Source organism: Pongo pygmaeus, chromosome 6, assembly GCF_028885625.2.
Source record: "Pongo pygmaeus isolate AG05252 chromosome 6, NHGRI_mPonPyg2-v2.0_pri, whole genome shotgun sequence".
Classification (NCBI taxonomy): Eukaryota; Metazoa; Chordata; class Mammalia; order Primates; family Hominidae; genus Pongo; species Pongo pygmaeus.
Window position 1 is genome coordinate 2,353,399 of NC_072379.2, and position 140,285 is coordinate 2,493,683.

At 51.3% G+C, this 140,285-nt stretch overlaps 3 protein-coding genes across 8 annotated transcripts in view; all 3 read left to right on the top strand.

Moving 5' to 3' along the window:
* Nucleotides 1–21,315: 21,315 nt before the first annotated feature.
* EIF3B (eukaryotic translation initiation factor 3 subunit B) lies at nucleotides 21,316–46,252 on the top strand. Of its 5 annotated transcripts, XM_054494538.2 has the most exons (20): nucleotides 21,316–21,816; nucleotides 21,934–22,120; nucleotides 27,400–27,592; nucleotides 29,347–29,466; nucleotides 29,772–29,829; nucleotides 30,329–30,457; nucleotides 31,072–31,229; nucleotides 32,888–33,019; nucleotides 33,097–33,163; nucleotides 33,565–33,611; nucleotides 36,035–36,245; nucleotides 38,285–38,357; nucleotides 39,180–39,302; nucleotides 41,026–41,104; nucleotides 41,886–42,024; nucleotides 43,775–43,900; nucleotides 44,498–44,575; nucleotides 44,969–45,077; nucleotides 45,229–45,346; nucleotides 45,551–45,909. In XM_054494538.2, exons 1-19 carry the CDS (start codon nucleotides 21,622–21,624, stop codon nucleotides 45,330–45,332), a joined length of 2,328 nt encoding a protein of 775 aa, XP_054350513.1. In that variant the 5' UTR covers nucleotides 21,316–21,621; the 3' UTR covers nucleotides 45,333–45,346; nucleotides 45,551–45,909. The 5 variants fall into 5 exon arrangements, with proteins under 5 accessions (XP_054350513.1, XP_054350509.1, XP_054350512.1 ...); XM_054494534.2 differs by lacking the exon at nucleotides 45,551–45,909 and adding an exon at nucleotides 46,035–46,175 and having other exon boundaries at nucleotides 21,317–22,120; XM_054494537.2 differs by lacking the exon at nucleotides 45,551–45,909 and adding an exon at nucleotides 46,107–46,125 and having other exon boundaries at nucleotides 21,317–22,120.
* A 4,203-nt stretch (nucleotides 46,253–50,455) lies between these two features.
* On the top strand, nucleotides 50,456–95,546 carry LOC129040815 (kinesin-like protein KIF19). Its single transcript, XM_054495639.1, has 18 exons — nucleotides 50,456–50,593; nucleotides 53,821–53,931; nucleotides 58,475–58,574; nucleotides 60,126–60,262; nucleotides 61,123–61,248; nucleotides 64,248–64,442; nucleotides 69,010–69,162; nucleotides 70,061–70,217; nucleotides 73,171–73,348; nucleotides 77,375–77,561; nucleotides 81,823–82,093; nucleotides 82,640–82,761; nucleotides 86,940–87,064; nucleotides 90,148–90,244; nucleotides 90,767–90,832; nucleotides 92,152–92,541; nucleotides 93,982–94,135; nucleotides 95,458–95,546. The coding sequence occupies exons 1-18, from the start codon at nucleotides 50,456–50,458 to the stop codon at nucleotides 95,544–95,546; spliced, it is 2,796 nt and encodes a 931-aa protein (XP_054351614.1).
* A 14,372-nt stretch (nucleotides 95,547–109,918) lies between these two features.
* CHST12 (carbohydrate sulfotransferase 12) overlaps nucleotides 109,919–140,285 on the top strand; it is a 32,474-nt gene continuing 2,107 nt past the window's right edge. The window contains exon 1 of one of the 2 annotated variants that reach the window (XM_054494539.2): nucleotides 109,919–110,016. The gene's annotated coding sequence lies outside the window, so the exon portion shown is untranslated. Of the gene's footprint in view, nucleotides 110,031–140,285 lie in introns of both variants that reach the window. The other variant, XM_054494540.2, reaches the window with a different exon arrangement.

Here is a 140,285-nt window from a genome sequence, read left to right on the forward strand (position 1 = left end):
TAATAATAAATTTTTAAAAAACGCTGGGCGTGGTGGCTCACACCTGTAATCTTAGCACTTTGGGAGGCCAAGGCAGGCAGATCATGAGGTCAGGAGTTTGAAACCAGCCTGGACAACACAGTGAAACCCCTTCTCTACTAAAAATACAAAAAATTAGCTGGGCGTGGTGGTGCGCACCTGTAATCCCAGCTACTTGGGAGGCTGAGGTAGGAGAATCGCTTGAACCTGGGAGGTGGAGGTTGCAGTGAGCCGAGATTGCATCACTGCACTCCAGCCTGGCTACGGAGTGAGACTCCTTTTCAAAAAAATAAAAATAAAATTAATAAGGCCGGGCACAGTGGCTCACCCTTGTTATCCCAGCACTTTGGGAGGCCAAAGAGGGCAGAACATTTGAGGTCAGGAGTTCGAGAGTAGCATGGCCAACGTGGTGAAACCTCATGTCTACTAAAAATACAAAAAAAATGAGCTGGGCATGGTGGTGCATGCCTGTAATCCCAGCTACTCCGGAGGCTGAGGCACAAGAATCGCTTGAACGCAGGAGGCGGAGGTTGCAGTGAGCTGAGATTGCGTCACTGCACTCCAGCCTAGGTGACAGAGTAAGACCTTGTCTCAAAAAAAAAAAAAAAAAAAAAAAAAAGAAAGTATAGCGGTTGCCTATTGTGGAGGAGGGCGTGGGGGGATTTTGCCAGTGACAGAAATGTTCTGTCTCTTGGTAAGGGTCACACTGCTGTGTACAGCTGTCAAGATTCTTTAATTTGTAGCATATAAGATCTGTGCATTCCAGCCCCGTATGATGGGTCATGCCTGTAATCCCCACACTTTCAGAGGCCAAGGCAGGCAGATCACTTGAGGTCAGGAGTTCGAGACCAGCCCGGGCAACACAGGGAGACCCTAAAAAGTAAAACAATTAGCGAGGCATGGTGGCGCGCACCTGTGGTCCCAGCTAGTTGGGAGGCTGAGGAGGGAGGATCACTTGAGCTCAGGAGGCAGAGGCTGCAGTGAGCTGTGTAATTGCACCCCTGCATTCCAGCCTGGGTGACAGAGCAAGACACTGTCTCAAAACAAAACAAAACAAAACAAAAATCTGTGCATTTCCCTTATGTAAATTGCACTTTAATAAAAATCAGTAATACATTTCTAGCCAAAAATCTCCGATGTATTTGGAAATGTAAAATAATCCATAATAAAATTACAGACTATTTGAAACTGACAACGAAAGTTCTACTTATCAGAACTCAAGGGAAGCAGACAGAGAGCAATGCCTGGAGGGAAACGTATAATCTGAAATGCACATACGAGAAAACATGAAAGATTGAAAATTAATTAGCTCAAGGTCAATTTTAGATGTTAGTTAAAGAATCAGAGTCAACCCCTTTATTACATTTAAAAAAAAAAACAAGTATGCAAAAGACCTCTTTTAGCTAATTAGGAATATAAAGGAACTTCCTCAAGCAAATAAAAGGATATCTTGTAAAAAAAAAAAAAAAAAAAGCGGGGGAAAGAAAAACCCTAGAGCAACCATTATATCAAAAGCTTAAACTTCAAAATTATTCCCTTTAAAATCAGGGGAGAAAAAGTATGCCTGTTATAATGAAAACTATTAAACTCTGTATTTAAGGATCTAGCTAAAGCAAGAAGACAAATACAAACAGTGTAATAAAGACTGTGAAAGGGCCAGGCGCAGTGGCTCACGCCTGTAATCCTAACACTTCGGGAAGCTGAGGCAGGCAGATTGCCTGAGCTCAGGAGTTTCAGACCAGTCTGGGCAATATGGCGAAACCCCATTTCTACTAAAAAATACAAAAAATTGGCAGGCATTGTGGCACATACCTGTAGTCCCAGCTACATGGAGACTGAGGCATGAGAATTGCTTGAACCCGGGAGGCTGAGGTCGCAGTGACCCGAGACTGCACCTCTGCACTCCAGCCTGGGTGACAGAGCAAGACTCTGTCTCAAAAAAATACAAAATACTGGGAAGGAAGAATTACAATGATTGCTAATCTCAAATAACGGATTGACCCCAACTCCATCAAATATATAAATTAACTGTTAGAACTAACAAGAAAATTCAGCAGGATTTTTGGATTCAAGAGCAAAATACTGGCAGGGTGTGGTGGCTCATACCTATAATTTCAGCACTTTGGGAGGCCGAGGCAGAAGGATCACTCGAGGCTGGGAGTTTAAGATCAGGAGTTTGAGACCACCCTGGGCAACATAGCAAGACCTTGTCTCTATTTTTTTTTTTTTTTCCACGACAAGATCTGTCCTGTCACCCAGGCTGGAGTGCACTGGCACAATCCCAGCTCACTGCAGCCTCAACTTTTCAGAGCTCAGGTGATCCTCCAACCTCAGCCTCCCCAATAGCTGGAACCATAGGCACAGGTCACCACACCTGTTTTTTAAAAATTATTTGTAGATACAAGGTCTCGCTATGTTGTCCTGACTGGTCTCTTGGGCTCAAGCAATCCTCTCCTCTCAGCCTCCCAAAGTGCTGGGATTACAGCCATGAGCCACTGTGCCCAGCCTTATTTATCTTTTATTTTTTGAGATGCAGTCTCGCCCTGTCGCCCAGGCTGGAGTACAGTGGTGCGATCTCAGCTCACTGCAACCTCCACTTCCTGGGTTCAAGCGATTCTCCTGCCTCAGCCTCCCAAGTAGCTGGGACTACAGGCACGTGCCACCATGCCCAGCTAATTTTTTTTTAAATTTTAGTAGAGATGGGGTTTCACCATGTTGGCCAGGATGGTCTCGATCTCCTGACCTCATGATCCACCCACCCCAGCCTCCCAAAGTGCTGGGAGAAAATTATAAAACTTTATTAAAAGACTTAAAAGAAGATCTAAAGAGATGAAGACCTAGAACTATTCACATATAGCAAAGATTCAATATATCTAAAATGACAATTGACCCAAATTGATGTATAAAATTAATGTAATTTCAATTTTTTTGAAATCTCATCAGGAAATTACCAAGCGAATTCTAAATCCAAATGAAAGAGTATAGAATCAAGATTAGACAAAGCAATTTTGAAGAAGAAAGATAAGGAGAATTTTCACTACCAGATATCAGAAATTATTATGCTATAATATTTAAAACAGGCAGAATTAGATACATAAGAACAGATAAATAAGAACACGTAGATTTACTTTTAAAAAGAACAGAATAGACAGCCCAGAAACGGAAGCATGTATTTTCTGCACGTGGTAGAGAACAGAGATTGCAACTTCCATATCACTGGGAAACACCATTTATGGAACAAATAGTGCTCTACAATTGTCTATTTTAAGAGAAAATAAAAATTGGACCCATCTTGCACACCAAAAATACAAACAAAAAATTTGAATTGAAACATATATCTACATATGAAAAGCTAGACTACAAAACTTTTTTTTTTTTTTTTTTTTGAGACAGAGTTTTGCTCTTATTGTCCAGGCTGGAGTGCAATGGCACGATCTCGGCTCACTGCAACCTCCACCTCCCCGGTTCAAGTGATTCTCCTGCCTCAGCTTCCCAAGTAGCTGGGATTACAGGCATGCGCCACCACGCCTGGCTAATTTTCGTAATTTTTTTTTTTTATTATTATAGATGGGGTTTCTCCATGTTGGTCAGGCTGGTCTCAAACTCCTGACCTCCGTGATCCACCCACCTCGGCCTCCCAAAGTGCTGGGATTACAGGCGTGAGCCACTGCGCCCGGCCTACACTACAAAACTTTTAGAGGAAAATAGCTTTATGAGTGGGAAAGGGGTTTTTTTTTTCTCTTTCTTGCTTTTTTTTGGAATTTTTAAAATTCTATTTTTCCCTGTTTCTGTTCTTTTAATGGTTATTCTAGGACACTCTACATTTTTACAGGTTCCTTTAGGGACTACTGCATGCATACTTTATTTGTCGAACTCTAAAACTAGGCCAGGTGCAGTGGCTCACGCCTGTAATCCCAGTACTTTGGGAGGCTGAGGAGGGCAGGTCACTTGAGGTCAGGAGTCCAAGACCAGCCTGGCCAATATAGTGAAACCCATCTCTACTAATAATACAGAAGTCAGCCAGACACAGTGGTGTATGTCTGTACTCCCAGCTACTCAGGAGGCTGTGGCAGGAGAATCGCTTGAACCCAGAGGGCGGAGGTTGCAGCGACCCGAGATTGCACCATTGCATTCCAGCTTGGGTAACAGAGGGAGGCTCCTTCTCAAAAAATAAAAAAAGAAAACTCTAAAATAATCAGTACTCTTGGCCAGGTACAGTGGCTCATGCTTGTAATCCCAGCACTTTGAGATGCCAAGGCAGGAGGATCACTTGAGCCCAGGAATTCAAGACCAGCCTGGGCTACACAGCAAGATGCTGTCTCTGAAGAAAATTAGCCAGGCATGGTGGCATGCATCTCCAGCTACTCAAGAAACGGAGGTGGGAGGATCACTGGAGCCCAAGTGGTTGGGGCTGCAGCAGGCTGTGATCACGCCATTGACTGGGTGACATCTAGATCTTCTCTTAAAAAAAAAAAAAAAAGAAAGAAAGAAAAAGAAAAGAAAAGAAAAGAAATGAAATTGATCGGCCAGGTGCAGTGGCTCACATGAGGCTGAGGCAGGAGGATCACTTGAGGCCAGGGGTTTGAGACCAGCCTGTCCAACATGGCAAAATCCCTTCTCTACTAAAAATACAAAAATTAGCCGGGTGTGGTGGCAGGTGCCTGTAATCCCAGCTACTCGGGAGGCTGAGGCAGGAGAATCGCTAGAACCCAGGAGGCAGAGGTTACAGTGAGCTGAGATCGCACTACTGCACTCCAGCCTGGGCAACAAGAGCGAGACTCCGTCTCAAAAAAAGGCAAAAATGAGGTTGAAGGCTAGGTGCCATGGCTTACACCCGCAGTCCTAGCACTTTGGGAGGCCGAGATGGGAGGATTGCTGGAGCCCAGGAGATAGAGGCTGCAGTGAGCCATGTTCTCACCACTTCATTCCAACCTGGGTGATAGAGGCAAGAGCCTGTCTCAAAAGCAAAAACCAAAAACTAAAAAACAAGGATGGGCCAGGCGCAGTGGCTCATTCCTGTAATCCTAGCACTTTGGAAGCTGAGGCAGGCAGATCACCTGAGGTCACGAGTTCAAGACCAGCCTGGCCAACATGGTGAAGCCCTGTCTCTACTAAAAATACAAAAATTAGCCAGGTGTGTAATCTGAGCTACTCGGGAGGCTGAGGCAGGAGAATCACTTGAACCCAGAAGGTGAAGGTTGCAGTGAGCGGAGATCGCATCACTGCACTCCAGCCTGGATGACAGAGTGAGAAAAAATAAAAAATAGGCCGGGCCCGGTGGCTCACGCCTGTAATCCCAGCACTTTGGGAGGCTGAGACGGGCGGATCATGAGATCAGGAAATTGATCCTTGCATCTGGATCTCCCAGATGCAAGGAGAATCGCTTGCATCTGGGAGGTGGAGGATGCAGTGAGCGGAGATCTCACCACTGCACTCCAGCCTGGGCAATAAGAGGGAAACGCTGTCTCAAAAAATAAATAAATAATGAATAAATAAATAAATGTACTTCAGGTAGAAAGAAAGCAATTCCAGGTAGAAGGCCTGGAATGAGAAAAGAAATGTTCAACACACAAGATAGATAAATCTGAAAAGCACTGATTGCATGTATTAGTAATAATAATCTCAAGGGTTTTATTAAGGATAGAATTACAGGGCCGGGTGCAGTGGCTCACACCTGTAATCTCAGCACTTTGGGAGGCTGAGGAGGGCGGATCACTTGATGTCGGGAGTTCAAGACCAGCCTGGCCAATGTGGCGAAACCCCGTCTTTACTAAAAAATACAAAAATCAGCCGGATGCGGTGGTGCATGGCTGTAGCCCCAGCTACTTGAGAGCCTGAAGCAGCAGAATCGCTTGAACTCAGGAGGCAGAGGTTGCAGTGAGCCCAAATCAGGCCACTGCACTGCAGCCTGGGCGACAGAGCAAGACTCCATCTCCCAAAAAAAAAAAAGGATAGAATTACAGTGGGTGACAAAAGTATCATGTAAGTGGAGATGAGAGAAGATAGAGTAATTTTTATAGCCCAGGACACAGGGTGACAAACTATAGCCCATCAGCCAAATAGGGCTCCATCCTTGCTTTTATTTATTTATTTACATTATTTATTTATTATTATTACATTATTTATTTATTTATTTTATTTTTTATTTTTTTGAGACGGAGTCTCGCTCCTAGGTGACAGAGTCACCTAGGCTGGAGTGCAGTGGCACGATCTCGGCTCGCTGCAAGCTCCGCCTCCCGGGTTCACACGATTCTCCTGCCTCAGCCGCCCAAGTAGCTGGGACTGCAGGCGCCCACCACCGGCTAATTTTTTTGTATTTTTAGTAGAGACGGGGTTTTACCGTATTGGTCAGGCTGGTCTTGAACTCCTCACCTTAGGTGATCCACCTGCCTTGGCCTCCCAGAGTGCTGGGATTACAGGTGTGAGCCACCACACCTGGCCTAATTTTTGTATTTTTAGTAGAGGTGGGGGTTCACCATGTTGGCCAGGCTGGTCTCAAACTCCTGACCTCAAATAATCCACCCACCTTGGCCTCCCAAAGTGCTGGGATTACAGGCATGAGCCACCGCACCTGGCCTTGATAATTTTAAATCTTAATAATTTGGCCATTTAGTATGACCAAACCGTATGATGAAAGACACCATGAACAAAGACGCAAAGATGAGCCACACCCTGGGAAAAAATATTTTTAACATATATAAAGTTTAAAGACTAGAAGCCTGAACTTATAAAGAGCTCATACAGGCCGGGTGCGGTGGTTCATGCCTGTAATCTCAGCACCTTGGGAGGCCGAGGTGGGTGGATCACGAGGTCAGGAGAACGAGACCATCCTGGCTAACACGGTGAAACCCCGTCTCTACTAAAAACACAAAAAATTAGCTGGGCATGGCGGCGTGCACCTGTAGTCCCAGCTGCTGGGGAGGCTGAGGCAGGAGAATGGCGTAAACCCGGGGGGCGGAGCTTGCAGTGAGCCGATATGGTGCCACTGCACACCAGCCTGGGCGACAGAGTGAGATCCGATCTCAATAAATAAATAAATAAAAGATTATCTTCCCACTGTAGAAGGTAAAAATGCCAGATATGAGCCAAATGCAGTGGCTCACACCTGTAATCCTAGCACTTTGGGAGGCCAAAGGGGGCCAATCACCTGAGGTCGGGAGTTCAAGACCAGCCTGACCAACATGGAGAAATCCTGTCTCTACTAAAAAAAATACAAAATTAGCCAGGCATGGTGGTGCGGGCCTGTAATCCCAGCTACTCAGGAGGCTGAGGGAGGAGAATCGCTTGAACTGGGGAGGTGGAGGTTTCAGTGAGCCGAGATCCTGCCATTTCACTGCAGCCTGGGCAACAAGAGCGAAACTCCATCTCAAAAAAAAAAAAAAAAAAAAATTAGCCAGGCGTGGTGGCGTGCGCCTGCAGCCCTAGCTGTTTGGGTGGCTGAGGCGGGAGGATCCCTTGAACCCAGGAGTTCGAGGCTACAGTGAGCCATGATGACACAATTGAGCCTGGGCGACAGAGCAAGACTCAGTCTCAAAAACAAGAAAAGGAAAATAAAAAGAAAATCCTAGTACTTTGGGAGGCCAAGGTGGGAAGATCGCTTGAGCTCAGGAGTTCAAGATCAGCCTGGGCAACATAGTAAGACCTCCTATTTTATTAAAAAAATTATAGGCCAGGCGCAGTGGCTCACACCTGTAATCCCAGCACTTTGGGAGGCCCAGACGGGCGGATCATGAAGTCAGGAGATCGAGACCATCCTGGCTGACACGGTGAAACCCCGTCTCTACTAAAAATACAAAAAAATTAGCCAGGCGTGGTGATGGGTGCCTGTAGTCCCAGCTACTTGGGAGGCTGAGGCAGGAGAATCGTGTGAACCTGGGAGGCGGAGGTAGCAGTGGGCCGAGATCACGCCACTGCACTCCAGCCTGGGTGACAGAGCAAGACTCCATCTCAAAAAAAAAAAAAAAAATTATAAAGTGGCTGAGCGTGGTGGCTCACACCTGTGATCCCAGCACTTTGGGACACTGAGGCGAGCAGATCATTTCAGTTCAGGATCATTTGAGGACAGCCTGGCCAACATGATGAAACCACATCTATACCAACAACACGAAAATCAGCCAGCTGGGCACAGCGGCTCACGCCTGTAATCCCAGCACTTTGGGAGGCCGAGGCAGGCGGATCACATGGTCAGGAGTTCGAGACCAGCTTGGCCAATATGGTCAAAACCCATCTCTGCTAAAACTACAAAAATTAGCTGGGTGCAGGGCAGGCACCTGTACTCCCAGCTACTCGGGAAGCTGAGGCAGGAGAATCGCTTGAATCCGGGAGGTGGAGGTTGCAGTGAGCCAAGATTGCACCACTGCACTCCAGCCTGGGCGATGGAGCGAGACTCGGTCTCAAAAAAAAAAAAAATTAGCCAGGCATGGTGGCTGTAATCCCAGTGACTTGGGAGACTGAGATGGGAGGATCACTTGACCCCAGGAGGCAGAGGTTGCAATAAGCCGAGATTGTGCCACTCCACTCCAGCCTGGGTGACAGAGCGAGACCCTGTTTCAAAAAAATAAAATAAAATAAGATAAGATAAGATAAAACAAAATAAAATAAAATGCCAGCTATTCAATCCCCAGTGTGCCACCCAGGCTTAAATGGGGAGCCAGGGCCCTGAAGCACAGTGGGCTCCAAGTGGCTCATGCCTGTAATCCCATCACTTTGGGAGGCCGAGGCAGGCAGATTACCTGAGGTCAGGCGTTTGAGAACAGCCTGGCCAACATGGCAAAACCTCATCTCTACTAAAAATCCAAAATCCAAAAATTAGCCAGGTGTGGTGGTGGCCTGTAATCCCAGTTACTTGGGAGGCTGAGGTACAAGAATCACTTGAACCTGGGAGGCAGAGGTTGCAGTGAGCCAAGACTGCGCCGCTGCACTCCAGCCTGGGTGACAGAGCAAGACATCGTCTCAAAAAAAAAAAAAAAAGAAAAAAAAAAGGGGAGTGGAGGCTGGGGCTCACCTAGCATGGAGTCTGCCCCCCATGTTGTCTGCGTCTGAGCCGTCACATCCGGCAGTCAGCAGTGGGACGGTGTCATCTCCGCCCAGCAGCTGTGGCCTGATTAGTACATTTCTGTCTGCATAGCTTTGAGCCTGGTTTTCTAGCCCTCCTGGAGATTTTAGATCCTTTTAATAATTTCATTTTCTGCTTGAATCAGACATCTACTTACATCAGAGAAATGCAAATTCAAACAACACGATATCCTTTCACGCACAGCAGATAGGAAGAAACAGCAATATTCCCACACTGCTGGAGGGAGTGTAAATTGGTATAGATACTTTGGAGAACAACTTGTTAATGTCTAATAAATTGGAATGCAGATATCCTGTGACCCGGAAATCCCACTTTTAGCCATATTCTCTAAACTATAGCTCATAGACACAAGCATAAGAGTCTTCACTGTAATACTATTTATAACACTAAAAAAACCAAAACAACCTACTTTTATACCAATGTGAAGTGAATAAGAAATTGTGATATATTCATGCAATGTAGGAACTAGAACAGCATGTACCAGAATGGATAGATCTTGAAAACATCATTGTGGGTGAAGAAAACTGCAGAAGGGTCTGTGGAGTGCAGCATGTCCATTTAAAGACGTAAATGAACCAAAGGGGACAAATAAAACTGAGGAAATCTGGCCAGGAACAGTGACTCACACACCTGTAATCCCAGCACTTTGGGAGGCCGAGGCAGGCAGATCACCTGAGGTCAGGAGTTCAAGACCAGCCTGGACCATGTGGCAAAACCCCATCTCTACTAAAAATACAGAATTAGCCAGGTGTGCTGGCATGCACCTGTAATCCCAGCTACTTGGGAGGCTGAGGCAGGAGAATCACTTGAACCCAGGAGGTGGAGGATGCAGTGAGGCAAGATTGTGCCACTGCACACTCTAGCCTGGGCGAGACAGAGTGAGAATCCATCCAAAAAAAAAGAAGAAGAAATATGAATAAGGTTGGTGGATTTTATTTGCATCAACACTCTGGTTGCGATATTATTGTGTACTTTTGCATCATTAGGGGATACTGGTCAAAGGGTATTATTTCTTATTTTTGTTTTGTTTTTTGAGACGGAGTTTCACTCTTGTTGCACAGGCTGATGTGCAGTGGCAAGATCTCAGCTTACTGCAACTTCCACCTCCTGGGTTCAAGCGATTCTCCTGCCTCAGCCTCCCGAGTAGCTGGGATTATAGGCACCCACCACCACTCCCAGCTAATTTTTGTATTTTTAGTAGAGACAGGGTTTCACCATGTTGGCCAGGCTGGTCTCGAACTTCTGACCTCAAGTGATCTGCCTGCTCAGCCTCCCAAAGTGCGAGGATTACAGGTGTGAGCCACCGCACCCAGCCTATTTCTTATAATAGCCTATGGGTCTACTATAAATCAATAAAAATACCAAACAATGAATACATTACTTACAGGTACATGATGACTTCCTCTTGAGGAACAGAGGAGAAAATATATTTTAGGAGAGGACTTGGGCCCAGGAGTTTGAGGGCAGCCTGGGCAACATAGTGAGACCCTGGTCTCTACAAAAAAAAAAAAGAAAATTAGCTGGGCATGGTGGTGCCTGCCTGTAGCCCCAGCTACTGGGGAGGCCGAAACAGGAGGGTTGCTTGAACCCAGGAGGTCGAGGCTGCTGTGAGCTGTGATTTCACCACTGCACTCCCGCCTGGCTGAAAGAGCAAGACTCTCTCTCAAAACAAAACAAAAAAAAGGTGAGGCAGCCGAGCGTGGTGGCTCACGCCTGTAATCCCAGCACTTTGGGAGGCCGAGGTGGGCGGATCACAAGGTCAGGAGATTGAGACGATCCTAGCTAACCCAGTGAAACCCCGTCTCTACTAAAATACAAAAAATTAGCCGGGCGCGGTGGCAGGCACCTATAGTCCCAGCTACTCGGGAGGCTGAGACAGGAGAACCAGAGAGTGAACCTGGGAGGCGGAGCTTGCAGTGAGCCGAGATCGCGCCACTGCACTCCAGCCTGGGCGACAGAGAGACTCCGTCTCAAAATAATAAAAAAAAAAAAAACAGAAAAAAATTAGCCAAGTATGGTGGCTCACACCTGTAGCCACAAGTACTCAGGAGGCTGAGTTCAGAGGATCTCTTGAGCCTGGGAGGTGGAGGTTGCAGTGAGCCGAGATCACACCACTGTACTCCAGCCTGGGCGACAGAGATTGAGACTCTGTCTCAAAAAAAAAAAGAATAGGGAAATAGGGAGCATCTGATTCCTGTCCATGCCTCACTCCTCTACATTTGAAGAAGCCAAACATCATAGGGTAGAAAGTCAAATAAGTCTTTGAACAGGGCATGGTGCTCACCTGTAATCCCAGCCATGGGAGCCTGAGGTAGGAGAATTACTTGAGGCCAGAAGTTCAAGACCAGCTGGGCAACATAGCAAGACAGCTCCCCGCCCCCACCATCTCCACAAAACAATAATAATAATAAGAGCCTTTGGGCCGGGCGCAGTGGCCCACGCCTGTAATCCCAGCACTTTGGGAGGCCGAGGCTGGCGGATCACCTGAGGTCAGGAGTTTGAGACCAGCCTGGCTAACATGGTGAAACCCATTTCTAATAAAAATACAAAAATTAGTCAGGCTTGGTGGTGGGCGCCTGTAGTCCTCACTCCTCAGGAGGCTGAGACGGGAGAATCGCTTGAACCCGGAGGTGGAGATTGCAGGGAGCCAAGATCGCACCACTACACTCCAGCTTGGGTGACAGAGCAAGATTCTGTCTCAAAAAAAGAAAAGAAAAGAGCCTTTGGCTGAAGGCAGTGGGCGGCAGGGAAAACCAGGAGGAAGCCAGCACGGTCAAATCAGACAGGGAAGTTCAGATGATTTGGGGCCACACTGGATTATTATTATTATTATTATTTTGCTCATTTTCTTTTGTTTTGTTTTGTTTTGTTGAGATGGAGTCTTGCTCTGTCGCCCAGGCTGGAGTGCAGTGGTGTGATCTTGTCTCACTGCAACCTCCACCTCCCAGGTTGAAGCAATTCTCCTGCGTCAGCCTCCCAAGTAGCTGGAATTATAGGCGTGTGCCACCACGGCCAGCTAAGTTTTGTATTTTTAGTACATGGGGTTTCGCCATATTAGCCAGGCTGGTCTGGAACTCCTGACCTCAGGTGATCTGCCTGCTTCAGCCTCCCACAGTGTTGAGATTACAGGTGTGAGCTACCACGCCTGGCCCACACCGGACCCTTTGAATCCATGGATGCCTCTTTGCTTCTCCAAGTGCCCTGCGAGCTTGGACACAGACCGGTTTATGTAGAACATCCTGGAGAAATTACTGAGATACTGAGAAACTTGCTGGAGAGAAAGCTGCTTTTTGGGCTTCCTACTATGTAAAGAATTTAAAAAATAAAGTAAGTAAAAAAGCAAGCCTAGTTCACACGCTGAAAAGGACGGGCTAAGATCGCCATCTGTAGGTGAATCGTTTCTTCTGCCAACTCGAATTCTGTCCACAGTTCCTGACACCTAAACGGGTCCAAGCTACCTAGCTCCCCCTCTAGCCTGCATGCTCCACCCAGGACAAGGCAGAGGCTCTGGCGAGTCCAGTATCTTTTTCTTTTCTTTTTTTTTTTGAGACGGAGTCTCACTCTGTCGCCCAGGCTGGAGTGCAGTGGCGCGATCTCAGCTCACTGCAAGCTCCGCTTCCCAGGTTCACGCCATTCTCCTGCCTCAGCCTCCTGAGTAGCTGGGACTACAGGTGCCCGCCACCACACCCGGCTAATTTTTTATATTTTTAGTAGAGATGGAATTTCACCATGTTAGCCAGGATGGTCTCGATCTCCTGACCTCGTGATCCGCCTGCCTCGGCCTCCCAAAGTGCTGGGATTACAGGTGTGAGCCGCCGTGCCTGGCCCAGTATCTTTTTCAAGGTTACCCAGCCAGTGGCCAGGCGCGTTGGCTCACACCTGTAATTCCAGCACTTTGGGAGGTCGAGGCGGGCAGATCACCTGAGGTCAGGAGTTCGAGGCCAGCTGGCCAACATGGTGAAACCCCATCTCCACTAAAAAAAAAAAAAAAAAAAAAAAAATTAGACGGGCATAGTGGTGCGCGCCTGTAATCTCAGCTACTGGGGAGGCTGAGGCAGAACACTCATTTGAACCCGGGAGGCGGAGGTTGCAGTGAGCAGAGATTGTGCCACTGCGCTCCAGCCTGGGCAACACAGTGAGACTCTGTCTCAAAAAAAAAAAAAAAGACTACCCACAAGTTAGCAAGAGAACTACAACCAAAAAATCATGACTTTCAGGTTTTTTTTCTTTAAAAAAATTGTAAAAAAGCCTGGTACGGTGGCTCACACCTGCAATTCCAGCTACTCAGGAAGCTGAGGCAGGAGAACTGCTTGAACCTGGGAGGCGGAGGTTGCAGTGAGCCGAGATCACACCACTGCACTCCAGCCTGGGTGACAGAGTGAGGCTCCGTCTCCAAAAAAAAAAGGTAAAAAAAATGCGTAATATTATGGTAAAGTATACATAACATAAAATGTGCCATCTTAACCACGTTAAAGCATATGGTATATTGGCATAAAGCATGTTCACACTGATGCAGCCATCACCACCACTATCTCCCAAATTATTTTCCTTTTTTAAATGTTAAACTTTTTGTTATATTTTTAGTTTTTTTTCACCCTACCCCCTATATTTTTAATTTAACTTTTTTTTTTTTTTTTTTTGAGACAGTGTATCACTCTGTCACTCAGGCTAGAGTGCAGTGGTGTGATCTTGGCTCACTGCAATCTCTACCCCCACCCCAGGTTCAAGCGATTCTCCTGCCTCAGCCTCCCAAGAAGCTGGGATACAGGAGCACGCCCCCACACACAACTAATTTTTTGGTATTTTTTGTAAAGATGGGGTTTCACCATGTTGTCTAGGCTGGTGTTGAACTCCTGCCTTCAAGAGATCTGCCCACCTCAGCCTCCCAAAGTGTTGGGATTACAGGCGTGAGCCACCGCGCCTGGCCAACTTAACTTTTGTTGAGACAAGGTCTCACTCTGTTGCCCAGGCTGGAGTGCAGTGGCTCGATCCTGGCTCACTGCAGCCTCAACCTTACAGGCTCAAGCGATCCTCCTGCCTCAGCCTCCTGTGACAGGTCCTGAATGTCCACAAACCCATCCAGGCTGGCCCATGGTGGACAGGCGGTGAGGTCAGAGTCTCAGTCCTCTCCAGCCCAGCATGAGGCTCCCAGGCTACACCGGGAGCCACTCCACTAGAGATCTCACCTGCCTGGGCCCTGGAAGGGTCACCCTGGATCTCCACCACCCGGTTCATGGCTCCCAGGCTCAGGGACTGGACACTTCCCGGCTCTGAGCCTCTTCCTCAAAGGCATGAAATCCCCACGCTCAGAACTTGGTTGGCCTACTTGGAAATACTTCTCATTCTGTTAAGATAAACCCACAGGAAAATAAAGGCACAGCTTTCCTACATTATCTCATCCACCCCCCCCCAAGCCTGTGAGGTAAGAAAACTGAGGCCTAGAGACGTTGAGGCTCTCTCGATAGCAAGGGAGGGGTTAGTCTCCGGGCTCAGGCAGCCTCTCTCCCTAACCATGTCAGGCTTCCCCAAGGGGCCGTGCAGCGGAACATTTTTCATTTTCATAGTTATGAACCAATGTTAATATCAATAGAAATGCAACGAATCCATAAAACTTATAATTTCACGGAAACTATAAATTTGGCCTTAAAATGAAGTCACGTTTCTTCAGAAAGGGTTTTGATGGAAATTAAAGCTTACCCCTGGGCCGAGTGCGGTGGCTCATGCCTATAATCCCAGAACTTTGGGAGGCCAACGCAGAAGGATTGCTCCAGGCCAGGAGTTCAAGACCAGCTTGGGCTAACACAGTGAGACCCTCTCCCCCCATCTCTAAAAACCATTTTTTTTTTGAGACAGAGTCTCACTCTGTCATCTAGGTTGGAGTGCAGTGGCACAACCTCGGCTCACTGCAGCCTCTGCCTCCTGGGCTCAAGTGATTCTCCTGCCTCAGCCTCCTGAGTAGCTGGGATTACAGGCGTCTGCCACCACGCCCGGCTAAATTTTGTATTTTTAGTAGAGATAGGGTTTCGCCATGTTGGCCATGGCTGGTCTTGAACTCCTGACCTCAGGTGATCCTCCCACCTCAGTCTCCCAAAGTGCTGGGATTACCGGTGTGAGCCACTGTGCCTCGACCTCTAAATAAACAATTTAAAAAATTAGAAGGGCACAGTGGTGCACGCCTATAGTCTCAGCTACTCAGGAGGAGGCGGGAGGATCACGAGCCTGGGAGTTTGAGGCTGCAGTGCGCCATGATTGCACCACTGCGCTCCCGGCCTGGGTGACAGTGTGAGACCTTGTCTCAAAAAGAAAAAGAAAAAAATCTACCCCTGGAAGCACAACACAGGCCACGCTGCAGCTCAGCCCGGGAGCCTCATCCAGCCGTCTCTGCTGCCAGGGTTGGTGCGGTGCCTCTGGTTTCCCTCTCCTTCACTCAGAGGCTCAGAAATAGAGCAGCGGAGGCCAGCCCTGCGGGCTCATACCTGTAGCACTTTGGGAGGCAGAATTGGGAGAACTACTTGAGCCTAGGAGTTCAAGACCAGACTGAGCAACACAGTGAGAACCCATCTCTACAGAAAAACAAAAAATGTAGCCCGATGTGGTAGAGTGGATCTGTACTACCAAATACTCAGGAAGCTAAGGTGAGCCTGGGAGACCGAAGCTACAGTGAGGTGCGACAGCACCACTGTACTCCAGCCTGGGTGACAGAGTGAGACCCTGTTAAAAAATAATAATAGGCCTGGTGCAAGGGCTCACGCCTGTAATCCCAGCACTTCGGGAGGCCAAGGCAGGAGGATCACAAGGTCAGGAGATCGAGACCATCCTGACTAACAGGATGAAACCCGTCTCTACTAAAAATACAAAAAATTAGCCAGGCGCGGTGGCGGGCACCTGTAGTCCCAGCTACTTGGGAGGCTGAGGCAGGAGGATTGCTTGAACCCGGGAGGCAGAGCTTGCAGTGATCTGAGATCGTACCACTGCACTCCAGCCTGGGCGACAGAGTGAGACTCTGTCTCAAAAAATAAATAAATAAATAAAAAATAATAATAAAAAAAACAAAAAGTCAAGGAAGTTTTTTGTTTTCGTTTTTGTGTTTTTTTGGGATGGAGTTTTGCTCGTTGCCCAGGCTGGAGTGAAATGGCACAATCTCTGCTCACCACAACCTCCGCCTCCCGGGTACAAGTAATTCTCCCGCCTCAGCCTCCTGAGTAGCTGAGATTACAGGCACATGCCACCATGCCCGGCTAATTTTTGTATTTTTAGTAGAGATGGGGTTTCACCATGTTGTTCAGGCTGGTCTCGAACTCCTAACCTCAGGTAATGCATCCACCCACCTCGGCCTCCCAAAGTGCTGGGATGACAGGTGTGAGCCACCATGCCCGGCCATAATTTCCTTCTTCTAATAAGGACATCAGTCATTGATTTAGGGTCCACTCTCGTCCACTTTGACTTCATCTTGATTACATCTGGGAAGACTGCTTCCAAACTCAGTAGCCCCCCCGACCCCCAGTTTCACTTTCCACTGTTTCGGTTACCCATGGTCAATTATGGTTGGAAAATATTACATAATGAAGAAAATTTGAGAGAGAGACACAGACACACCACCAGACACCACATCCACATAACTTTTATTACAATATATTGTTATAATTGTTCTATTAGTTATTGCTGTTAATCTCTTACTGTGCCTAATTTATAAACTTTATTGTAAGCATGCATATGTAGAAAAAACATACTGCCAGGCGTAGTGGCTCACACCTGTAATCCCAGCACCTTGGGAGGCCGAGGCGGGTGGATCACGAGGTCAGGAGATCGAGACCATCCTGGCTAACACGGTGAAATTTCATCTCCATTAAAAAAATACAAAAAAAATCAGCCGGGTGAGGTCGTGGGCGCCTGTAGTCCCAGCTACTCAGGAGGCTGAAGCAGGAGAATGGCGTGAACCCCGGAGGCGGAGCTTGCAGTGAGCCGAGATCGCGCCATTGCACTCCAGCCTGGGCAACGGAGCGAGACTCTGTCTCAAAAAAAAAAAAGGAAAAACATACCCCCGGGCTTGGTGGTTCATGCCTGTAATCCAAACACTTTGGGAGGCTGAGGCAGGCAGATCATCTAAGGTCAGGAGTTCGAGATTAGCCTGGGCAACATGGCAAAACCTCACCTCTACTAAAAATACAAAAATTAGCTGGGCATAGTGGTAGGTGCCTGTAATCCCAGCTACACAGGAAGCTGTGGCAGGAGAATCACTTGAACCCGGGAGGTGGAGGTTGCAGTGAGCCGAGCTCACCTCATTGCACTCCTGGGTTCCAGCAATTCTCCCACCTCAGCCTCCAGAGTAGATGGGACTACAAGAGCATAACACCAGGCACACCACCAGGCCCAGCTAACATCTTATTTTTGAAATTTTTTTGTTTTGAGACAGAGTCTTGCTGCATTACCCTGGATGGAGTGCGGTGGGGCCATCTCGGCTCTCTGCAACCTCTGTCTCCCTGGTTCAAGTGATTCTCTTGCCTCAGCCTCCCAAGTAGCTGAATCTACAGGTGTGCGCCACCATGCCTGACGGTTTTTTTTTTTTTTTTTTTTTTTGAGACGGCGTCTCACTCTGTCGCCCAGGCTGGAGTGCAATGGCGTGATCTCGGCTCACTACAACCTCCGCCTCCTGGGTTCAGGCGATTCTCCTGCCTCAGCCTCCAGAGTGGCTGGGACTACAGGCGCCTGCCACCACACTCAGCTAATTTTTCTATTTTTAATAGAGATGGGGTTTCACCATGTTGGCCAGGATTGTCTCAACCTCTTGACCTTGTGATCTGCCCGCCTTGGCCCAAAGTGCTGGGATTACAGGTGTGAGCCACCGTGCCCGGCCAGATTTTTGTATTTTTAGTAGAGATGAGGCTTCACCTTGTTGGCCAGGCTGGTCTCAAACTCCTGACCTCAAGTGATCTGCCTGCCTTGGCCTCCCAAAGTACTGGGATTACAGGTGTGAGCCACCGCGCCCAGACTAACTTTTTTTTGTAGCAACCAGGTCCCACTATGTTGCCCAGGGTGGTCTTGATCTCCTGGGCTCAAGCGGTCCTCCCAGAGTGGCCTCCCAAAGTGTGGGGATTACAGGTATGATCCACTGCCCCATGCCTCCAGTTCACCCACACTTATGGGGGCATCTGCCTCCACCTTTTAAAAGCAGGAGTGTCAAAGAATTTATGAACCCATCACAGACAGGCTCATGTAAACTATGTAAACACACAGGGTTTACTCACCACTGTACCCTCACCAGAGTGCCTACCACAAAGTAGGCACTCACATACTTTTGAGTATCAACAGCAGTACTTCTTAGATATATTTTCTGTACCATAAGTATGTGTGTAATTTTACCTGTAGAAAAGGCTAAGGAAGGCTGGGCACGGTGGCTCACACCTGTAATCTCAGCACTTTGGGAAGCTGTGGCAGGTGGATCACCTGAGGTCAGGAGTTCGAGACCAGCCTGACCAACATGGTGAAATCCCACCTCTACTAAAAATACAAAAATTAGCCAGGCGTGGTGGCGGGCACCTGTAATCCCAGCTACTCCGGAGGCTGAGGCAGGAGAATCGCTTGAACCCAGGTGGCGGAGGTTGCAGTGGGCCAAGACTGCGCCACTTTACTCCAGCCTGGGCACCAAGAGTGAAACTCCGTCTCAAAAAAAAAAAATAAATAAATAAAATAGGCTAAGGAAGTCGATTCCCCAGCAAAGTGAAGAGTGTCTCCTGTGTGCAATGCATGCCTGCTGAAGAGTTTTCCTTGTCTAAACACGGCAACATGCAGTTGCCAAGCCAAAATCATCTGTTTTCAAGCCCTTTGGTTAGTATTTGCTTCTTGTTCATTGACTTGCTACCTTTCAGCATTTTCTAGAAGAAAAGGGTTGGCAGAGCCCGACGATCTAAGGAAAGCTGCAGAGGAAACTAGAAATTGGAAGGATAATTTGGTCTGGAGATGAAATCTAGTTTTCCTTTGTGGAACTGTTTCACCAGCCACACACTAAAATGTGTCATCCGGCCACCTGGCTGGGTATGGTGGCTCACGCCTGAAATCCCAGCACTTTGGGAGGTTGAAGTGGGAGGGTCGCTTGAGCCCAGGAGTTCAAGTCCAATCTAGGAACCAGAGCGAGACCCCATCTCTGTTTAAAAAATTTGTCATCCCTGGTCAGGCGCAGTGGTTCATGCTTGTAATCCCAGCACTTTGGGAGGCAAAGGTGGGCGGATCACGAGGTCACGAGATTGAGACCATCCTGGCTAACATGGTGAAACCCCATCTCTACTAAAAATACAAAAAATTAGCTGGGTGTGGTGGTGGGCGCCTGTAGTCCCAGCTACTCAGGAGGCTGAGGCAAGAGAATGGCATGAACCCGGGAGGTGGAGCTTGCAGTGAGCCGAGATCGTGCCACTGCACTCCAGCCCGGGCAACAGAGCAAGACTCCGTTTAAATTAAAAAAAAAAAATTGTCATCCCTTATTGTACAGACGCGGAAACTGAGGTGGAGGCATTAAGTGACCTACCCAAAGATACACCGCTGACAGCATGATGAGGAGTAGTCAAACCTGGTACTAGGCATGGGAAGACTCTGCTTCTTTTTCGCTCTTTTAAACACCGTTAGGACGGGATGGGTGTGGTGACTCATGCCTATAGTCCGGGCACTTTGGGAAGCTGAGGCAGGAGGACTGCTTGAGGCCAGGAGTTTGAGACCAGCCTGGGCAACACAGTGAGATGCTATCTACAAATAAAGAAATTAGCTGGGCATGGTGGTACATACCTTCAGTCCCAAGTACTTGGCAACGTACTTAATGCCACTGAACTGTACACTAAATTGCATATTAAAATGGCTAGGCCCTGCGTGGTGGTTCACGCTTGTAATCCTGGCACTGTGGGAGGCTGAGGTGGGAGGATTCTCTTGAGGCTGGGAGGTCCGGACTGCAGTGGTGCTGTGATTACGCCACTGCACTCTAGCCTGGGCAACAGAGCGAGACCCTGTCTCTGAAAACAAACAAACAAAAAACTATAAGATGAAATATACATAAAATTTACCTTTTTGGTATTTTATTTTATTTTTTCGAAGACAAGGTCTCACTATGTTGCCCTGACTGGTCTTGAACTCTTGGGCTCAAGCGATCCTCCTGCCTTGGCCTCCCAAAGTACTGGGAAGAGAGGTGTGAGCCACCGCACAGGGCCTAGCCACTTTAATATGAAGTTTAGTATACAGTTCAGTGGCACCAAGTACATTCACCATGTTGTACCATCACCACCGTCATCTCCAAAACGTTCTCATCCTCCCAAATTGAAGGTCCGTCCCCGATAAACACTCCCCACTCTCCCCCCCCAGCCTCTGGGTACCACCTGTTTTATTTATTTATTTAATTTTGGTAAAGATGAGGGCTGGCGGGGGAGGGGGTGGTGCTATGTTGGCAAGGCTGGTCTCGAACTCCTAAGCTCAAGCGATCTTCCCACCTCAGCCTCCCAAAGTGCTGGGATAACAGGCGTGATCCACTGGGTTATGTTCTAGGATGATTAAGATATCCCCCAACCAGTGGTTGTCCTCCACTCCGGCAAAAAACAAGATAGAAGACACAAGCACCCAGTACCCGTCCCGTGAGCACCCGCGCAAAGCGAATCGCCCCGACCCCTCCGGAGTCAGCCTCCAGCCCCACGCGGAGAGGACCCTCCCCCGCCCCCACGTGACCCGCGCTCTCCCGCGCGGAAGGCGGTGGCCTCAGGTGGACTGAACCACTGTGAAAGCCCGAATGGGGGGAAACAGGCGGTGACGGCCGCTAGGGAAGGACTGGGGGTAAGCGATTAAAGCAACTTGCATACATTTTTGTATCGCGCCAGGCAGTCATCCTTCTAGTCGTGTGGGGTCTCTCTGGCTCGCCCCGAATTCCTTTTCTATTTTGGAGTAGTCTGTCCTTTTGCCCAGTCAGTAGGCGAGTCCAAGTGACAGACACGGACAGGGGGGACTTTAGTAACATAAACTAAACGGTTTGCCTAGCGAAAGGCTCAGACGCCCTGAGCAATCGCCTGTTGAGTCTCCACTCTTCCAGGGTATTAACTGTTGAGTTAGAGGACATTTTCATAGCATTCCGGGTACTAAAATCATTTCTTGTCCCCGCCTTCAGCGCCACGAATAGTTCAGTCCCGCCCCGCAGCGTCCGACGGGAAAGGAAACGGGGAGGCCGCCATGTTGGACGGAACCATGCGCTGCCACACATGGGGTGGTCAATGCTCCCATGAGTTTACTGATGCACAGAAACAACCTTGCTGAATGAAATTAAGCACTTTCTTGTCACAAATATATCAGTTTGGTGATTTTCGGACGCGGTCTTGTGGATGTGAGTCCTCTCAGGGTTGTCGTGAGGCCCCAGAGCGTGGGTGCGCCCCCCGCCCCACGGCCTTGGTGCGGCCTCCCCGTCGCACGCACATGGCTGGGCTGTAGTCGGCGCGGCGCGCGGTGCGGACTGGGAGAGTCGGAAGCGCGGCGGCCGCGGAGCCCTGCGAGTAGGCAGCGTTGGGCCCATGCAGGACGCGGAGAACGTGGCGGTGCCCGAGGCGGCCGAGGAGCGCGCCGAGCCCGGTCAGCAGCAGCCGGCCGCCGAGCCGCCGCCAGCCGAGGGGCTGCTGCGACCCGCGGGGCCTGGCGCTCCGGAGGCGGCGGGGACCAAGGCCTCCAGTGAGGAGGTGGGGGTCGCGGAGGCCGGGCCGGAGCTTGAGGTGAGGACCGAGCCGGCGGCCGAGGCAGAGGCGGCCTCCGGCCCGTCTGAGTCGCCCTCGCCGCCGGCCTCCGAGGAGCCGCCCGGGTCGCATGCTGAGCCCCCTGCCCCGACACAGGGCGAGGCCCCAGGAGAGCAGGCTCGGGACGAGCGCTCCGACAGCCGGGCCCAGGCGGCGTCCGAGGACGCGGGAGGAAACGAGGGCAGAGCGGCCGAGGCCGAACCCCGGGCCCTGGAGAACGGCGACGCGGACGAGCCCTCCTTCAGCGACCCCGAGGACTTCGTGGACGACGTGAGCGAGGAAGGTGAGGGCGCCCGGGGCGGGGCTGGGGTTCCCGAGGTGGGAGATGTCGGCGGGCTGTGCCACCGGTTCGTGCAGAAGTTCCAGCGAGGGTGTCCGTGTGTTCCTGGGAAGCCACCGATGGAGGGGTTCCCGAGTGCCCTGGAAGTGTTCCGAGAGTCCAGCGCCTCCCCTTTTCTTTCCTAAAAAAGGGGACAGGATGGAGCTCACTTCGGGAGCCAGGCATTTGCATGACAACCAAAAATTTGAGAGGGTGGGAGAGGGCACACGGGGTACTCCGTTATGGCTGGGTGTGCTGTGAGTGTGGCAGCTGGGGGTACGGCAAAAACCGAAGACCCGGTGTCAGGTTTGCGGGTCTGCGTGTCCCCAGAGCTGACCAGTCAGACCTCCGAAGGTCTGGATCGGAGGAACAGCTTGTGGCAGAGCCAGTGATTTTGTTCTCCTGCCCTGCAGAATTGTCTATCTCCAGAGACTTCCCTAGTGGGACAGGCACCCTGTCAAATTCTAGTTTGGTTCTTTTTTATCTCTTAAGCTAGACCTATAAAGAGAGTTATTTTCCCAGGTTTTAATATTGTCGGTAACAGCCAGCTTTGCCTTCATCTCAACCTTGATTGGATTTACAGACGTATTTTTGCTTCCTGTCTCAGAGAGATCTTTTCTTAAAGTTACTTCTGATGAGAGCTGGTCTCATTTGTTTTTCTTTTGTTTTTAGCCCTCTTAAGCCTTTAAGTTGGGAACACATCAGCCTCTGCGGATTGGCTAAGTTAATACTAGAGTAAGAAAAATAAAAATATCCTTGCTGATGTAGCCAGCGATACACCAAGACAATTTCGGGAATAACACGGAGTTGACAATTTATAATTTAAACGTATTTTTAAAAGGCTATCAGAGGGCGGGGCGCGGTGGCTCACGCCTGTAATCCCAGCGCTTTGGGAGGCCGAGACGGGCGGATCACGAGGTCAGGAGATCGAGACCATCCTGGCTAACACGGTGAAACCCCGTCTCTACTAAAAATACAAAAAAATTAGCCGGGCATGGTGGCGGGCACCTGTAGTCCCAGCTACTTGGGAGGCTGAGGCAGGAGAATGGTGTGAACCCGGGAGGCGGAGCTTGCAGTGAGCCGAGATCCTGCCACTGTACTCCAGCCTGGGCAACAGAGCGAGACTCCGTCTCAAAAAAAAAGAAAAAAGAAAAAAAGGCTGTCAGAAATACAAGTCAGCCAGGTGTGCTGGTGCACACCTGTAGTCTCAGGTACTTGGGAGGCTAAGGCACGAGAATCACTTCAATGCAGGAGGTGGAGGTTGCAGTGAGCCGAGATCCCACCACTGCACTCCAGCCTGGGCGACAGAGTGAGACCCTGTCTCAAAAAGTGAAAAATTAAAAAATAAAAACGCTGTCAGTTACTGTGACCGTTATTATATTACACTTTTTTTTTTCCATAAAAGACATTTTAGCATGAAAAGCAGGAAGGACGCCACAAACTAGTGAAGACTTTGGGAACATCTAGTCTATGCACCTCAGTCCTGAGGAAACTTGTCCCTGAAGGTGGAGTAGGCTGCTGAGAATTCCCAGTGGGTCCGCACTGCTTGGCGCACCAGACTCTCCTGCTCAGAACAGTGTTCTTTCTAACGCTTCAATTGTTATTATAGTTTAAAAATCAAAACTTTTGGTTTAATGATTATTTTGAGCCCTTGGATATTCTGCTATTTTTTTTAAAAGCATTATTTGAGCCCATCGAATTCATAGATTTCTAATATATAAATTACTTCTGGAATTGGGAAGAGTCAGAGGATGCTAATATGACGACAAGATTGGCCAGGCTGGGTGACGGCTGTGGGTCCTCAGCGGGCCCACGTGGCCCTGAAGGTGCAGTGTTGGCCAGAGTGACAGGTGAGGCATCTGGTCCTGAGGACTAAGGCTCAGCAAGCCGACTTTGTCATGGCCCTCCTGGTTGTGGTAACGCAGGTTTTGTGCTTTATGAGAAGAGCTGCCCTTCAGGGTCAGTGTGCAAGACAGTATGTGACTGTATCAGTTCTTTCCAAAAGGGCCGAGTCTTCCAGGGAGCAGGCCAGAGGTGGCCTGGAGTCCTTGTCTTGCCTTCTTATTTTTTTGGTACAGATTAGCATCTCAAACTGTAATTATCCTTTCAGTTTAATGTTTCAGCTGATCCGGGATTTTAACTCTAAATGTCTTTTTTGGCTCATTAACTATTCTTTCTCTTTCTATTTGCTATTTAGTGTTGAGAATTGTTCTCTTCTGTTTTTCCTGGAGACCGGTTGGGAATCCGTGAGCCACATGTAACTGATGCTTGGGCTGAGAGTGATCAAGGCGATGTGTCTTCATGGTGTAGTTACTTCATTTATTTCCTTCCTAGGTGTGGGCATTTTCTCCTAGACTAGACGCTTTGAGCTTGTGGGAAGGAGTACGCAGTTTGTGTAAAAGCTGAGCTTTTTATTGCAGCCTTATAAATTCAGATCAGGCTTGTCAGGCCGTTTAATTGCATGGTAAGTGCTTTAGAAGTTACCCCAGGATTTGACTAGTTTCCATAGCAGGATGTCCGGCACTGCAGTGACTGGCAACTGCCTTTTTTCCTTTTTTTTCTCTTGTTCATCTCAATTTTAGCATCTTTGAAAATAAAACGGCGATTATTTTTTAAGGCAGCATTTTCAATATTTCCTCTTTTTTTTTTGAGACGGAGTCTCACTCTGTTGCCCAGACTGGAGTGCAATGGCTCACCGCAGGCTCTGCCTCCCCGCTTCAAGCGGTTTTCTTGCCTCAGCCTCCCAAGTAGCTGGGATTATAAGCATGCACCACCATGCCTGGCTACTTTTTGTATTTTTAGTAGAGACGAGGTTTTGCCTTGTTGGCCAGGCTGGTCTCGAACTCCTGGCCTCAAGTGATTTGCCTTCCTTGGCTTTCCAAAGTGCTGGGATTATAGGCGTGAGCCACCATGCTGGGTCAGTTTTCAATATTTCTGAAAGTGTTTTTTTGAGACGGAGTCTTGCTCTGTCGCTGGAGTGAGCCACCATGCCCAGCCAACTTTTGAGAATAAATACAGTAAAGAATATTTTCGGACATCTGCATATTTAGTATGTTGGAATTATCATTATTATTTGAGACGGAGTCTCACTCTGTCGCCCAGGCTGGAGTGCAGTGGCGTGATCTTGGCTCACTGCAACCTCCATCTCCTGGGCTCAAGTGATTCTCCTGCCTTAGCCTCTCCAGTAGCTGGAATTACAGGCACCGACCACCATGCTTGGATCATTTTTTTCATATTTTTATCAGGGACAGGGTTTCACCATGTTGGCCAGGCTGATCTTGAACTCGTGGCCTCAGGTAATCTGCCTGCCTCAGCCTCCCAAAATGCTGGGGTTACAGGCGTGAGCCACTGAGCCTGCCCCTGTTCTAAATTCTGAGACGTGATGCTTTCCAACAGCCCTGCGAGGCATTTCATCACATCGAGGACAGCTTCACGTACCACTAAGAAAAAAATACTGTTATTTAATTTCAGTGGGGGTGGCAGCTCCCACTTGTAGTCCCTGCTACTTGGGAGGCTGAGGCAGGAGGATTGCTAGAGCCCAGGAGTTTGAGGCTAGCCTGGAGAGCATAACAAGACCCTGTCTCAAAACAAAACAAAAAAAAAGCTGTTTCAGCAGCTTGTATATTCTCCAGTCTCCTAGTTTAAGTGCCGGTCTCTGCCCTGATAGTGTTTTTCAAAAAGGCTCTTTGTGATATAATAAGAAATGTGTATTTGGGCTCTACCCTGGTTCTTGGCACTCAGCATCTAAACCCTTGTAATTTCCAAAGTGGTAAGTGTCTTTTTGTAGACAAGGAGTTGATTGATGGCTGGGGCTCCTTGCCAGGGAACCAACCATGTGATTAGAGGGTGGGACCTTTTAGGTCTCCCCCTGCCACCCAGAAGGAAGAGGGCTGAAAGTTGAGTTGATCACCGGTGCTCAGTGATGTCATTAATCACACCTCTATAATGAGATCTTCATAGAAACCCAAAAGGACTGGGTTCAGAGGGCTCCATGCAGTGGAACAGGTGGAGGCTCCTGCAGGGTGGTGGCCTGGAGAGCACAGGGAGGCTCTGCGCTTCTCCTCCATCTGCCTTTTCGTCTGTACTCTCTGTAACGTCTGTTATAATAAGCTGGCAAACCTAGCTCTCTGAATTCTGTAAGCTGCTGTAGCAAATTAATGGAACCAAAGAAGCAGGGGATAGTGGGAGCCCTGCTTTGTAGCCTGTCGGTCAGAACTGGAAGTGACAGCCCACTACTTGTGACTGCCATCTGAAATGGGGGCCAGTCTTTGGGGCTGAGCCTTCAGCCTGTGGGATCTGATGCTAATTCCCAGTATATAGTGTCTGAATTGGATTAAGTTAGAGGACACCCAGCTGGTGGCCCCTGGAGAACTGCTTAATGCGACACCCATGTCCGGTGTCAGGCGTTGTGTTGAGTGTTATGTGAGTAGGAAAGACACTGCCACATCCCTGTCTCCTGCAGTTCAGTTGTTTATCCTTAGAGCATTTTAACATAAGGAATATTGGGTAAAGAGTTGTTCTGGACGAAGGTGCCTGGTGGTGGGCTCTTTGCAGCGGAGAGAGGTGGGGAAGCTCACCCCAGATGCGCTTCCTCTTTGGTTTTTTTCCCGATCCCCTGTGAATGGCCATCCAGTTCACGGCCTGAAAACATGAAAATCACTGGGAACAGGAGGTGGGAGAAGAGTTACTACTTTCATCCCAGTTCACTCGAGAGAGGGTTCCTCCTTGAATAATTTCTAGTAATTTGTATTCACAGCACAAATGTGCTGTGAATATATTGAGCATTTAAATATTTACTTGTTTGCTAAAATCTTCTGTAAAAAGTCAGTTTTTATTGACATTGGGATGGGATTCCGCCTGCCTAGATGTTGCAAGAAACCTTTCAAAATCTAGGGATCTCTGGAAGATCTAATAGTGGATATTCTTTAGATTGTCTTCTTCATTTGCATTTTGCATTGTTAAAAGCTTTTTGCTGTTATTCTCCTGTAGTCTTTGGTTATTGCCAGAACTTAATTGACCTGTCTTGACTGTTTACATTTCCATCAAAGAGAGAGAGGAGAGTTCCAGTCCCCCCAGCTGTCATGTTTAAAATCTGAAACAAGCTAGGGTTGGGATTTCTTTTGCTCACAGTGAAAGCATTTAGACGATTCATTGTCTCTTCTTGAAGACTTGTTTAGTGTGCTCAGTTAATGTATTAATATTTTTCTTGGTAAAAATGATCATTTGAAAAATCTCTTGTTCAGAATTACTGGGAGATGTACTCAAAGACCGGCCCCAGGAAGCAGATGGAATCGATTCGGTGATTGTAGTGGACAATGTCCCTCAGGTGGGACCAGACCGACTTGAGAAACTCAAAAATGTCATCCACAAGATCTTTTCCAAGTTTGGGAAAATCACAAATGATTTTTATCCTGAAGAGGATGGGAAGACAAAAGGGTGAGTGTTCTCTTGTTGGAGAAGTATCATCTGTGTTTGGCACGTCGTGATGAGGGAGTGTTGCAGGAGCTCCTTGCAAACACAGCTCCTGCCTCGCCCAGGCACGTGGGCCGTTCACTTCTTCAGGCCGCCCTCAGCTGGCAGCTATCCAGAGCAGTGAATGAGAAAATGATAAAGTTGTTTTTTTAAGTTAAGGTTTTAAAGTTTTAAAAATTACCTAGAATAGGCCAGCGTGGTGGCTTACGCATAAACTCCCAACACTCTTGAAGCCTGAGGCCAGGAGTTGCAGGCTGCAGTGAGCTATGATAATGTAGCTGTACTCCAGTCTGGGTGACAGAGCAAGACTCTGTCTCTAAAATAAATAAATAAAGTAAAAACTAACTAGAATAGTTTTAGTTTCTAGAAAAATTATCAAATGCAGGTAATGCTGCTGCGTTTTCTATGTTGGGCAGTCAGTTGAAGGATGGCCTCTTGACCCTCGGTTACTCGTGTTATAATGAAACATTCTCTGAGGTTCTTTTCTTTCTTTCTTTTCTTTTTTTTTTTTTTGAGACGGAGTCTTGCTCTGTTGCCCAGGCTGGAGTGCAGTGGCGCAGTCTCGGCTCATTGCAAGCTCCGCCTCCTGGGTTCACACTATTCTCCCGCCTCAGCCTCCCGAGTAGCTGGGACTACTGGCATCCACCACCATGCCCGGCTAATTTTTTGTATTTTTCGTAGAGACGGGGTTTCACCATGTTAGCCAGGATGGTCTCGATCTCCTGACCTCATGATCCACCGGCCTTGGCCTCCCAAAGTGCTGGGATTACAGGCCTGAGCCACCACGCCCGGCCTCTCTGAGGTTCTTTCTAATCTTGCCTGTAATACACAATATTAGACTACTTTTAAGTTAGTTTGTTTGTTTGTTTGTTTGTTTGAGACAGTCTGACTCTTGCCCAGGCTGGAGTGCAGTGGTGTGATCTCGGCTCACTGCAACCTCCGCCTCCCAGGTTCAACCAGTTCTGCCCCACCCTCCCAAGTAGCTGGGATTACAGGCGCACACTACCAAGCCTGGCTTGCTTGCTTATTTATTTATTTATTTATTTATTTATTGAGACAGTCTTGCTCTGTCACCCAGGCTGGAGTGCAGTGGCACGATCTTGGCTCACTGCAACCTCCGCCTCCCAGGCTCAAGCGATTCTCCTGCCTTAGCCTCCTGAGTAGCTGGGATTACAAGCATGTGCCACCACGCCCGGCTAATTTTTGTATATTTAGCAGAGACAGGGTTTCACCATGTTGGCCAGGCTGGTCTCGAACTCCTGACCTCAAGTGATCTGCCCACCTTGGCCTCCCAAAGTGCTGGGATTACAGGTGTGAACCATTGTGTCCAGCCAAGATTTTTTTTAAACAGCTTTATTGAGATAATTGATATACAATAAAGCTGCATAGTTTTAAAGCATACAATTTAATAGATTTTGATGTGTACATATCACGAAACCATCGTTAATGTCAAAATAATGGACGTTTTGATTAACTTTTCTATGATTTATGATAATAAAACTAGAGACTTCGGATCTTCTGGTTAGGGTTTCCCTCTCACTTAGGAGCTCCCTGGCTGTGGATCTGTCCCCTGTGTGACTGCCTTAGGCTCGAGGCAGGAAGAGCAGCACAGATACTCCTGGCACCGAGGGCTTGTCCATGGAGAGGGGTGGGGCGGACAGCGCATACCTGCCTAGCCTTACGGTGTGGGTGTGTGCCAACGGCCCTCTCTCACTCAGGTATATTTTCCTGGAGTACGCGTCTCCTGCCCACGCTGTGGATGCCGTGAAGAACGCCGACGGCTATAAGCTTGACAAGCAGCACACGTTCCGGGTCAACCTCTTCACGGATTTTGACAAGTGAGTTCAGACTTGGCCACAAGGAAGTGGATGTCGACATGCGAGTGACTGGCTGTGTGCGGATGGCTTGGTGCTTCTCGGTGCTGCTGTCTGTCAGGTTGTTCACATCCTTTCTGGTCAGGCTGCCGCAGAGCCATTTCACAGCCCTGCCCCACACTCCTGGCCTGCAGCACCCCTCCCTGTTATGCCAGTCACAGCCCTGGGGGCGGGCAGGCAGGAGCACAGCAGGGCCATGCTGGAGCCCCCACGGGGTGCTCTTTCTAGTCGTCAGGGCGTGGGGCTCAGTAGTCTCCTTTATTCTCCAGGTATATGACCATCAGTGACGAGTGGGATATTCCAGAGAAACAGCCTTTCAAAGACCTGGTGAGTGGCCTGAAACCTGCATCTCAGTGGTTTAAAGAAATGCTGCTGGGTGTGGTGGCTCACACCTGCCATCCCAGCATTTAGGGAGGCTGAGGTGGAAGGATCGCTTAAGCCCAGGAATTCAAGACCAGCCTGGGCAACAAAGTGAGACCCCCGCCTCTAGAAAAAGTAAATAAATACATACATTAGCTGGGCCTGGCATGCACCTGTATTCCCAGCTACTTGGGAGGCTGAGGTGGGAGGATCACTTGATCCTGGGAGGTTGAGACTGCCGTGAGCTATGATTTGCCACTGGACTCCAGCCTGGGCAATAGCGTGACTCTGTCTCAAAAAAAAAAGAAAAGAAATGCTAGATGGTGTCTTGACTTGAGGTTAGGGTGTGACTTGGGAGTTAAGGTGTGGACTGAACTTGTCATATCTTTAAGAGCAATAGTTGTGATGAGTTTTTTATTAAAATTAATGAAATGTTATATTCCTTGCCTTTTTTTTTTTTTTTAAGGGGAACTTACGTTACTGGCTTGAAGAGGCAGAATGCAGAGATCAGTACAGTGTGATTTTTGAGAGTGGAGACCGCACTTCCATATTCTGGAATGACGTAAAAGACCCTGTCTCAATTGAAGAAAGAGCGGTGTGTATTTGCTGCCGCTGGGGGCGGGGACTCACCTCTCCCGTATTTCCTTAACAAAGTGGAACTTTGTTTCTATCAGAAAACTGGAAGAGCCGGTGACGTTATATTTTCTTTGAGATTACTTTATGAAAACAACTTCATTTATTCCTCTTCCAGCTTTGAAGTAAATCCTGAGAAGTGAACAGGCTTTGTGTATTTCACTTAAGAGTTTGCAGAATAGGCCGGGCGCGGTGGTTCACGCCTGTAATCCCAGCACTTTGGGAGGCCGAGGTGGGTGGATCATGAGGTCAGGAGATTGAGACCATCCTGACTAACATGGTGAAACCCCGTCTCTACTAAAAATACAAAAAAATTAACCGGGCATGGTGGCGGGCACCTGTAGTCCCCGCTACTCAGGAGGCTGAGGCAGGAGAATGGCATGAACCTGGGAGGCGGAGTTTGCAGTGAGCTGAGATTGCGCCACTGCACTCCAGCCTGGGAGACAGCGAGACTCCGTCTCAAAAAAAAAAAAAAAAAGTTTGTAGAACAGATTCATTGTAGGATAGATTCACTGTAGGAGGGGTCTTTGTGTTGCCGTTTTGTTGTATTAACGTTGGCACTGTCTTTTTCTGCAGAGATGGACAGAGACGTATGTGCGTTGGTCTCCTAAGGGCACCTACCTGGCTACCTTTCATCAAAGAGGCATTGCTCTATGGGGGGGAGAGAAATTCAAGCAAATTCAGAGATTCAGCCACCAAGGGGTTCAGCTCATTGACTTCTCACCTTGTGAAAGGTAAGCTGCTAGAAAAACACAGTGGAGTCTATGCTTTTCACCCCATGCCAGCCTTCTACAGGTGATCTTTCATTTTGTAGCATTTCAAACTTAGTAGAAAAATACGGGAGTACGGAGAACGCTAGTATGCTTTTTACTAAGATCTTCTCACATTTGGTTGCATTTACGTCATCATCTCCTGTACAGATACTTTTTCCTGAGCCATTTGGGAGTAAGTTGAAGTAACATGTCCCTGTAGCCCTGAACGTGTATTCCTAGAAATAGGATTTTGTTAGTGTGACCATAGTGTGGGTACTGACTTCAGGGATTTACCATTCATTTAATACTTTAATGTATTGCCATATTCTGATTTTGTTACTTGCCCTAATAATGTTCTGTATAATATTTACTTTGCCTCAGTTCAGGATCTAGTCTAAGGTCACATATTTTACAGATAATAAATTTTCCTGCCTCTATCACCCAGGCTTGGCGCCACCCAGTGGCACCATTTCAGGCTCATTGCAACCCCAGCCTCCCAGGATCAAGCGGTTCTCCCACCTCAGCCTCCTGAGTAGCGGGGACCACAGGCATACGCCATGACATATGGCTGATTTTATTTTTTGTAGAGATGGGGGTCTCACTTTGTTGCACAAGGTAGTCTTGAACCCCTGGGCTCAAGTGATCTCATGCCTTGACCTCCCAGAGTGCTGGGATTGCAGGCGTGAGCCACCGCACCTGGCTGAGCTGTCATTTTTGATCTAGCTAATCCGGCTGTCAGAGCCCTGCTAGGGAAAGGGGCAGTTGTGGAAGGCAGTGTGAGGCGAGCTGGGGCCACTCTGTTTTTGCCCTCACGGGTTGTGTCTGCCTTCCCCTCTGGTGTTGTAAGGGACCGTCTGTTACACACTTTGTGTGAACTGAGTAAGCAGGTGCAGTAGCTCCAGACAAGCCAGCAGTCAGGTAAGTCATGGCTGGGAGGAGCCCCCAGGCTCTGAAGTTTCCCATTAGACCTGTGCTGGCTTTCGAACTGGATGGGATTTTTTTTTTTTTTTAAACTGAGTTTCACTCGTTGCCCAGACTGGAATGTAGTGGCATGATATCAGTTCACTGCAACCTCCACCTCCCGGGTTCAAGCTATTCTCCTGTCTCAGCCTCCCGAGTAGCTGGGATTACAAACAAGTGCCTGCCACCATGCCCGGCTAATTTTTGTATTTTTAGTAGAGACAAGGTTTCACCGTATCGGCCATGGTTGGCCAAGCTTGTCTTAAACTCCGGACCTTGGGTGATCCACCCGTCTCGGCCTCCCAAAGTGTTGGGATTACAGGTGTGAGCCACTGCGCCCAGCCGTATTTTTTTTTTTTACCTTGTTAGTCTTTATTAAACATGGGTAAAGATAGAATTCCACACTGCGCCTCCCTCTGGATCACTTAGCAGCCTTGTGTGGGATCGGTGAGATCTTCTGTGCTGATCTTGGAGAAACTGGAGCACCTGCAGTGTATTGACACCAGAATGAACAAGCGCCGCTGCTTCCCGCTTCCGCTTGGGTCTCCTGGGGCCGGGCAGTGTGGGGTTTGGGGAGAGAGCTGGTCCCGTGAGTTCTGACGGCATGTTCTGGCTGCACAGACAGACTGTGATCCTCTCGTGAGAGGAGGATAGTGTACAGTGTTGCCCTTCTCTTCTAGGTACCTGGTGACCTTTAGCCCCCTGATGGACACGCAGGATGACCCTCAGGCCATAATCATCTGGGACATCCTTACGGGGCACAAGAAGAGGGGTTTTCACTGTGAGAGCTCAGCCCATTGGCCTATTTTTAAGTAAGTGGACCATTGTAACGAGCTCTGTAGCCTTTGTCTTTTCTTGGGAATACCCTGGCACTTCTGTTTCTTCTTAGGTGGAGCCATGACGGCAAATTCTTTGCCAGAATGACCCTGGATACGCTTAGCATCTATGAAACTCCTGTAAGTGGCCTCAGTGATGGAAAACGCCCCATCCGGTCCTTGCTTGTAACCGGGGTGTGGTGCCTTTCCTTATTTGTGCTAGAAGAGGAGGAGGAGGTTTCACAGATGCGTAGGAAAGGCCTGTCTCCTGCGCCTTTTTAACTGCCCCTGCTCTGGGCAGAGCTCTTCAGTCACTCCTGCCCACCTGGCGCAGCCGTGGGAAGTCCTGGATGGGAGTTAATGCAATGGGCTTCGGAACCGCAGTTCTGGGTGCTGGGTGGGTGGGTTCACTGTCACCCTCTGTGTGCACTGCCCTCTAGGCAAACTCACATCAGACTCGTTTCCTTTTGTAAAAAGTTAAGTGTGTTTCTGAGACACTGACATGATTTGACTCAACTGCAACCTTCCTTTTTTTTGGGCAGTCTATGGGGCTTTTGGACAAGAAGAGTTTGAAGATCTCCGGGATAAAGTGAGTATTCTTATCAATTTGGTGTCTTAGTGTGTTCAGGCTGCTTAACACAATACCATAGGCTGGGTGGCTTATGACAGCAGAGATTTCTTTCTCCCAGTTCTGGAGCTTGGGAGCTTGAGGTCAGGGTGCCTGCAGACTGTCTGGTGAGGGCGCACCTCCCTCCTCGTGGACAGCCCCTTGGTCCAGCCTTCCCTGGAGGAGGGCCTCTGTGACCTCTTCTGTAAAGTCTCTCATCTCATTCCCAAGGGCTTCCCCCTCAGGACCTCTCACCCCCAAAAGGCCCCACCCCATGCCGTCACCCTGGGGGGTTAGAATTTCACCCTGTGAATCTGGGGGACACAGACGTGGTCCATTGCAGTTGGTTTCCTTTATTTGCTGTCTCTCCTTTAGCACTCAGCTTTTTGTTGTTGTTAGAGACAGAGTCTTGCTCCGTCACCCAGGCTGGAGTGCAGTGATACTATCTTGGCTTGCTGCAACCTCCACCTCCTGGGTTCAAGTGATTCTTCTGCCTCAACCTCCTGAGTAGCTGGGACTACAGGTGTGTGCCACCAAGCCCGGCTAATTTTTTTGTATTTTTAGTAGGGATGGGGTTTCACTATGTTGGCTGGGCTGGTCTCAAACTCCTGACCTTGTGATCTGCCCGCCTCAGCCTCCCAAAGTGCTGGGATTACAGGCGTGAGCCACCATGCCCAGCCTGCCACTCAGTTCTTAACCAATTGGAGAGAAAACGGTGAGTTTGTTCTTTTTTTAAAATCTTTTTTTTTTTTTTTTTTGAGGCAGAGTCTTACTCTGTCTTGCAGACTGGTGTAGAGTGGTGCGATCATGGCTCACTGCAACTTCCGCCTCCTGGGTTCAAGCGATTCTCCTTGCCTTAGCCTCCCAAGTAGCTGGGACTGCAGGTGCCTGCCACCATGCCTAGCTAATTTTTGTATTTTTAGTAGAGACGGGGTTTCACTGTGTTGGCCAAGCTGGTCTCAGAACTCCTGACCTCAAGTGATCTGCCCACCTCAGCCTCCCAAAGTGCTGGGATTACCAGCGTGAGCCACCACACCCAGCCATTTTTAAATCTTTTTTGAGGTGGAGTCTTGCTCTGTTGCCCAGGCTGGAGTACAGTGGCGCGATCTCGGCTGACTGCAACCTTCACCTCCCAGGTTCAAACGATTCTGGTGCTTCAGTCTCCTGAGTAGCTGGAATTACAGGCGCGCAACCACTACGCCCGGCTAATTTTTTGTATATTTTAGAAGAGACGGGGTTTCACCATGTTGGCCAGGCTGGTCTCGAACTCCTGACCTCAAGTGATCCGCCTGCCCGCCTCAGCCTCTCAAAGTGCAGGGATTACAGGTGTGAGCCACCGCGCCCGGCCTAAGGTGAGTTTGTTCTGGACGCCAGGATGGAGGCTTGAGTCAATGGGCATCAAGGCTGCTCAGCACTGGGCCCGCCACCCTCGAGGCAGCACTTCGGTGACCCCTTTCCCGTGCCCAGAAATGAATCTTCAAGGCCAGAGCCTTGAGTCAGCTTCCTTCCATCTACCTCGTCTTTGACCTAGAAACTGAGGGGGGGGGTGGTTTCCAGCCTTTTGAGGAAGAGAGGGGACTCTGCTTAGGTGAAAGGTTTTCCTGGTACTCTTCCGTCCGAGGCAAAGGGTTTTCCTGGTACTCTTCCATCCGAGGCAGGGTTTGGGGAGCCTTCAGCTCATTTTCACCAGCAAAGAATGGGCACGCTTTTATTTATCGGAAAACTTGGGACTGGTCGGTATCACGGCAGTGAACTTCCAGCAATCTAAGGACATTGATGTTTCTTCTTTCGTTTTTACATTCTTGGGGCAAAATTATGGCTTATAAAATGAAAAGACCAGGACGTTGGTTCTCAAAAAATGCAAAACAGCACATAGCGTGTATAAAGATGTTTTTCATGTAGGTGAGCTCACGAACCGTTCATTACAGCAGCTCTTCTGTAGAGTGGTTGATACGGTGGAGGGAGTTGCCCTTGTTCTTGCTCACTCCTTACACTTGATTTGCCGTTTTCCCCATTTGCACCTTAATTAATCTTTAGATGACATGTAGCCAGATCCGCCAGCCTAAAACTTAGTTGCCTCAAAGCAGCAGTGTGCGTTGTCTAAGAGTGGGCTGACGGAGCCCAGGCTGGAGTCCATATGAGTCTGTGCGTGATGGTGGGGTTGCTAATATTCTGTCCGCATTCACTCCTTGTCCCAGTGAGCACAGTAGTGCCCCGGGGTCCTGGTGAGGACCTGTGAAGCTGCGCGGCATGCCCAGAGCCGTGGCTGTGCGGAGGGAGCGCTCAGCATCAGCTGTGACAGCATTGAGCTTCTGTATAGCAAATGAGTTGTTTTATTCTCTTCTGCTTTTCAGTTTCGTCATCACTTGGTCTTTGCTTTAACATTTTATTTTCCTGTTCTGCAGAGACTTTTCTTGGTCTCCTGGTGGTAACATAATCGCCTTCTGGGTGCCTGAAGACAAAGATATTCCAGCCAGGGTAACTCTGATGCAGCTCCCTACCAGGCAAGAGATCCGAGTGAGAAACCTGTTCAATGTGGTGGACTGCAAGCTCCATTGGCAGAAGAACGGAGACTACTTGTGTGTGAAAGTAGATAGGACTCCGAAAGGCACCCAGGTATGTAGATTCCCACGGGAGCTGGCGATTCCTCATCCTGAGCTCTGAAGTGGCCACCGTATTGTTTGGAGGGTGTTAATGGATTTTTTTTTTTTTTTGAGACGGAGTCTCACTCTGTCACCAGGCTGGAGTGCAGTAGTGCGATTTCGGCTCGCTGCAATCTCTGCCTCCTGGGTTCAAGCGATTCTTCTGCCTCGGCTTCCCAAGTAGCTGGGACTACAGGCGTCCGCCACCACGCCCGGCTAATTTTTGTATTTTTAGCAGAGACAGGGTTTCACCATGTTGGCCAGGCTGGTCTTGAACTCCTGACCTTAGGTGAGCCACCGTGCCCGGCTGAGAATATTATTTTCTTTCTAAGCACAAAGAGTAGTATACTCAGAATTTTTTTTTTTTTTGGGTGGTTGGTCATTTAATATTTATTTTATCAAAAAATGGCCTGAGTTGGCTGGGTGTAGTGGCCCACGCCTGTAATCCCAGCACTTTGGGAGGCCGAGGTGGGCGGATCACGAGGTCAGGAGATTGAGACCGTTCTGGCCAATGTGGGGTGAAACCCCGTCTCTACTAAAAGTACAATAATCAGCAGGGCGTGGTGGCGGACGCCTGTAGTCTCAGCTACTGGGGAGGCTGAGGCAGGAGAATTGCTTGAACCCAGGAGGCGGAGCTTGCAGTGAACAGAGCGAGATTTCGCCACTGCACCCCAGCCTGGCGACAGAGCCAGACTGCGTCTCACAAAAAAAAGAAATTCCTGAGTTTTCCCTCTAATGGAAGTATTCCTCTTTCTTTTCTGTTAAGAAAGCTTTAATTGACATGTAGTTCACATGCCTGAAAACACCCCTTTAGAGTGGTGAACCGGTTCAGTGGCTTTTCGTGTGTTCAGAGTTAGGTAGCCACCACCACTCATTTCAGAACGTTTTCATCGGCTGGGTGCAGTGGCTCCCCCGGGGTGGGAGGGAGGATAGCTTGAGGCTAGGAGTTTCAGACCAGCCTGGGAAACACAGTGAGACCCCATCTCCACAGATAATTTTTAAAAGATAAAAAAAAGGCCGGGCACGGTGGCTCACGCCTGTAATCCCAGCACTTCAGGAGGCCGAGGCGGGGGCATCACGAGGTCAGGAGATCGAGGGTTTAGTAGAAACCCTGTCTCTACTAAAAATACAAAAAATTAGCCAGGCGTGGTGGTGGGCGCCTGTAGTCCCAGCTACTCAGGAGGCTGAGGCAGAAGAATGGCGTGAACCCGGGAGGCGGAGCTTGCAGTAAGCCGAGATAGTGCCACTGCACTCCAGCCTGGGCAACAGAGTGAGACTCCCGTCTCAAAAAAAAATAAAAATAAGTAATAAATAAATGTTTTTGTCACCCTACAAAGAAACAACATGCCTATTAGCAGCCTCTCCGCCCAGCTCCTGGCATCACGAATGTCTGTGATTTCCCCATTCTGAACACACAGCTGGAATCGGATAGTATGCCACCTTCTGTGTCTGACCTCCTTCACGGAGCACAACGTTCCCACAGCTGGTCGGCGGTGCTGAGTCTGAGCAGTAATCTCTTGTTGGGTGGACCCCGTTTCTTGGCCTCCTTCCTCTGTTGATGGACATCAGGGCAGTTTCCCCTTAAGACTTCTCAAGTAGGGCAGGACTTCTTGAAGATTATGGCTACAGGACACCCCACTGTCTGAAATGGTCTACCCAGCCCCATTGGTGGGCCTTTAGGGCCCTCAGGACCCTGGCCTGCAGCCTGCAGTGAGGACCCTGGGACTGCTTGTGTCCAAGTGTGGTGGGCAGGGCGGCTCCTGGAGGTGGGATCTGGGTCAGAGTTACTTCATGCATGTCCAGTGGCTTCCAGTAGATGTGGTGCCGGCAGTTCTCTTCCAGCCTTAGAGCCATCTTCCATCCTGAAGGCTGTGGCTTTCATCACTGCACATGCTCGTGTGTGAGCCAGGCATGCACACCGAATCTTTCATTGTGAAGTTGACCTTTGATTTAAACCTTTTCTCATGTTTTCACTGTCCAGAATGTCACCCCTTCCCCCTTTTTTTTAAACAGGGTGTTGTCACAAATTTTGAAATTTTCCGAATGAGGGAGAAACAGGTACCTGTGGATGTGGTCGAAATGAAAGGCAAGTTGTATCTTAGTCACTTTGAGGTGAATGGGGCCTATGTGCTGTTTTACTCTTGGTTTTTAACACTTCCATGCGAGGGATTGTCTGAGCAACTGAGTCAGGACTGTGAGCCCTCACCATGAATAACCATCTCCAGGTCACAGAACATGTTTAGAGCCTGGGCAACATAGTGAGACCCTCTCTGTACAAAAAAAAATTTAAAAATTAGCCAGGTGTGGTGGTGCGCACCGATAGTCCCAGCTGTTTGAGACGCTGACGTGGGAGGATCACTTGAGCCCAGGAGCAGAGGTTGCAGTGAACTGAGATTGCGCCCCTGCACTCCAGCCTGGGTGACGGAGCAAGACCCTGTCTAAAAAAAGAGAAAAGAGATTGAGCCTGTGTTCTTGTTTGGCTTTTTGTTTTGCCATGGAAAAAAGGAGGAAGGAAGGATAAAACTAGGTGTGAGAAAATGTGAAACATGGCCGCCCTGCCAGGTAGGGAGACTGGAAGTCAGGATCCCTCTATGGGTGCACACTGGGTGCGAGAGAAGCGGTATCCACAGCTACTGACAACGTCGGCCTCCTGCGGTCCCGCTGTGGGTGTCCTGCTCTCAGGAAGGGAGCAGTTTCACACAGGTCACTCCACACAAGTGGAAGCAGCTGTCTCTGAAACTCCAGGAATGTGCACCTTTCCTGCTGTTGCTTGCTCTCTCGTCCTTTTAATGAACTTTTAAACGTTGGGGGATATTTCTCTGTGGTTGAATAGTGAATATTTCAACTGATTAAGAGCATTATGTTCTGAATTGACCAAAAAGGGAGTGGTCTGTTTTGTCCATTTTAGAAACCATCATAGCCTTTGCCTGGGAACCAAATGGAAGTAAGTTTGCTGTGCTGCACGGAGAGGCTCCGCGGATATCTGTGTCTTTCTACCACGTCAAAAACAATGGGAAGATTGAACTCATCAGTAAGTAACCTGGTCCGTTTCCTCTTCTGAGCAGGTCAGCACAGATGATGACCCAGTCGCTGCCCAGCAGTGAGCATTTGACTGGCCTAGGACCACTGTTGGGCAGGCCGGGACTCGCCCGTGAATGGGGCGTGGGTTCGGCTGATGGAAGTGAGCGATGGCCTGGAGGTGCCGCCTCCTTGCAGGGTGTCTCTCTGAGCCCCGTTGGGCCCTCACGTTTAAGCGAGTATTTCGAAGGCTTCCATTCTCTGCCATCGTCTCAAGTGAAGCTTTTTCTCTTCTGGCTGTAGCTGCTGTCCCTGGGCTTGGGGTCACTTCCTGTGGACATACTCCTGCCAGTCCCCAGTCTGGGTCGGGTGCCTCTGACCAGGGTGCGCAGAGCTGTTGCAGATGGCTGTGCCCTGCCCCCGTGCACCCAGTTCCGGGGGCGCCACACTGCACCCACCTGGGGCTCTCTCCTCACAGTGGTGCAGGGGCCCTTGCCCGTCTCACGGCACCTGCCGCCTTGTGCCCTCAGCTCCTCACTTCATCCTGGGGTCTCTGCTCAGCACAGAGCCCGGTGCCCGCGGGGATTGAATGAGCCATTGCTTGTTGCTTCATAGGCGTGCATTTGTGTGTGGTAGCCAGGAGGTGGCGATGGGCTGTGTTCCTCACACACAGGACTCTGGCTGCCAGCTGCCCTCCTGCAGAGCCATGGGTTTGGCCCTGTACCTGGAAGGGGTTGGAATCTCCTGGCCACACCTTTTGCAGCATGATTCTGTGACGAGTTTAGTTTTCACTTTGCTAGAGCTTGGCAGGGTGCGTGGTGCCCTCAGTTGGCAGTGGATCACAAGATTGGCTGTTTTATTAATTCTGGTTGATACAAACATATGGGCAGTTGCAGACTGTCCAGAGACTTGTGTAAGTCTTCTAGGTCATAAAACATAGGCAAGCAGAGTCACCTTGTACCTTCCAAACATGCTGCATGACACGCCTCTCCTGAGGTTTGGCATGGACGCTGGGGCCACCGCGTGGGCTCCATGCCATGCCCGTGGCTGTTGGGGTTTTCGCTTGTGCAAGTCTGAGACCCCTGTTCCTGCCAGGGTGCACTGCCCTCCCACGTCTCCTCCCCTCCTCCTCCCCACGTCAGCCTGCCCCATGCCTCTTTTTTGGATGTACCACAGGCTGAGGGGAGAGAGGCCACAGGTTGTCAGCTCTGAGAGATATGCTCTGAGGGGGACTTGAGCCAGCCCCAGCTGGCCTTCACTTCTCACTGCTCCAGCGGCTCTGCCCGAGATCCCTTGCGGAAGTAGGAGTTAGTACCTGCAAAGATGATGACTGTAGTCAGTTTCAACAAGCATACAGCTTATCCAAAGACGCCTTGTCGCTAGTAGAGTGGCTTTGGTCTTTCAGGGTCACACGTCTCTGACATCTCTCTGTTGGGGTCCCTGCAGCAGTGAACATTTGCTGTAAAAGGAATTCTTTGTCCAGTTACCTCGGGAAATAAGATAGTATTGTTTTGAAATACCCCTGTCGCATCTTCTTTTTTTTTCCCATTTAAAGTATGGATCATGACTTAGGGGGTACTTAGCGATGGACTTTGTAAAATTGTTTTCCAAGGTGGTCCAGCATTACCAGCTCTGCCTGCGTGGGCAGCATGAGCACGGCCAAGTCCTCCAGCCTTGGCTGCCCCAGTGCTGTGGAAGCCCTCGCAGCTCGTGACGGGCGTGCTCTTTCCTTTCAGAGATGTTCGACAAGCAGCAGGCAAACACCATCTTCTGGAGCCCCCAAGGACAGTTCGTGGTGTTGGCGGGCCTGAGGAGGTAGGTGTCTGCGCTCTGAGCCTGTCCACCTTGTGAGTAGCACTCTGCTGCGGCAGAGACCCCTCAGGCGCCTGCACCCAGCTTCTTGGTAGAGGGAGTCTTGTGCACTGAAAGGGTTACCGTGGTGTCAGTGGATGGGACTTTATTCAACCTTTGCGGACCCACGGCACTCCAAGACTCAGGCCAACCAGCACAGAGTGAAATAAGCGCTCCCAGATGCTTTCGTGAAGTGATCAGGCAGACCCGTCTGTGGGTTGTGGTTCTTCGTGGTTAAACAAGTGTCTTCCAGCAATTCAGTAAACTCCCCCCCGGGGGTCAGTCCCGTGTCTTCTAGTGGGAAGGGTATTCGTTACACAGCTGTGAGCCTGCCTTACCTTTGTGGTTGGTGTCACGATGTCGGTCTCAGCTGTGTTCCAGCAGTGTGTCGAAATCGTGGAGAAGCTTCCAGCTTTCTGCTCTGAGTTAAAAAAATACCCTTTTGTTGCTGCTCTCCCTTGCTTCATTGTTCACACTTGCTACTGTATTTTTGGAGGCTTACTTAGCCTCAGATAACATTTCCAGTAAAAATAATATGATGGCAGACGTGTGTAATACTCACTGCCCACTCTGCATCTGTGATTTGGTAAGTCTCACAGCGGCCACCAGAGGCTGTTGCTGTGCTTGTTTCCATGTTAACGCCGAGGCTGGCTCCCTGGGGACCCCATGCCGCAGCACCTCTCAGGAGTGGGATGCCAGGAGGTATGCGTCTCCTGAAGCCTGACGGTCCTGTCTGTCTTTGCAGTATGAACGGTGCCTTAGCGTTTGTGGACACTTCGGACTGCACGGTCATGAACATCGCAGAGCACTACATGGCTTCCGACGTCGAATGGGATCCTACTGGGCGCTACGTCGTCACCTCTGTGTCCTGGTGGAGCCATAAGGTGCAGGCCTGTGGGGCATAGCTTTGACTGTGGATAGAAGCAGGGAGTGCTGGCTAGCTGCTGACTCTGGTGCTGTCCTGGGACCTCAGGGAAGGGGCGCCAAGCCTCTGTGTTTAACAGAAGCCTTGGCTGGTGTTAGTGGCAGGAGGAGGAGGATTCTGGATTGTAGAAGAGGTGGCGCTGAGTGCAGGAGCAGCCCCTGCTCATGGTTGCACGGAGGTGGGGGGTCTTGACCCTGGGCCCAGGGACCCCTGAAAGGGAGTGAGAATGTCTGCAGAGAGGAGTCATTTCCTTTGAAGTCTGAACAAAGTTCCATAACCACAGACATTAAGATCTGTCTTGGGGTCAGTGGTTGAGTCCAGCTGCTGCGTTACCCACGACTCTTATTCCAAAACTGCTGGTTAAGTTTTGTCGAGGACTTTCAGTATTTAATGACTTGTAAAACATTGATGGAGGTACTGACCCTTGAACCAGTCCATGCAAATAGAGCCTGTGAAACCAAACTCGGGTAATTTTGTTTAATGAGATACAGAACTTGTAGGAATATCAACTTCCCAAATATTACTACAAGTGTCTAGAGTTAGAAATCTTCACATTCGAATCAGGATATGTTGATCACAGCCTGTGTCCAGGTGTGTTCAGATGTCACTTCGGTGGGGCCTGCCTTGACACTTCAAATCACTTTAGGCCAGGCACAGTGGCTCACACCTGTAATCCCAGCACTTCAGGAGGCAGAGGCAGAAGAATCACTTGAACCCAGGAGTTTGAGACTAGCCTGAGCAACATAGCGAAACCCTAGCCCCATTTAAAAAAAAAAAAAAAGACCTTTTAAGCTGTTGACCACTCTCCTTGAGTTATGAACACTTAGCTCCCAAAATGCCGGCCTGCAACAAGGAGTTTATGCTGAGTGCCAGTGAAGGCGCCCTCCTTCATGAGAGAGGCCTGCTAAGAGCGGAACCAGGCAGCGCGTAGTGATGCAGTTAGCTTACACCCAGCACAGGGTTCAGCAGAGCTCACACCTGGCCCGGGGCTCCACACAGCTCACACCCGGCGCGGGGGTCCGCACAGCTGACATCCTGCACGGGGCTCCGCACAGCTTACACCTGGCGCGGGGTTCAGCAGCGAGTAGGGCTATGCAGTTAGCTTACATTTGGCACAGGGTTTAGTCCAGCTTAAATCCAGCACGGGGTTCAGTGGCGCAGTAGTGACGCAGTTAGCTTACATCCGGCATGGGGCTCCGCACAGCTTACACCCGGCGCAGGGTCCAGCAGCAGGTAGTGCTATGTAGTTAGCTTATACTCGGCACGGGGTTCCGCACAGCTTGCATCTGGCACGGGACTCCGCACAGCTTACACCCGGCACGGGGCTCAGCAGCGAGTAGGGCTGTGCAGTTAGCTTACATTTGGCACAGGGTTCAGTCCAGCTTAAATCCAGCATGGGGTTCAGCGGCGCAGTCATGATGCAGTTAGCTTACATCCAGCATGGGGTTCTTATTGCCAGCTGGAATGTGCAGTCCTGGGCTGTGATGAGCGCTGCTCCAGCTGCTCTGTGCCCCGCACTCTGGGTCGGTTGCATAATGGAGGTGTCTTTCATGGACTGCCCACCTCCCCTGCTGTCAGCTCAGCACAGGCAGAGCTTTGTTTGCTTCACACATGTCCCCGATACCCAGGACCTTGTTGAGCAAGTGACATCGTCCCTGTTGTGGCTCTCTGACCCCTCTGTGTGCTGGTATGTCCCTGCGCCGGCCTAGGTGGACAACGCGTACTGGCTGTGGACTTTCCAGGGGCGCCTCCTGCAGAAGAACAACAAAGACCGCTTCTGCCAGCTGCTGTGGCGGCCCCGGCCTCCCACACTCCTGAGCCAGGAGCAGATCAAGGTCAGCATGCCCCCACCCCCGGGTGCGGGGCACATGGAGGCGATTGTGGCGGTGAAAAGGAGTCAGTTTTTTCTGTTGTTGTTAGGGTGGTGACGGGGGGATAGAAACGTGACAGTTGCAAGGATGCCTTGAAGAGACGCAAGAACAGTGAGAACTGAATGGAATAGAACAGCTTTAGGATAGTAACCTGAGGCCTTCAGCTTGTTTAGGGAAGTTTTGCCTGAACCCGAGGGGTGGATAAAAAGATGCCAGGGCCATTAAAAAGTCCTGGTGGGATTAGAAGTGGCTTGTCTGGGATTTACATTATTGTGGTAAAATAGGCCGATGGTCTTAGGTCAGAGCGAAGAGGAAGGTTAAATCCCAGGGAGAAAGTCCGTCTCAACGTGAAAGATGGAGGAAGGAGCAGGCGAGCGCTCCTGGGAAGCTGTGTTATGTGAATGACCGTGGGTGTCATGGAGGAAGGAGCAGGCGAGCACTCCTGGGAAGCTGTGTTCTGTGAATGACCTTGGGTGTCATGTCATGTTGGCAACTCTGAAGATTGCATTTGTGCTTGTTGCTTTGAATATTAAATCCTGAGTGATGAGTCTTTTGTTTCAGCAAATTAAAAAGGATCTGAAGAAATACTCTAAGATCTTTGAACAGAAGGATCGTTTGAGTCAGTCCAAAGCCTCAAAGGTGAGCCTCATTCCCCAGAGTGAGGGCTGTGCTGCGACATCCGCCATCACGGCAAAGGTGGTGGGGCTGCGGGGCCAAGGCGGGGCAAAGGCAGGGCTGCTGTGTGTGTGCTCAGAGTTGCCTCTGCCCCGGAGACACTGGTTCTGTTTCCCCCCCTAGGAGGGATGCAGTGGGGAACTGGGGTTGGCACGGGGACCTGGAGTTGGTGACCTCACTGCTGCCTGGTGGGCGGGGGGCAGCGTTGGGGGGAAAGTGAGAACAAATGGACTGGCCATTCCTGCTTGAGCGCCTCCGTATGCTGTCCTTCTGGCACCGTCCGCCTGGGTGTGGGCTCTTCGCGATGGGGAGGCACGTGTCTTACCAGTTCTGTGCTTTGCCCAACCTCGTGCATAGGAATTGGTGGAGAGAAGGCGCACCATGATGGAAGATTTCCGGAAGTACCGGAAAATGGCCCAGGAGCTCTATATGGAGCAGAAAAACGAGCGCCTGGAGTTGCGAGGAGGTAACTTAGAGATCCCTCAGTCACCAGGAGCTGGCCCTTCCGCTGCCCATGGGCCCCGGTGCCCGTGGACTCCCGCATTCCTTCCCACTGGCCTCGGCGGTGCCACTAGGCATGTGCCCCCATTTGTGATCTGCGCCCTTTGTCCCCTCAGGGGTGGACACTGACGAGCTGGACAGCAACGTGGACGACTGGGAAGAGGAGACCATTGAGTTCTTCGTCACTGAAGAAATCATCCCCCTCGGGAATCAGGAGTGACCTGGAGCGCTGTGGTGAGTGTCTGCAGGGGGCGCAATGGGGGTCCTGTTGGCTGCTCTCACGCTGCTTCGGTTATCCCCATCACTGAGGAAGCATCTCGTTTAAGGCAGGGGTGAAGGATGAAGCCCTAGTGTCGTGTGCCCAGGGTTAGCTGAACCTCGTGAAATGTGGAGTGGGTGCTGACGTGGCCTTGACTGCTCCCTCTGACCACATTGCAGATGGTGCCTTTCAGGCGATGCTGGGTGAGGGAGGAGCTGTGGCCAGGTGTTGGGAAGTGCCAGGAAGAGGAGGGTGGCCATGCCTGGCCATTTCCTGACGCCTGTGCTAGTGACGGCCGCGGTGTGTCCACCGGAAAGAAACACTGGCGTGCGCGGCTATGACTCTGGTTTCAGGAGTTCTGAGACAAGAGCCTTCCAAGTCGGGGGCTGGGGAGCAGAGTGCAGGAGCTCCTGAGTCCTGGGGGCCTCCGCGCCTCACAGCATGGGCACATGTGGGACAGAAGGCCTAATGGGGTGCCTGAGGGTGGCCTGGTTGCTGTCCCCAGGGTGGGACCATGAGCGAGTAGGGGTGGCACATGGGCTCAGCTCTCTGGCCGGGGTGGCTCCTCTTGCAGGACTCAACATGAGCCCCAAGGCGATGTTCAGGGAATCCCTCAGCCTTTTGAGGTGGTGCCGTTTAGGGCTGCCATGCCTGTCTGTCCAGGGGACGGACCCCACCTGCTGCTCCTGCGCTGAGCTGCAGGACGGAGCGTGAGCCGCAGTTCGTCTGTTGCAGTGCAGCCACGTATGGCGTGGAGCCGAGGCCGTCCTGCAGGAAGCCACGTGACTCCCGCCTCCTCCCCGTGCTCTCTGGCTCTGGACTGTGACTGCGCCTGGATTCTGCCATTGCGACACATTTTTGTGCCTTTCAGCCCCTGGTGTCTGCAGTGGGGGGTTTAAGGCACCCGCTTCCATTTCTTTCTTGTTTGGAGTTTTCTGTCGGAACCGCCGGCGTTGGCTCCGTAGACTTAGCAACGCCACCGGCAGCACCTTCTCCTGCGCCCAGTGATGTTTCCACGGTGCCTGTACACAGCCGAGCGGCATTTCCGTTGAAGGACTTGCATCCCCATCGTGGGCAGTGCTGGATGTGTCCTGGAGACCCACCGGGAGGGCACCGCCATGCCTCGCACCGCCACCGTGCAGGTTGTGGCTGGTTTTCTCCGCAGGTTGAACGTGGAAATAAAAGCAAACTTGTATGAAAAACCCGTCTTTCTCCTCTCTTTGAATGTAGATAGAGACCTTGAACTTGGTGCCTGCCTCCCTCCCCAGTGGCAAGGGCCTGCTTGCCAAGCCAGACCTCTGCAGGGCGCTATCCCGTCCGGTCGTCATGCACACTCGGCCACCCTGTGTCCAGTGATGTGCTAGTCATGCTACAGTCTCTTCTGTTGCGTTGTTTTCTGTGAAAGATGCTGGTCATTTTCGCTGGTGAGAACCCTGTGACTTCCTTGGAGTTAGACACATTGGGAAACTTGTATTGAGAATGGTCAGTTCTGCCCGTTTTTTTATTTTGAGACGGAGTCTGGCACTGTCACTTGGGTTGGAGTACAGTGGCATGATCTCGGCTCACTGCAGCCTCTGCCTCCCAGGTTCAAGCGATGCTCCTGCCTCAGCCTCCTGAGTAGCTGGGATTACAGGCGTGTGCCACCACACCCAGCTAATTTTTTGTGTTTTTAGTAGAGACAGGGTTTCACCATGTTGGCCAGGCTGGTCTCAGACTCCTGACGTGATTTACCCGCCTTGGCCTTCCACAGTGCTGGAATTACAGGAGTGAGCCACCGTGCCTGGCCAGTTCTGCCCGTTTTTATGCGGTCTTCTTAGAATACTGAGCTTGTTTCCTGTTGGGAAGGGAGCACACAAATTGGGGTAATTTCAGCTCCTCGTGTTGACAGGGTCTCACTTCCCAGCAGCACCTGTGACCCTGCAGTTTCATCCACCTTTTTTCAACTCGTCAAACCTGAGGCAGCCCTCAGAACTCACAGCCAAGGGCCATTTACAAACCTAAGGCAACGTTTGGAGACTGGGAGGGGCTGTAATTCACAGGGCAGAGGACCCAGGCTCCTGCCACCCTGGAGGAGTGGCCTAGAGCCTCAGGTTACACTGGGTCTCCCGGGTGTGACGAGGGTGCCTTAGTGCATTTTCTTTTTTATGAGCCCTACATTTCTCTCATCTGCGATTCTAAAATTCTAGAATTGTCGCAATCCTGTCGTTGATCCTGTGTCCCTCCAGTGCACATTTTTTAGTAATTCTTGTTTACACTCATGCTGCTTAAACTCTAGTGTGCCAAGAAACAGTTTTTCTGATTTCATGGAAAGAAGAAAGACACACAGTTCTACCATATGACAGATTTTTAACAGATATTCTAAAAAAATTAACTTTCCAATGTTTTAAATGTATTAGTTGTCATTGTTTCATGTAATTCGTAAATAAAGGATTTCTGAAGCCCTTGTGTTGGTTTTAACTTTGCTATGGTAGACATGGATCTCCCAGAGCTGGCCTGCTGTGGAGGGACTTCCTGGGTATCAGGGTCCCCACGGCTGGCGGGCTCGGGACATCGGGGAGGGGGGTACTTGGGACCCCTGCTGCGGGCATGGCCTTGGTTGTGTTTCAGGAGGCCGAGGCAGACAAGAACGTGGGGACTCATAAACATGTTCCCGGCAAGTGCCGTGGTCAGATGCTGGAGACTCATCCTCCTAGAGGAATGGGATGTGGATGTTGGAGGGGTAGCCGAATCCACCTGGCAGGGGTTTCCTGCTGCACAGTGTTGACCCGGATGCCAGGGAAGAGATGGACGTGGTCAAAAACATGCCCTGGCCTCGCACAGCTGAGCTGCCAGGCAGTCGGCTTATAGGAAAGGCACAGTGGCTCTTGGGAGGGCTTGAGTCGCCCACTCTGGCGGGAATGGAGCCCCGGGCCCTTTCAGCTCCGTAGTTGGCATCGTGAAGTTGGACTTGGCCAGGCTTGAACGGCTTGGATCCGATTTTAATGTGATTTCTTTACTTTTTTTTTTTTTTTTGTCGAGACAAGGTCTTGCTCTGTTGCCCAGGCTGGAGTGCAATGGCGTGATCTCGGCTCACTGCAACCTCTACCTCCCGGGTTCAAGCAATTCTGCCTCAGCCTCCCGAGTAGCTGGGATTACAGGCGTGTGCCACGCCCAGCCTGGCTTTGGCGTGATCTCTGTCAGTGCAGGAGCGGGTTTCTGTGCTTGGCACTGACCCTGGCTCTGGGCAGTGTCATCTGGCACTCTGGTTAGCGCAGCCTGGCGGGGTCAGGCAACCTTGGGGAGCAGGTTCACGGTGTAGTGCCTTTCCCCGGGCTTGCAGTGGAAAAGGAGCACAGCCTTTAGGTGTTGAATACACCTGAGAGCCAATCAAGCGCTGACTGGGAAACAGGAGGAGACGTGGTCGCGGGCCAGGCGCGGTGGCTCACGCCTGTAATCCCAGCACTTTGGGAGGCCAAGGCGGGCAGATCACCTGAGGTCAGGAGTTCAAGACCAGCCTGGCCAACATGGTGAAACCCCATCTCTACTAAAAATACAAAAATGAGCCACAAAAATGTGGCAGGTGCCTATAAATCCCAGCTACTCAGGAGGCTGAGGCAGGAGAATTGCTTGAACCCAGGAAGTGGAGGTTGCAGTGAGCCAAGATTGTACCACTGCACTCTGGCCTGGGTGACGGGAAAAAAAAAAAAAAAAACATAGTCGCCGTTGGAAACGGCAGTTGCGGTCGAAGTTGCTCAAGTTGCTGCGTGAAGCTTCAGCTGCTGCCATTTGTCTGCTTCAAGGGAAAAGCTCCAGGGCCATCCTGGTCTTTGCTAGAGGGGCCCTGGGGTGGGCAGCGCCTCTCCTGGGCTCAAGGTGGGAGAGGGACCCACCCTGCAAAGAAGAGGGGCAGCCCCTCCACCTGTGTCCTGGTGGGTGTCAGGCCGGCTCATGTGCACCGGGTGAGGCACATGGAAACCGGGGGTTGCCATAGTGAGGGTGGAGATAGAGGCTGCTGCGGTGTCTGGCACTGTCCCTGTGTGCAGAGGTGATGGGGAGGACCACCCTGCTCCTTGAGGCCCCAACCACGTGAGCGGTGCCAGCCCAGCTCCCCCGAGGCCCAGCTGATGTCACCTAGGTGGAGCGGGGCTGAGCGCAGGCAGGTCTCACCTCTGCTGTGATAGCAGGGAGCGAGTCCCCCTGCCCATACCCTCCTGCCAGGTCGCAGGTCCCTCCCCGGCCCGGGGCAGCCCGGCGTTGAGAGATGGAGCCCAAAGACCAGCCACTAATGGTGAGCACCCTCCCTCGTGTCCCCGCCCTCCCAACGCTGCGAGTGCCCGACGCTGCCTCCCAAGCCTGCAACCCCAGCGACCCCTCTGCTCTGTTATCAGCCCGGTCTACTCCTCCACTTTCCCTCCCTGGGAGTTAGCTGCCCCGCTTTTCCCCACCGCCTCCACACCCCCGCCTTGAGCCTCCAGACACCCTCTCCACCCCTACTCCCCATGCTGCTGGCACCTGGGTGTGCGGGCTCTGGGCTCCCCAGCCCCCTCCCTGGGCCCAATCCAGGCCATCTGCTGGGGGACTCAGAGCCTCTGCCAACTGGACAGCGGTGAGCTGAGCTGGGGACTTGCCCCAGGGCTGTAGCTGGGTAAGAAGAGATGCCAGTCATGACTGTCCCTCAGCCACAGCTGCTGTTTCTACCAAAAAATGTGTCCCTTTTATAGAGGGGGAAACGGGCATCCTGGGGCCACAGCTCCTGTGCAGCTGGGGTGGGTTTGAGGCCGGGATCTGGCCCTCAGAATAGGGAGTGGGGATGGTGAGGCCCACGGTTTCCCCTCGGGGAAGTTTCCCATGAAGGAGCTCAGCGTCTCTTCTGGAGGTGGCAGGACCGGGAGGTGAGGACTTGGACAGGCATTCCCCGCTCTGTGCCCCAACGTCCCCATCTGCTGAGCGAGGGAGGCCTTGTCTTGTTGGGGGCGTGGGCAGCCCCGTGGGAGTGAAGTCAGAGCCCACCCTGAGGGGCATGGGGCTGAGCTGCTGCCTTCACCTCTTCATGGAGACTGAGCAGATCCCAGAGCCGGAGGGCAAGGGAGGGCTGGGCCACGGGGATGGGTCCTGAGGGTGAAGAGGCCCTGTGCAGCTGCCCTGGTGGTGACCGCCTGCAGGTGGCACTTCGAATCCGCCCGCTCAATGACGCAGAACTGGAGGAGGGAGCCGCAGTCATCGCCCACAAAGTGGGGGACCAGGTGAGGCTGGGGCTCAGGGGGCTCCCTGCTGTCACAAGCTCACAGACAGGGCTCTGTCCCGGAGGTGTGGCTGAGACTGACACCAGGCCCACCCCACTAGGCCCAGTTTCTAGTCAGGGTTGGGGGCACACAAAGTCAGGGAGAGATGAGTGCCACCAGGAGAACACAGCAGAGCCCGGGGGGATGGGCAAAGTCAGGGCAGGGGAGCAGGCTGGAGCCACCCAGCGATAGCATGTGGGGGGGCCACAGAGCGGGGAGGGGGCTGGGAGGAGGGCAGAGCCTTCAGCAGGCCCGGCTCTGGAATTATGTGGCTGGAAAGGGTGGCTGCAACTCAGCAGGGAAGGGCGCCAGCATGCTGTCCGGCACGGGGATTTCTGCCGCTTCGAAGCAGGCTAAGAAGCCAAGCTGTTGCCACAGATTAGGGATGTCTATGCCCTCGGTGGTCACTCATAAGAAGAAATGCCCAGTATGGGGTGGAACTCAGTGTCACCAAGTGGATCAGGTTTTCCCGTTCGTCATTAGAGAGGCAGCTCCATAAGGGATGAGACATGGCCCCTGGGAGTCATGTGCACTCAGGGGCAGGGGACCCTGGGTGTGTCACAGGGACTCCCTGCTGAGCAGGGGGGTGCCAGTCCTGGTCCCAGGTCAGGAGGCTCAGGGCATCGTCTGCAAGAAGATGAAATGGACAGAAGGTCAGGTGCACAGACATCCCCAGCGGGAGTGGACTGCAGAGGCGGCAAGTGAATCAGTGCTGAGTTCACGGAAAAGCAAACGAAAGAAACCAGACAAGCGTTTAAATCGAGGGGAGATAGGCTCTGCAGGAAAGGACACAGGAGAGGGGGTCGAGACCCAAGGAATCAGCTGAGAGAGTGGGGACAAGTAGGGTGGGAGAGGACGGTGGCTTCACAGGAGCTTTGCAGAGGTCATGATGCTTTACATGATGCACCTGCAGCATGGATAAAAAGAATGGAAGTTGGCTAGGCGCAGTGACTCACACCTGTAATCCGAGCACTTTGGGAGGCTGAGGCTGGTGAGTCATATGGGGTTGGGAGTTCGAGACTAGCCTGACCAACATGGAGAAACCTCGTATCTACTAAAAATACAAAATTAGCCAGGTGTGGTGGTGCACGCCTGTAGTCCCAGCTACTCGGGAGGCTGAGGCAGGAGAATCACTTGAACCCGGGAGGCAGAGGTTGCGGTGAGCTGAGATTGTGCCATTGCACTCCAGCCTGGACAACAAGAGTGAAACTCCATCTCAGAAAAAGAAAATGGAACTCACAAGAAGGAACAGAGTTTTGCTCTTGTTGCCCAGGCTGGAGTGCAGTGGCGTGATCTCAGCTCACTGCAACCTCTGCCTCACGGTTCAAGCGATTCTCCTGCCTCAGCCTCTTGAGTAGCTGGAATTAACAGGCATCTGCCACCACGCCCTGCTAATTTTTGTATTTTTAGTAGAGACGGGGTTTCACTGTGTTGGCCGGGCTGGTCTTGAATTCGTGACCTCAAATGATCCTCCTGCCTTGGCCTCCCCAAGTGCTAGGATTACAGGCATGAGCCTCCATGCCCGACAAAGCCTGCTTTCTTAACCACCAGTGCCCTCCTGCTTCCTGTTGGATTCCTCCTGCAGCCCGGGCCTGGCCGATGGCCGGCACACGCAGTGGGGCTGTGTGGACAGGAGCTGCCCCTAGTCATCCTGTCTTTTGATTGTCTCCATCTTTGGAAGGAGAAAAACAGAAAGAAAAGGGAGTTAGTTCACTTAGGTCGTGGAAAAGTGCTGGCTAGAAGCCAGGAAGCCCCAGGGACCCGGCCCCAGCCCTGCCACTGACTCTCAAGAACCAGTGGCTGGCCCTGGTTTCCTGGGATCTCAGTTTACAAAGCTGTGAGCCAACGTGGGGTGGGGTGGGGTGGGCTGTCCGATGGTGGGGTGAGCTGTCCGATGGTGGGGTGCTTGGTCCCACCCAGTGGTGTCTCCCTAGACCCTGTGGCTCCTCTTGGCCACTGGGGTCCCCAAGGTCCTCCCAGCCAGGGAACTCCTTGCTGGATTAACCAGCTGAGGGCGAATTTGGTTTCTAATTGTCCTGTGTCCCCCTCCCAATTCCCTGGGAAAGGCTCCTTTGAACCTATCTGTCCCCAGGGACCCAAATACACTTTGCATCATAACTAGGTATTTATATGAGACGGCCCTGGGGGTGACCGGGCACTCAGAGAAACAAACAGCAGGGCTGCGGGTCTTGGCTGGGTCGTCCAGGCTGGAGTGCAGTGATGCGATTACAGCTCACTGCAGCCTTGAACTGCTGGGCTCAAGCAGTCCTCCTGCCTCAGCCTCCCATGTAGCTGGGACCACAGGCATGCACCACCATGCTTGGCTAATTTAAATTTTTTTTTTTTTTTTTTTTTGAGATGGAGTCTTGCTCTGTCGCCCAGGCTGGAGTGCAATGGAACAATCTCAGCTCTCTGCAAGCTCCACCTCCTGGGTTCAAGCGATTCTCCTGCCTCAGCATCCTGAGTAGCTGGGATTATAGGAGCCCGCTACCACACCCGGCTAATTTTTTGTATTTTTAGTAGAGACAGGGTTTTACCATGTTGGCCGGGCTGGTCTTGAACTCCCGACCTCAGGTGATCCACCCTCCTCGGCCTCCCAGAGTGCTGGGATTACAGGTGTTATTCACTGTACCCAGCTCGGTCCTTTGTTCTCCCGTTTCCTGTGTGTGGTTCAGCCCCAGTGAGCCATAGGAGACACGGCCAGGATGGGAAACACTCAGGGTCACGTGCAGAAACCCTGAGCACAGCAGCCGGGCGCCAGCTTGGCACTTCCCATCCCCTTCCCATCCCCGCCCCATGGGTTCATCAAAGGAAGCCCTGGGCCCTGAGGGACGCTGGTGGGTGCTGGGCCACTGTCCTCGATGTGTTTTGACCAAGGCAGCATTTCCCAGGCGTCAGTGTGGGTGCTGGGCTGCAGAGCCCAGCAGGCCTGGGGGAGCTTCCCGCTGTGCTTTGAGGGTACAATAGCGGTAAATGCTGCTCCTCAGAAGCAAGTGGAGAGGGCACTGGGCCGGGGGGTGGGTGCAGGCCCCCAACCCTTCTCCTGGCTCAACCACAGAGGTCCGCAGCCCTTCCCAGACCCGGACCAAGCCCCTTGGAGGGGTCCAGGGTGGGTGCCAGGCCTGGGGTCCGTCCAGGGTGTAGACCCTGCCCCATCCTGACCAGCCTGGTTGGCTCATTGCTCGCAGATGGTGGTGCTCATGGACCCCGGCGAGGACCCTGAGGACATGGCGCGCACACACCGGTCCCGGGAGCGGACCTTCATCTTCGACAGGGTGTTTGACCAGCACGCATCTCAGGTCTCCACCTGCCCCTGCCATCCCTGCGTCCTCCTGTGGGGCTGGAGCCGCCTGGTGAGGACATGGTGGCCAGGCAGTCTCGGCCCCGTCTTCTCACAGGGGTCTCCCTGAGGACAAGGGGACTGTGCAGAAAGCCCAGGGGTGGCAGGAGGAGACCCTTTCACAGAAAGCCCATCCCAGGGGTGGCAGGAGGAGACCCTTTCACAGTGCAGTGGCTGCCAGGTTGCGGCTTTGCGCGGGCTCTTTCATTCATACACTCAGCCCTTCATTCCACAAAGCGGCCCTGTGTTCTGTGGGGCTGGAGCGCAGCCCTGCCTACCCGCCCACATCCTGGCAGGGGGGCCGACCAAATGGAGAAGCAGGCGCGTTGTGAGCACACGTGGTGTCAGCAAGAGCCTGCAGAGGGGCTGGACACTAGACCCAGGGGAGGAGAGAGCCAGAGGGACAGGGAACTGGGCGGAGACTTAATTGTGCCCATTTCACAGCAGAAGCACCCTACAAGAGGTCGCATGGTGAGGCCCAGAGCTGAGCGTTTGGACCCAGAGTCAGATCACACACCCTCCTAGTCCTCCATGCCAGCACCCTCTACTAGGGACAAACGCTGTCAACACGTCACTTGACTCCCACCTGGGAGGGGGGTCACAGAGGGGAGCCAGGACCCAGGGACGGGTGATGGAGTGAGGGACACCCCCCTCTGAGTGGGGCAGGTGGGATTTGAACCCTGGCCTCCTGAACTAGGAGCGACAGGCCATCACCAGGGTGAACAGTCGGGAGATGTTTGGCCCCAAGATAAAGCCCAACAGAGGATTTCATGTTCCCTCCAGGCCCTGCAGCCAAGTGACTTCCCTTCTTGTGGTGAAGGGTAAAATCAGGGCTCTCCATGCCCTCTGTACCCCACCTTTAACTTTTTTTTTTTTTTTTTTTGGAGACAGGGTCTCACTCCATCACCCAGGCTGGAGTGCAGTGGTGCTATCTCAGCTCACTGCAACCTCCACCTCCCGGGTTCAAGCAATTCTCCTGCCTCAGCCTCCCGAGTAGCTGGGATTACAGGCGCCCGCCACCACACCTGGCTAATTTTTGTATTTTCGGTAGAGACGGGGTTTCACTGCGTTGGCCAGGCTGGTCTTGAACTCCTGACCTCAAGTGATCAGCCCACCTCAGCCTCCCAAAGTGCCAGGATTACAGGTGTCAGCCACCGTGCCTGGCCCCCACCTTTAACTTCTGAGAAGCCACGGGCCCCAGGTGTGCACAGCTGTCCCCTAGTGATCAAAGATGGTTGCAGAACAAATCACTCCAAAGCCAAGTGGCTTAGAACTGCCATTGATAATCGTCTTGCACAGTTCTGCGGGCTGACCCGGACCTGCTGGGCAGCAATCTGATGTCAGGGGGCTGCAGTCATCTGGGCCACATGTCCACGGTGATCTGTTCATATGACTCTCAGTGGATGCTGGAGATGGCTTGGAGTTCCACTGGGGCTGTCGATGTGAGAACGTACAGGTGTCTCCTCCACGTGGCTTGAGCCTCCTCAAAGCATGGCAGCCTGGGGGCTCCAAGAGAGCCAGGTGGAAGCTGCCAGACCTCTTAGAGGCATGGCCTTGCCTCTGCCACCCTTTGCTGTCCAAGCCAGTCCTAAGCCTGGCCAGGTTCAAGGGGAGGAGAATGAGACTCAGCTTCCCAGTGGAGAAGTAGCAAAGAAGCTGTGGCCATCGTTAACCTACCCGCCAAGTCCTCTCGTCTTCCCACTGGAGCCTGGCTGCTGAATTCACATGGAGAGCTTCTCCGGAAGGATGCTGGGTGCAGGAAATGGGCCTGCTTAGAACACCTAGGCCGCCTGTTGGCACCAGGAGCTTACCCCGGGATTCAGGACTCAGTGTGAAGGTAGAGGATTCGCTCGCAACGGCAGCTCCAGCTGCTGTCTCAGAAAACAGCTTTTCTTGCTCTCCAGATCTGAACGGCATGGAAAGTTACAGGGGCTCAATCATTGACATTTATTAAGGCCAAGTGTGGTGGCTCACACCTGTAGTCCCCACACATTCGGAGGCCAAGGCAGGCGGATCACCTGAGCCCAGGAGTTTGAGATCAGCCCAGATGACATAGAGAGATTTCATCTGTACAAAGAAAGGTTTTTGTTTGTTTGTTTGTTTGTTTTTAATTAGCTGGGCATCGTGGCACATGCCTGTAAGTCCCAGCTACTCAGGAAGCTGAGATGGGAGGATCTCTTGAGCCCAGGAGTACAAGGCCTCAGTGAGCTGTGATCGTGCCACTGCACTCCAGCCTGGATGACAGAGAAAGACCCTGTCTCAACACAAAACAAAAACACACTTACTGAGTGGCTACAACACACCAAGGGCTGTGTTCAGGGCCTGGCACACACTGCTTCACAAGCCCCACAGCCACCCTGTGACTCACACAGCAACAGGTCCTTGCTTTACAGGTGAGGAGGCTGAGGCTTGGGGAGGCTGACGCCCTACCCAAGTCTCTACAGCTACAGGGCTGTGGACCCAGAATTCGGTCCCAGCCATGTATGTCCAAAGCCAGAGGTAAGCGGTGCTGGCCTCGGAGCCTGTGCAGCCTGGGCACAGAAGCAGCTTCCTCCCTCTGGAAGCTCAGTGACCAGCCAGGGCTTCTGGGACATTTAAATGAGACAAAGGCCCTGGAGGGGGCGCCAGAGATGCAGAGGAAGGGACTGCTGCTTCTGTCAAGTCCAGCCAAACCTACACACCCTCATGCACCAGCCCTGGAGGTGTCTTTGCTTGAATGCCCCTGTGGACAGGGAGATCACTACCTATCCTCCTAATGCTGGGTATTGCTGCCTATGTCAACTTCTGCCAGCCTGAAACTTTCACTCCCTGGTCCTAGTTCTGTCCCAGAAAGAGGAGTCATGGTGCTCTTTCCAGACTCACAAGTCTGTTGCCACCTTGAGCCCTTTGCCACTCTCTTCTTTCTTTTGTTCTTTCTTCTTTTTTGAGATAGGATCTTGCTCTGTTGCCCAGGCTGGAGTGCAGTTGTACCGTCACAGCTCACTGCAGTCTGAACTCCCGGGCTCAAACAATCCTCCTGCCTCAGTCTCCTAAGTACCTGGAACTACAAGCCTGCACCACCATGCCTGGCTTTATTTATTTATTTATTTATTTATTGAGATGGAGTCTCGCTGTGTCACCCAGGCTGGAGTGCAGTAGTGCGATCTTGACTCACTGCAAGCTCCGCCTCCCAAGTTCACGCCATTCTCCTGCCTCAGCCGCCCGAGTAGCTGGGACTACAGGCGTCCGCCATCACGCCTGGCTAATTTCTTTTTGTATTTTTAGTAGAGACGGGGTTTCACTGTGTTAGCCAGGATGGTCTCGATCTCCTGACCTCGTGATCTGCCCACCTTGGCCTCCCAAAGTGCTGAGATTACAGGCGTGAGCCACCGCGTCCAGCCTATTTATTTATTTTTTGTAGAGACATGGTCTGGCTATGTTGCCCAGGCTAGTCTGGAACTCCTGGGCTCAAGCAATCCTTCCACCTCAGCCTTCCAAAGCACTGGGATTCCAGGAGGGAGCCTCCGCACCTGGCCTCTTTACATTCTTTCTTTTTTTTTTTTTTTGAGACAGAGTTTCGCTCTTGTTGCCCAGGCTGGAGTGCAATGGCGCGATCTCGACTCACCGCAACCTCCGCCTCCTGGGTTCAAGCAATTCTCCTGCCTCAGCCTCCCGAGTAGCTGAGATTACAGGCATGCACCACTATGCCCGGCTAATTTTGTATTTTTAGTAGAGATGGGGTTTCTCCATGATGAGGCTGGTCTCAAACTCCTGACCTCAGGTGATCTGCCCGCCTCAGCCTCCCAAAGTGCTGGGATTACAGGCATGAGCCACTGTGCCCAGCTTTTTTTTTATTTTCCTGTTGCTAAGGCTGGAGTGCAGTGGCGCAATCTCAGCTCTCTGCAACCTCTGCCTCCCCAGTTCAAGTGACTTTTGTGCCTCAGCCTCCCGAGTAGCTCGGACTACGTGCCCGCTACCACGCCCTGATAATTTTCATATTTTTAGTAGAGATGGGGTTTCATCATGTTGGCCAGGCTGGTCTCAAACTCCTGACTTCAGGTGATCCACCCGCCTCAGCCTTCCAAAGCGCTGGAATACAGGTGGGAGCCACTGCGCCAGCCTCTTTGCATTCCTTTTAGTTTCTCTCAGTTCTTAGAGAAGCCCTGGAAAAAACTCACATGTGTTTAGTACCTAATGCGTGGCAGGCCCCCGGTAGGAGACATCACATACCTTCTCATTTAATCCCTCGAAACCGCCCTGCAAGGTCAGCCTCGTCTCACACCGTGAGGCTCAGCGCAGCCGAGGCAGCGCATCCAAAGTCACCCCCGCAGGATGGGGACTTAACTCAGGAACATCCGGTGCCTGCGCTCTTTTTAGCCTTCCCTCCCCTGAGTATGGCCCTGTATCTGTCCGGAGGGATTGGAACCTGTGTAGACACCACACATCTGTCCTCTCCAAGTGGCCAGGCCCCCTGACTGTGGCGAGGTTGTCTGTGTGACTGTCGGTCCTCTGTCTCTCCACAGGAAGACGTGTATGGGGCCACCATCCAGCATTTGGTGGAAGGCGTCATCTCTGGGTACAACGTGACAGTGTTTGCCTATGGCCCCTCAGATACTATCAAGGGCCGTGTCCCAGGAGTAATCGGGGACTGTGACAGCAGGGTCTCGCTCTGTTGCCCGGGCTGGAGTGCAGTGGCACAGTCACAGCTCACTGCAGCCTCGACCGCCTGGGTCCAAGTGATCCTCCCACCTCAGCCTCCCAAGTAGCTGGGACTGCAGGCATGTACAACCATGTCTGGCTAACCTTTGCATTTTTTGTAGAGATGAGGTCTCCTTATGTTGCCCAGGCTTGTCTTGAACTCCTGGGCTCAAGCGATCCTCCTGCCTTTGCCTCCCTAAGTTCTGGGATTACAGGTGTGAGCCACCATTCGCAGCCTGGTACTCTTCTTTTTTTTTTGAGATGGAGTCTTGCTCTGTCACCAAGGCTGGAGTGCAGTGGTGCGATCTCGGCTCACTGCAACCTCTGCCTCCCGGGTTCAAGCAATTCTCCTGCCTCAGCCTCCCAAGTAGCTGGGACTACAGGCGTGTGCCACCACGCCCAGCTAATTTTTTGTATTTTTAGTAGAGACAGGGTTTCACCGTGTTAGCCAGGATGGTCTCGATCTTCTGACTTCGTGATCTGCCCACCTCGGCCTCCCAAAGTGCTGGGATTACAGGCGTCAACCACCGTGCCTGGCCTTCTTTTCTTTTTTTTTCTTTTCTGAGACGGAGTTTTGCTCTGTCACTGAGGCTGGAGTGCAGTGGTGTGATCTCAGCTCACTGCAACCTCCACCTCCCAGGTTCAAACAATTCTCCTGCCTCAGCCTCCTGAGTAGCTGAGATTACAGGCGCGTGCCACCACACCTGGCTAATTTTTTGAGCTCAAGTGATCCTCCTGCCTCTGCCTCCCTAAGTTCTGGGATTACAGGCATGAGCCACTGCGCCCAGCCTCTTTTTTCTTTTGAGACAGGGTCTCACTCTGTTGCCCCAGCTGGAGTACAGTGACGTGGTCATAGCTCACTATAGCCTTGACCTGCTGGGCTCAAGTGATCCTCCTGCCTCACCCTCCCGCGTAGCCGGGACTACAGGTGTGTTCCACCATACCCAGCTAATTTTTGTATCTTTTGCAGAGATGGGATTTCACCACGTTGCCTAAGCTAGTTTTGAACTCCTGGGCTCAAGTGATGCACCTGCCTCAGCCTTCCAAAGTGCTGAGATGACAGATGTGAGCCACCACACCCAGCTCTTTTTTTTTTTTTTTAGACGGAGTTTCGCTCTTCTTGCTCAGGCTGGAGTGCAATGACTCAATCTCAGCTCACTGCAACCTCCACCTCCCAGGTTGAAGTGATTCTCCTGCCTCAGCCTTCTGAGTAGCTGGGATTACAGGCGTGCACCACCAAGCCCAGCTAATTTTTTGTATTTAGTAGAGACGGAGTTTCACCATATTGGTCAGGCTGGTCTTGAACTCCTAACCTCAGGTGGTCCACCTGCCTTAGCCTCCCAAAGTGCTGGGATTACAGGTGTGAGCCACTGTGCCCAACTCTCTGTCTTTTAATGGCCAGCACTTCCAGGTGGAGCATCTCAGCCCACCTCGGGAGTCCCCCAACCCTGGCAGGTGTCTCCGCTCCTCCTCCAGGTGCGGGGAAGACCCACACCATGCTGGGCGTGGACGCGGAGCCTGGCATCTACCTGCAGACCCTCACTGACCTCTTCCAGGCCATTGAGGAGACCCAGGACACCACGGACTATAGCGTGTCCATGTCTTACCTCCAGGTGAGCCTGCCTTGGTTGCCTTGTCTGCAAAATGGGCGTGATGGCACTAGATGAAACGCAACTGTGATGTCCTCAGCACTGCATGTTCCCCGCTGAGGCTGCCTGGCCTGGTGGAAAGCCCCAGTCCCCAGAGTTGAGATTTCTCTGGAGGTTCAAAGCCCGGTGCTGTGGAAGTTCTTGGAGTTCTTTTTTTTTTTTTTTTTTGAGATAGAGTCTTGCTCTGTCACCCAGGCTGGAGTGCAGTGGCGCAATATCCACTCACTGCAACCTCCACCTCCTGGGTTCAAGCAGTTCTCCTGCCTCAGCCTCCCAAGTAGCTGAGATTACAGGTGCCCACCACCACGCCTGGCTAATTTTTGTATTTTTAGTAGAGACGGGGTTTCACCATGTTGGCCAGGCTGGTCTCCAACTCTTGACCTCAGGCGATCCACTTGCCTCGGCCTCCCAAAGTGCTGGGATTACAGGCATGAGCCACCATGCCTGGCCAGTTCTTTTTTTTTTTTTTTTTTGAGACGGAGTCCTGCTCTGTTCCCCAGGCTGGAGTGCAGTGGTGTGATCTCGGCTCACTGCAACCTCCGCCTCCTGGGTTCATGCCGTTCTCCTGCCTCAGTCTCTTGAGTAGCTGGGATTACAGGCGCCCGCCACCACCCCCGGCTAATTTTTTGTATTTTTAGTAGAGACGGGGTTTCACTGTGTTAACCAGGATGGTCTTGATCTCTTGGACCTCATGATCTGCCCGCCTCGGCCTCCTAAAGTGCTGGGATTACAGGCATGAGCCACTGCGCCTGGCTACCTGGCCAGTTCTTGTAATTCTTTTGCACCAAAGCTACTTGGCTCCCAGCCTTTCTGTTCCACCCCAGATTTATAATGAAGTGATCCGGGACCTCCTGAACCCATCCTCGGAATTTCTGGACCTCAGGGAAGATTCCAGGGGCAGCATCCAGATTGCAGGCATCACAGAGGTCTCCACCTCAAACGCCCACGAGGTGAGGATCACAGGGGCCCACGGAAGGAGACGTGGCTGAGCCACGGCAGCCATACACACGCCAGAGCTCACAAGGTCCTCCTTCAGGTTCACTGAGCAGAGACAGACTCGCAGTTCCCCTGTTGTTTCCAAGTGTGGACTTGATCTGGGGGGTTGGCATCCTTGGCTCCGGCCTCCTGCCCCATGCTCAGGGCACCATCACTGACGGAGCCCACACTCTTCCCTCTGCCTTCAGAGGCAGGCTCGGGATCCTTTTCAACACAGCACTCCAGGGCCAGGTGCGGTGGCTCATGCTTGTCATCCCAGCACTTTGGGAGGTCGAGGTGAGCAGATCATCTGAGCTCAGGAGTTTCAGCCACTGCATTCCAGCCTGGGCAGCATGGTGAGACCCCATCTCTACTAAAAATAGAAAAATTACCCGGGCATGGTGATGGGCACCTGTAGGCCCAGCTACTCAGAAGGCTAAAGCACGAGAATCGCTTGAACCCAGGAGGCAGAGGTTGCAGTGAGCCGAGATTGTGCCACTGCACTCCAGCCTGGGTGACAGAGTGAGACTCTGTCTCAAAAAATAAAATAAAGGCCAGGTGTGGTGGCTCATGCCTGTAATCCCAGCACTTTGGGAGGCTGAGGCGGGCGGATCACGAGGTCAGGAGACCGAGACCATCCTGGCTAACATGGTGAAACCCCGTCTCCACTAAAAATACAAAAAATTAGCCGGGCATGGTGGTGGGCACCTGTAGTTTCAGCTACTGGGGAGGCTGAGGCAGGAGAATGGTGTGAACCTGGGAGGCGGAGCTTGCAGTGAGCAGAGATTGCACCATTGCACTCGAGCCTGGGCAACAGAGTGAGACTCTGTCTCAAATAAATAAATAAAATAAAAAGCACACCACTCCAGGCAGTCACAACCCTCTGAGCTGGCTCACGTGTCTGAAACCCGTTTGCTACCCCTGATGCTAAGAATCACTCCGGTAACGCGGGCATGGAAGCTGTAAACATCTCCCTGCTGGCTGTCTTTCCTTCCACCTCTGCTCTCTCAGCCACACCCAACACTCCGGCAGCGTGGGCTTCCTGAGACAGATCTGGCTGGGCATCTTGTTTGCTCACAAAACTTCAACAGCTCCCTGTGGCCTCCAGAATGAGCGTAGACCCAGCCCCTAATGACCATGTGCTCCAGCCATGCTGGCGCCAGAATCCACAGGACCTTACCATTGTCCCTCATAGGCTGGAGTTGTGGGGGAGCCTTCTGACCTACTCTTGTTTTCTGTTTTTGTTTGTTTGTTTGTTCTTGAGACAGAATCTTGCTCTGTTGCCCAGGCTGGAGTGCAGTGGCGCAATCACAGCTCCTTGCAGCTTTGAACACCTGGGCTCAAGTGATCCTCCTGCCTCAGCTGCCTTCTTCTTTTTTTTTTTTTGAAAGGGAGTGTTGGCCGGGCGCGGTGGCTCACGCCTGTAATCCCAGCACTTTGGGAGGCCGAGGCGGGCAGATCACGAGGTCAGGAGATAGAGACCATCCTGGCTAACACGGTGAAACCCCGTCTCTACTAAAAATACAAAAAATTAGCCGGGCGTGGTGGCGGACGCCTGTAGTCCCAGCTACTCGGGAGGCTGAGGCAGGAGAATGGCGTGAACCCAGGAGGCGGAGCTTGCAGTGAGCCGAGATCACGCCACTGCAGTCCGGCCTGGGCGAAAGAGCGAGACTCTGTCTCAAAAAAAAAAAAAAAAAGAAAAGAAAGGGAGTGTTGCTCTGTTGTCCAGGCTGGAGTGCAGTGGCGTGATCTCGGCTCACTGCAACCTCTGCCTCCTGGATTGAAGCAATTCTCCTGCCTCAGCCTTCCAAGTATCTAGGATTATAGGTGCCTGCCATCATGCCCAGCTAATTTTTTTGTATTTTTAGTACAGACAGGGTTTTACCATGTTGCCAGGCTGGTTGTGAACTCCTGACCTCAAGTGATCCACCCGCCTTGGCCTCCCAAAGTGCTGGGATTACAGGCATGAGCCACCACACCCAGCCCTGCCTCAGCCTTCTGCGTAGCTGAGACTAGGGACACGTGCCACCATGCCCAGCTAATTTTTAATTTAATTTTTTTTGTAGAGACAACGTATTGCCATGTTGCCCAGGCTGGTCTCAAACTCTGGGCTCAAGTGATCCTCCTGCCTTAGCCTCCCAAAGTATTGAGATTTCAGGTATGAGCCACTGCAGCCCTGTTCTTTTTCTTTTGTTTTTTTTTTTGAGATGGAGTCTCACTCTGTCGCCAGGCTGGAGTGCAGTGGCATGATCTCAGCTCACTGCAACCTCTGCCTCCTGGGTTCAAGCGATTCTCCTGCCTCAGCTTCCCAAGGAGCTGGGACTACAGGCACCCACCACCACACCCAGCTAATTTTTGTGTTTTTAGTAGAGACAGGGTTTCACCATGTTGGCCAGGATGGTCTCAATCTCTTGACCTCGTGATCTGCCCGCCTTGGCCTCCCAAAATTTTGGGATTACAGGCGTGAGCCACTGCGCCTGGCCGGCTCTGTTCTTTAATAACAGTGACTATATCACTTTTCTCCCCATATATATTCTATAGTCCTGGCATGAGGATAGTACCTAGTAGGTGCTCAGCAGAGGCTCAATGGCATGATTTTTAAAGCTGCCTGCATGGCAAATGGGTTTCAACCCATCCGCCAACTCCAGCAAATCAATACAACTGGCTGGAGTTCTGTACTGAAAAGGGTCCTGGGGCTGCTCTGGGCTCTGGAGAAGAGGTGGGCAATCCATTGGTGATGTCTGCCATGGGTAGGAGAAGGAGAGGGGGCAGTGCCAGTGTTAGAGATCTGCATTTCTTTCAAGTCAGCTCAATCAATCAGTTCTTGCTGCACACCAGAAGCTGCTTCTACCTGACAGGGTCCTGCTGTAAGCATCCCAGTCACAGGGACCCCATAGCTCCTTCTCTTGCCCAGGTGTTCCTAGAGGGCATATGTGGCCCCTGACCTCTCGCCTGCTTCTGCCTCTGTCCTCAGATCATGCAGCTCCTCACCAAAGGCAACCAGCAGCGCACTCAGGAGCCCACGGCCACCAACAAGACATCATCCCGCTCCCACGCCGTGCTGCAGGTCACTGTGCAACAGCGGAGCCGCAGCACAGACCTGGTGGAGGAGGTGCACGTGGGGAGGCTCTCCATGGTGGACCTGGCAGGCTCGGAGCGGGCATCCCAGGTTCCAGTCCCGTTTTATTTATTTGTTTGTTTGTTTGTTTGTTGAGACACGCTCTGTCATTCAGGCTGGAGTGCAGTAGTGCGATCATAGCTCACTGCAGCCTCGGATTCCCTGGCTCAAGCTGTCCTCCTGCTTCAGCCTCCAGAGTAGCTGGGACCATGGGCGCATGCCACCATGCCCAGCTAATTTTAAAAAATTTTTTGGCCAGGCAGGGTGGCTCACACCTGTAATTCCAGCACTTTGGAAGGCCGAGGTGGGTGGATCACGAGGTCAGGAGATCAAGACCATCCTGGCTAACACAGTGAAACCCTGTCTCTACTAAAAAATACAAAAAATTAGCCGGGCGTGGTGGCATGCACCTGTAGTCCCAGCTACTCAGGAGGCTGAGGCAGGAGAATGGCGTGAACCCAGGAGGCGGAGCTTGCAGTGAGCCGAGATCGCGCCACTGCACTCCAGCCTGGGCGACAGAACGAGACTCCGTCTCAAAAAAAAAAAAAATTTTTTTTAGGAGATACGGAGTCTCACTATCTTACCCAGGCTGGTCTCAAACTTCTGGACTCAAGTGATCCTTCTGCCTCGGCCTCCCAAAGTGCTGGGGTTACAGGTGTGAGCTACTGCACTTGGCTGCCAGTCCCTCTGACATGCCTCCATCCTTTTCAAATCCATGATAATTACTCGCTTTGTGTCTGTCCCCCTTGAGGCTGTGAGCAGGACCTTGTCTGTCCTCCAGCCGCATCTTCAGAACCTAGAACAGTGCCTGGCCCAGAGGCGATGCTCACTAGTTGCTTGGTGAGTGAGTGAATCCTCCACAGGCGTGGGCGAGGCGGCCCACGGAGCCAGTGTTCATGGAGGGTGTCCTGCCTGCCAGGCCCTTCCTGGGCGCTCAAGACACCAAGACGGACAGCACCCAGACTCGCCCTCCAGGAGCTCAGAGCCCCTCAGGGAGGCAGACGTGTGAGCAGAGAATGACGGCACAGGGAGGCACATGCTTTAAGATTCTGGGTGCACAGAGGCCACAGGAGCCCAGGGGAGGAAAGGGTGGAGGCGGTGGGTGTCAGGGTGAGCCTGAAAGGGTCATTAGGAGATTGAGGGTACAAGAAAGAATATTCTGGTTTGGGGGAAGGTGTGAGCAGAGCTGGTGGGAGGATGGTGAGATTCATCGTGGTGCGAGGCGGCTGCAGGCCCGGCTCATCGTCACTGCTGGGGACCAGCCCCAACCCCCTCCCCTAAGCCCCGGCTCATCTGTCATTGGCTGCACCTGTCGCAGACGGTGGGCGTTGTGCTCACTGCCTGTTGCCCCCGTGGCCTGAGCATTTCTCAAGGGATGGACCCAGCCAGGGCCAGGGACAGAGAAGGGACTGGATGAAGGTGGTGTCAGGATAAAAATGACATTATCAAGAAGTGACACTTTAGGCCCGGCGCGGTGGCTCACGCCTGTAATCCCAGCACTTTGGGAGGCCGAGGCGGGCAGATCACGAGGTCAGGAGATCGAGACCATCCTGGCTAACACGGCGAAACCCTGTCTCTACTAAAAATACAAAAAAATTAGCCGGGTGTGGTGGCAGGCGCCTGTAGTCCCGGCTACTCGGGAGGCTGAGGCAGGAGAATGGCATGAACCTGGGAGGCGGAGCTTGCAGTGAGCCGAGATCGCGCCACTGCACTCCAGCCTGGGCGACAGACAGAGACTCTGTCTCAAAAAAAAAAAAAAAAAAAAAAATGAAGTGACATTTTTGGTCAGTGTAATCTCAGCACTTTGGGAGGCTGAGGCAGGCGGATCACTTGAGGTCAGGAGTTTGAGACCAGCCTGGCCAACATGGCCAAATCCTATCTCTACTAAAAATACAAAATTAGCTGGGTGTGGTGGCACATGCCTGTAATCCCAGATACTCGGGAGGCTGAGGCAGGAGAATCATTTGAACCTGGGAGGCAGATGTTGCAGTGAGCCAAGATTGCACCACTGCCCTCCAGCCTGGGCAACAAGAGCAAAACTCCATCTCAAAAAAAAAAAGAAGAAGTGACATTTCCACGCCCCTTTAACACACCAGGCACTTAACATCCAGTCGCTGGTGCAGAACCAGGCGGTGGCCCCGTGCCTGTTTCCCTACGCAGAGGCAGTGACTCAGGATTGATGTCACTCACTGTACACAATGATATTGAGTGGCAGGAGGACCTGAACTTTGAACCTGGGGAAGCCTGGCCCCAAACCTCGCCTCCTGCAACTGTGATATTTGTCCTCCGATGTTCTCGCCAAGCGTTTTGTCTCCCTGGGGTTTGAACGACTGCTGAGTTGTTTCGCTCATTCGGTCACGCCCTGCACTGTACCTGGCCCTGCCCCTGGTGCTGGGGCTGCTGAAACCGGCAGGGCTAGGGGCCCAGCATCAGGCTGCTCTAAGATAGAGGGGATTAGTAGGAAACTTGAGGTGCAGTGAGCCCAGCAGATCAGGAGACAGCTGCTGTGGAATAGATCGCCTGTTATTCAGAGATCCCAAGAGGATGGGGCAAGGTACACCACGGGCCACACGGGGACACACCAAGGTTGGTCAGGAGGGAGAGGAAGACGGGGACGTGGCTGAGAGCCCCAGGACGGTCAGGAGGGAGAGGAGGAGGAGGGGGATGTGGGTGAGAACCCCAGGACGGCCAGGAGGGAGAGGAGGAGGGGGACGTGGGTAAGAACCCTCGTGGTGGCTTTCACAGGAAGGAGCAGGCAAGGCCGGGTACGCAGGCGTAGGGTTGGCTGTTTGGGTAATTTCAGCAGGCTCCAGGGCCTGGGGGCTGTCCCTGGTTATCTGGTAACTGGCCCTGGGTGACGAGGGCAGCCAGATGGTGGCCGAGTGTGAGAGCCCCGTAGAGGAAGAGTGGAGGAGTGGGCTCTGGATTGGTTGCCTTGTAGATGAAAGGCGTGCTCACAGGTGAGCCGCTTACTGCCTCTAGGAACCGACTAGCCCTGGGAGGACTGGTCCCTCCAGGGTCAAGGCCCCAGATGTCAAAGCAGTGGAATATAAGAAAGAAAAAGGCAAAAAGACTCAGACAGGTGGGGGCGCAGACAGTTTCCTACAGACACAGCTGAGTGTGAAGGCGGAAACAACACCCGGCCCCGGGCAGGAGCAAGGAGGCCAACCTGGCCAGCTGGACTTGGCTGTGTCCTCCGGAGACGAAGTGGAGACCAGCTTCCTGGGGTTTGGCTCTGCAGGGGGCACCAGGCAGGGAGTCCAGGCCTTGCGTCCTCATCCTGGCTCTGCTCCAACTTGCTGTGTGTGTTTGGGAGGCGCTGTCTCAAAAAAAAAGTTGGGGGAGGGATTATAATAGTACCTGCCTCATAGGGTCTTGGTGTTTTAGCTGCACATTCAGCAGCCTAGGTGGGCTGTGTTTGGGGGTGCTTGGCTCTCACAGACTATTTTTACATAGAAAAGCACTCACAAAAGAGTTTGCTCCAGTGCACAAGTTCTCCAAGAAAGGCCCAACCCGGCTAGGTGCCGTGGCTCAAGCCTGTAATCCCAGCACTTTGGGTGGCTGTAGTCCCAGCTACTAAGGGAGCTGAGGTGGGAGGATTGTTTGAGCTCAGGAGGTTGAGGCAGCAGTGAGCCATAATTGCACCACTGCACTCCAGCTCAGGTGACAGAATGAGACTCTGTCAAAAAACAAAGAAAAACCTGGAGTTGTTCTGCACAGACTTCCCTCTGATCTGTCTTTATTTATTTATTTAGAGACGGAGTCTCACTCTGTCACCCAGGCTGGAGTGCAGTGGCATGATCTTGGCTCACTGCAACCTCCGCTTCCTGGGTTCAAGTGATTCTCCTGTCTCAGCCTCCTGAGTAGCTGAGATCATAGGCACCTACCACCACGCCTGGCTATTTTTTTTTTTTTTTTTAAGACAGAGTCTTGCTCTGTCGCCCAGGCTGGAGTGCAGTGGCGCAATCTCGGCTCACTGCAACCTCTGCCTCCCAGGTTCAAGTGATTCTCCTGCCTCAGCCTCCCGAGTAGCTGGGACTACAGGCGTGTGCCATGACGCCCGGCTAATTTTTGTATTTTTAGTAGAGACAGGGTTTCACTATATTGGCCAGGCTGGTCTCAAACTCCTGACCTCGTGATCTGCCCGCCTCAGCCTCCCAAAGTGCTGGGATTACAGGCGCCCGCCACCGTGCCCGGGTTTTTTGTATTTTTAGTAGAGATGGGGTTTCACCATGTCGGCCGGGCTGGTCTCGAACTCCTGACCTCAGGTGATCTGCCCGCCTCAGCCTCCCAAAGTGCTGGGATTACAGGCGTGAGCCACTACTCTGGCCTGTCTTTACCTCATTTAGTGATGAGCATCTTTTCAACACCGGCAGAGATCTCTGCATCGTGGCTTCCGGTGACTGTAGCATAGTGTTCCTCCCACGGAATGCTACATCCCCAGGGGGCTCATGAGTGTAATCAGTGCCTGAGAGCCCGAGCGCCTAGGGCTGGGGTGGGGCGGGGTTATTCCACCCTCTGGGCCTCCGTCCCTTCCCTGGGAACCTGGATGGGGCTTGGCAGGTAGGAAGGACTGAGACCTCCCCTCTCAGCCCGGCCCCTCGCTGCGCAGACGCAGACGCAGAACCCAGGCAGGAGGATGAAGGAGGGCGCGCACATCAACCGCTCGCTGCTGGCCCTGGGCAACTGCATCAACGCGCTCAGCGAGAAGGGCGGCACCCAGGCGCAGTACGTGAACTTCCGGGACGGCAAGCTCACGCGCCTGCTGAAGGTGGGTGCTGCGGGCCTCGGAGGGTGGGCGCGGGCCCTGCACTTTCAGGAGATACCAGCCAGGAGAGAGGCCAGACCTGGATGAGGGACAGCGAACACGGTAGATGCCATCTGTAGTCACTGCCTGATTCCCCCGGAAGTATGGTCTGGCTTGTGCTTGCATACCCCTGGTGAGAGGGAGCTCACCACCCATCCACAGCTGCCTCCCCATCATGGAGGGCTCTGACCGTGAGAAAACTCCCCTTTATTCTGAGTTGAATGGCGGCACCTCCATTCCATAGCAAGGTGGGGTACGAATTAACACATAGGTAAAACAGGCTAGGTGCAGCGGCTCACACCTGTAATCCTAACACTTTGGGAGGCCAAGGTGGGTGGATCACCTGAGGTCAGGAGTTTGAGACTAGCCTGGCCAACATGGGGAAATCCTGTCTCTACTAAAAATACAAATAATTAGTCAGGCGTGGGATTACACACCTGTAATCCCAGCTACTCGGGAGGCTGAGGAAGGGTAATCGCTTGAACCCAGGAGGCGGAGGTTGCAGTGAGCTGAGATGGCGCCACTGCACTCCAGCCTGGGTGACAGAGAGTCCATCTCAAAAGCAAACAAACAAACAACAACAATAAAATGGTATAAATGTTTCTGTAAACTCGACCCCTTGGTCCAATCTGCTCTCGTCAGAGCTGGAGTCAGATGGGGTGGGCCTGGAACAGGTCCCATTTCATCCTCACGGTCACCTCCCTGAGGACTGACCCCTGGGTTCTGGCACCAGGTCCCCTTTCCAGGGCTTGGAGCTGGAATCTCAGACGTCCTGGTGACGGCTGGGGCAGGGCCAGTGCCCCTGGGCAGGCGGGGCCCTGAGGCTCCCCTCACGCCCACTTGGCAGTTTCCCCCTGAACAGGATGCCCTGGGCGGGAATAGCCGCACAGTGATGATTGCCCACATCAGCCCAGCCAGCACCTGCTTTGAGGAGTCTCGGACCACACTGCTGTACGCCTACAGGGCCAAGAACATCAAGACCAGCGTGAGGCACGGGCGTTTGGACTTCAGATTTCTAAGTGTGCAGCCAGTGGCATTAAGTACATTCACGTCTTTGTGCAACCGTCATCACCATCCATTTCTAGAACTTTCTTGTCCTCCCAAACTGAAGCTCCACACTTTTTTTTTTCTTTTTTTGAGACAGGGTCTGGCTCTGTCATCCAAGCTGGAGTGCAGTGACACCATCACAGCTCACTGCAGCGTTGACTTCCTGGGCTCAAGCCATCCTCCTGCTTCAGCCTCCCAAGCAGCTGGGACTACAGGTGCACACCACCATGCCCAGTTAATTGTTCAATTTTTTTTGTAGAGACAAGATCTCCCTGTGTTGCTCAGGCTGGTCTTGAACTGCTGGGCTCAAGTGATCCTCCTGTCTCAGCCTCCCAAAATGCTGGGATTACAGGTGTGTGAGCCACTGTGCCTGGCCTCTGCACCCAGTAAACCATAACTCCCCACCCCCCACCCAGCCACTGGTACCTGCATTCTACCTTCCATCTCTATGAATTTGAGGACTTGAAGGACCTCATTGTACATGGGTTTTTTTTTTTGTTTGTTTGTTTGTTTGTTTTTAGATGGAGTTTCACTCTGTTGCCCAGGCTTGAGTGCAGTGGCACGATCTCTGCTCCCAGAGAGCGCTTTGGTGGCCCCGCCCAGGCTTTATTTCCAACCTGGCCACTACCTCCCTGTGTCCCTGACCCCGGGCTCTAATTCTTCTCTTGTAAATGGGGGTTGGATTCTTTTCTTTTTTTTTTCTTTAGAGACAGAGTTTCGCTGTATTGCCCAGGCTGGAGTGCAGTGATGCAATCATAGCTCACTGCAGCCTCAACCTCCTGGGTTTAAGTGATCTCCCTGCTTCAGCCTCCTGAGTAGGTGGGACTACAGGCATGTTGTCACCACATCCAGCTAACTTTTTTTTTTTTTTTTTTGAGATGGAGTCTCGCTCTGTCACCCAGGCTGGAGTGTGGTGGCATGATTTTGGCTTACTGCAACCTCCACCTCCTGGGTTCAAGTGATTCTCCTGCCTCAGCCTCCCGTTTAGCTGGGATTACAGGCACCTGCCACCACGCCTGGCTAATTTTTGTATTTTTAGTAGAGACAGGGTTTCACCATGTTGGCCAGACTGGTCTGGAACTCCTGACCTCAAGTGATCCACCCGCCTCGGCCTCCCAGCATGCTGGGGTTACAGGCATGAGCTACCGCATCTGGCCTGAAAACCTTGTTTTAATGACGGCAGCGATTCGGTCATCTGGATGCACCGTAATTTATTTTGCCAACCCCAGATTGTTCAACATTTAAGGAAAAGGCAGCTCTTGACTGCTGCCCTCAAGGTCATGGGAACAGACTGGACAAACTGCATGTCCAGGGTGGAGCCATCTACTGGGGCAGGCAGGGAAAACCATTGATTAGCTACTGGGCAACTATTAGGTAGGAACTTACTATGGGAAACAGGAATGATTTTGCTCCATGGAGCTTCCATTCCAGCAGGAAAGACAGATATGAAACATTTTTCACAAAGTGTTACTTAATCATAGATGTGCCGAGCACTGTGAAGGAGAAGGCAGGGTGTCATCAGAGCAGGTGGCACATGGCCCAGAGCAAGGGTCTGGGAGCATCTCACTGGGAAAGTGAGGTCTGAGCTGAGATGGTTGGCCCAGACTCAACACTATTTGGGTTCCTGAGACTGAAATCCAGGTAGCCTGACCCCAAGCCAGGCAAACAGGGGGTTTAAATTCTTCTAAATCATCTATCCATTTATCCACAAGTCCAACCATCCATCTACCCATCCACCTATTTACACATCTACCCACTCACCCATCGATCCATTTACCCTCTGTTCACCCATCTACCCATCCATCCACCATCCATCCATCCATCCATCCACCCATAGATTCATCCATCCTCATCCATCCATCCATCCACCTATCCATTCATCCATATCCATCCATCCATCCATTTATCCATCCTCATCCAGCCATCCATCCTTTCATCCATCCATCCATCCTTTCATCCATCCACCCATCCCCAACCATTCGTCTCCATCCATCCATCCATCTACCCATTCATCTACTCATCCATCTACCCATCCATTCACCATCCATCCATCCATCCATCAATTCACCCATCCATTCTTCCATCCTCATCCATCCATCCGCCCACCCATTCATCCATATCCATCCATCCATCCATCCATTTATCCATCCTCATCCATCCATCCATCCATCCCTTTCATCCATCCACTCATCCCCAACCATTCATCTCCATCCATCCATCTACCCATTCATCTACTCATTCATCTATCCATCCATTATCCATCCATCCATCCTCCATGCATCTATTCATTTATCCATCCATTCTTTCATACATCCACCCATCCCCAACCATTCATCTCCATCCATCCACCCATTCATCCACTCATCCATGTATCCATCCATCCATCCATGCATCCATCTACCATGCATCTATCCACTCATCCATCCATTCTTCCATCCATCCACCCATTCCTGACCATTCATCTCCATCCATCCCTCTACCCATTCATCTACTCATCCATCTATCTATCCATCATCCATCCATCCACCATGCATCTATGCATCCATCCATTCTTCCATCCATCTACCTATCCCCAACCATACATCCTCATCCATCCACCCTCTATTCATCCACCCACCCACCCATCTGTCCATCCATCATTTACCCATCCATCCATTTATTTATTTATTTATCCATTCATCCCCAACCATTCATACTCATTGATCCATCTACCCTCCAGCCTCCATCTGTCCATCACTATCCATTCATTCTCTCTCTCCATCCATCCACCATCCACTACCCACCCATCCATCTCCATTCACTCATCCATCCATGTGTACTGAGCTTCTCCGTGGGCCAGACACCATCTTGGTGGGCGGGCATGGAGTTCAACCCTGGCTTAGGTGCCACTGCTCCTAGTTCAGCCAGCTCCCTTCCTGCCTGCAGTCCCAAAGCTGTCTCATGACACAGAGGAGGACAGCCACCTACAGATGAACAAGATCCGGGCACAGCTCATCGGGGCCTTCAAGGAGCAGATGGAGATGCGGCGCAGCCTGGTGGAGCTGGAGAACACCAACATCGAACTGCACATGGATGTGTCCCGCCACCTGCTGACCATTGCAGAGTGAGTGTGCCCGCTGGCTCGGCCCTACCTGGACCCCAGCACTGTCCTTCCTAACAGGGCGGGGCCGGCCTGCCAGAGCAGAGGGGCTGCTGCTGGGAGCTCCTTTTGCTGCTGTCCAGCCACCCTCTGCTGCCTGCATGTTCCTGTTCCTCCCCTGCTCGCCTGCCCCTGTGGCTACGCTGGGCCAGGTAGGAGAGGCTTCCAGATTCCTTTCATCTCTCACACAGGCTGGAGTCCAGAGGCAGCCTGTTAGGTCACCTAGGCCCAACCCCACTATGGGAGGGGAAACTGAAGCTTAGAGGAGATGTGGGCTTGCCCCGTCCTACGCCAGGGCTTTTCTCTCGTTGCACATTCACTCCCTGCTCAGACCCACTGAGCGCAGAGTGGCCATGTGCAGACACTGGCCATGCGATTACCATCCACGCCAGGGTGCATCTGGAGGTGAAAGGAGGCTGTTCACAATACACTAGGCCGGCCGGGCGTGGTGGCTCATGCCTGTAATCCCAGCACTTTGGGAGGCCGAGGTGCGTGGATCACCTGAGGTCAGGAGTTCGAGACCAGCCCTTCCAACACGGTGAAACTCCGTCTCTACTAAAAATACAAAAATTAGCCAGGCATGGTGGTGGGCACCTGTAATCCCAGCTACTCGGGAGGCTGAGGCAGGAAAATTGCTTGAACCTGGGAGGTGGAGGTTGCAGTGAGCCACTGTACTCCAGCCCGGGTGACAGAGCGAGACTCCATCTCAAAAAAAAAAAAAAAAAAATTTGCCGGGTGCAGTGGCTCACACCTGTAATCCCAGCACTTTCGGAGGCTGAAGCGGGTGGATCACGAGGTCAAGAGATCGAGGCCATCCTGGCGAACATGATGAAACCCCGTCTCTACTAAAAATACAAAAAATTAGCCGGGCATGGTGGCGGGCGCCTGTAGTCCCAGCTACTCCAGAGGCTGAGACAGGAGAATGGCGTGAACCCAGGAGGCAGAGCTTGCAGTGAGCCGAGATTGCACCACTGCACTCCAGCCTAGGCGACAGAGAGGGACTCTGTCTCAAAAAAAACAAACAAACAAAAACCAATCACACTGGGACAGTCATGTACCCTGGGACTGCACTGGGCAAACCAGGACCCATGGCCACCATACTTATGGGTGACTTAAAACCTGGTGCTGGCCGGGCACAGTGGCTCATGCTTGTAATCTCAGCACTTTGGGAGGCTGAGGGGGATGGATCACTTGTGGTCAGCAGTTCAAAACCAGCATGGCCAATATCAGCATAGCCAACATGGTGAAACGCCACCTCTACTAAAAATTAGCTGGGCATGGTGGCGTACACCTGTAATCCCAGCTACTTGGGAGGCTGAGGTGGGAGAATCGCTTGAACCCAGGAGGCAGAGGTTGCAGTAAGCTGAGATCGCGCCATTACACTCCAGCCTGGCGACAGAGGGAGACTCCGTCTAAAAAAAAAAAAAAAAAAAAAAAATCACACTGGGACAATCGTGTCCCCTGGGACTGCCCTGGACAAACCAAGACCCATGGCCACCACGCTTATGGGTGACTTAAAACCTGGTGCTGGCCAGGCATGGTGGCTCACTCCTGTAATCCCAGCACTTTGGGAGGCCAAGGCAGGCGGATCACTTGAGGCCAGGAGTTCAAAACCAGCGTGGCCAACATGGTGAAACTCTGTCTCTACTAAAAATACAAAAAAATTAGCTGGGCGTGGTGGCGGGCGCCTGTAATCCAGCTACTTGGGAGGCTGTGGTGAGAGAATTGCTTGAACCCACGAGGTGGAGGTTGCAGTGAGTCAAGATCACACCACTGTACTCCAGCCTGGGCGACAGAGTGAGACTCCATCTCAAAAACAAAACAAAACAAAGCCTGGTGTTGTAATTTAAGCCCATTTCTTCTCCTTCACCTTCTGCTCCCAATTCTCCCCCAACCATCTTTCTCCTAGTCCTCCTTCCTTTCTTTTATTTATTTATTTATTTATTTAGAGACGGAGTCTCCCTCTGCTGCCCAGGCTGGAGTGCAGTGGCATAAGCTCGGCTCACTGCAACCTCCGCCTCCCGGGTTCAAGTGATTCTCCTGCCTCAGCTTCCCGAGTAGCTGGGATTACAGGTGCCCGCCATCATGCCCGGCTAGTTTTTTGTATTTTTAGTAGAGACGGGGTTTCACCGTGTTAGCCAGGATGGTCTTGATCTCCTGACCTTGTGATCCACCCACCTCGGCCTCCCAAAGTGCTGGGATTAGGTGTGAGCCACTGCGCCTGGCTACTTTTTGTATTTATTTATTTATTTATTTATTTTTCAGATGGAGTCTCGCTCTGTCTCCCAGGCTGGAGTGCAGTGGCATGACTTCGGCTCACTGCAACTTCCGCCTCCCAGGTTGAAGCAATTCTCTGCCTCAGCCTCCCGAGTAGCTGGGATTATAGGCTCCCACCACCACGCCTGGCTAATTTTTGTATTTTCAGTAACAATGAGTCTCGCCATGCTGGCCTTGTGACCCACCTGCCTTGGCCTCCCAAACTGCTGGGATTACAGGTGTGAGCCACCACATCTGGCCTACTTTTTATTTTTTTATTTGATTTTTTTATTTTGAGACGAAGCTTCACTCTGTTGCCCAGGCTGGAGTGCAGTGGTGCAATCTTGGCTCACTGCAGCCTCAACTTCCTGGGTTCAAGCGACCCTCCCACCTCAGCCTCTTGTGTAGCTGGGACTGCAGGAGTGCACCACCACACCTGGCTGGTCTTGAATTCCTGACCTCAAGTGATCCACCTGCCTTGGCCTCCCAAAGTGCTGGGGTTACAGGTGTGAGCCACCAGGCCTAGCCACACACCTGGCTAATCTTTTATTTTTTGTAAAGATGGGGTCTCACTATATTGCCCAGGCTGGTCTTCAACTTCTGGCTTCAAGCAGTCCTCCTGCCTTGGCCTCCCAAAGTGCTGGGATTACAGGAGTGAGCCACCACACCTGGCACATTAGAGGAATTCCAAATAAAAAGAAATGCACTCACCATCTCATCCATTTCCAGCCAAATGTCTGCACTTGCTCCCTTAACCCTCCTGCCACGCAGTTTCCACGGGATCCTTGTAGTTCGATTTGATCGGACACCTCTTTTTATTTTTTATTTCTTTTTTATTTTTGAGACAGAGTCTCACTCTGTCGCCCAGGCTGGAATGCAGTAGCACAGTCTTGGTTCACTGCAACCTCCACCTCCTGGGCTCAAAAGATTTTCATGCCTCAGCCTCCCTAGTAGCTGGAGCTACAGGCATGTACCACCACTCCCGGCTAATTTTTCTGATTGGGCACCTCTTTCACAGAGCCACGGGGCATGTAGTTAATCCTGAGAGCCCCCAGGTGCAGGAGCTTTGTCATCCACGCTTTACTGCGGAGGAAGCCGAGGCTCAGAGAGGGTGCATTTACACAGGAGGCGCCCACGGTCACCCAGTGGCATGAGCGGTGCTGGGGCTAGAGGCCGGGCTGGCTGCAGAGTCCCGCGCTTGGTCACTCTGAGCCTGCAGCAGGTGTTTGCTGATTCTTGGGTTTCCTTCCAGCTTTTGGTCATGCTTTAAAAAAATAGAAGAGATCATATAGCTCCATTTATTATTATTTTTTTTTGAGACAGACTCTCGCTCTGTCACCCAGGCTGGAGTGCAGTGGCGCAATCTTGGCTCACTGTAGCCTCTGCCTCTCAGGTTCAAGTGATTCTCATGCCTCAGCCTCCTGAGTATCTGGGATTATAGGCGCTCGCCCCACCATGCCAGGTTAATTTTTTGTGTTTTTAGTGGAGACAGGGTTTTGCCATGTTGGCACAGGCTGGTCTTGAACTCCTGGTCTCAAGTGATCCGCCCACCTCAGCCTCCCAAAGTGCTGGGATTGCAGGCACGAGCCACTGTGTCCAGCCATATAGCTCCATTTTTATGCCCATGTCTGTGCATAAGTCACTTGGGGCCAGGAGGGGCTGTGGAAGTGGAGGTGCCAGGACGCCCAGCCCCCGGCGTGGCTTGCACTCTGACCTCCTCTGTCCTGGCTGTAGCTGGGAGCGGGAGAAGACCCAGCGCCGCACCCACAGGGACAGGGGTGAGCTGGAGAAGGACGAGGAACCGGCGGAGGCTGATGCCGACGGGGATGAGGACGAGGCCTCAGGGCCGCACGAGGTGGCGCTGGCCAAAGAGGAGGTCAACCTGCTGTTAGCTGAGCAGTGGAAGACTGCGGCCCTTAAGGTGGGGGAGTGGGCTGTGTGTGGTCACAGTTACAACGATGATGACCACAGTGATAAGAGTCGCTAACACTTATTAACTGCTGACCCTATGGGCTCTGGGTGAACTTGTTTTTACTTATTTATTGATTTTAGAGATGGGGGTCTCACTATATTGCCCAGGATTCTCTTGAACTCCTGGCCTCAAGCAATCCTCCTGTCTCAGCCTCCCAAGGTGCTGGGATTACAGGCTTGAGCCACTGTACATGGGCTGGCTTTTTTTTTTTTTTTTTTTGAGACGGAGTTTCGCTCTTGTTGCCCAGGCTGGAGTGCAATGACTCAATCTCAGCTCACTGCAACCTCCGACTCCTGAGTTCAAGCAATTCTCCAGCCTCAGCCCCCTGAGTAGCTGGGATTACAGATGTTACAGATGCCCGCCACCATGCCCAGCTAATTTTTGTATTTTTTAGTAGAGACGGGGTTCACCATGTTGGCTAGGCTGGTCTCGAACTTCTGACCTCAGGTGATCTGCCTGCCTTGGCCTCCCAAAGTGCTGGGATTACAGGTGTGAGCCACCGCGCCTGGCTGGGCTGGCTATTTTTTAAAAGTTACTTGTAGAGACAGTGTCTCCCTGTGTTGCCCAGGCTGGTCTCGAACTCCTGAGCTCAAGTGATCCTCCTGCCTTGGCCTCCCAGAGTGCTGGGATTACAGGTGTGAGCACCGGGTCCGGCCAGTGGGTGAATTTCAGCTCATCCCATGCAGTAGGGCCGATCACGACCATTTTACAGATGAGAAAACTGAGGCTGGGAGAGGTGAGGTAAATTGTCTGGAATCTGCAGGGGGCAGGAGGAACAGCTGGGACTTGACCTGGGTCTGACTCCAAAGCCCGTGTCCCTTCATGTTGGAGTTACAGTGACACCAGGGGCAGCGGGGAGGAGAGAGCAGGGCTGGAGCTCGGTGACCACCGAAGTGGGTTATGAGCAGGGGCGTGGGGTCCACCACACCCCCCAGCCTGCCTTGCCTTCTGTGGATGATGTCTGAATGGCAGCCTCCGGCTTCCATGAGATCCCTCCGGAGTAACCCCCAGAGAGCTGGGGCTTGACGGCTTGCAGCATGATTTCTATCTTGCCTGGTCTGCCCCATTTCTGGTCTTGGGCATATCCTAGGAGGACCAGGGACATGGCCAGAAGGAAGCCCACATCTGAGCTTCCTCTCTGGAGAAGGATGTCTCTTCACGTTTTTGCTTTCCTTTTTTTTTTTTTTCCCAATTGGGATGGAGTCTCACTCTGACGCCCAGGCTCAGGAGTGCAGTGGCACGATCTCGGCTCACTGCAAGCTCCGACTCCCGCGTTCACGCCATTCTCCTGCCTCAGCCTCCCAAGTAGCTGGGACTACAGGTGCCCGCCACCACACCCGGCTAATTTTTTTGTATTTTTAGTAGAGACGGGGTTTCACCGTGTTAGCCAGGATGGTCTCGATCTCCTGACCTCATGATCCGCCCGCCTCGGCCTCCCAAAGTGCTGGAATTACAGGCGTGAGCCACCGTGCCCGGTCCTTTTTTTTTTTTTTAAATCGGGACAGAGTCTCACTCTGTCACCCCGGCCTGAAGTGCAGTGACACGATCTCGGCTCATTGCAACCTCTGCCTCCTGGGTTCAAGGGATTCTCCTGCCTCAGCCCCCTGAGTAGCTGGGATTACAGGCATCCACCACCACACCGGCTAACATTTTTGCATTTTTAGTAGAGACAGGGTTTCACCATGTTGGTCAGGCTGGTCTGGAACTCCTGACCTCAGGTGATCCACCTGCCTCAGCCTCCCAAAGTGCTGGGATTACAGGCGTGAGCCACCGCGCCCGGCCCACGCTTTTGTTTTCTGAGACTAGCTAGATGTTGATACGAACTATTTATAGGATAGCTGGTTATGTAACAGTCGCACTCAGAAAAATGACAGAATGGGCGCATGATGGAGACTTTGGGGGAAACGCTGTGGAAGCTGGAGACGGTTTCAGCCCATTAGTTAAGTGTTTGCAGGTGTATTTTTAGGCAAGCGCAGAAAGCGTCGATGATGTCATGTTGTTAAAAGCAGGTGGCATTTATTTCACTTAAAAGCTGTGTAGCCAAGCCAGAAACCTCTTAATATTGTTGCATCTGCCTTCAGCAATTTGGAGATGATGTGATTTCATTTCAAAAGTCTTCTGACCTTTAAAAATTTTTTTAGGCCAGGTGCGGTGGCTCACGCCTGTAATCCCAGCACTTTGGGAGGCCGAGGCCGGTGGATCACTTGAGGTCAGGAGGTTGAGACCAGCCTGGACAACATGGTGAAACCCCATCTCTACTAAAAATACAAAAATTAGCTGGGTGTGGTGGCGCATGCCTGTAATCCCAGCTACTCGTGAGACTAAGCCAGGAGAATCACTTGAATCCAGGAGGCAGAGGTTGCAGTGAGTCGAGATCATGCCACTGCACTCCAGCCTGGGTGACAGAGCGAGACTCCATCTCAAAAAAAAATTGTTTTACATGTCTTTTGCTCAAAAAAAAGTAAACAAAAAGTATTTCCTGAAAAAAAATCAAATAGTATGGAAAAATAAAGTTAAAAAAATATATATATATATATTTTTTTTTTGAGATGGAGTCTCGCTCTGTCTTCAGGCTGGAGTGCAGTGGCGTGATCTTGGCTCCACCCGGCTAATTTTTTTGTATTTTTAGTAGAGACAGGGTTTCACCATGTTAGCCAGGGTGGTTTCGATCTCCTGACCTCATGATCCGCCCATCTTGGCCTCCCAAAGTGCTGGGATTACAGGCGTGAGCTACCGCGCCTGGCCAAAAAAAAAAAAAAAAAAAAAAAAAAATATATATATATATATATATATATATATATATATTTTTTTTTTTTTTTTTTGAGGCAGAGTCTCACTCTGTCACCCAGGCTGGAGTGCAGTGGCGCGATCTCGGCTAACTGCAAGCTCCGCCTCCCAGGTTCACACCATTCTCCTGCCTCAGCCTCCCGAGTAGCTGGGACTACAGGCGCCCACGACCACGCCCGGCTAATTTTTTGTATTTTTAGTAAAGACTGGGTTTCCCATGTTAGCCAGGATGGTCTTGATCTGCTGACTTCGTGATCCACCTGCGTCAGCCTCTCAAAGTGCTGGGATTACAGGTGTGAGCCACCGCGCCCAGCCAAAAAAAATATTTTTTATATCTTTTGCTCAAACCCAAAATGGACATTGACAAGATAGCATTAGCTTTAGAGCCAAATATAGATATTAATATGTAACATGGCCTGCAAAGGATGAGTTTGCTTATTAATTAGTTAATAACTGATCAAAAACAAATCAATGGGGCTTTTTTGTTTTGTTTTGTTTTTTTGAGACGGTCTTGCTCTGTTTCCCAGGCTAGAGTGCAGTGGCACGATATTGGCTCACTGCAACCTCTGCCTCCTGGGTTCAAGAAATTCTCCTGCCTCAGCCTCCTAAGTAGCTGGGACTACATGGGCCCACCAGCACACCCAGCTAATTTTTTTTTGTATTTTTAGTAGAGACAAGGTTTCACCATGTTGACCAGGCTGGTTTTGAACTCCTGACCTCAGGTGATCCTTTTGCCTCTTTGTTTCTCTCTCTCTCTCTTTCTCTTTCTTTCTTTCACACAGGGACTTGCTCTGTCACCCAGGCTACAGTGCAGTGCTGCAATCATACCTCACTGCAGCCTCGACCTCCTGGGCTCAAACGATCCTCCCACCTCAGCCTCCCAAGTAGCTGGGACCACAGACACATGCCACCACGCCCAGCTAATTTTTTTTGTATTTTTTGTAGAGACGGGGGTCTTGCCATGTTGCCCAGACTGGTCTCGAACGCCTGGGCTCAAGCAATCTGCCTGCCTCAACCTCCCAAAGTGTTAGGATTATAGGCCTGAGCCACCGCGCCAGGCCAGCACTGGTTTTCTGTAACAGGGGAAAGGTGGCTGGGAGCCTGTATTGTCATTTCCGTGGGAAGAAAGAGCTGAGGCAGGATAAACGGGCTTAGGGTTGGCTGTTAGGGTAATTTCAGCAGGCTCTGGGGCCTGGGGGCTGTCCCTCGTTATCTGGTACCTGGCCCTGGGTGACTAGGACAAGCAGGAGGGGCAGTCCCTCCAAGGTCAAGGTTCCAGATGTGAAAGCATCGGAAGGCAGAGGGCATTAGCAGCACATGCTCAGAGCCAATCACCTGCTTGGTTTCCTGAGTGCTATAAACGGGGGCCATAAGAAGAAGCAGACGTGTCCGCATCCTCCCCGAGCTCTGGGTTTCCCTGCAGGCCAGGCTGGAGCAACGCCTGGTCCACGCCAAGAGGAAGGCCTCACAGATGGAGAGGCTGCTGCCCAGGCGGGTCACCAGCGAGGACCAGCGGGAGGTGCTGCGGCTGCTGTGCAGGGCGCACGAGCTGGAGGTGGAGAACACGGAGCTGCAGGCCGACAACCTGTGCCGCAAGAACCTGCTGTGCCAGAAGGACTTTGTGATCCAGCGCTACCACCAGCACCGGCTGCTGTGTCAGCAGCTGATCCAGGAGCAGCGGCGGCTGATCCAGGGTGAGGTCCGCCCGGCCGTGGACGCTGGGCTTCTGCGTTGTTTTTTTCTGGGAAGAGCAGGCTGTACATGCAGGTAAAAAAAATAAAATCGGAGCCGGGCATGGTGGCTTACGCCTATAATCCCAGCGCTTTGGGAGGCCGAGGCAGGTGGATCACCTGAGGTCAGGAGTTCGAGACCAGCCTGATCAACATGGTGAAACCTCATCTCTACTAAAGAAAAAAGTACAAAAAAGTTAGCTGAGTGTGGTGGTGGGTGCCTGTAGTTCCAGCTACTCAGGAGGCTGAGACAGGAGAATTGCCTGAATCCGGGAGGCGGAGGTTTCAGTGACCCGAGATTGTGCCACTGTACTCCAGCCTGGGTGACAGAGTGAGACTCTGTCTCAAAAAAAAAAAAAAAAAAAAAAAAAAGAATAAAACTTTCTACCAAGTGCTGTTGTTTTGCCTGCACATGTGGTGGGTGGGTGTGTCAGGTCCTGTCCTCTGAGCATGTGGCGGGGTGGGGTGTGCCTGGCCCTGTCCTCATCTTTGGTGTTGTGGCTCCTGCAGACAGTGGCCTCCTGGTGCTAGAGCCCCTGGAGAAGCGGTTCCGCCTGTATTCCCAGGAGCTGGGTGAAGGCACGCTGACCCACCTGCTGCTGCTGCACTCGCTCATGTCCAGCTCCCTCCGGGTGAGTCCCACACACCAACCCCCGCCTACGCCCGCCTCGGGCTGTGGCCAGGAGTCAGCACTATCCCACCCTGCTCGGCCCTGGGCAGGACACCCACAGGCCAGCTGCCTGGAGCCAGAGCAGCGGGGCAGGGGACAAGGCAGCCTTGGGCTGGGCATTCAGGCTTGGGAGAGGGAGGCAGATCCAGGTGAGCTGGGGTGGGCCTGGGCACTGCTCATATGTGTGAGTCTGAGTTGCTGTCAGTCTCCCATGACACCTGCAATCCTGAGCTGCTGCCAAAGATTCTACGTGGGAGATTGCAGGCATGAGCCACCGTGCCTGGCCTCCTCTGTCGCCCAGGCTGGAGTGCAGTGGCACGATCTCGGCTCACTGCAACCTCCGCCTCCCAGGTTCATGCCATTCTCCTGCCTCAGCCTCCCCAGTAGCTGGAACTACAGGCGCCCGCCACCACGCCTGGCTATTTTTTTTGTATTTTTAGTAGAGACGGGGTTTTATGGTGTTAGCCAGGATGGTCTCAATCTCCTGACCCCCGTGATCCACCAGCCTCAGCCTCCCAAAGTGCCGGGATTACAGGTGTGAGCCGCCGCGCCTGGTCCTCTGTCTTTCTTTATTGTTCATGACTTTAGCACTTGAAGAGCACTGGTCAGTTACTTTGTAGAATTTCCCTGTTTGGGGTTTGCTGATGTGATGCTTTCTCATGATTAGATTCAGATTATGCATTTTTGGCAAGAAAACCGCAGAAGCAATGTTGTATATCAGAGGCTCACATGGTTGATTTGTCTTATTGCTGGAGGTTAACTGGGGCCTTGGTTAAGGTGGTGGCTGCCAGTTTCTCCATTTCACTATTCTCCTTTTGTCGTCAATGAGGGTCTTGTGGGGAATACGCTGAGACTTTGCAAACATCCTGCATCTCTCATTCTGTTGTGCATGTAACGTAACGTAATTTTATATTTATTTTTATTATTTTTATTTTATATTTTATTTTATTTTTTATTTTTTGAGAAGGAGTCTCGCTCTTTCACCCAGGCTGGAGTACAGTGGCGCGATCTCGGCTCACTGCAGGCTCCGCCCCCCAGGGTTCACGCCATTCTCCTGCCTCAGCCTCCCGCGTGGCTGGGACTACAGGCACCCGCCACCTCGCCCGGCTAATTTTTTGTATTTTTAGTAGAGATGGGGTTTCACCGTGTTAGCCAGGATGGTCTCCATCTCCTGACCTTGTGATCCGCCCACCTCGGCCTCCCAAAGTGCTGGGATTACCGGCGTGAGCCACCGCGCCCGGCTCCTTTATTTTTTATTTTATTTTATTGGACAAGGTCTCACTCTGGTGCCCAGGCTGGAGTGCAGTGATGTGATCTTGGCTCACTGCAGCCTCAACCTCCTGGGCTCAAGCCATCCTCCCATCTCAGCCTCCCAAGTAGCTGGACCCACTGGTGTACACCACCACACCCAGCTAATTACAAACAATTTTTGTTGTAGAGACAGAGTCTCACTCTGTTGCCCAGGCTGGCCTCAAACACCTGGCCTCAAGCGATCCCCCCACCTTGGCCTCCTAAAGTGCTCGGATTACAGGCGTGAGCCACCGCACCTGACACCATGCATGCATTTTCATCCCTATCAGTGGGTCTCTCTGGGAACATGCAGTGTCAACCTTAGCTGATGCTGTACCCCGACACCCTGCTCATCCTTAGCATGAACTCCATGAGTGCATCTGCTGGGTGCAGAAGTCTCTTTAGAATTCTTGCCAGTTGCTGGGCGTGGTGACTCACACCTGTAATCCCAGCACTTTGGGAGGCCGAGGTGGGCGGATCACCTGAGATCAGGAGTTCAAGACCAGCCTGACCAACGTGGAGAAACCCCGTCTCTACTAAAAATACAACATTTAGCCGGGCATGGTGGTACACATCTGTAATCCCAGCTATTCGGGAGGCTGAGGCAGGAGAATTGCTTGAACCTGGGAGGCAGAGGTTGCAGTGAGCCGAGATCGTGCCACTGCACTCCAGCCTGGGTGACAAGAGTGAAACTCTGTCTCAAAAAAAAAAAAAAAAAATTCTTGCCAGCATTACCCTCCTCAGGCCTGCACCATCTTACACGCCTATCACAATGCGTCATGTCCCCACCTGCTTCTCGCTCCAGGGTTACATTTATCTCTGTCAGTGTGGGCAATGTGATGAGAATTTCTTGGTGTCTAGATGCTCTGGCATAAGCATCTCTCTCTTCATGATTGACTTTTTTTTTTTTTTTTTTTTTTTTGCTAAGACAGAGCCTTGCTCTGTTGCCCAGGCTGGAGTACAGTGGTGCAATCTCATGCCACAGCAACCTCCGCCTCCTGCCTTCAAGCAATTCTTGTGCCTCAGCCTCCTGAGTAGCTGGGATTACAGGTGTGTGCCACCACACCCAGCTAATTTTTGTATTTTTAGTAGAGACTGGGTTTCGCCATGTTGGCAGGGCTGATCTCTAAGTCCTAGCCTGAAGTAATCACCGCCTTGGCCTCCCAAAGTGCTGGGATTACAGGTGCGAGCCACTGCACCTGGGCATGATTGACTTCTAATTAGACTGAATTCATACATGTCTTTCACTGAATGGTGCATTTTTTCTTTTTGGCCTCGGGTGGGAACTACGTGTCTTAGGTTTCCAAACCCAGGCCCACCCTGGTCCCCTCCCCAAACGTGGCCCGTCCAATGTGCCTACATGTACTCACTTCTTCTTTTTTTTATTTTTAAGAAGTTAATTAGGTTGGGCGTGGTGGCTCACGCCTGTAATCTCAGCACTTTGGGAGGCTGAGGTGGGCGGATCATGAGGTCAGGAGATCGAGACCATCCTGGCTAACACGGTGAAACCCCATCTCTACTAAAAATAGAAAAAATTAGCTGGACGTGGTGGCAGGCACCTGTAGTCCAAGCTACTCGGGAGGCTGAGGAAGGAGAATGGCTTGAACCCAGGAGGCGGAGCTTGCAATGAACCGAGATTGTGCCACTGTACTCCAGCCTGGGGAACAGAGCGAGACTCCGTCTCAAAAAAATAAAAATAAATAAATAAATAAAATTAATATACATTTTTTGGATTAAAGACAGGGTCTTGCTGTGTTGCCCAGGCTGGTCTCGACCTCCTGGGCTCAAGTGATCTTCCCACCTTGGCCTCCCAAAGTGCTGGGATTACAGGTGTGGGCCACTGTGCCTGGCCCTTTTTTCTTTCTTTTTTTTTTTTTTTTGACTCCAAGTTTCACTCTGTCACCCAGGCTGGAGTATAGTGGTGCGATCTCAGCTCACTGCAACCTCCGCCTCCTGGGCTCAAGCGATTCTCCTGCTTCAGCCTCCCAAGTAGCTGGGATTACAGGTACATGCTACCATGCCTGGCTAATTTTTGTATTTTTAGTAGAGACGGGGTTTCACCATGTTGAGCAGTTTGGTCTCGAACTCCTGACCTCAAGTGATTCACCTGCTTTGGCCTCCCACAGTGCTGGGATTACAGACATGAGCCACCGTGCCCAGCCTTCTTTCCTTTTTAAGGCTGAATAATATTCCATGTATGGACTGACCACATTTTGTGGTTTATTCATTCTCTGTGAATGGACACGTGGGTTACCTCCACCTTTTGCTGTTGTGAATCGTGTTGCTGTGAAAGTGGGTGTGCAAATGTCTCTTCAAGACCCTGCTTCTAATTCCTTGGCGTATACCCAGAAGTGGAATTTCTGGTTATATGGTAATTCTATGTTTAACTTTTTGAGGCCCTGCAGGCTATTTTTCTTTTTTAATGAAATGGGGTCTTGCTGTGTTGCCCAGGCTGGACTTGAACTCCTGGGCTCAAGGATTCTCCAATCTTGGCCTCCCAAGCAGCCAGGACTGCAGGTGTGTGCCACCATGCCTGGCTCCTGCAGGTGTTTGAAGGTGCTCTGATAACAGGTGTCCCCTTGTGCATCATTTTCTCCAGGCCAAGACTGTGTGGATAGTCCCTGGGGAGCCTCCGGAGCAGCAGAGCCTCCTTCTCTCTCCATGGTGGGGGACCAAGGGACAGAGCTGACCTGCTGGCTTTCTCCCACCTCCCTGCTCTGGTAGTTTCCTTCGAGTGGTGGCTGCAGGAACGCCGTGGAGCTCCAGTGACCCCTCAGAAGCCCACTGCTTGGCGACACAGCTTGCCCACATCCTTGCCGGCCTCACACAGACCCCTCTGTCTGGTCCCAGGACGGTTCTGTTCTGAATCTGTCTCCCGCGCCAGAGGAGTCTAGGCGAGACCAGCCAGATGACAGGAAGGACCTGCCATGGGGAGCCCAGTTTGAGCTACCTCCAGTGCTCCTGGAGAGGGACAGGTAGGTGGGCTTCCTCCTCTCCCACGCAAGGGTGTCACCAAGCCTCCTTCCTGCTGCCCTGCTTCCCAGGCCAGGTTGGGGGGACGGGGCGCTGGAGGCAGGCGTGAATCCCAAGTCTCGGGCCAGCTAAGAGCCCATTTCCTCTTTCACGAAGTGCATCGAATCGCCCTTTCCTCACAGGGTTGTCTGAGAATAAGAACCACTTCGTTGGAGCTGCTCACGGCATGGGGCAGCCCTGAGCCTGGGGAGTTTGCTGCCAGAAATGCCCTTCCCATTTTATATGTATCTTAAAAAAAAATTTTTTTTTTTTTTTTTTTTGAGACAGAGTCTCGCTCTGTCACCCGGGCTGGAGTGAAGTGGCGCGATCTCGGCTCACTGCAAGCTCCGCCTCCCGGGTTCATGCCATTCTCCTGCCTCAGTCTCCCGAGTAGCTGGGACTACAGGTGTCTGCTACCAGGCCCGGTTAATTTTCTTTTTTTTTTTTTTGAGACAGAGTCTTGCTCTATTGCCCAGGCTGGAGTGCCGTGGTTCAATCTCATCTCTCTGCAACCTCTGCCTCCTGGATTCAAGCAATTCTGCCTCAGCCTCCTGAGTAGCTGGGATTACAGGCGTGTACCACCACACCTGGCTAATTTTTGTATTTTTAGTAGACGGGGTTTCACCATGTTGGTCAGGCTGGTCTCAAACTCCTGACCTCGTGATCCACCTGCCTTGGCCTCCCAAAGTGCTGGGATTACAGGCGTGAGCCACTGCACCTGGCCTTTTTTTGTATTTTTGGTAGAGATGGGGTTTCACCGTGTTAGCCAGGATGGTCTCGATCTCCTGACCTTGTGATCCACCCGCCTCGGCCTCCCAAAGTGCTGGGATTACAGGCATGAATCACCATGCCCGGCCTAAAAAATTTTTATTTATGTATTTATTTATTTTTGAGATGGAGTCTTGCTCCTTTGCCCAGGCTGGAGTGCAGTGGCATGATCTCGGCTCACTACAACCTCTGCCTCCTGTGTTCAAGCAATTCTCCTGCCTCAGCCTCCCACATAGCTGAGATTACAGGTGCCTGCCATCATGCCAGGCTAATTTTTTTTGTATTTTTGGTAGAGACAGGATTTCGCCATGTTGGCCAGGCTGGTCCTGAACTCCTGACCTCAAGTGATCTGCCTGCTTTGGCCTCCCAGAGTGCTGGGGTTACAGGCATGAGCCACCGCACCCAGCCTTGCTTCCTATTTAAAGTAAAATACAAACATCATGGCATTTCACCCCCACATGCTTAGTAGGCCGTTCCAAAACAGGGACATTTCCCTCCAAAACCACAGTGTGGTTATCATTCCCAGCCAAATGAGCAGAGCTTCCTCAGTATCCTCTGGCATCTCGCTTATTGCTACATTTCCCAGTTTTCCCCCAGATACCTTTTGTGGCTGGTGTGTTCACCCCAGGAGGCAGTGAAGGCTGCACATGGGCTGCAACGCCCAGGTCTAACCCGTCCCCTCTGCAGTGTAGTGAAAACCCCAGGCTCGATGCAGAGGACAGGGCGGCTCCCTTAGTGTGTGTGTACATGCATGCATGCTAGTGCCCACGCCTGTGTGTGAGTTTGTGCATTTCTGTATGTGCACATATTTGTGTGCATGTGTTATAGGTGCACATGCATTTGTACACATGTGTATTTCTGTGTGCGTGTGTTTTTGTGAGTGCATGAGTGTTATTTGTGTGTGTGTGCACAAGCATGTCTATGTGTACACATGCCTTTGTGTGTGTATGCATGCATGTACCTGTGTGCATATGGGTGTAAAAACAGAGCCCCATCCCCCTGATCAGAACCAGATGCCACTCCCACCTCCTCCCATGCCCTGGGCTGCCTTCCTGCTCTTGGCCTGCAGCTGCCTGTGAACTTGCAGCTTGGCCATGGATTCGAGAAGACACGTGTCAACCTCACTCTGAGAAAAAGAAGCACAGACATGGGACTACTTGTAGGGCCATGCGAGTGAACCCAGGGCCCTCCAAACTCTGATCTAGAGAGGAGGCATGCTTCCCCCTAGCCTCTCCTGGAGCCATCCCTGCAGCAGCAGCAGAGACTGTGGTGAGACAGTGGGCTGAGCTACCTCCAAGCTGCAAGCTGGAATGGTGGGTCCAAGCCCCGGCAGCAGGACAGGTGAGGTCCAGCCAAGCTGTCCCTCTGGGGCAGGGCCTGCCAGCTCCCAGAACATTACCGAGTTCACCAACCAGGAAGCCACCCCGAGCCTCAGTGCCCAGGCTTTTTACTGGGTTCCATGACATAGGAAGGAATGGTTATGCTGGGGACTGGATCTCCAGCCATCCTTGCCTGCCTGGAAGAGGTTGGGCCACCCAAGGTTCCCACCCTCTAGTCACTTGCTTGGTCTTTCTGGTGACTAGTTCCTTCTGATGCTATCTAGGAGCCCACCCAGTAGCAGAGCAAAGATATTCCTATCACTCAGGGAAGCTAAGGCTTTTTGAAGGTCTGAGCCAGGAACTAGGGACAGAGACCAGACCCCCAGAGAGGTCTGTGCTGCTGACCTGTCTGCGGCAGTCTCTTCCTGCTCGTCTCTCTCCTATCTTCTTCATGGAGCTGGCAGCTGTGGTCTGTACATTGTCCTTTGGGTTCTTCAATGTGTGTCTCTCCCCGTAGATGTGGCGTGTTAGGGCAGGGGCCATGTCTGCTAAGAAGGATGCACACCTGGCTCTCGGTATGGGGTCTGGCTGTCAGGGACCAGCATGTATTTGTTGGATGAATGAGCCAGTTTGGTCTCAAATCACCAAAGCGTGGCAAAGGCCACTTGCTCTGACACGATGCGTGGGCCACGGAGGCCCAGGCTCTGTCTTCTCTCTGGCTGCGATGAAGGCTGCATGCCCTAGGCAGCTGACCCTGCTGGTGCTGATGCTTCTGCGTTTGATCCACAGCGAGGGTTACAGGTCGTCGAAAGCCACACCGTCAAGAAAACCTGGAAAGCCAGACTCTCTTCTCCCTCTGCCCTCCGTCCGCATCCTGCTAACTCCGCCAATTCACGAGGTTGGTGTGTGGCCCTGACCAGGGGCCTGGGCTCTGGGGAGGCCACCCCCTTTCCCATCAGGGTCATGGATGTCAGCATCAGTGCCACATGGGGCCATGGGAGAGCAGGAGAGAAGCTTCCGGAAGGAGGGGACTCTCCTTCAGCAACCAGCTCAATGGTAGTGGCTGCTCACTGAGCCTGGCCCTAAGTTAATTGCCTTTTTTTTTTGAGACAGGAGTTTCGTTCTTGTCTCCCAGGCTGGAGTGCAGTGGCGCGATCTCGGCCCGCTGCAACGTCCGCCTCCTGGGTTCAAGCGGTTCTCCTGCCTCAGCCTCCTGAGTAGCTGGGATTACAGGTGCCCGCCACCATGCCCAGCTAGTTTTTGTATTTTTAGTAGAGACAAGGTTTTGCCATGTTGGCCAGGCTGGTCTCGAACTCCTGACCTCAGGTGATCCTCCCACCTCGGCCTCCCAAAGTGCTGGGCTTACAGGCATGAGTCACTGCACCTGGCCCCAAGTTAGTGTCTTAATCACTGCGTTAGCTTCCTGGGGCTGCCAAAAGGGAACGTGACAATCTGGGTGCCTGAACAACAGACGTGTTTTCCTGCAGTCCTGGAGGCTGAGAGTCCGAGACCATGGCATGGACAGGGCCTCGCTCCCTCCGGAGGCTCCAGGGGAAGATCCCTCCCTGTCTCTTACAGCTCCTGGTGGCTGCAGGCATTCCTGGCTCGTGGCTGCACCGCTCCAATGTCTGCCCTTGTTATCACGTGACCTTCTCTCTGTCTCTCTGTACCCCTCCTCTTCTTGCAAGGACACCTGTCATTAGGTTTAGGGCCCACTGTAAACCCAGGATGACGTCATCCTGAGATCCTTAACTAACTGCATCTGCAAAGATCCTGTTTCCAAATAAGGTCCCTGCTGCTGCTGTAGGGATGGCTTTAGGAGAGGCGAGGGGGAAGCATGCCTCCTCTCTATTTGTAGTAGAGACGAGGTTTCACCATGTTGGCCAGGCTGGTCTCAAACTCCTGACTTCAGGTGATCCACCCGCCTTGGCCCCCCCACAGTGCTGGGATTACAGGTGTGAGCCACCATGCCTGGCCATCTTTGCACCCATTTTTTGAGTAGATCAGTGTAGCCTGTCTCATGGCAAGCAAGAAGTCATCCCTTTCTTGGGGTGGGGAGGAGCAGGAGATGGGGACCGAATGTGAGAACCTCTCTGTCAGGTGGGTGGGCCTGGGGAGACGGAGAAGGCTGTGGATATTGATGCTGTAATTCTGGCCTTTTCGCATGAACTGTTATCAGGGAGCGGCCACTACTCACTCCTCCTAAGCGGGCAGGTGGGGGACGTGTCCAGCCACCAGCACATGACCACCATGCTGATGACGCCCCATCCCACTGGGGAGGCTGCTCCGCCTTTGCGGAAGTGCCGGGGATTTTGTGCCCCCTGGGAGAAGCCCCTGCTGTGACCTTGGGAGACCCCCCGCTCCATGCTTGGGTGAGGACGACCCTGAGGCCTGAGCTTAAACGCCATGACCAGGGCAGGAACAGGCTCAACCACCCACCTGGGAGGGGCGGGGACACAGGAGCAGGGGGCGCTGCAGGGCCAGGCAGGACCTGCTCAGGGGCCACTGTGAGGGTGGGTCATACAATAGGGCTGCCCCTGCAGGCCTTGGGGGAGTGTCCTCTGCTGAGATGGAGAATGTCCAGGCCAGAGAAGCGGCAGTGCTGCCTCCAGGGTGGGTGGGTGCTCCCTGATGGCAGCCCCCCAGGAAATGTCTCAATCACCAGGCTGAGGTCCAGGGGACCTGGCCGGAGAACTTCCCAGTGCAGCAAGAGTGCACCTCAAGGTCACCCCATCCTGTCCACAGGGACTGTGCCTGTCTCTTCAGCCACCCTGGTCCTTCTTTTGCCCTTGTCCTGCCGGCACCTGTCATCTGACCCTGTCAGATCAGCCCAAACTCTTGTCCCCCTGCCACGGTCCATCTCCCCTAATAAACGACTTGCCTGGAGTCATTGTCTTGCTGCTGCTACTGGTGACCTCACCTGGGACCATGGTGACAGCCCAGTGGCATCTGATTTCCTGCAGAAGCCGAGTGCCCTGAGTGTGAAGAGTCTGGTCTCCAAGCTGTACCCCTTGGGCCTGAAGCCAAGCACCTCGAGGCTGGCTGGGGAGGCTGGTGGCCCAGCCCTGAGTGCTCAGGCCCTCCAGGAGATGGCCAAGGGCACCAAGAGCATCGCCCTCATCGCAGCCACTCGGCGCTCCAAGGCACACGACCGGGAGGGCAGCAGCGGCTGCTCCTCCCGCCACCTCCTGGAGGAAACGGCCCTGGACTCCAGGGACCCGAAGTCAAGCACCACCCCAGACCCCAGCCTGGCAGACAGAAGGTGGCCCCATGCCGGCCCGTGCAGGGACCGCTCCATGGAGAGGAAGGCCAGGAAGAAGCAGTCACCCTCCCTCCCTGGGAGCGTGCAGCCAGTGGGTGGACGTCGGCCTGGACACTCCTTGCCCGATCCCAGGGCTGTAGCTGGAGGAGGAGGACGGACTGGAGAGCAGGGATTTGCACGAAGTTCTGGGGAAACAGCCTCCATCCCACACCATCCTTCTTACGTCACATTTCTCAAGCTTCCCTCTAATGTTAAGCCATATGTATATATATTTTATGTAGTTATAATCCCAGTGAAATTACAGTTTCGTGATTTCTGTTTTTTTTTTTTTTTTTTAAGAGAGACAAGGTCTCTACTAAAAATACAAAAAAATTAGCCAGGTATGGTGGTGGACACCTGTAGGCCCAGCTACTTGGGAGGCTGAGGCAGGAGAATCGCTTGAACCTGGGAGGTGGAGGTTGCAGCGAGCTGAGATCACGCCACTGCATTCTAACCTGAGTCACAGAGCAAGACTGTCTCAAAAAAAAAAAAAGGGGGGGGATATTACTTGGTTCCAAGTATGGTGGGTCAGTAAGGTGAGAGCTGGTTTGTTGGGGAATAAGTGCTAGCACCTTGGAAGAGCTGACACTTCAGTTCAAGTCTAAAGGCAGGAAAAGGTGATGTTCCAGCTGGGAGGCTGTCAGGCAGGATTCCTCTCTTGTTAGAGGGAAGGTCAGCCTTTCTATTCTCTTCAACTGATTGGACAAGGCCCACCCGCGCATTACAGAGGGCTTTACTCAGCCTGTTTTATTTATTTATTTTATTTATACTTTTAGACACAGTTTCATTCTTGTTGTCCAGGCTGGAGTGCAGTGGCGTGATCTCGGCTCACTGCAACCTCCGTCTCCCTGGTTCAAGTGATTCTCTTGCTTCAGCCTCCCAAGTAGCTAGAACTACAGGTGCAGTCTACCACGCCCGGCTAATTTTTGTATTTTTAGTAGAGATGGGGTTTCACCATGTTGCCCAGGCTGGTCTTGAACTCCTGACCTCAAGTGATCTGCCCACCTCTGCCTCCTAAAGTACTGGGGTTGCTGGCATGAGCCACCACGCCCGGCCTTAGCCTGTTTTAAATGTGAATCTCATCCAGAAATAACACCCAGAGTAATGTGTAGCTAAATATCTGGGCACCTTGTCAGGCTGACACGTGTAATTAACCATCACACATGTTGGTTAACCATCACACGTGTAATTAACCATCACACAGTTTAGATGAGAACTGCCTCCATTGTAGGGAGGAGGGTGACAAAGGAAAGGGGAGGAGGACAAACAGCCAGGAACAATCATTCATTTATTCATTCATTCATCGGGGGATGAAGGAAAAGGAGAGCAGTGATTCTGTTTGTTATGCTCATGGAGGTGCCTCGTGCTTGTAGCAGTGTGGTACAGAGTAGGCATTTAATCAGTGCATGACTTTAGCTCCAAGCGACCTTGATGCCCAATCCCGTCACCACCCATTCCTCACCCCCGCCCTGCTGTATGATTTTCCCCACAGGCGAGGGAGAAGCTGCTATCCCCCCGCAGGGAGCATTTGGTGGAGAGTCAGCCGCCCCCAGCACTCCTTCAGCCGTCAAAGTCATCAGGAAGGAGCTTTGTCCCTGCTGTCCCTGCGGCCTCCAAGATAAAACCCAGCCTCAGTTTCCACGCAGGTACAGGATCATGAAAGAAAACAGCACATTGGTTTTCTTCCTGTATCTTAAGTCACTCTCCCTCCTTTGGAATGTACATCTCGAGAGAGTATGACAGTTTGGGCTGTTATCAGTTGTCTGCTCCTTGGCGTGAGTGAGTTTCAGGTTTTCTTTTTCTTTTTTTTTTTTTTTTTTTGAGACGGAGTCTCACTCTGTCACCCAGGCTGGAGTGCAGTGGCGCGATCTCAGCTCACTGCAAGCTCTACCTCCCGGGTTCACGCCATTCTCTTGCCTCAGCCTCCTGAGTAGCTGGGACTACAGGCGCCCGCCACCACGCCTGGCTAATTTTTTGTACTTTTTTAGTAGAGACGGGGTTTCACCGTGTTAGCCAGGATGGTCTCGATCTCCTGACCTCGTGATCCGCCCACCTCAGCCTCCCAAAGTGCTGGGATTACAGGCGTGAGCCACCGCGCCCAGCCGAGTTTCAGGTTTTCTTAGGGCAGTGAGTGAGCCAAGGCCAGTGGCTTTGGGAAAAGAACTATTGGCAGGGTGTTCAGTTTTGCTTCTGGTCTGTCCAGCGTCTCAATAGAGGTTAAAATAACGATGAACACTGGGCATACACAGTAGGCTGCCCTTATGCCAGCCGTACCCCAGCCCCTGGGGCTTCTTCAAAGGTTTGAGACCCAGCTCCTGGAGCTGCTGTTATTCCAAAGAGAATATATGTTGGTTGTGAAAATCTTGCAACATAGATTAAAATTACAAATAAGAAGAAACCACTTTTAGACCCCACCATCCAGAAATAGTGGTTGTGAGGGCCGGGCGCAGTGGCTCATGCCTGTAATCTCAGCACTTTGGGAGGCCGAGGCTGGTGGATCACCTGAGGTCAGGAGTTCAAGAGCAGCCTGGCTAACACGGTGAAACCCCGTCCCTACTAAAAATAGAAAAAATTAGCCAGGCATGGTGGCGGGCGCCTGTAGTCCCAGCTACTCAGGAGGGTGAGGCAGGAGAATGGCGTGAACCCGGGAGGCGGAGCTTGCAGTGAGCCGAGATCATGGCACTGCACTCCAGCCTGGGTGACAGAGTGAGACTCCGTCTCAAAAAAAAAAAAAAAAAAAAAAAAGGTGGTTGTGAGATGACTTCCTCACCATGGAGGGACAGTGGCGTGAACATCTGCTCCCCACCCCACTGTGGGATATTAGCACTCCGATCTGTTGCTGCGGGTCTGATCTGTCACTGCGGGGTATTAGCGCTCCGATCTGTCGATCAGTCCCTGCGGGGTATCGGCGCTCTGATCTGTCGCTTTGGGATATTGGTGCTCTGATCTGTCGCTGTGCTGAAAGCAGATTCATGGGTGTCAGTGCTCCTTGAAGGGTGTCCACCAACTTGCACCAAGGGAAGCACAGAAGTTGAGAAGATCTATGGGGCAATTTGATGGTGCCACAATTGGTGATCAATGGCCTAGATTCTGTATTTTTATTTTTATTTTATTTTATTATTATTATTTTTGAGATGGAGTTTCACTCTTGTTGTCCAGGCTGGAGTGCAATGGTACGATCTCAGCTTACTGCAGCCTCCACTTCCTGGGTGCAAGTGATTCTCCTGCCTCAGCCTCCCGAGTAGCTGGGATTACAGGTGCCCGCCACCATGCCTGGATAATTTTTGTATTTTTAGTAGAGATGGAGTTTCACCATGTTGGCCAGGCTGGGTCTAACTCCTGGCCTCAAGCGATCCACCCACCTTGGCCTCCCAAAGTGCTGAGATTACAAGAGTGAGCCACTGCTCCCGGCCCTTCTTCTGTTTAAGGGTGATGTCTGATTAAATTTTGTTCAATAAACCCAGAAAATCATCTTTATTGCCATGTAACAGCCAGATGAAAGAAGAAAGAAGGAAAGGAAGGGCATAGCTGCTGCTAGAGAAGGGAAAAAGACCCAAGAGCTGAGGGTAAGGTAGTGTCAGAGGCATCCTAACCAGAGTGACGCCATCTTTAATAAAGGCCCGACAAAGCCAAACCTGCTGGTGACATTCCCAGGGGGTTGGGCCCTTTCAGTCCTAAGATGTTTATGGTCGAGGGAACAAGTTAATGATGTTAACTAACTTAATAAAGATCCAGAACTCATGGAAATGACCAGTGCTTTAAGAACAAAAATTATCTTTAGTTTAAGAATAGGTTTTTGCTTTAAAAATAATAGGACACTCTTAAATTCTTACTGAAATCAATAGTAATGTAGGAAAGTAACAATACTAATAGCCAGTCACAAGCTGATCACAAGCCTTTGAAATAAAGTATACTATTCCTTATTTTTATTTTTAATTATTTTTTGAGACAGGGTCTTGCTCTGTCGCCCAGGCTGGAGTGCAGTGGTGCAGTCACGGCTCACTGCTGTCTTGCCTTCCCTAGCTTAAGGGATCTTCCCACCTCAGCCTCCCCAGTAGCTGGGGTGTGTGACACCACGCCAGACTAATTTTGATATTTTTTGTAGAGATGGGATTTTGCTGTGTTGCCCAGGCTGGTCTTGAACTCCTGGGCTCAAGCAATTGTCCCGCCTCAGCCTCCCAAAGTGCTGGGATTGCAGGCGTTAAGCCACTGCGCCCAGCCCCACCACTTGCTTTCTGAGGATGCCGTACTCTGTAATAGAGTTGTCTCTAATAACCATTTATTTTATTATTTATTTATTTATTTATTTTGAGACAGAGTCTCACTTTGTCACCCAGGCTGGAATGCAGTGGCACGATCTCAGCTCACTGCAACCTGTGCTTACCAGGTTCAGGTGACTCTTCTGCCTCAGCCTCTCAAGTAGCTGGGATTACAGGGGCATGCCACCATGCCCAGCTAATTTTTGCATTTTTTAGTAGAGATGGGGTTTCACCATGTTGGCCAGGCTGGTCTTGAACTCCTGACTTCAGGTGATCTGCTTACCTCAGTTTCCCAGAGTGCTGAGATTACAGGCTTGAGCCACCACACCCAGCCATAAACTATCTTAACTGCGGTATCCTTTTTGATTCGCCCTGAATTATTTCCTGGACAAGATCCAAGAACCTGCTCTTGGGGTCTGGGACAAGACCCCTTTTCTGGGGACAGTAGCTCACATAAAAAATAATCCCCTCCCACGGCTGTGGGGAGCACACATGAAGTAGCTTAAGTAAAAAGCCTAGCTTTCAGTAGGTACTCAATCTGTTGTAGGTATTATCCATTATTTAGTTTTATTCCCATGATTCACTGGGTGGTCCCTAAAAATCGTCACCTTCTCTTGCCTCCGGTCTCACTGTTTAGATGAGAACACTCTCCATGTGCGTGAAGTCAGCTTCACCTTCCCCAGCGCCATGTGGCAGAGCAGTGCAAGCCCAAGCAGGGTGCCTCTCCTGCCCCGGGACATTGGAGGTCAGTGCCTGTCTCCTCCCACCCCTGAGTGATCCTGTAGCTCCCACGCTGCTGGCTTCTGGGATTCTCAAGCTGACCTCCATGGGGAGGAGTCAGGGGAGGGATAGCAGTACACATGCACATCAGCTCCCCCACCACCAGGGCCCCCATCTGTCAGGGGAGGGATAGCAGTACACGTACACATCAGCTCCCCCACCACCAGGGCCCTTATCTGTCAAGGGAGGGATAGCAGTACCCGTGCACATCTGCTCCCCACCAACAGCACAGCACTTCACAGTTCTGCATCTCAAGGCTCAATAGGCACATGTGGCCAGTGCCTACTGCAGTGGACAGCAAAGCTCTGGAACATGGCCAGTCCTGGGCATTAACTTTAATTAATTAATTAAATTAATTAATTTTTGAGACAGTCTCACTCCATCACCCAGGCTGGAGTGCAGTGGCGTGATCTCGGCTCACTGCAACCTCTGCCTCCTGGGTTGAAGCAATTCTCATGCCTCAGCCTCCTGAGTAGCTGGGATTACAGGCATGCGCTACCACACCTGGCTAATTTTTATATTTTTAGGAGACGGGGTTTCACCATGTTACTCAGGCTGGTCTCGAACTCCTGACCTCAGGTGATCCACCTGCTTTGGCCTCCTGAAGTGCTGGGATTACAGGCGTGAGCCACTGCACCTGGCCTGGTCTTGGGCATTAACCTTAAAAATGAAAACATGGCCAGGCACCGTGGCTCATGCCTGTAATCCCAGCACTTTGGGAGGCAGAGGCAGGCAGATCACCTGAGGTCAGGAGTTGAAGACCAGCCTGGCCAACATGGGGAAACCCCATCTCTACTAAAATACAAAAATTAGCCAGGCGTGGTGGCACACGCCTGTAATCCCAGCTACTCAGGAGGCTGAGGCAGGAGAATCGCTTGAGCCTGGGAGGCAGAGGTTGCAGTGAGCCGACATCGTGCCAATGCACTCCAGCCTGGGCGACAGAGCTAGACTCTGTCTCAAAAAAAAAAAAAAAAGAAAAGAAAAAGAAAAGAAAAAGAAAAGAAAACACAATGGTGTCAGTGTGGTAGAGCTGTTCTCCCCCTTCTCTTTTTCATCTCCTCTTGCCTTTTTGATTTTTTAATTTATTTTTATTTTTGTTTTTAGAGACAGGGTCACTCTGCTGCCCAGGCTGGAGTGCAGTAGTAAAATCATAACTCACTGCAGCCTGGAACTCCTGGGCCCAAGCGATCCTCCCCACTCAGCCTCCTCAGTAGCTGGGACCCCATGCCCAGGTCATTTTTTTTTTTTTTTTTTTTTTTTTAGTTTTTGTAAAGGTGGGATCTTGCTATGTTGCCCAGGCTAGTCTCAAACTCCCAGCTCAAGCGATCCTGCTGCCTTGGTCTCCCAAAGTGCTGGGATTACAGGCGTGAGCCACTGTGCCCAGCACCCTCTTCTTTTCTTCTTCTTTCTATATCTTGAACCAAGAAGGCCGCTGATGTTTGCTAGGTATTTGCTAAATCCCAGCTACTGTTTAAATCATTTTAATAGCTGCGTTTCTGTCATCCTCATCGCAACCTGTGAGGCAGCTGTTCCGTGATTCCTTTCTGGAGATAGGAAACTCCTTCTGGAATCACTGGCACGATTTTTCACTTCCTGAACCAGCTGACAACCAAATCATTCAGGAAGGATGGGTATAAATCAGTAACAGGCTTCAAGACCAGTGGGAGGACTGGGCGCAGTGGCTCATGCCTATAATCCCAGCGCTTTGGGAGGCTGAGGCGGGCAGATCACCTGAGGTCAAGAGTTGGAGACCAGCCTAGCCAACATGGTGAAACCCCATCTCTACTAAAAATACAAAAGTTAACTGGGTGTGGTGGTGGGTGCTTATAAATCCAGCTACTTAGGAGGCTGAAGCAGGAGAATGACTTGAACCCGGGAGGCAAGATCACACCACTGCGCTCCAGCCTGGGCAACAGAGTAAGACTCCGTCTCAAAAGAAAAAGACCACTGGGAGGGCTGGGCCCTTGTCGGAGGTCCTTCTAACTTCAGTTTCTCCTGCTGTACCTTTAACCCATTCCCTCATGTTACTGTTTCAGAAAAGGCTAAGAACTTCTCATTATTATGCCATTCCTTGAAGTATTCTTGGGGAAAGGGTCTCAGAAGTGTTTCCTAGCCACAACCTTGGGCTGGAAGCTTGCAGCCCAGAACACACTACACAACAGTCAATGGTGCATGGCCAGGTCCGATAGCGTGTCTTTAAACATGAGGGATGGGAAATGGTCCACAGGGATCCCCATCATGATCACATCTGGCTGGAGCTGCTGGGTGTGCCCACCACCTGGGGAAAGTGGCTTTAGGAGGGTCCTGGGAACAGGCCCAGCGTTACAAAAACAGCCGAGGCCAAGCTGGAATTGAAAGGGTGGCCTGGGCTCATGAGGTGAAGTCCCAGAGGGGGTCAGACCATGCCCCAGGGCCCGGGCAGGCTGGAGGAGCAAGGGGCCTTTGTGTGCTGAACAATGCATGTCGGAGGCTCAGGCCAGAGCCAGGGAGCCCCCACCAGACAGGGTGCCTGGCCAGGGTACCGCTGCTGGGGCGCTAGCTCCACTTGAGCCTGCCTCGGCCTCAGACTGAAGTCTTTTCACCCCCCTCCAGGGTCCACAGACAGTGGAGGCCAACGCCACAGCCCACTGAACCCTGGCCACCCCTACAGGTGCCAGGGCAGCAGCACCAAGAAGCCAAGAAGACCAAAATAGATGGTGGTGGCGTCAGGCAGCACTGGGCACGGGGAAGAGCAGAGCACCGGTCCCTGGCACAGGATCTCTTCTTAGCCCTGAAGCTGGATGTGCGAGATGGTGGACTCTCTTGGCAGGGACACTTTGGGGGCAGCACCCCCCAGCCCAGCTTCCCACAGCCCTTGTGCCAGAGCCAGTGGCTGCCTCCTTGCAGGAAAACAGCCGTGCGTGGAGTGTGGGCGCCCTTCCCAAGGGCCTTTTTGAGGTCACTCTCAATTGCAGATGCTTTTCCTGGGATGGCTCCACATCGTGATTTCTGCTCTGGGAGTATGCTGTGGCGGAGGGATGCTAGGCCACTGCCCACCCTTCAGGGTCACGCTGCAGAAGCTGCTGGGGACACCCACGTGGCCACAGGATGCAGGGTCAGGAGGAACTTGTCCCCTACCCTCACAAGCCTGGGCCAGCCTGCAGAGTGGCCCAGGTCCCTTCCCTGTGCCACACAGGCTCCTATGTAAGTGTGCACCAGGGAAAGACTAGACATTCTCCCATCCCCATCTCCCACCACGTTCCAGTGTCTCTCCCAGCACTCCAGGGATGCAGAGAGGAAAAGTTGCAAAGGGCTGCACACAGAATAGACTTGCAAAGCACGTGGAAACGGACACAAAAGCTGTGTGAACTAGGAAGCCATAGGTCGAGGTTCTAAGTGCATTAGGGCTGTACGCATTTCAGTGATTTTTTCAACATAGCAAAAAACAAAACAAGAAAAACCTATAGAAAAACTCTGAGCACCGTCCTGTGGAGACGTGTCATCACCTCGTCTGGTGTGATTCAGCACTTGCTCAGCTTTCAACCCAGAGCCCTCATCCCTTGCTCTCAGGGACCCCTTGTCTGGAGGCTGTGGGGAGGGGGTCAGAGCCACCTCCCTTGCAGCAGGAGACCCCTTCTGTGTTGGGCTGCGAAGCTGGCAGGAACAAGGAGGGCAACAGGGATGAGCTCTGTGGACTTTGGGTAGAGGCAGCGGCGCGGTCTCGTGGCTTGAGTGGGGAGTGGCCTTTGGCCCCGTGTGTGCCTGTCCCGCGGTGGGCACCCCATGCGTGTTATACAAACTGCAGAGCCGGATGTCACAGCAGCATCCCTGCTGTCTGGGAAGACGGGTTGGGGGCTTCCTTGAAGCTGTGTTGTCCTTCCGGGGTCTCCTGAGGAGTGGGGCTGGGACAGGTTCTTTATCTCTTGGGCTGTGCTCCCTGCTTTGCTGCGGAGCTGCTGGGGGCACCATTGATGCCCATCTCCTTCTCTTCAGGGAAAGCTGGGGGTGGGTTTGATTTTCTTTTCTTTTTTTTTTTTTTTGAGATGGAATCTCACTCTGTTGCCCAGGCTCACTGCGACATCCACCTCCTGGCTTCAAACGATTCTCCTGCCTCAGCCTCCTGAGTAGCTGGGACCTCAGGCACATGCCACCATGCCCAGCAAAGTTTTTATATTTTTGGTAGAGATGGGGTTTTGCCTTGTTGCCCAGGCTGGTCTTGAACTCCTGAGCTCAAGTGATCCTCCTGCTTTGGCCTCTTAAATTGCTGGGATTATAGGCATGAGCCATTGCACCTGGCAGGGTTCGGTTTTCTTACATGGCCCCAGATCTCTGTTCCGAAGCCAGCCTGGGACTCAGGTCCCTTAGGTCTGGTGGGCCCAGACCCTGACGCTAAGATCCCCCTTAGAGGGCTAGGAGATGACTTTGAGAGGTTCATGTTGGCTGGTGTGGTGGGTCACACCTGTAATCCCAGCACTTTGGGAGGCCAAAGCAGGAAGATGGTTTGAGGCCAGGAGTTTGAGACCAGCCTGGGTAACATGGTAAAACCCCTGTCTCTACCAAAAATTTAAAAATTAGCCAGGCATAGTCCAGCTACTCAGGAGGCTGAGGTGGGAGGATCATTTGAGCCCGGGAGGTGGAGGTTGCAGTGAGCTGAGATTGTATCACTGCACTCCAGTCAGGGTGACAGAGCAAGACCCTCTCTCCAAAAAAAAAAAAAAAAGCTCATGGACAAACATTTAAAATCTTTTTAATTTTAAAGACTATACATTCATTGTAATGTGTATTAAAAATATATAATGAAGCCATCAGACACTGAAGTTCATCAATAATATATTTTAAATGAGGCTAAACTTAAAAAATGAGTTTCTTCCTTTTTTCCTGTTTATTTATTTATTTATTTTGACTGCTACATTTTCCTTTATTTTGCTTGTAAGGAAAACCAGTCGACTAAGTTGTCCCAAAACTGTTAGTGTTCACTGATCAAGAAGGAAATGAGGTCAGAAGGCAAACTTTTCACTTCCTCTCAAACATATATTGTAAGTATCGGCCGGGCAGTGTGGCTCACGCCTGTAATCCCAGCACTTTGGGAGGCTGAGATGGGAGGATCACGAGGTCAGGAGATCGAGACTGTCCTGGCTAACATGGTGAAACCCCGGCTCTACTAAAACTACAAAAAATTAGCTGGACGTGGTGGTGTATGCCTGTAATCCTAGCTACTCGGGAGGCTGAGGCAGGAGAATCACTTGAACTGGGGAGTCAGAGGTTGCAGTGAGCCGGGATTGTACCACTGCACTCCAGCCTGGCAACAGAGAGAGACTGTCTCAAAAAAAAAAAAAACAAAAAATAAAAAACAAAAAAACAACATATATTGCAAGTATCACAGAGAATTGTAACAACACATGCAACACGGGCTGGTTTTCAACATACAGAGAGCCTGTGCGAGAAGAGTGAGTGCTGAAGATCTACAGAGCTCAGACTGGGAGCACTTCTACAGGAAGTCTGAATCTATCCACGCAGCTCTTTCCTCCCACAGTCCAGGCTCATCACTTATTTCTATTCCAAGGGGGCTTATCCATATGCAGAAATCCAGGCTGCTCCATATATATTAATACTTGGCCAGCTGTGTTTCATGAGGCATCTCCACGTGCCAAGCCCCGACTCAGATTCTGCACAGGAAGTTCCCGTTGCTGTCAAAGAACTCGGCCCCTCTGCACTACTTTGCTGCTGAAGTGACCTGGCTCCTCTGCCTTTAACTCCTCCAGCTTCTGCTCACTTGGCAACGCAGCATCGCCGGTTCTTCTGGTGCTCTCAGAATCACTGGAGTACTTCTGCAGCTCTCTCTGATGACCTAGGGGTGCAGCAGCAGGCACAAAGCTCTCCTCCTGGATTTCTTTATTTCTTCCCTTCCATCTCCTTAGTGTATTTGTCCTGTGAGAGTGACTCTATCATTTTCTTTTTTTTTTTTTTTTGAGACGGAGTCTCGCTGTGTTGCCCGGGCTGGAGTGCAGTGGCGCAATCTCAGCTCACTGCAAGCTCCGCCTCCCGGGTTCACGCCATTCTCCTGCCTCAGCCTCCCGAGTAGCTGGGACTACAGGCGCCTGCTACCACGCCCGGCTAATTTTTTGTATTTTTTTTTTTTTAGTAGAGACAGGGTTTCATCTTGTTAGCCAGGATGGTCTCAATCTCCTCACCTCGTGATTCGCCTGCCTGCTCACTGCATCCTGGACCTCCTGGGCTCGAGCAATCCTCCCACATCAGCCTCCTGAGTGGCTGGGGCTACAGGTGTGCTACCACATCTGGCTCATTTTTTCATTTTTATTTTTGTAGAGATAAGGTCTCACTCTATCCCCCAGGCTGGAGGGCAGTGGCATGGTCATAGCTCACCCCAGCCTTGAACTCTTGGGCTCAAGCAATCTCTCACCTCAGCCTCCCAAGTAGCTGGGTCTACAGGCATGCACCACAACATCTGGCTTTTTTTTTTTTTTTTTGAGACGGAGTTTCACTCTTGTCACCCAGGCTGGAGTGCAATGGCGTGATCTCAGCTCACTGCGACCTCTGCCTCCTGGCTTCAAGCTATTTTCTTGCCTCAGCCTCCAGAGTAGCTGGAATTACAGGCGTGCACCACCACACCCAGCTAATTTTTGTATTTTTAGTATAGATAGGGTTTCACCGTGTTAGCCAGGATGGTCTCGATCTCCAGACCTCATGATCCGCCCGCCTCGGCCTCCCAAAGTGCTGGGATTACGGGTGTGAACCACCGTGCCTGGCCTATTTTTTATTTTTGTTATTATTATTTTTGAGATGGAGTCTCACACTGTTGCCCAGGCTGGAGTGCAATGGCACGATCTTGGCTCACTGCAACCTCTGCCTCCCAGTTTCAAGCAATTTTCCTGCCTCAGCCTCCCGAGTAGCTGGGATTACAGACGCCTGCCACCATGCCCAGCTAATTTTTTGTATTTGTAGTAGAGACGGGGTTTCACTATGTTGGCCAGGCTGGTCTCGAACTCCTGACCTCAGGTGATCTGCCTGCTTCAGCCTCCCAAAGTGCTAGGATTACAGGTGTGAGCCACCACGCTCAGTCTCCTCTGGGTTCAAGACACGAACATCCAGTGGTCTCCTGACAAGTGTGATGTCCTGTGGGTGTCTCTAACTCAGCACATACAACACCAAGTTCACAAAGTTTGCTCCCCAAAACCGTTCTCCTCTGTGGTCTCCTATCTCTTATGTGGTACCACCACCCACTCCACTGGCTGCCCAGCAATCAGGGTATCACCCCAGCTCCTCTCCCTTCCTCCTTCAGCTGATCCCCACACCTGCCCTATCCATTCTAGCTGCTGTCTCCCCGCTATCTATCAGGTTGGTCCTCTTCCTGTACCACTGCATAAACCTAAGTCACCATCACTTCCACTGGGGCCACAGCAGCACCTGCAGCCCCTCTCTGGGCGCAAACCTGGTAGGTGCTAGCACTTTGCACATCTCTGTTCCATGCATGGCCATGGCAGTGAGACGGGCAATTATTTCAAGCATTATGCAGAGAAAGAAATGGAAGTAACGGCTTCAACGTCCAGCCCTGGGTTCCTACCACCTCCCTCTTACCTGACACTGCCCAAAAGAATGCAGTGAAGAAAGACAGGGGGGCCGGGCGCGGTGGCTCACGCCTGTAATCCCAGCACTTTGGGAGGCTGAGGCGGGTGGATCATGAGATCAGGAGATCGAGACCATCCTGGCTAACATGGTGAAACGCCGTCTCTACTAAAAAAACAAAAAAATTAGCCAGGCTTGGTGGCGGGCGCTTGTAGTCTCAGCTACCCGGGAGGCTGAGGCAGGAGAATGGCGTGAACCCGGGAGGTGGAGCTTGTAGTGAGCTGAGATGGCGCCACTGCACTCCAGCCTGGGAACCAGAGTCTCACTCTGTCTCAAAAAAAAAAAAAAAAAAAAAAAAAAAGAAAGACAGGGATGGGGGTGGGGAGGAGTGAGCTCACAGTGAATCAGGAGGGCTCCTCAGTCCGTTCTCTTGGATTTATTTTATTATTTTATTTTATTTTATTATTTTATTTCATTTTATTGTTTTTGTACAGACAGGGCCTCACCTTGTTACCCAGGCTGGTCTGGAACTCCTGAGTGCAAATGATCCTCCTGCCTTGGCCTCCCAAAGTGCTGGGATCACAGGTGTGAACTACCGTGCCTGGCCCTCTTGGATTTGCTTTTCTGTTTTTGAGACAGAGTCTCACTCTGTTGCCCAGGCTGGAGTGCAGTGGCATGATCTCGGCTCACTGCAACCTTCACCTCCCGGGTTCAAGTGATTCTCCTGCCTCAGCCTCCTGAGTAGCTGGGATTACAGGTGCCCGCCACCATACCTGGCTAATTTTTGTATTTTTAGTAAAGATGGGGTTTCACCATGTTGGCCAGGCTGGTCTTGAACTCCTGACCTCAGGTGATATGCTTGCCTCAGCCTCCCAAGGTGCTGGGATTACAGGTGTAAGCCACTGCGCCTGGCCCCTTTTGGATTTTCGTATCATCTACATGGTTAATTGAACTTTCAATTCACAGACCTTGTTTTGTTTTCTTTTCATATCCTGTTAATGATGCTTATATGGATCCCAGGGCCAGAGGTCATCAGGATCTCCCAGCAGCAGCCTGGCCAACACAGTGAGACCTCCATCTCTACAAAAAAACTAAAGAAATTAGCAAGGCATGGTGGTGCGCACCTGTAGTCCCAGCTACTCAGGAGACTGAGGCAGGAGGACTGCTTAAGCCCGGGAGGTTGAGGCTGTAGTAAGCCATGATGGCACCACTGCACACTCCAGCTTGGGTGACAGAGCAAGACCTTGTCTCCAAAAAAAAAAAACAAAAACAAAAACAAAGAAACCTCCCAGAACTTCATAGCTGTTACTATTAGTAGCAGCTGATGTTTCCTGGCTGATCTCTTGCCCAAGCCACAGTTACTATTTTTCCTTTGTTGCAACCCTGGTTATGAAACCAGAAATAGTTGTTGCTGGTAGAGACATTGAAATACCTCAAAGTAAAACCCAGAGGTTGGGCCAGGCTGTGGTCAGCTCTGGGGAGACCACAGACTTTGCAGAGGAGTCCAGGGTCCCTGAAGATGGGTGGCAGCCAGTGGAGCTGCTGGGGAGGGGGATGGGCAGCCAGCTTGAAAGAGCTTGGAGCCTAGAAGAGGAGGAGATAAAAATCATCACAGTGAGGTGTCTCCAGGGCCGAGCTGAGGCCCTGGCCAAGGAAGTCTCAAGGCTGTAGCGTGGCTCCATCTTTGGGTTCCACAATTTGTATTGAGGTCCTGGCTGTGTCACTTACACAGCTCTGTGTCTCTGGCTAATTGGTCACCTTCCCCGATCCCCTGCTCATCTGTAAACCAGGAGAAATGGTATAACCACTGCAGAGTGGGTAAGGAAAATGTATCTGCAAGTTGCTGATGTAAGAGGTGAAGTTGACATAAGGTAAAAGTAACCATTTTATTTATTATTATTATTATTATTGTTATTTTTTTTTTTTTTTGAGATGGAGTCTCGCTCTGTCGCCCAAGCTGGAGTGCAGTGGCGCAATCTGGGCTCACTGCAAGCTCCGCCTCCCGGGTTCACGCCATTCTCTTGCCTCACCCTCCTGAGCAGCTGGGACTACAGGTGCCCGCCACCTCGCCCAGCTAATTTTTTGTGTTTTTAGTAGAAATGGGGTTTCACCGTGTTAGCCAGGATGGTCTCGATCTCCTGACCTCGTGATCCGCCCGCCTCTGCCTCCCAAAGTGCTGGGATTACAGGCGTGAGCCACCGTGCCCGGCAGAAAGTAACCATTTTAAAGTGAACAACTCAGGAGCATTTGATGCATTCACAATGTTGCTGATGTAAGAGGTGAAGTTGACAATAACACAATAGTAACCATTTTAAAATGAACAATTCAAGGGTATTTAGTGTATTCAAAATGTTGCTGATGTAAGAGGTGAAATTGACATAACACAAAAGTAACCGTTTTATTTATTTATTTATTTATTATTATTTTTGAGACAGTCTCACTCTGTCACCCAGGCTGGGGTGCAGTGGCATGATCTCCGCCTCCAGCCTCCACCTCTCAGGTTTTTTGTTTGTTGTTTGTCTGTTTTGAGACGGAGTCTCACTTTGTTGCCCAGGCTAGAGTTCAGTGGCGCGATCTTGGCTCACTGCAACCTCCAACTCCTGGGTTCAAGTGATTCTCCTGCCTCAGCCTCCTGAGTAGCTGGGATTACAGGTGCCTGCCACCACACCCGGCTAATTTTTTGTATTTTTAGTAGAGACAGGGTTTCATCATGTGTTGGCCAGTCTGGTCTCGAACTCCTGGTCTCGTGATCTGCCTGCCTCAGCCTCCCAAAGCACTGGGATTACAGGCGTGAGCCACCAAGCCCAGCTGACCTCTCAGGCTTAAGCGATTCTCTCACCTCAGCCTCCCGAGTGGCTGGGATTACAGGTGCCTGCCACCAAGCTTGGCTAATTTTTGTATTTTTATTTTTAGTAGAGACAGGTTTCACCATGTTGGCCAGGCTGGTCTTGAACTCCTGACCTCAAGTGATCCACCCACTTCGGCCTCCCACAGAGCTAGGATTACAGGTGTGAGCCACTGCACACGGCTGATAGTGAGAAATTTCTAAGCTGAGACAGGCATCACAGGGTGACATTGCCAGTGGCTGTCATCTTATTTACATACATGCAATTACATACATGTACGTATACAACATAGACATACATGCATAATACAGTTCTATATGTGTACAATATATAAACATATATACTACATACATACACATAGTAGGTAACATGTATGCATTACACGTACGTATAAACATATTATCTACTGTGAGTGTGTATATAATATACACATATATTTTGTGGTGGTTGTTTGTTGCTTTTCCCCTCCACTAAAATATATGCCCCAGGAGGGCAGGGGCCTTGCCCGTCTCCCTCACTTCCACATTTCCAGGGCCCGGTGGGTGGGAACTCCTTTGTGACTGGCTGCAGGGAGTGGAAGAGTGAAGAGATGACCTTGGTTGGAAGGCTGCCTCGGGAGCCCATCAGAGGGGGCCGCCTAAAAATATCATGGATTGAAAAAGTTCTGGGGGTGGACGGTGGTGATGTGAAAGTGGTTAATGCCACTGCAGGGTATGCTTAAAAATGGTTAAGATGGGCCAGGTGCGGTGGCTCACGCCTATAATCCCAGCACTTTGGGAGGCCGAGGCAGGCAGATCAGGAGGTCAGGAGATCGAGACCATCCTGGCTAACACGGTGAAACCCCATCTCTACTAAAAATACAAAAAAATTAGCCGGGCGTGGTGGCGGGCGCCTGTAGTCCCAGCTAGTCGGGAGGCTGAGGCAGGAGAATGGTGTGAACCCGGGAGGCGGAGCTTGCAGTGAGCCGAGATCGCACCACTGCATTCCAGCCTGGGTGACAGAGACTCCATCAACAACAACAACAACAACAACAACAACAAAAGGTTAAGATGGTAAATTTTATGTTATATATATTTTACTATAATTAAAAAAAAAATCACTGGGCCTGGCACGGTGGCTCACGCCTGTAATCCCAGAGCTTTGGGAGGCTGAGGCAGGAGGACTGCTTGAGTCTAGGGGTTCAAGACCACCCTGGGCAACATAGTGAGACCCCCGTTTCTATTAAAAATTAAAAATTAGCCAGGTGTGGTGGCACCTGTCTGTAGTTCCAGCTACTCCGAGGCTGAGGTGGGAGGATGGCTTGAACCCAGGAGGTCGAGGCTGCAGTGAGCTGTGACTGCACCACTGCACCCCATCCTGGGCGACATGGTGAGATCCTGTCTCTAAACAAATAAACACACAAACTACATTGATGCCAAGAACAATTACTGCATGCTTACTATGCATTAGGCATCTTGCTAAGCTCTTTACCCCTGTCATCTCATTTGTCTCACATAATCCCTGCAAGGTAGGATCACTAACCTATTATATTTTATGGATTAGAGACAACCTCAGAGAGGTTAAGTCACTTGCCCAAGGTCACACAGCGAGTCTCAAGCCCCAGCCGGTGAGCATCACGATCCTTTGCCAATGAGCCGATACTCGAGAAAGGGTCGGATAGACAACAGGCACTGCATAAAGGCTGGTTAACGGGACCGTGTTTGCCTGCAACGTGGAGCTCCTGGCTCGGACCGCGAGAAGGCCGCGCGCCCCCGGGCCGCCGGGGCGGAGTCAACGCCGCGGATTGGCTGCTGAGAAAGGGGCGTGGCTCGTGGGGGCCGGTGGGCGGAGTCGATCTCTGGCCGTAAATACGGCGCCACATGGCACTGGCTCGCGAGGGCGGGGGCGGGCGGGCTGGCGGGGCGCAGGCGCGCTGAGGGCGGACAACCCTCGGCCTCCGTGGCCCCTCCGGCGGCTGCGACGTCTCGCGAGAAGACGACCGGTGGGCGGGGCTCCAGAGCCGGGGGCGGGGCCGGCGAGGGCCGCCTCTGGAGGGTCCGCTAGTCGCGGGGCGGCGGCGGCGGCGGCTGCGGGCGCGAGGTGAGGGGAGAGAGGTGAGGGGCGGGCGGCGGGTGGCGGGCGGCGGGCTCGGGGCGCGGTCTGCCTCCCTCTCGGCCGGTGCTGGGCTCCCAGGGCCCGGGCGGGGGTCCCGGGCCGCGCTGAGGGGCGCGGGTCGGCTCTCCTTAGCCCGGCCTGGCGGGCGCGGCTTGGGCCTGGGTTCGAGTTCCCGCGCCGGCGCGCTGTGTGACCTTGGCCCTGCGCGCGCCCTCTCTGAGCCCCGCTCGTCGTCCTCGGCCAGGGGGACCAGCCCTGGGGCCCTGATCAGCGCGTTCTGCGGCTCCTTGGGGTCTGGACGAGAAATCTGTGGTTCTGATTCAGCGACAGCAGAGGCTGCAGCGGCCCCGCCGGCCCCCAGGAGTCCCCCTGCCCGGCATCAGCCTCTGCCGCCCGGCAGGGGTAGGACCGCTTCCCGGGCGTGGAGTTCCAGGATCCCCAGCTCCCGAGGGCCCCCCTGTGCCTGCTGTCACCTGAACGGGGCTCCCCGGCCCCCCAGAGCCCCTCCTGTGCCTGCTGTCACCCGAACGGGGCTCCCCGGCCCCGGCGACGGCAGCCCTGGAGCCTGCAGACGCCAGCAGCACCGGCAGGTCGCTCAGGGTATCCCTTAAATGACCTCTCACTCCAGAAGCCGCAGCCCTGCCCCTCTGCGAGAGGAAACCGTGCATTTAGTCCGGGAACAGTGGGATTTAGACCTCCTCTGCGGGCTCCCGGCCACCGAGACACCGCCGGCAAAGCCTTGGCTCGGGCAGAGGCTCCGTCTGGCAGGCAGCACAACAAGCCGTAGTGTTTCCAGCATTATTAAATTATTTAGTTCATAATCGGGGCTGTGGGGACTCGGAAGCCCCGGGGTGAATAGGAATGTGAGTTGCAGGCGCGGTGCTGGACGAAGTACATCTTCCAGGACACCAGGCCCTACGGTGCTGCTCCCGGCTGTGGGTGTCTGGGGACGGCTCAGCGGGTCCCCCACCTACCCCCACGCGGGGACCCGGGTTAGCCCCTCACCGTGAGCATCTGGTGTTGGGAGTCAGGGCTGGTGTCTGAGTGAGGACTGAGAGAAAACAGGGGTAGTCAGGAGATTGCTACACGAAGATGCAACGCTTGAGATCTGAAAGAGCACCTGGCTGGAACGGCATAGATGTTGATTTCCTTGTAAAGGAGTTTATGGGACTTTGGGCTGATGCTTTGGGGCCAGCAGTAACTGTCTGCTGTCACTCAGCAGACTCCAGCTTTATTATCAAACCTCCAATCGAGTGCAAGATGCCAAGCTGGGGTAGATGCCGGTGATAGCGTGGGCCTTGCCCTGGGAGCTCACAGCCAGCCTGGCTACAACTGTGTGGGGTTGGGGCTGTGGTGCAGGCGTTAACAGAATGTGGAGACCTTTTCCGACATTTTCCACAGTGGAGAGGACCTATGAATTGGGCCTTTGGAGGCAAAGGGCATGCAGAGATGTGGAAGTGAAACTGATGTTTGGGGGAGATGGTGGGTCGCCGTGTTCTTGATGAAGTGGGGTTTGAGGATTGGGTTGGAAGCTAAGACTGGAACGCCGGGCGAGGTGGCTCGTGCCTGGAATCCCAGCACTTTGGGAGGCCGAGGCGGGCGGATCACCTGAGGTCAGGAGTCCGAGACCAGCCTGGCCAACATGGTGAAACCCCCCATCTCTACTAAAAATACAAAATTTAGCTGGGCGTGGTGGTGCACACCTGAAGTCCCAGCTCCTTGGGAGGATGAGTCAAGAGAATCGCTTGAACCCGGAGGCGGAAGTTGCAGTGAGCCGACATTGGGCCCCTGCAGTCCAGCCTGGGCAACAGAGTAAAAAAAAGACTGGAAAGATGGGTTTCTGATTGTGCAGGGGCCTGAATGCTGTATGAGGGAGTTTAAACTTTTATCCCTTTGGTGGTGGTTTGGGTGCGATGCGATTAGTTGTGTTTCAGAAAAGTGGTCCTGGTGAGAATATGGGAAGTGGGTTTTGCGTCTGGGCAGTGGAGCTGAGTTGAGTAGCCTTGTGGGGCGTGGGTCTGGGACAGTGAGAGAGCGGGGGCGGGCATGGAGCTGAAAGATGTTGCCAAATCCACTGGGCGGTGGCGCTTTGTGAGATGTGGCGACCTGTAACAGCGAGGGTAGCCGGGACTTCTTACCTGCGATGAGGAGCGCTGGGGCCGGGTGGGAGAGGAAGGGCCAAACACACGTGGGTTTTAGACCTGCAGAGTTGGCGGTATTAGTGGCCATCCTGGAGGAGATGTAACCTTGTAGAGAAGAGACAGCCTGGAGAAGGAGGGAATCCCTAGGAACCCCAGTGGGAAGGGATCCAGAGCTGAAGAGAGGCCTGTTGGTTGGCTGACCTTGGGCGTGCAGTTCCTTGACTAGGCACAGTCATTGAGGCTGGCGGGTGATTCTCTTCTAGTGTGGGTCCGGGGCTGAAGGAGCCATCAGTGGGAAAAGACGGGTTATTGATGATACTGAAACACATGCGGCTTGTTTGTCATTTAAAAAAACCTTACATCTTGAGTTTCGATTCTTAAATTGTCTTTCTTTTCAGAGAGTAGCTGTTAGTTTCACACTTACTTAGTGGGTCTGTGGCTGCAGGCGGGACTGTGGTTCTCCAGCCCTGGCCCACAGATGTGCCTGGAGATAATTGACTCTCCAGCTTATTACTTCCTGCTGTTAAGGTGGTGGTTTCTGTAACTGTTTAGAAACTTGAAAGATATTTCAGAGAAGAATGGGAGACAGGTACAGTTGAGTACGGGGTGGGGGTGCAGTTGAGTACGGGGTGGGGGCGCAGTTGAGTACGGGGTGGGGGTGCAGTTGAGTATGCGGTGGGGGCGCAGTTGAGTACGGGGTGGGGGCACACAGTTGAGTACGGGGTGGGGGCGCAGTTGAGTACGGGGTGGGGGCGCAGTTGAGTACGGGGTGGGGGTGCAGTTGAGTATGCGGTGGGGGCGCACAGTTGAGTATGGGGTGGGGGCGCACAGTTGAGTATGGGGTGGGGGTGCAGTTGAGTACGGGGTGGGGGCACACAGTTGAGTACGGGGTGGGGGTGCAGTTGAGTACGGTGTGGGGGCACAGTTGAGTACGGGGTGGGGGCACACAGTTGAGTACGGGGTGGGGGCGCAGTTGAGTACGGTGTGGGGGCACAGTTGAGTACGGGGTGGGGGTGCAGTTGAGTACGGGGTGGGGGCGCAGTTGAGTACGGGGTGGGGGTGCAGTTGAGTATGCGGTGGGGGCGCAGTTGAGTACGGGGTGGGGGCACACAGTTGAGTACGGGGTGGGGGCGCAGTTGAGTACGGGGTGGGGGCGCAGTTGAGTACGGGGTGGGGGTGCAGTTGAGTATGCGGTGGGGGCGCACAGTTGAGTATGGGGTGGGGGCGCAGTTGAGTATGGGGTGGGGGTGCAGTTGAGTACGGGGTGGGGGCACACAGTTGAGTACGGGGTGGGGGTGCAGTTGAGTACGGTGTGGGGGCACAGTTGAGTACGGGGTGGGGGCACACAGTTGAGTACGGGGTGGGGGCGCAGTTGAGTACGGTGTGGGGGCACAGTTGAGTATGGGGTGGGGGCACAGTTGAGTATGGGGTGGGGGCGCACAGTTGAGTATGGGGTGGGGACACAGTTGAGTACGGGGTGGGGGCGCGCAGTTGAGTACGGGGTGGGGGCGCGCAGTTGAGTACGGGGTGGGGGCGCACAGTTGAGTATGGGGTGGGGGCACAGTTGAGTACGGGGTGGGGGCGCACGGTTGAGTACGGGGTGGGGGCGCACGGTTGAGTACGGGGTGGGGGCGCACGGTTGAGTACGGGGTGGGGGCGCAGTTGAGTACGGGGTGGGGGCGCGCAGTTGAGTACGGGGTGGGGGTGCAGTTGAGTACGGGGTGGGGGCGCACGGTTGAGTACGGGGTGGGGGTGCAGTTGAGTACGGGGTGGGGGCGCACAGTTGAGTACGGGGTGGGGGCGCAGTTGAGTACGGGGTGGGGGCGCACAGTTGAGTACGGGGTGGGGGTGCAGTTGAGTACGGGGTGGGGGTGCAGTTGAGTACGGGGTGGGGGCGCACGGTTGAGTACGGGGTGGGGGCGCACGGTTGAGTACGGGGTGGGGGCGCAGTTGAGTACGGGGTGGGGGCGCGCAGTTGAGTACGGGGTGGGGGCGCACAGTTGAGTATGGGGTGGGGGCGCACGGTTGAGTACGGGGTGGGGGCGCACGGTTGAGTACGGGGTGGGGGCGCACAGTTGAGTACGGGGTGGGGGCGCACAGTTGAGTACGGGGTGGGGGCGCACAGTTGAGTACGGGGTGGGGGCACAGTTGAGTACGGGGTGGGGGCGCACAGTTGAGTACGGGGTGGGGGCGCACAGTTGAGTACGGGGTGGGGGCACAGTTGAGTACGGGGTGGGGGCGCACAGTTGAGTACGGGGTGGGGGCGCACAGTTGAGTATGGAGTGGGGGCGCGCAGTTGAGTACGGGGTGGGGGCGCACAGTTGAGTATGGGGTGGGGGCGCACAGTTGAGTACGGGGTGGGGGCACAGTTGAGTACGGGGTGGGGGCGCACAGTTGAGTACGGGGTGGGGGCGCACAGTTGAGTACGGGGTGGGGGCACAGTTGAGTACGGGGTGGGGGCGCACAGTTGAGTACGGGGTGGGGGCGCACAGTTGAGTACGGGGTGGGGGCACAGTTGAGTACGGGGTGGGGGCGCACAGTTGAGTACGGGGTGGGGGCGCACAGTTGAGTACGGGGTGGGGGCGCACAGTTGAGTATGGAGTGGGGGCACAGTTGAGTACGGGGTGGGGGCGCGGTGCTGTACAGGGCACAGGAGGAGGAAGTGAACAGGGCCCCTTTGGCTCCCAGAACATGACCAGCTGGGGCTTTTCCCTCTAGACAGGAGGATGGATGTGTCTTTGGGGAATCTAAGTAGCCCAAGAGAAAAGACCTAAAATTAATGACATCAGGAGGTCCCCAGTCAGCAGGCCCAGCTGGATCCCTTGCTAACGAAGCCCGTAATTAATAACCCCCTCCCAGTGTTCAAGGCATCAAGCTTTAAAAATCCCCATCCCTTAAATATGAGCAGATAACCAAGGGCATCTGAAGAAAACCTCTGCTATAGGAGATTGAGACCAGAATACACACTGGGAAACCAGAGAGCGTTCAGGAAGGAGCCCTAGAAAGCAGGCTGTCATTAATGTCCACGCGGAGGTGAGAGAAAATATCGCGAACATGAGGCAAGAACAGGAAGCTCTAAAAAAAAGCCACCAAAAGGAGCATTCAAAGATCCAAAAAGAGAACTGTCGGATGTAAAAATAAATAAATAAATAAAAGCAGAAATAAGAAAATCAGTTAGTGGGTGAAAGATAAAGTTGAGGAACTCCCTCAGAAAGTAGAACAGAAAAGCAACGAGGTGGCAAATGAGAGAAAAAAGAAACGGAAAGTATCAGATCAGGAAGTCAGCAGCTGAATAGTAACAGCTTCAAAGCTGAGGTGAGAGGATCGCTTGAGGCCAGGAGTTCAAGACCAGCCTGGGCAACATAGCAAGACCCCATCTCTACAACAAAATTTAAAAATTAGCCAGGTGGTGTGGTGGTGTGCACCTGTAGTCCCAGTTACTTGGGAGGCTGAGGTGGGAAGATCACTTGAGCACAGGAGTTTGAGGCTGCAGTGAGCTGTGATCATGCCACTGCGATCCAGCCTGGGTGACAGAGCAAGACCCCATCTCTAAAAAATAAAATAAAATACATTTTAAAAAGTTTCCACAAGAAAAAATAGGGAAAACAGGATGAAATTCACAAAATAATTTCCTAGAACCCAAACTTTCTGGGTTAAAGAGGCCCACCCAGCGGCCAGTACCACGGGTGAAAACGCAGGTGTCCTTCACTTTCACAGCCTCTTCACTTCCCAGCTTGGATATTAAAAGCCTGGGAAGGCTGGGTGTGGTGGCTCATGCCTGTAATCCCAGCAATTTGGGAGGTAGGTGAATCACTGAGGTCGGGAGTTCGAGATCAGCCTGGCCATCATGAAACCTCATCTCTACTAAAAATACAAAAATTAGCCAAGCATGGTGGTGGGTGCCTGTAATCCCATACTCAGGAGGCTGAGGGAGGAGAATTGCTTGAACCCAGGAGGCGGAGGTTGCAGTGAGCCCAGATTGTGCCACTGCACTCCAGCCTGGGCAATAGAATGAGACTCTGTCTCAAAAATAAAATTAAAAAAAATAATTAAATAAAAGTCTGGGCAGCAAACTTGGATAGTGAGAGAGGCTGAGTTTCAGATAAAGACTAGTGAGAGCTTGGGAGGGGAAGGATTTATTTGAAAGCATGTTGGCAGCTGTTGACCCCAGAATTTGGATAGTGAAAGAGGCCAGGCGCTGTGGCTCACGCCTGTAATCCCAGCACTTTGGGTGGCCGAGGTGGACAGATCACTTGAGGCCAGGAGTTTGAGACCAGCCTGGCCAACATAGTGAAACCCTGGTTAATACAAAAATTAGCCAGGCGTGGTGGCGGGTGCCTGTAATCCCAGCTACTCAGGAGGCTGAGACAGGAGAATTGCTTGAACCGGGAGGCAGAGGTTGCAGTGAGTGGAGATCATGCCGTTGCACTCCAGCCTGGGCAACAAGGGCGAGACTCCGTCTCAAAAAAAAGAAAAATCCTTGCGTACCCACTCCAGGACATACTGTTGTGAAATCTCAGAACAAGAGGAGAAAGTAAAAACAAATCACAAATAGGTCATCACAGGTCAAGAGGCAGAAGGTTAGAACATGTGGAAAAAGGCAGAAGAACTAACTACAATTAAAATGAAAAGAAGCAGAAGGGCTTGGGCTTTTTCAAAGCAGCACTGGATGGCAGGAGACGGGAGGGCCTTGCTTGAGACATTCTGAAGGATGCATTTGCAGCCTGGAAGTCTACACTCAGGCAAGGGAGGGTAGGGTAAAGACACCTTCAGACTTGCTCCCAGATTTGTTCCTCATGCTTTAAGGAGGTGATTGGCAGATGTAGTCTCCCCAGATGAGGCAGTAAGTCTAGACTGAGAGAGACTGGCTGGTGGGAACAGGATTTCCCCCAGGTGAGAGGTGAGAAGAACCTGCTGAAGGGAGATACCAGTCAGGTGCTGGCATGGAGAGCAGACATGTCCTGACCCCAGCTGGTCAGAGTCTCCATGAGGAGATTCTTTGGGAGAAGATGAAATTAGCAGAACACCTGACGTGCTGCAACATCTGGAGAGGAGTTGAGGCAGTTGGCAGAGTTAGGGTGGGATTAGTGATAAGTACTAAACAAAGCAAATGAAAACACAAGACCGTTATTAGTTCCAGGGAAAATAAACCATCGTGTGGGAAACGAAAAATAATTATGGTGTACTACAAGGCGCAGCTGTGGATAGCCTCGCCGCAATGATAATAATTTATGTAAACACTGACTGCTGCTCTAATTGAAATTATGATGCGCCTGGGCAGAGAAGGTGTGGGGAGGAGAGCGCTGCATTTTCGCCTATTGCCTCAGAAAGTCAGTCACTAATGCCCCAAGCTGAACAACCAAAGTTCACTCTGAAGGCAGACGTTAAAAGAATTAGCTAAAAAGAATTACGGAGTGAGTAGTGCGTGGTGGTTCACACCTGTAATCCTAGCACTTCAGGAGGCCGAGGCAGGAGGATTGCTTGAGTCCAGGAGTTCGAGACCAGCCTGGACAACATGGTGAAACCCTGTCTCTACTGAAAATACAAAAATTAGCCGGACATGGTGGCCTGTGTCTGTAGTCTCAGCTCTGTGGGAGGCTGAGGTGGGAGGATCACTTCACTTGAGCCCAGGAGGCAGAGATTTTAGTGAGCTGAGATCGAGCCATCACACTCCACTCTAGCCTGGGTGACAGAGATAAGACCCTATCTCAAAGAAAAAAAAAAAAAAAGAATCATGGAGAAGGGCGGAGGTGAGAAAGGGAAGCAGGGACAGAGACTGTTGAGTTTCTTAATAAACTTCACCTTGCGGAGTGATTTCACTCTTTCATGGATATGTATGTGTAGCATTGAATTGACACAAATGGGAACAGTCTGAGATGGGCTTTCTGCTCTGACGGAATGGGGGCCCTCGCCTGCCTCTGTGCACAGGCCCTGTTAACAGGGAGGGTTTCCTTGCTCTGATTTCCTCTTGGTTATTGTCATTGTTCTCTGTATCCTGTCTCCTCGTTGTGGTCATTTATCAGAGATTCTGAGCGCTTTTTTTTTTTTAACCTTTCAGGCAGAGTCTCGCTCTGTCACTCAGGCTGGAGTGCAGTGATATGATCTCATTGCAGCCTCTGTTTCCTGGGTTCAAGCAATTATGATTACAGGCGTCAGCCGCCACGCCCGGCCGAGCACTTTCTTTCGTCATTTTGTAAGGGGGTTTTAAAACATACCCACCAGTAGAGAGAACAGTATTATAGGTCATTCTTCACCTGTCCCCAAGTTTCAGAAATTAGGCAATCAGAGTCCGTCATGTTTGTCTGGTTTTTGTTAGAACAACACCTGTTTCTTGAGCAAGTACTGAGTGCCAGATGCTGCTGGAAGCCTTGAGAATACCCGCTGTGAAACAGGACGAGGACCTCCCCTTTAAGGTTTCAGTGCAGGAAGACAGTGAGCGGATTAACCAGTGAATAGGAGCTATTTGAGGCCAGGCACGGTGGCTCACGCCTGTAATCCTGACACTTTGGGAGGCTGAGGCAGGAGGATCGCTTGAGCCCAGCAGTTCAGGGATTCTGCGATTGCACCACTGCACTCCAGCCTGGGTGACACAGTGAGACACTACTCTAAAAATCATAAATAAAAGATTTGAGGTAGGGATGGGATAAATGCTGCTATGAAGAAAACCAGGGTATGGGTATGGGGAGTGCAGGCTAGAGGCCGGGATCTACTTTCTCAGGGTGGTTAGGGAAGGCTTGCTGAGGAGGTGAGCGTCAAGCAGAGATCTGAAGGAAGTGTGGGACTGCCCTGGGATTCCCCAGCTGAGGGACAGTGGTGCAGAGGTCCAGCAGCAGGAGCCTGCTGGGTGCGGTGGAGGAACGGCAAGGAGACTGTTGAGGCTGGAGAGGGTCGCCGAGGGGGACTGTGATAGAAGAGGAGATCAGTGGAGTCCCAGTCACGGGCCATCGGAAGGACTCGAGATAGGAAGCCACTGGACTCCAGTGATCAGAGATGACGTGATCTGACTTTTAACAGAATAACCATGGCTTTGGGGTTGAAAATGGATTGTATGGGCCTGAGAGCAGAAGCAGGAAGACTGGTTTGGAGGCTGTTGCAATAATACAGGTAAGAGCTGATGGTGATTGGGGTAGGGTGGGGTGTAGGTGGGGCAGAGGGGACTTGACAAGTTAGAGCCTGGATACCTATTTACTTTTTAAAATTATTTATTTATTTATTTTTAAATTTTGAGACGAGATCTCACTCTGTCACCCAGGCTGGAGGGCTGGAGTACAGTGGTGTGATCATAGTTCACTGCAGCCTCGGCCTCCTGGGCTTAAGAGATCCTCCCACCTCAGCCTCCTGAGTAGCTGGGACTACAGGTGTATACTACCATACCTGGCTAATTTTTAAATTTTTGTACCGATGGCTTCTTGGTATGTTGCGCAAGCTGATCTTGAACTCCTGGTCTCAAAATATTATCCTGCCTTGGCCACCTAAAGCGTTGGGATTACAGGCATCAGCCACTGCACCTGGCTGAGCCTGGATATATTTTGCATGTAAAGCCCCAAGCAGGTTCTTAAACTGATCATAGTGAGATTTATTATCATTTTCTTCTGAAATAATTTCTTTGAGTTAACTTAACTTTTTTTTTTTTTTTGAGATGGAGTCTCACTCTGTTGGCCAGGCTGGAGTGCAGTGGGGCAATCTTGACTCACTGCAACCTCCACCTCCCGGGTTCAAGCAATTGTCTCTGCCTCAGCCTCTCAAGTAGCTGGGATGATAGGCGCCAGCCACCACACCCAGCTAGTTTTTGTATTTAGTAGAGACGGGGTTTTGCCATGTTGGCCAGGCTGGTCTCCTGACCTCAGGTGATCCACCCAGCTTGGCTTCCCAAAGTGCTGGGATTACAGGCGTGAGCCACTGTGCCCGGCCAAGAATTGATTTAACTCTTAAGTCAGTTCAGTCAAGTGAGTTATCGTTTGGATTCTAGAGTCAAATATCATGCAACAAATATTTGAGCCTTCTGAGGAATACAGAAGGTACATGAGATATGATCCCTGTCTTCTAAGAACTTGAAACCCAGTTTGGGAATATTGGACTGGTATATGTGCGTGGATTTCCTGTCTACTTGGGAAGGGCCGACAGAGGGCTTAGAGATGGGAAGGAAGAGAACAGGGTGAGCTGATAGCCTCTGTGCCCTAGGACTGGCTCTGCAGGGAAGTTACTTTACTTCAAAGGCTAAGTTTGGGCTCAGTTTTCATTCAGGTCTCCTGGGATATAAATCAACATTCCATTCTCATCAATGTGACCGTTTATTACATATTTTTATTTGGATATACTGTCAGATGTAGTTAACTGAACACAAATGAAGTAATTTCATAAGCAAATAAACCATAGTCCTGGAGGTACTGCGTGAAAATGTGTCTTACGATGGAAGTTTTAATGCAGCACCACTGTGTGTAAGTTCCAGGCAGCCCAGGACATGCAGAGAGCAAATAGTGACACCAGTAACATAAACTTTCCACATTTTTGTTGGTTACAGTGATGGGAACTGCAGTGAATTATTTGCCTTATATAGTGTCTGTAAAGCTGGAAAAGAAGTAGGTAGTTTCTGGTCTTTGTGCCAGTAGCATGAATAAATAAACTTGAAACATTCTTGCACTTCTTATTGAAGGTCATGTCACTTGATTTAGTGCTCAAGAGCTTGGTTATTTGGACACGAAGGAGCTACTTCCCTCAGCAATAAAGGAAATAGAAATTTGAATGTCTAGTGAAAGCTACCAATTCTGCTAAACATATACTGTAGAGGCCAGCAGAGCAGAGTGGCAAGGAAGGGGGGCTCTCCAACAACAGCCTGAGTTCCGAGGCCAGCTCTAAACATTGCTAGCTATGTAGACTTATGCAAGTCTGTGGCTACTTTTCCCAGTTTCATCCCAGTTTGTGTGAGGATTAAACAAAGTAATATGTGCAAAGCCCTTAGAACATCACTTTTAACAACATGTTAGCTATTGGTATTGTTATTTTAAAATCAACTAACAAATAGTTTTTTTTTTTTGACTATTGATAACTGGCTCTTGGTAGAAAGCATGAGTAATAATAAAAATAACACATATTTGTGCAACAAATATTTGAGGGCCTGATGAAGACAGAGAGATAAGTAAGGCCAGGGGCAGAGTCTAAAGAAAGTGCTTTACTATTCTATCAAACACTTAGCTGTATTTTCTCATTTTTGTACTCTCAGTAGCTCTGGTTAGCAGAAAGGCCTAGTTTGTTCTTCTTTTGTAGATGGACTGAAAGTCAGACATAAAATGATTTGGCCCAGGCCACTCAGCAGAGGCCGGACTTGGTCTCAGTATCCCTTCCCTCTTCCTCCCAGTCCCTCCATGTCTGTGTGAAACTCTGTAGTGCTGTTTTCTTCTGTATTGTGGAAATTGGTGAGAGCCGGGCCATTGCATTCATATTAGAGAGAGAAGTGTTAGCTTCTGGAGATCGGCTTCATAAAACCACAAACATTTTCTTTTTAACTTTAAATCAAATGTATTGAGGTATGATTTACATGCAATAAAACGTACCCATTTTAAGTATGCAGTTTGAGGAACGTGGCCAAACATATTCCTTGTACCTGCCTCTGCAATCAAACAGTAGAGCATTTCCATCGCCCCGAGTTTCCTCGTGAGCATTTCCATCGCCCCGACTTTCCTCGTGAGCATTTCCATCGCCCCAAGTTTCCTCGTGCTCCTTTGCAGTCTATGATTTTCATCACGATTTTGGCCTCTTTTAAACATCATATAAATGGAACCAAAGAACATGCAGTCTTTTACGTCTGGCTTCTTTTTCAGCGTGTGACCTGTGGCGTTCACCCACGAATCAGCAGTTCACCCTTTTTACACTCACTTGCTGATGGACACTGGGGTTGTTTTCAGGTTTTAGCTTTTTTTTTCTTTTTTTTTTGAGATGGAGTCTCGCTCTGTTGCCCAGGCTGGAGTGCAATGGCGCGATCTCGGCTCACTGCAACCTCCGCCTCCTGGGTTCAGGTGATTCTCCTGCCTCAGCCTCCCGAGTAGCTGGGACTACAGGCACCCACCACCACACCCAGCTAATTTTTGTATTTTTAGTAGAGATGGGGTTTCACCATGTTGGCCAGGCTGGTCTCAAACTTCTGACCTTAGGTGATCCGCCCACCTCAGCCTCCCACAGTGCTGGGATTCCAGGCCTGAGCCACCGCGCCCGGCCAGGTATCTCACTGTAATGTGCATTTCCTTGATGACCAATGATGATGAGTGCTTTCCTATGTGCTTTCTGACTATTGGTATCTCTTTTTTTGTGAAACGTCTGTTCAGATTTTTTGCTCATTTTTTAATTGGGTTTATTTTCTTTTCAGTTGTAAGAGCTCTTTATGTATTCTGGATATAGGCACTTTGTTAGATATACATATTGAGAATATTTTCTCTCAGCCTATGGCCTTTTACTTTCTTTTTTTCTTTTTCTTTTTCTTTTTTTTTTCTCTGAGACAGAGTTTTGGTCTTGTCGCCCAGGCTGGAGCGCAATGGCATGATCTTGGCTCACTGCAACCTCCACCTCCTGGGCTCAAGTGATTCTCTTGCCTCAGCCTCCCGAGTAGCTGGGATTACAGGCACTTGCCACCATGCCCAGCTAATTTTTTGTAATTTTAGTGGTGACACGGTTTCGCCATGTTGGACAGGCTGGTCTTGAACTCCTTACCTCAGGTGATCTACCCTTCTCAGCCTCCCAAAGTGCTGGGATTACAGGTGTGAGCCACTGCGTCCGGACTTTACTTTCTTTAATGGTAAAATTTGAGAATCGTAAGTTTTAAATTTCGATAAAGTCCAATTTACCACATTTTTCTCATAATTCGTGCTTTTGGTATCCCAACAAATCTTTGCCTTCTCCCAAGTCATGGAGATTTTTTCCTGTTTTCCTCTGAACGTTTTAGTTTTAGTGTTTATGTGTAAGGCCATGATCCATTGTGAGTTAATTTTTGTGTGAGGCGTGGGGTTGAGGTTCGTTCTTTTTCACGCAGATATCCAGTTGTTTCAGCACCATTTGTTGAAAAGAGTGTTTATTCCTTATTGAATTACTTTGCCACCTTTTGAAAATAGCCACATACATGTGGATCTCTTTTGGGACTTTGTGCTGTCTCATTTGTCTCTACAGGCATACTTCAGAGATGTTGCAGGTTCAGTTCTGGACCACCACAATCAAGTGAATATCTCAATAAAGAGAGTCAACAAAGCTTTTGCGTTTCCCAGTGCATAGAAAAGTTATATTTGGCCAAGTGCGGTGGCTCACGCCTCACTCCCTGAACTTTGGGAGGCCAAGGCAGGTGGATCACCTGAGGTCAAGAGTTCAATACTAGTCTGGCCAACATGATGAAACCCCATCTCTACTAAAAATACAAAAAATTAGCCACATGTGGTGGTGGGCATCTGTAATCCCAGCTACTCAGGAGGCTAAGGCAGGAGGATCACTTGAACCCCAGAGGTGGAGGTTGCAGTGAGCTGAGATCGTGCCACCGCACTCCAGCCTGGATGACAACAGCGGAACTTTGCCTCAAAAAAAAAAAAAAAGTTTTATGTTTACACTATACTGTAGTCTTTTAAGTGTGCAATAGCATTATGTCTAAGAAACAATGTACATACCTTAATTTAAAAATATTGCTAAAAAATGCTAACAATTATGTGAGCCTTCAGCGAGTGGCAATCTTTTTGCTGGTGGAGGGTCTTGTCTTGATGTTGATAGCTGCTGATTGATCAGGACGGTGGTTGCTGAAGGCTGGAGTTGCTGTGGCAATTTCTTTTCCTTTTTTTTGAGACGGAGTTGCTCTGTCGCCTAGGCTGGAGTGCAGTGGCACGATCTCAGCTCACTGCAAGCTCCGCCTCCCGGGTTCACGCCATTCTCCTGCCTCAGCCTCCCGCGCAGCTGGGACTACAGGTGCCTGCCACCACGCCTGGCAAATTTTTTGTATTTTTAGTAGAGGCAGGATTTCACCATGTTAGCCAGGATGGCCTCGATCTCCTGACCTCGTGATCCGCCCACTTCAGCCTCCCAAAGTGCTGGGATTACAGGCGTGAGCCACCATGCCTGGCCGGCAATTTCTTAAGACAACAATGAAGTGTGCTGCATTTATTGACTCGCTTTTACAAAAGGTTTTCCTGTAGCACGTGATGCTATTTGATAGCATTTTACCTATAGTAGAACATCTTTTAAAATTGTAGTCAATCTTCTCAAACCTTGCCACTGCATTATCATCTAAGTCTATGGAATATTCTAAATCTTTTATGGTCATCTCAGCAGGGTTCCTTCTCAAGAAACTGCTCTTTTTTTCCTTCGTAAGAAGCAGCTCTTCATCTGTTCAGCTTTGAACATGAGATTGCAATGATTCAGCCACATCTTCAGGCTCCACTTCTGATTCTACTTCTCTTGCTGTTTCCACCACATCTGCTGTTACTTCTTGCACTGGAGTCTTGAACTCCTCAGAGTCATCCATGAAGCCTGGAACCAACTTCTTCAGACTTCTATTAATGTTGCTATTTTGATCTCTTCCTGTGAATCCCAAATGTTCTTAAAGGCATTAGAATGGTGAATCCTTTCCAGGTTTTCAGTTTACTTTGCCCAGATCCTACGGAGGAGTCACTATGGCAGCTTTAGCGTTACAAAATGTATTCCTTTAATAATAAGACCTAAAAGTCAGAATTACTGCTTGATCCATGGGCTGCAGACTGGATGTTGTGTTAGCAGGCATGGAAACAGAAACAGATCTCAGTCGATTTAGAGGTGTATTTTGCCAAGATTAAGAAAGAATCACAAGTCATCATAGGATGTGTGGCCTGTGCTTTTTCCAAAGAGGGTTTTGGAAACTTCAGTATTTAAAGAGGAAAAAGTAGGCAGGAGGGGAAGAGGTGAAGAAAAGGAGGTGGAGTAGGCAATGAGGCCATTGGTCACATTTTTGTGAGGCTTTGAGTACCATTCAGTGAATCTACATTTTACATGTGAAAAGAAGGGAGTGGGGCAGAGTCACATACGCCTTCTTCTCCGCACAGTAAATCTGCATTTTACACGGATAAATAAGTGTGTAAATTACTTTATCTGGGAAAGAAAAGAAGGTAGCTTTTTTTTTTTTTTTTTTGCATGATTTGGTTGCCAAGCTTAACTTTCCCTTTAGCTTGGTGAATTTGGGGTCCTGAGATTTTATTTTTCTTTTGCAATGTGTATACAAAGAGATTGATGATAAGGAATTGGCTCACACGATTACGGAGGCTGAGAAATTCAGACCCTGGAGAGCCAATGGTCTAACTCCAGTCTGAGACGGAGTCCAAAGGTGAAGACCAGTGTCCCAGCTCAAAGACAGGCAGGCAGGCAGAGAGAGTTGATTCTCTTACTCTACCTTTTTTTTTTTTTTGAGGCAGAGTCTCTCTCTATTGGCCAGGCTGGAGTGCAGTGGCGTGATCTCAGCTCACTGCAACCTCTGCTTCCTGTGTTCAAGCAATTCTCCTGCCTCAGCCCCCTGAGTAGCTGGGATTACAGGTGTGCACCACCATGTCTGACTAATTTTTTTTTTTTTTTTTTTTTTTTTTGTGATGGAGTCTCACAGTGTTGCCCAGGCTGGAGTACAGTGGTGTGATCTTAGCTCACTGCAACCTCTGCCTCCCAGGTTCAAACTATTCTCCTGCCTCAACCTCCCATGTAGCTGGAATTACAGGCATGTGCCACCAGGCCTGGCTAATTTTTGTATTTTTAGTAGAGACAGGGTTTCACCATGTTGACCAGGCTGGTCTCGAGCTCCTGACCTCAACTGATCCGCCTGCCTTGGCCTCCCAAAGTGCTGAGATTACAGGCATGAGCCACCACGCCCGGCCTTACTCCACCTTTCTGTTGTACGTGGGCCTTCAGTGGACTGGCTGAGGCCCTCATACTGGGAGGGCATCCGATATCTCAGTCCACCCATTTGGATGTTACCCTCCTTCAGAAACATGCTCACAGACACACTCAGAATATGCTTAACCAAATATCTGGGTACCCCATGGCCCAGTCCAGTTGACACAAAATTAGCCATGTATTACGTGACCTTTTTGTGTGATCGATGTCAGTTCTGCTGTAAAAATGTGGAAAATGCCATTCTGGGGGGCTTAATATAGATCTGACCACGTGGCAGTGTCTTCCAGAGCAGGATGGCTGTGGTCACATCAGGGTGACACACAGCTGAACGCGAGTGAGCTAAGGCCACAACTGTCTGCTGCCAGCTGCCTTTTCTTTCTCCAGTGTTTTGCCCACAGTTAGCATAAGTCTTTGAACCAGTGGCCTTGCGTGGGCAGCCGGCATGGGCTTGTTCCCTGGGGCTGCAGAGTCTGCCCCTGGCTTCATGCCCTGCATGTTGCGTGTGAGCAAAGAAATATTTAACAACCCCACCCGGAGCTAAGACACGACTCTGTCAGCTTAACCACAGTGTTTGCATTTAAACCTAACCTAATAATTTTCAGTGCCATTTATGAGGGCATCTGACATAGCCCCTGTGGAAAAGCACCTCCACCGCTACAGTTTCCTGGCGGATGATGCTTCTCGGTGAAACTTTGCTCTGTGGGTTCCCTTGCTGGAGGCAGCAGCCCATGGTTGGTGTGCCGCAGGCGGGTTATATGTCTGTTCATCTGAGATGCCTCTGCGTGCTCTGCTTCAAATCATGGGGGGCTCTTTGTTGAAACACTGGGAGATTTGCATTTGGAAATCATGTCCTATTTCTTTTTAATGAAAAATTACTTTACGGGTTCAGTGTTGCCCATGATGTATTTTGGAAGCAGGTGGGATCATGACCGCAGTGCTCAGCCCAGCGGTTCTATCGGACCCTTCCCTGAATGCTTCTCTCCTGCCCAGAAGGCAGCAAAAGTTACGTGGGCTTCAGGCCGGAGCCGTGTCAGTCACTGGGCCAGACATTCCTGTATGTCCAAGCTGTTGTTTCTGTTGTTGTTGTTGTTGTTTTGTTTTTCTGGGATGTGGTCTCACCCTGTCACCCAGGCTGCAGTACAGTGGCACAATCATAGCTTACTGCAGCCTTGACCTCCTGGGTTCAAGCTGTTTTCCCACTTCAGCCTCCAGAGTAGCTGGGACCATAGGTGTGTGCCATCATGCCCAGCTAATTTTAAAAATTATTTGTAGAGATGAGGTCTCACTGTGTGAACCAGGCTGGTCTTGAACCCCTTGGCTCAAGCAATCCCCCGCCTTGGCTTCACAAAGTGCTGGGATCACAGGCATGAACCACCATGTCTGTCTGTCCAAACCGCCTTTTAAATTAAAACTTGGCTGGGCATGGTGGCTCATGCCTGTATTCCCATCACTTTAGGAGGCCGAGGCAGGTGAATCACTTGAGCCCAGGAGTTCAAGACCATCCTGGTCAACGTGGTGGAACCCCATCTCTACTAAAAATACAAGAACTAGCCAGGCATGGTGGTGCACACCTGTAACCCCAGCTACTCAGGAGGCTGAGGTGGGAGGATCACTTGAGTGGGGAGGTTGCAGTGAGCCAAGATCACGCCACTGCACTCCAGTCTGAATGACAGTGAAACCCTGTCTCAAAAAAAAAAAAAAAAAATGGCTGGGCATAGTGGCTCATGCCTGTAATCCCAGCACTTTGAGAGGCCAAGGCAGGTGGATTCCCTGAGGTCAGGAGTTCGAGACCAGCCTGGCCAACATGGTGAAGCCCCGTCTCTACTAAAAATACAAAAGTTAGCCAGGCGTGGTGGCGGGAGCCTGTAATCCCAGCTACTTGGGAGGCTGAGGCAGGAGAATCACTTGAACCCGGGAAGCAGAGGTTGCAGTGAGCTGAGATCGTGCCATTGCACTCTAGCCTAGGCAACAGGAGCAAAACTCCGTCTCAAAAAAAAAAAAATTACCATTGTAACCATTTTTAAGCACGCAGTTTGGTGGTGTTAAGCACATTCACATCACTCTGCATCTCACCACCATCCAGCCCCAGAACTCTGTTCATCTTGCAGAACTAAAGCTCTGTCCCCATTGAACACAAACTCCCATCCCCTCTCCCCTGCCCCCACAACCACCATTCTACTTTCTGTCTCTAAGAATTTAACTGCCCTGGGAATCTCATACAAGTAGAATCTTGAAATATTTGTCTTTTTTTTTTTTTTTTTTTTTTTTTTTTTTGTGATGGAGTCTCGCTCTGTTGCCCAGGCTGGAGTGCAGTGGCACGATCTCACTTCACTGCAAGCTCCGCCTCCCGGGTTCGCGCCATTCTCCTGCCTCAGCCTCCAGAGTAGCTGGGACTACAGGCGCCCATCACCACGCCCAGCTAATTTTTTGTATTTTTAGTAGAGACGGGGTTTCACCGTGTTAGCCAGGATGGTCTCGATCTCCTCACCTCGTGATCCGCCCGCCTCGGCCTCCCAAAGTGCTGGGATTACAGGTGTGAGCCACCTCACCGCCCAAATATTTGTCCTTTTGTTTCTGGCTTATTTCACTGAGCATGTCTTCAGGGTTCATCCATGTTGTAGCATGTGTCAGAATTTCCTTTGTTTTGATGGCTGAGTAATATTCCACTACATGGGTTGACCACAGTTTGCTTGTCTGTTCGTCTGTTCATGAACACTTGGGTTCCTTCCACCTTTTGAATATTGTGAATGATGCTGCTGTGGACATGGGTGTGCAAGCATCTCTTCAAGACCCTGCTCTAAGTTGGATGCAGTAGCTCACGCCTGTCATCCCAGCACTTTGGGGGGCCAAGGTGGGAGGATCACTTGAGGCCAGGAATTCAAGACCACCCTGGGCAACATAGCAAGATGCCATCTCTACAAAAAATTAGCTGGGCATGGTGGCAACCACCAATAGTCTCAGCTACTCAGGAGGCTGCTTGAGCCCAGGAGTTCAAGGCTGCAGTGAGGTTTGATGGCACCACTGCACCCCAGCCTGGACAACACAGTGAGACCCTGTCTCAGGAAAAGAACAACAACCCTGCTTTCAGTTATTTTGGGTGTATACACGGAAGTGGAATTGCTGTATCATATGGTAATTTTATTTTATTATTATTTTTTAAGATGGAGTCTCACTCTGTCGCCAAGGCTGGAATGCAGTGGTACAATCTCAGCTCACTGCAACCTCCACCTCCTGGGTTCAAGCAATTCTGCCTCAGCCTCCTTGAGTAGCTGGGATTATAGGCATGAGTCACTGCACCTGGCCCCTCATATGGTAATTTTATATGATAATTCTGTGTTAATTTTTTTTTTTTGAGACGGAGTCTCACTCTGTTCCCCAGGCTGGAGTGCAGTGGTGCCATCACAGCTCACTGCAACCTCCATCTCCTGGGCTTAAGCGATCCTCTTGCCTCAGCCTCCTGAGTGGCTGGGACTGTTAAGTGCACACCACCATGTCCTGCTAATTCTCTTTTTTTTTTTTGTAGAGAAGGGTCTTGGTATGTTGCCCAGGCTGGGATGCAGTGGCAACATCATAGCTCACTGCAGCCTCAAACTCTTGGGCTCAAGCAATCCTCTCACCTCAGCCTCCTAAGTAGCTGAGACTACAGGCACACACTACCATGCCTGGTTAGTTGTTTTTTTTTTTTTTTTTTTTTTTTTTTACTTTTTTTTTTTTTGGAGACAGAGTCTTGCTCTGTTGCCCAGGCTAGAGTGCAGTGACGCGATCTTGGCTCACTGCAACCTCCACCCGCCAGGTTCAAATGGTGCTTCCATCTCAGCCTCTCAAGAAACTGGGATTAGAAGTGTACACCACCACGCCAGGCTAATTTTTTTATTTTTAGTAGAGACAGGGTTTTGCCATGTTGGCCAGGCTGGTCTCAAACTCTTGACCTCAGGTGATCTGCCCACGTCGGCCTCCCAAAGTGCCAGGATTACAGGCATGAGCCACTGTACCCAGCCTTTTTAAACATTTTTTATAGAGATAGGGTCTTGCTATGTTGCCCAGGCTGGTCTTAAACTCCTGGGCAGTTCTCCCGCCTCAGCCTCCCAAAGTGCTGGGATTACAGGCATGAGCCACCATACCTGGCCCCAAAAGATATTATTAATGCTTAGTTATAATCCTAAAATATTTTCCTTGTAATTAAACTGAAATCTTATTAAATTATCAATGAAAAGTCATAGGTTTTATAAAATGATGTAGTCGCTGGCATCGGTTGTGTGTATGTAATGCTTCTTGGCTGAAAAATAAGCAGAAGTGCTTAGGTTGGCTCAGTAATGCCCTTATCTAGTTCTTAGGTACAGAATTCGTGGACGGCGGTAGCATCCCTGGCCTCTGGCGTCTGCCTGTGTCAGCGACATGACTAACTCCCCTGAAGCTTCACTCTCCTTGTTAGTCTTCATCTTAATTGGCAACTTCCCTCTCAAGTTGCTTGACATGTTAACTTTTCCCCTTTGCTACTTTCTTTTTCTTCTTTTTTTTTTCTTTTGGAGACAGAGTTTTGCTCTTGTTGCCCAGGCTGGAGTGCAGTGGCGCGATCTCGGCTCACTGCAACCTCCGCCTCCCAGGTTCAGGTGATTCTCCTGCCTCAGCCTCCCGAGCAGCTGGGATTACAGGCATGTGCCACCATGCCCAGCTAATTTTGTATTTTAGTAGAGACAGGGTTTCTCCATATTGGTCAGGCTGGTCTCGAACTCCCGACCTCAGGTGATCCACCCGCCTCGGCCTCCCAAGGTTCTGGGATTACAGGCGTGAGCCCCTGCGCCCGGCCTCTTTTTTTCAGATGGAGTCTTGCTCTGTCACCAGGCTGGAGTGCAGTGGTGCAATCTTGGCTCACTGCAACCTCCGACTCCCAGGTTCAAGCGATTCTCCTGCCTCAGCCTCCCCAGTAGCTGGGACTATAGGTGCACACCACCACACCCAGCTAATTTTTGTATTTTTAGTAGAGACGGGCTTTCACCATGTTGGCCAGGTTGGTCTCGATCTCTTGACTTTGTGATCTGCCTGCCTCAGCTTCCCAAAGTGCTGAGATTACAGGCGAGAGCCACCATGCGCAGCCCCACTTTGCTACTTTCTTAGCCTTCAGAAAACCTTTTTTTTTTTTAATGTGGTTTCATTCACTGTTATCTCAAGAAACTGTTGATTGTTATACATCCTCAAGAGGGATGGTCCTGAAAACTTGAACAGCACAGGTACTTAGGATCTAGTTTAAAAAACAGGCTGCAGTGGCTTACGCCTGACATTGCAGCACTTTGGGAGGCCGAGGCACTTGGATCACTCGAGGCCAGCAGTTTGAGACCAGCCTGGCCAACATGGAGAAAGCCCCTCTCTACTAAAAATCCAAAAATTAGCCGGGCGTGGTGCGTGCCTGTGGTCTCAGCTATTTGGGAGGCTGAGGCATGAGAATCCCTTGAACCTGGGAGGTGGAGGCTGTAGTGAGCCAAGGTCAAAACCACTGCAGTCCAGCCTGGGTGACAGAACAAGACTCCGTCTCAAAAAAATAAAAAACAAAAAGTAAAAAAAATAGGCTGTAAAATCGTGTGGTTATAACCGTTCAGAGGGTGTTGAAAGCTGGTACAGGACTGCTTGTTCTCGTCCCACTCACACCCTGAACACACTGGAAGGGCAGGCGGGGAATGCAGCGGGGGCTGTGGAGAGACAGACAGCAGCAGGCCCTCTGATCCTCATGTTTTCGTGATTTCTGTAGCGGGGTCATTGCCTTTCTCCAGTTCGACACACGTATCAGCTGTGCGTGACGCTGGTGCACTACAGGCCGCAGGGCGGGAGGAGGCGTGATCTGCCCCTCCAGGTTGGAGTCCTCTGGGTGCTGGGCTTCTCTGCCTCCATGGGGCATGCTGAGCTCTGTGGGTCCAGGAAGCACTGAGTGAAAGTGGCAATAGGCAGAGGGCATCCTTTTCTCTGTCTGAGAATCATCCCATCTCCTTTCATGTGGAAGCTCACCACCCTCTGTACACTGACCTTTTTACTATGATTTACCTCATTACTCTCATCATTGAAAAAATGAATTAAGAGACCAGGTGCGGTGGCTCATGCTAGAAGCAGAGGCGGGTAAATCACTTGAGCCCAGGAGTTCGAGACCAGCCTGGGCAACATGGCAGACCCTGTCTCTACCCAAAATACAAAAATTAGCTGGGCATGGTGGCACATGCCTGTGGTCCCAGCTACTTGGGAAACGGAGGTGCCTGGGAGGTCGAGGCTGCAGTGAGCTGAGATTGCAGCACTGCTTTCCAGCCTGGGCAACAGTGCAAGACTGTATTTCAAAATGAATTGCTTAATTAAGGCTGGGCACAATGGCTCCCGCCTGTTATCCTGACACTTTGGAAGGCCATGGTGGGAGGATCACCTGGTCCCAGGAGTTCAAGAGCAGCCTGGGCAACGTAGGGAGATCCCGTCTCTACAAAAGAATTTTAAAAATGAGCCAGGTGTGGTGGTGTGCGCCCATGGCCCCAGCTTCTTGGGACAACCCAGGAAGTTGAGGCTGCAGTGAGTCATGATCACACCACTGCACTCTAGTCTGGGCAACAGGGTGAGACCCTGACTCTAAAGAATATAAAGAAAGAACATGAATTAAGAGTCCACAGAAGTTGCAGAGGTGGATGGAGAGTGTAGCCATATTTCAGCCTCATGAACTTTGAGGTTCATTTAATGAGAATCTGTGAAGGGTCAGGCAGTGGCTTTTAGAGTCTAGTCCAGTGCGTGAGAGGCATATAGACTCCGAGAACCTTATGCCGGAAGAAGTCCAAGAGGGTCCCCCAGTGCGAGACTCTCCCCCAGAAGACTCCCAGGGGCAATCCGCCTGTTTGTGCTTGGATGCCCTCAGGAACAGAGATCTCACTACATTTTTTGGCCACTTAACTCATTAGCGTATCTGTTCATTCACTGGGCTGACCCTGCTGTCTGAGTGTTGTCTTCTGAAGCTGCGGAGGACAAGCCTGCTCCCGCTCCTCTGTGACAGCCCTTCAGGAGTTTGAGGCACCAACAGAAATCCTCCTCGTCCTGAACAGCCCCAGCTCCCAGAGCTCCCCTTCCACAAGATGCTGTGGGAAAAGAGACACTGAGAGCTGGCTAGAGCCTGTTGTAATCAGGATGCCTCCGTGGAGGAGCAGGAGGAGAAGGCAAGACCCCGCTCCAGGCCGGTTGCGGTGGTTCACGCCTGTAATCCCAGCACTTTGGGAGGCCAAGGTGGGCAGATCACTTGAGGTCAGGAGTTCAAGACCAGCCCGGCCAACATAGTGAAACTCCATCTCTACTAAAAATACAACAATTAGCCAGGTGTGGTGGCGGGCACCTGTAATCCCAGCTACTAGGGAGGCTGAGGCAGAGAATCGCTTGAACCCGGGAGGGCAGAGGTTGCAGTGAGGCGAGATCGCGCCACTGCACTCCAGCCTGGTGACAGAGCAAGACTCCGTCTCAAAAACAAAACAAAACAAAAACAAAAACAAAACAAACCCCGGCCCAGTGAGGACCACGCTTAGTCAGCATGTCGGTCAAGACAGGTGTGGACACAACCACAGTGCAGACAAGGGTGAGTGCCAGGAGAGAGGGGTCCAGACTGTTGGGCTCTTCCAGAAACCCAAGACCAGGTTATAGCCACTGAACATGGATGTATTTCATTGTTCACCTTTTAGCCTCCACCCCCAAACAGGCCTACGAGATAGCCCTGCTCAAACATCTAGAAAGAAAGAGATAGGATCTGGCCTCTGACACAGATGAGTGCCTCTGGGGCTCCATGCCCTGTGGCCACCATTGTTTCTGGATGTGGCTGAGGTCACAGGACTGTTGTGAGCACAGGTCGTGAGTCACCTGTAAGGCCCACATGCGCGGCAGGTGCAGGGGGCCCACATCTGCAGATGTGTGTGTGTTAAAATGCAAAATAGCACTACATTTGCTTTTTTTTTTTTTTTATCTTTGTCAAGCTCGTCCCTTTTCCTCTTGTATCCAGCTTGCAGGTCTATTTGATCTTTATTTATCCCATCCTGTCTATTTGATCTTTATTTTTTTGGGTGGAGAGCTTACCACTTATCCCAGTATACGTTTCCATCTCTTATTTATTTTCAGCTTTACTTTTCGTCTTTCCAGGCTGTCATCTTTCTGAATGCAGATTCTGGGGAGCCTGCACTCTGGTGGTGGCAGCACAGGTGCCAGGGGTCAGGGGTTAGACGCTCTGGGGGAAGGGCCTGGCAGAAGGCAGTAGGCTGGAGGGAGAGACAGGCTGGGGACCATGGGGCTCGCTAGATCAGCAGGGGACCTCTTTGGGGGACCTGCATAGTCCAGGATGGGGGTAGGTAGATGGGCATCGTGCAGAGACACTGGCAGTGAGAAGAGGGAAGCTGGCTGTGGGGACGAATATTCAGGGGCTGGGACTCATTTCTGTAAAGGAACCAACGTCCTTAGCAAGAAGCCAAGGCAGGAAGGTGGCCCAGGGATGCCCCAGGAGAGGACCTGGCATGGAACCTCAGGGGCTTGGTCACAAGGGGCTTCAGAGCCAGGCTGATGTGATGGGGGCCTCTGAGCCTGAGATCCACCTGGTATTGACTGCACCCTACCGTGTGCATGCATGCGGTGAGCACAGCCAGACAGAGCCCACCCTCCCCAGCTGTGTGAGTGAGAGCGGGAGTAATTGAACATACACACCCCAAATAAGCACACAGTTGCGGATGGGACCGATGGAGAGTGCATAGTCCGGGACTTGACCCAGTTGGGATAGACTTTGCTGAGCTGGGGATGAGTAGGTGTCTCCTGATGACGGGGCAGGGGTGGGTAGACAGATGTCCTTGCCTTGTTCATGATCTTGGTGGTAAGGTACTCACTCTTGCACCCTTAATTATGAGGTTAGCTGTAGGTTGTTTTTTTTTAAAGCACGCAGATTGTTGCTAATACTAAAAAATGTAACATACAAGAATGACAGGAGAGACATACAGGCCAGGCGTGGTGGCTTATGCCTGTAATCCCAGCACTTTGGAGGCCGAGGAAGGTGGATCACTTGAGGTCAGGAGTTCAAGACCAGCCTGGCTAACATGGTGGAGCTCCATCTCTACTAAAAATACAAAAATTAGCCGGGTGTCAGGCCGGGCACCTGTAATCCCAGCTGCCTGGAAGGCTGAGACATGAGAATCATTTGAACCCGGGAGGCGGAGGTTGCAGTGAGCTGAGATCATGCCACTGCACTCCAGCCTGGGTGACACAGCGAGACCCTGTCTCACAAAAGAAAAAAGAGAGAGAGTGACATACAAATGAAAAAATACTCAGTTTAAGAAATTCATAGCACTTTGCGAGGCCGAGGTGGCCAGGCTGAGGGATGAGAATCACTTGAACCCTGGAGGCGGAGGTTGCAGTGAGCTGAGATCATGCCACTGCACTCCAGCCTGGGTGACACAGCGAGACCCTGTCTCACAAAAGAAAAAAAAAGAGAGGCATACAAATGAAAAAATACTCAGTTTAAGAAATTCGTAGCACTTTGCGAGGCCGAGGTGGCCAGATTGCTTGAGCCCAGGAGTTCAAGACCAGCCGGGGTAACATGGTGAGACCACAGCACTATAAAAAATTTTTAAAAATTAGCCCGGCCCAGTGGTGTGTATCTGCAGTCCCAGCTACTTGGAAGGCTGAGACAGGAGGATCACTTGAGCCTAGGAGGTCAAGGCTGCAGTGAGCTGTGATTGTGCCACTGCACTCCAGCTTAGGCGACACAGCAAGGCTCTGTCTTGAAAAAAAAAAAAAAAAAGTTTACACATTTGTTTGAAGATGAAAAGTTCAACACAGTTTGGGCCTTCCATCCGCCACCCCCGCTACAGAGATAATAGAAGAAGGGTACAGCTGTAGGGTTTTTGTAGATGCCCTATAAGTTGAGGATATCCTCTTTGCTGAGTTTGCTGAGAATGTTGATAATGAATGGATATGGGTTTTGTTGTTGCTTCCTGTAGGAGTTGATTTTTCAGCTTGTTAATATGATAGATTACATGGTTGATTTTTGAATGTTGAACCATTCTTGCATACCCTACTTGGTCATGCCGTGATTCCTTTTTGTTTGTTTGTTTGTTTTTTGAGATGGAGTCTTGCTCTTTCACCCAGGCCGTAGTGCAGTGGTGCAATCTCGGCTCACTGCAACCGCCGCCTCCCAGATTCAAGCGATTCTCCTGCCTCAACCTCCTGAGTAGCTGGGACTACAGGCACCCATCACCATGCCCAGCTAATTTTTTGTATTTTTAGTAGAGATGGGGTTTCACCGTGTTTCGATCTCCTGACCTCGTGATCCGCCCACCTCGGCCTCCCAAAGTGCTGGGGTTACAGGCGTGAGTCAGTATGCCGTGATTCTTTCTATACACTGCTGGATTTGGTTTATTAATATTTTGAGCATTTTTGCATCCAAGTTCATAAGTGATATTGGCCTGTAGCTTTCTCTCTCTCTCTTTTTTTGAAACAGAGTCTTGCTCTATCACCCAGGCTGGAGTGCAATGGCACAATCTCAGCTCACTGCAAGCTGTGCCTCTCATGTTCAGGCGATTTTCCTGCCTCAGCCTCCCGAGTATCTGGGATTACAGGCGTCCACCACCATGCCCAGCTAATTTTTTGTATTTTTTAGTAGAGACGGTATTGTGGGATCTGGCCAGAAGCCTGCAATGCAACGGGACTCTTTCTTTGTTCCCAGGCAGATCGGCAGGTCGAGAAATAATAGACACACACAAGATAGGGAAAGCTGGGTCCAGGGGGGTCACCGCCTTCTGGTCCCATGGTGCTGCCAATGCACTGGATATACCAGCATTTATTATTAAGTTTACTGAGGGCGGGGGTAGGTTAGTGAGGGATTTAGGGTCATTTGATTATGAGGTGAGATGGTCACATGGGGATGAAGTAATTCTTTAACATAACATCTGTATGCAGAAGTACAGTATACAGAGATAAGAATTTACAGTATGGTGTGTGCATCAGTAATTTCTAACAGAGCCTTAAAACAGAAACACAGTCTTTCCATAACCTGTGCTTAGCAAGATATTAATCAGCAGTAACAGTTGCAGCAAAAGCTGGTTACAAACAATCCATAGAAACAGGACGTGAAGCTAGACAACCGGTTAGACCAGAAATTCTCAGAAGGGAGTATGCCTTAACCCTAAAGAGGCCTAGAAGAGCTGTGGCAAGATGATGGCGTTTATAGCCCTATGTTGTCCATATGAACAGGCGCCCCTTATGCATCCGTTTATAGGCTCTCCACAAGGGTCACATTCCATTCCCAGAGCTATGAACATCTGCTTTTCTGGGATAGGAATCTTGGTGATGTGAAACCTCCCTGACTGCACATCCGTTCATAGGCTCTCTGCAGGGGGAAGCATATCATGCGCTGTTGGCTCATTCTGGTAGTCCAACCTGGCATTGTCTTTACACAATCCTGCATGCAACTTTGTATTTGCAATAATCAGGAGCATTTCATCTTTTATTCCGTAGCACATAGCAATAGTTTCAGGGGGTCTCCCTACAAGACGGGGTTTCGCCATGTTGGCCAGGCTAGTCTTGAACTCCTTGACCTCAGGTGTTCCACCTGCCTCAGCCTCCCAAAGTGCTAGGATTACAAGCGAGAGCCACCGCGCCCGGCCTCTTTTTTTTTTTTTTGTACTGATTTTCACTGGTTTGGGTATTAGGATGATGAGTTGGACGTGTCCTCTCTTCTCCTTTCTGTAAGAGATTGTATAAAATTTATGTTGTTATTCTTTGAATGTTTGATAGAATTCTTCAGTGAAACCATCTGGGCCCAGAGATTTCTTTTTAAGGAGGTTTTACATTACAAATTTAGTTTCTTTAATTAGTATAGGATTATTCATTTTGGTAGTTTGTGGTTGTCAAGGAATTGGTCTGTTTCATCTAAGTTGCTAAATTTGTGGGCATAAAATTGTTTGTAGTAGTTCCTTATCCTTTCAATGGCTGCAGGATCTATAATTTCATTCCTTATCTTGTTCCTGATAAAGACAATTCGTGGGGTTTTTTTGTTTGTTTGGTTGGTTTTTTTGTTTTTTTTTTCTTTTGAGACAGGGTCTTGGTCTTGCCAAGACCAAGGCTGGAGGGCAGTGGCATGATCTCGGCTCACTGCAGCCTTGACCTCCTGGGCTCAAGCGATCCTCCTGCCTCAGCCTCCAGAGTAGCTAGGACTACAGGTGCACGCCACCATGCATGGCAGATTTTTGCATTTTTTATAGAGATGGGGTTTTGACATGTTGTCTAGGCTGGTGTTGGACTCCTGGGCTCAAGGGATCCTCTCGCCTCGGCTTCCCAAAGTGCTAGGATTATAGGAGAGAGCCACCGTGCCTGGCCTCTTCTGCTTTCTAATGCGTTTGGCACCACAGTGACTGTAACATATGTTGTATTTTCATTCTTATTCTGTTCTGTGTACTTTAACTTTTTCCTTTGCTATTATTTAGAAGTGTGTCATTTATTTTCCAGGAATTTGTGTTTGTGGATTTTCCTGTTGTCTTTTCTGTTATTGATTTCTAGTTTTATTCCTTTATAGAAAATATTTCTTTTATTTTTATTTATTTATTCATTTTTATTTATTTTTTTGAGATGGAGTCTCGCTCAGTCACCCAGGCTGGAGTGCAGTGGTACAGTCTTGGCTCCCTGCAACCTCTGCCTCCTGGGTTCAAGCGATTCTCCTGCCTCAGTCTCCTGAGTAGCTGGGATTACAGGCACCCACCACCATGCCCAGCTAATTTTTGCATATTTTTGGTAGAGACGGGGTTTCACCATGTTGGCCAGGCTGGTCTTGAATTCCTGACCTCAGGTGATCCACCTGCCTTGGCCTCCCAAAGTGCTGGGATTACAGGCATGAGCCACCACGCCCAGCCTAAATTTTGTATTTTCAGTAGAGATAGTTTCACCATGTTGGCCAGGCTGGTCTCCAACTCCTGATCTCAAGTGATCCACCTGCCTCGGCCTCTCAAAGTGCTGGGATTACAGGCATGAGCCACCACACCCAGCCTAAATTTTGTATTTTCAGTAGAGACAGGGTTTCACCATGTTGGCCAGGCTGGTCTCCAACTACTGATCTCAAGCGATCCACCCGCCTTGGCCTCCTGAAGTGCTAGGATTACAGATGTGAGCCACCGTGCCCTGTGAAGATTTCAGTTCTTTTAAATTAGCTGAGGTTTGGTCTACCATGGTGAATGTTTTGTTGACACTTAGAACTGTGTTCTCTTGTTAGGTGAGTGTTCCGCGTATGTCGGTTAGGTCCTGTTGGTTGCTGGTGTTGAGTTCTTCTGTATCTTTGCTGATTTTCTGCCTCATAGTTTTGTCAGTTATCAAGAGTGAAGTGTTGAAGTCTCCAGCCATAATTGTGGATTTGTCTGTTTATCCTTTAGCTCTATCGATTTTTGCTTTTTGTATTTTGAGGCTCTGTTGTTTGGTGCATACATGTTTAAGATTATTATGTCTTCCTGGGGATTGAACTGTTTGTCATTATGTAATGTCCTTTTGTCTCTAGTAGTTTCCTTCCTTCTGACATTTGCTTCATCTGATATTAAGATAGCCACTCCTGCTTTCTTTTCATTAATATTTGCATGATTAATGTTTTCCATTCCCGGGAGAGAGGAAGTGAGAAAGTAGAGGGCCAACTCGCCCCACCTCTAACCACCTCACGCCATGTCATGGGTGCCAGATAGGGGTGGAGTAGAGTTGGAGTTCAGCTCCTACTGGGCCCTGACCTGGCTGGGGGAGATGGAGTCAGCGTGTGGACTCTCCTGCCTCACACCATCTCCTTCTGCCTTGTGGATGGCAGGTGGGGTCAAGCCTTAGCTCCCTGCTGGACCACACTGACAGTACCCTGGTGGGACAGACAGAGGAAGCACCTCCACTTCCATGGGCAGAGGAAGGGGGATCAGCTCCCAGCTCAGCCCCACCAACACCCCCTGGTGCCTGGCAGGGGAACAGGAATGTGCCACTTACTTTTGGGAAGCCAGGGTGGTGTGGAAGGTCAGCTCTCAGGGTGGCCCTGATGAAGCTGTAGGGTGCAGTTTTTCCATTGGCATTCGACTTAAGTAGAGTGGGTGTTGCCAAAACAATTTTCCTGTTGTTGGGTCACTGTGAAGTTAAGGAATGGTTCCCAAGACCCCTCTTACTTATGACACCAATAGCAAATGCAGGCATCCCTGAGACCACTGTGGGGTTTGATGATTTGCTAGAAAGATTACAGAGCTCACTGAT

What these genes read in the sequence shown, in the direction of transcription:
- EIF3B (XM_054494534.2), top strand. Translation starts at nt 21,622, where the DNA reads ATGCAGGACGCGGAGAACGTGGCGGTGCCCGAGGCGGCCGAGGAGCGC. An exon ending in GGACTCCGAAAGGCACCCAG is followed by an intron (nt 36,246 to 38,284) that starts GTATGTAGATTC and finishes TTTTTTAAACAG; the next exon opens with GGTGTTGTCACAAATTTTGA. An exon ending in TGAGCCAGGAGCAGATCAAG is followed by an intron (nt 43,901 to 44,497) that starts GTCAGCATGCCC and finishes CTTTTGTTTCAG; the next exon opens with CAAATTAAAAAGGATCTGAA.
- LOC129040815 (XM_054495639.1), top strand. Translation starts at nt 50,456, where the DNA reads ATGGGTCCTGAGGGTGAAGAGGCCCTGTGCAGCTGCCCTGGTGGTGAC. An exon ending in GCAGCGGCGGCTGATCCAGG is followed by an intron (nt 82,094 to 82,639) that starts GTGAGGTCCGCC and finishes TGGCTCCTGCAG; the next exon opens with ACAGTGGCCTCCTGGTGCTA. An exon ending in TCCCTGGGAGCGTGCAGCCA is followed by an intron (nt 92,542 to 93,981) that starts GTGGGTGGACGT and finishes TTTTCCCCACAG; the next exon opens with GCGAGGGAGAAGCTGCTATC.